This window comes from Mizuhopecten yessoensis, unplaced genomic scaffold, assembly GCF_002113885.1.
Source record: "Mizuhopecten yessoensis strain PY_sf001 unplaced genomic scaffold, ASM211388v2 scaffold10847, whole genome shotgun sequence".
NCBI classification, from domain to species: Eukaryota; Metazoa; Mollusca; class Bivalvia; order Pectinida; family Pectinidae; genus Mizuhopecten; species Mizuhopecten yessoensis.
The window spans coordinates 1,652,752-1,787,359 of NW_018408751.1; the positions used below are offsets into that span (position 1 = coordinate 1,652,752).

The 134,608-nt window shown below is 35.8% G+C and overlaps 4 protein-coding genes across 5 annotated transcripts; 3 read left to right on the forward strand and 1 right to left on the reverse strand.

Annotated features, from left to right (window-relative positions):
* The first annotated feature begins 16,317 nt into the window (after nt 1-16,317).
* On the forward strand, nt 16,318-21,147 carry LOC110462975. Its single transcript, XM_021517267.1, has 6 exons — nt 16,318-16,402; nt 16,579-16,633; nt 17,759-17,815; nt 18,076-18,099; nt 18,792-18,899; nt 19,839-21,147. The coding sequence occupies exons 1-6, from the start codon at nt 16,388-16,390 to the stop codon at nt 19,919-19,921; spliced, it is 342 nt and encodes a 113-aa protein (XP_021372942.1). The 5' UTR covers nt 16,318-16,387; the 3' UTR covers nt 19,922-21,147.
* Nucleotides 21,148-26,835: 5,688 nt separating this feature from the next.
* Nucleotides 26,836-32,644, forward strand: LOC110462950 (splicing factor 3A subunit 2-like). Its single transcript, XM_021517228.1, has 4 exons — nt 26,836-26,915; nt 27,371-27,431; nt 29,728-30,057; nt 31,331-32,644. Exons 2-4 carry the CDS (start codon nt 27,371-27,373, stop codon nt 31,414-31,416), a joined length of 477 nt encoding a protein of 158 aa, XP_021372903.1. The 5' UTR covers nt 26,836-26,915; the 3' UTR covers nt 31,417-32,644.
* A 2,829-nt stretch (nt 32,645-35,473) lies between these two features.
* Nucleotides 35,474-51,678, forward strand: LOC110462957 (pleckstrin homology domain-containing family B member 2-like). Its single transcript, XM_021517236.1, has 5 exons — nt 35,474-35,768; nt 43,972-44,117; nt 48,239-48,348; nt 49,325-49,435; nt 50,163-51,678. Exons 1-5 carry the CDS (start codon nt 35,705-35,707, stop codon nt 50,206-50,208), a joined length of 477 nt encoding a protein of 158 aa, XP_021372911.1. The 5' UTR covers nt 35,474-35,704; the 3' UTR covers nt 50,209-51,678.
* A 4,440-nt stretch (nt 51,679-56,118) lies between these two features.
* Nucleotides 56,119-114,627, reverse strand: LOC110462969. 2 transcript variants are annotated; one of them, XM_021517261.1, is made up of 4 exons: nt 114,003-114,627; nt 107,116-108,381; nt 62,076-62,271; nt 56,119-59,402 (listed from the first exon to the last, which is right to left on the reverse strand). In XM_021517261.1, the coding sequence occupies exons 2-4, from the start codon at nt 107,878-107,880 to the stop codon at nt 57,286-57,288; spliced, it is 3,078 nt and encodes a 1,025-aa protein (XP_021372936.1). In that variant the 5' UTR covers nt 107,881-108,381; nt 114,003-114,627; the 3' UTR covers nt 56,119-57,285. The 2 variants fall into 2 exon arrangements, with proteins under 2 accessions (XP_021372936.1, XP_021372935.1); XM_021517260.1 differs by having other exon boundaries at nt 113,830-114,627.
* Between the last annotated feature and the right edge of the window lie 19,981 nt (nt 114,628-134,608).

Below are 134,608 nucleotides of genomic sequence, written 5' to 3' on the forward strand. Positions count from 1 at the left end.
AATAGTATAGCCTATACATAGTAGTCTTTAATCCTTTGATGGTATATTGTATTAAATCAATATGTTCCATAAGGGTTTTGAGTTATTGATGTTTTCTCATTTGGCAAGTTAAAGCGGAAGGATGTAAGATTCGGATAAACTCGGTTGAAATGATTTCCCTTTTGTTGTAGAAGCGCTTAACATTGTTTTGCAAATGATATTCACGGAATAGTTTATGTCACTTTATTTAACTATCACGATTGCCACTGATGCTAGGTGTAATGAGAATTGCACATATTCCATGACATAAAAACCCCGTGTTCTTGATGACAGCCTTATTTACCGGTAAGTTGTCACACTGGATAACATTTAGGAGGCGACGGTTTCATAGGTTTCTGTGCCATGACTCTCTTCGGCAGCTGTATTAGTACAGAAACATACAAAAGCGAAGTTGTGAAAACAACTTTCCTTTCATATTATCATTGTGTACCAAAACAAAGTGTTCCATGGTACACAATGATATGAAAATGTTCTTGTCGCCCATCGTAGAATTGTAATGGAGCGCGGGATGTTTAACAAGTGCAATTTCCTTAGGAAGGAGGATGTATACCTATCCCATCTCGTAGGCAGATAATTTAAAGGCAATAGCTACTACTAATGTGTGTATTGAGACTTCCTATGGAATCTTATCCAAAGTAGTGTCTAACTTGTTTGTAATTTGTCTCATTTGTAGTCATTTACTTTGCTAAATTTTATATTATTATAATTTGTTACAATTTTAATGAAGTTCCATTTTTCCATTTTTCCAAGTTAACTGATTTTTGTTTGTTGAGTTTTTATTTTTACCATTTCAATTCTGTTTTTTGAATACCACACACTTGGATGATGATAACGTTGTCGAACTAGACCACTGGTATTGCTGTTGGTCTTCCCTAACGCTTTGACCAATCAGGCAAAACAGTGTACAACGCGAAGTCATTTGAATGGCAAACGTTCATATTTTGACCCCGTTTACGACACAAGATACCAGTCTCATACATTATCACGTAGTCGATATCAATAATCATAGGGCATTATGCCGAACTCTTCGGTTCATATACACTTAAAGTTGTCACGTGACCGGTAAACTGTACAACATCAACATCGATCTCAAACTGAGCCTAAAGCATCCTAAAAGTCTAAATGACATTATGTTTATGTGATTTTTGTACAGCTTATAACAGCTTTTTCTGAATCATATAAAACGCACTGTGCGTCTGAACAATTTGAAAATTTCGCTTCAAATAGACCGACCAAAGCAGCTGATAAAGCAATGCAACTGCCATAATTGCATGAAAATTACATGATTTGTCAATTTTGTTGTGAACATATTAAGATATACTCAGATATTTACATTGTTTGAGTCATTACCTGTTTTTCAAACGATAGTGTTTCAATTTTTCACATTAGTTGAAAGGGTACATTTGGAGTAAAAATACATTATTAATAATGTGACGAGAGCTAGTGGAATTCTTTTGTGTTCCTATACATGCGTCATTTCGTCTGCATCACATCAATATACCGTGTCAACCGATTTTATCAAATGAAAGTTGCTTGGCCGGCAGATTGAAATTAATTTACAAGATGTCTGTAATATGTTATTGATGTCATTATCTAATCATGTACGCATGTCGCGAATAATGATGAGACTTAATTTGAGACACTCAACAACCGAATACGACACGACCGCCGCTCTCTAAACATCGTGACGTCATTGATTCAGATATGTGTGACAATGTAAACTTTTCATGAATAAATTAATGAGTAAAGATTACAGGCACAACATTAACTGATATCAGTATACATGTATTTTAAAGCAAGGTAATAGTTGATATGTTACAATATATGTTATTCAGTGTATCAGCAGGTTAAAAGTAAACACGACAATGTGAGATACAATACCGGTCTAAATCACGTAACCAGATCCAATATGATGCATAACCCTTATAACGTTTTATTATATCTTTTTAAATGCTGCTACACTTTAAGTGTAAAACAATTATCATAAGTGTATTTTGTTTTTGTTTTGTTTTTGTTGTTGTTGTTGTTATTGTTAAGGGGAGGGGGGGGGGGGGGGGGGGGTACTGTATGCATGCTGTCGTAACACTATGCGGATTAAAATGTGCTTTGCTTATATATATTGCTTTAATATTCCAGTTGCAGTTAATAGAATAATTTTATGTTAAGTCAATAAAAAATATATCTTCACACTATGCTGGATGTCTATTTGAAATATATAAACTCTATAATGATAACTTTATATATCTTGAAGATATCCTCTGTTAGTCATTTGGTTGCTTTTATCTTCAGCTCAGTCTGAGTGTAGTAATGCCCTCCAGACTTCCTGTTCTTCAATACAGAAATGCGTCTGGACCTGCAAAGGTAAACACTTTATATGTTCAAAGGAATGCTGAATGTATTTGAACAACAATGGTTTTTGCTAACGATGCTAACAAAATGTAGTGTCTATAATGAGCGAAGCTTCGAATCAGAAATAACAGGATAATACACATAATTCTCCATCTGTTAGTTTACGAATTGAATAAATGAAGTAAATGAAGAAATCATATTTATAAAGCATATTTCGTATAAAATAAATTTATGTTTTTTTTTGTTTTTTTTAATATCTCTTAAACAGAAAAGGATTCCGAAGCACTGATTAATGATGGTACGTATTATTATTCTTGTAGCATCAATGTACATTTATATTACATTAATATCAATAATTCAAAATGTCTGTTTATTGGATCTCTATATCATCTCTTAGAACAAACATTAATTGTTTTAAAGGTTGACTTTGATATAAACAAGTCAATACCATAGCGTCACAGTTATCGAAAATTGCATTTATTTGTGCGCTGTGATTAACATGATTTCAATAAAAACAAAGAAATGATGAGAAAATCTTTATATAAAAATAGAAATGATATATCTGTGCCAATACGTGTGTAGTTTACTTTCTGTTTCTCTTACGACATTTTACATACTCCAGCTAACGTCATCGTGTGCAAAACAATCACTACCGTCTGTGGAGTAGGAACTGCAACCACAGGAACATGTAAACCTGTGTGTGTGAGAGATTCCGGTGAGAAGTTATTTATTCGTATTTCTAAATTATTGATGCTTTCCCATATATTTTCATGTAAATCAAAACAAATCTATAAAGCGTGTAAACTCACCTTACACTATTACACGACACACTTGGAATCATTACAGAATACATTTCACAGTCTCTATTTCAATGATGTCGTTTGCGATGTCACCCGCTATAAAAATAATCGTTATTGTTCCTTGATATTCAATTAACTGCAACTTTTACATGTTACATTTAGGAAATAATTCAAGGTGTTCATGATAATGCTCTATTGATTAATCAGTTGAAAGAGTATAACATGTCACGCATACAAAGGCTCTTTTAGAAAATATGGGCTAAGCATATAAAGTGACAAATAACAGGAATTATAACTCAGTCTCCCCATATTGACAATCCTTTCCGGACTATAGGTACGAATACAAAGTGTAGTTTTGTCAATCCTTTTCATAACCCTCACCCATCCCTATGTTCCAGACTCAAAATATACATGTATGCACCACAAACACATTATGTCAATTTAATATATTGATCAATGCGAGGCGTTGCATTACTAGTCATATGCTGTACATGTTGAGCTGAATGAGAATATTGTTTATTATGTAGCATCTCAGTGGTCGCCCAGAGAGGGGCGGGGTGGGGTTGGACGATTGGTTCACTGCTTTACTAAGTACTGGGAAAATGTTGATTACCAAGTGGATATCATTAAAAAAAAATCAAAAATTGACATAAGGGCATGTGAAGGAATGTATAATAGTAAAGAATTGCAAATATCATTTCCAGACACATTAGTTTGCTCAACAATTCACATGCACCAAAATCATATTTCATGAACGGAGACCTTTGTCTGGTCGTGTAATTAACCGATTTCATACCAGAACACTAGGGTTGATGTTCATTCTTCACTGTGCACACACGGACTTAAGTTGTCCAGGTGTCCGACGTGTGAGGCCTTAATCAAGACGCTTGGTATACTCTTATTTTCGAAAACGCCATTTACAAACTCTATCGTTGGCGGAGATACAAAATCACGTCATCACGTATCTTAAATCTGTATCACATCAATATTCTTGATCAATGTGTTCAAAACAGTTGTAAGCAGCAAATTCTTTAATTGTTAACCTCTTAAATATGATTTCTGCTTTGATGTTTTTGAAGTTCTTTGTTTTATCCACTCATCTTATATATCATATCAGTCACTCTTTAAAAGATTTAAATTAATCATAAAACATTAAAAGTAGACATTATGTGGTATCTTCAGTCCAATATGTTGGTCTTGTTATGTATTACATGAAGGATATATATAAATAAATAGACCTAATTGCCTACTTATTTTGCATTTGTCAGCTAAGCCCGACTGTTCGAGTCTTACGCCCCAATGTACAGAAACACAGAATTGTGACTGGACTTGCGTAGGTAAGCATTGTGTATTTTCATAAGAATGTTTAATATAATAAGATATATCTTGTTATGGAAATCAAGTTTTTTCAACAGCTAATATTGTACAAGCTTTAATCGAGGAATTAAGAGCAATGCACACGGACCATATAAATCCTCAAGTATCCAAATAGTTTAAAGATGACAGTTTATATAACATTAATTACATAATCATATTGAACCTATTGTTAATAACAAATTGACCTTTATGCTACATTTGTATTCCAAACAGGTTCCACATCAGCTAATGGTACGTATTATTACTAGTACTACATCAGTATGACCGATAAACAACAACAGAATGATAAAGTATTAACAAAACTGAATTTGAACCCAAAATTGCTGACGTTAGTGAAAATAATTTACAAATGAAATATACATAGGGGAACCTTGATAAGTTCAAAGATAATGAGTCCCAGTTCTAGTGATGTCACGTCCTCAACTGATATGTTACTCTTTTATTAGGACCTGTTCCTTATAACTAAACTATAATAGAAAAAAGGTTTTGAATGGTAGTTTCATCACAAACACTTGATGAATGTGTCTCTTACACGGCTAACATGCTTATTATTATATCTATATATCATACTAAGCAAGTGAGGCATGTTGAATGGCATTTGTAAAAAGTAAACTGTATAATTTATATGCTTTCTTTCAGCTTTAGTTTCCGGATGCACAATTGACAGTACTACCTGTGGCACTGGCGGAAAATGTACCCCTACTTGTGTGTCAGGTACTTGTGAGAAATATAATAGTCTCTTTGCATTCTTGCTTTACTTAATATATGAAATAATTCAATCATTTTCCCTAGACATATTACATATCTATAATCGTAAGTTAAATATACCGTATGATTGTTTCCCCTAATTCGCGTTATTATCAAATGTTCTAAAAGCTTGGAACTTCACCGGGATAACAGAAATCAATCAACCCGGATTTAACATACAAATATATAACAGAAATAAAAAATAAAATAAAATAAATGATATGAAAACCCCAAAGACGTAGCAAAGGTAAAGTTTTGATATCAGTCAACGTTACACATCATATGGGAACCAAAATATAACACCAAATTATAACAGCTTCTGCACATCTAGGCCCACGATGGACGAACAAAAGGAAGGATGTGCAATAGTGATATATGTAGATTGTTGATTGGCTGATAGATAAATGCGATTCCATTTTCAAACCTATATTATCCACATTTGGAGTGTATTCTCTTCTAGGGTCACTCAAAGTAAAAAAATTGTACACAAGGAGTGCACTCTGAGTTTATCCGGTGTCATATTATATGTTAATTATACTTGGAATCCGAATTCACACTTTGAAGTTAAATACACAAGAGACTATTTACCTTATAAATCTGTCTGTTTCAATGACATTATGACAGTTTGTTCAACCATTCAAATGTACCAACAGCATATTTCTTGAACCCTTAATAACGGAGACCTATATATGGACGTGTAACCAACTGATTTCATACCAGAACACTGGTGTTGATGCCCTTTCTTCACTGTGCATATACGGACTTAAGTTGCTCATGTGTCCGACGTGTGAGGCCTTTATCAAGACGCCTTGTATACTCTTCTTTCTGAAAACACCATTTGCATATTCTATCATTGGCGGAGATACAATATAACGTCGTCACGTATCTTGAATCTGTATCACACAAATACTCTTGATGAATGTGTTCAAAACAGTTGTAAGCAACACATTCCGGGTATACCGGGGCCCAAAAAAGACCATATAGACACTAATCCTTTAAAATGTTAAATCAATTACTATATACTTAGCCTTAACTGAAAGTCATATTGCTGTTTTCAGCTAAGCATTACGTCTGTATGTCGAAAATATTTACTCAAAGTAATACTCAAAAAAAAGCAGTTAACCTCTGAACGTGTGTTTTATATAATCTACGTATGTTTTGGAACACTTCCGTCGACATGGACTTTATTCTTTTGTCGTTATTCTCACGATGGGTCCTAGATAAACAAATTTGTCATGTGAAGCCGTAAACGATTATTTTACGTATTGCGTTTACCCACGGGGTTTTCTAGGTTGAAGTTGTTACATTTCCTGAATAGAAACGTTTACATTTAACGCGATGAGATGACATTACGAAAAAGGATAACATACCCTAAATGAAAATGTATATCTGATTAAACTGTGTGAGCGGTTTATGATGAAAACGTTGTCGCAGTTGTTTAAAAACGTTCTGTTGCTTATCTTTTTCAGTTCCTAAAAGCGGATCAACCAGGTTAAAACTGTTCACACCACTTCTGGTTCTTGGGACACTGACAAAAATATGTTTAAATCTGTGATAGGGATGCATATCGACAATGAACAATGAGATATCCGGAAACTATCGTTAGTTTTAACGAAACAAATGAAAGATGTCTTGTTCGGTTCCTGCTACAATCGCAAGCGTTGAATCACAAGACATGTGAGGAGCTGCACGTGTGTTTCTTATTTATTCAATAATTGTTGAACTGTTTACTTTAACAAAATATAGAAGGTTACATATATAGCATAATTGTTTGTAATAACAAAAACTAAATTCGGTCGATTAAAGTGAGGAATTCTAAAATCAGATGCAATACTCAATATAATGGTATGTGTCACAATCTCGTATTTAGATGATCATTGTTCCATGTTTTCACACACAAAAAGCGTGATGTATAGTTTAATTTATTCTGAATCAAATGCTTTAAATTCAAAATTAATCAATTTAAAAAAAACATTCGTTTTTATTACAATGGCTATTACTGGGTGTTAATAAATGCTACTGAAAACTGCATATTGCTTTTTTTTAATTTAAATATGAAAATCACATTGATTTAAATTTCTCTAACTCCTCATTATCTAAACTAAATCGATACAATTAGAAAGAAAAAAATCAAATAGTAGTATCAGTAAATTTTTCAGGATTGATGTATGTTACTTAGTTATTTCCAATAATTTCCCATTGAGTTTTCATTTAACGAACCTCGTATTGCACTGCCCAAAACTTCAAGTATGAATTTGAAACTTGCACTTGTAAGGAATAGCTTTACTAAGTCAATATCTCAAAAAGAAATAATTTTATCCTTGCAGAACTACTATCAAAACATGATTACACGGTGGCATATGCCTGTCACAAATTAATTTAATTTAAGAAAGCTATGTTATGCTATTTCTACTGGTTATGATACTTTGGTCGACTACAAGCAAATATCATTATAATAATCTCTCTATCATGATACATGTATTTATCACTGCCTTCACTGTACATCATACGTTTACAGATGTGATATCTCGATAACATGAGAATCAAGTCAAAACAGTATATCATGATAGTTATATTGCCAAAAAGCAATAAATAACTGAATATGTAGCCCTAATCATTTTGATACTTCCAATGCCAACTACTGCTATTACTAGTACATTTTGATGTGTAAAGTTAAATATAGAACAGAGACACTCGAGACGTGCCATTTTTTAACTGTAACTGCAAGCTGATGACATGAGGACAGTGCTGACGGTAAGTAATATTTGATACCCATAATGATATCATGATAGTTTCGCTTCAGTATTTTTCACCTCTGTCACTTCTAACAGATTTTTAACTTTAATTCTGATAGAGTTATTGCCCTTTGAATATTGAAAGGTATATACTTTATCGGTCTGTATGTGGTAAACGAAATTTCTGATAAGGTTATCGCCCTTTTAATATTGAAAGGTATATTTTTATTTGTCTGTGTGTGGTAAACGTTAAGCATCTAATTTGCATTTCTCTAGATGTATCGTTAAAAAACAAATCTGAAATTATATATATTATGGTAGTCATGGTAGCCCTAGTGTCACAGGTGACCTATAAATGCTGCAAATTATATTAATAATAGCATTCTTTAAAGGGAAAACGATTTATATATCTTTGTTAGAAATTGATAAGATGAGGCTGATGCTTTTGTTTTTTTTCAATAACCTGATACAGTGATGCCAATTGCATGCTTGTCAGTGTGTTTGCTCAAGAAAGCTTTAATGTTTTTTGTTTTTTTTTCCAATTTCCTCTAGGAATCACAGAAGAACATATTGGGTTTGTTCTTAAGGACAGAATTTTACTGCAGGATGAGAATTCACTCCAAGCATCTGAGGAAAACCTGCAACATATGTGTGTTCTAAATACCATGAATATATATATTTACCTGGAATTTCGAAAGGTAAGCTTTGTAACGTCAGTGTATGAATATAAATAAAACAAACTGAATAGAAATTAATTTGTGTGTAAGTATGTATACAAACTCGGTATTCAACGATTATCCGGGAGAGTAAGATCGGTACATAAACTTTTTGTCTGTATTTTGAATATTTCAACAAGTAGAGTGTGGATCCTGTCCATTTCCGGCTGTGATAGAAAAACATTATGCAAGTATTAGCATGTGTATCTTCTAAGAATTTAATACTCAATATCGGTCCCCAGACAGCCATGTTGGAGCTTGGCTACACAAAGTAATTTGCGGAAGTCTCTGGACCAATATAATTAAGCTAATATTAGTGAACAATCAGTATAATTGGCCGGTAAACATTACCTGTAATCTCATTAAATAGAACACTGGAACCTGAAAATCAATTAATGATAAAATATGTTTATTTGGATTTGGGACCCTACTGGATGTTAAGGAAGTATTATTATATATATGAATAAAAGATGTAAAATACATATCAGGAGTCTCAAATACCGAAAACATAAATAATGTCTTTCTTAGAGAAAAATACAAATTTTATTCAAATTCAATTTACGTAACTTTAACGCTTACAATTAACTTACAGAAACATGTTCAAAGGGAGATAACTCCGAATATGTGTTGTTCATAGCGGGAAATAGGGATTATATATTATATTTAATTCTAGCTTACACAATAATCTTCCATATTTTTGTGTTAGGTTTTGTACTCTAGTCTTATAAAGAACATTATTTAACACGCAAATCTAACAAGTTGACATTACTGATACATTATCTCTCTGAAGTCGTTCAGTATAGTTGAAATCATTTCAATTACATGTGATTGAAATATGAGAATATAAATATAACTGGTATAGAAAAATAGGGAGGGGGAGGGGGAGGGGGGCANCAGAATATTTTGAAATAATTACTTAAAAACAAAGTAAAGAGTTCCCTTTTGAACGACCGTTTTAATGAAATTAAACAAACATTTAATTAAGGAATGTTACGAATTTTAATTTCAGCAATATACATGTAGTTGGTCTCGATAAAATGGCTTTGATATCCCCTATGCTTTAAAGCTGAACATTGTATAAAACCTGCTACAGACGTTCGTTCGATATTGGCTTTTCATCAATTTGTTCAGGCATTTTTATATAAAAAGAAGGTATTGCCATCACGAAAATTATATTTCTTATTCTGATTATCGATATACTCGATATATCATGTATATTTGACTTAAAAATAAAATGTATTTATCTATTCATATCTTATAAATCTTATCCTGGAAAACTTTCTTTAAGCAATGAAGGTCCTAAAGACGTGTGGTTAAAAAAGGGCCTATCAAAATTATTTCTTTTGTCATTTCACTACTGTTATACACAGGTTCAACATTCTAGAAAAATTACATTGAAATTCGACATATGTAGATACGAACGCGAAAGATAAAAGCAAACACCAAGGTGAAGCTAAACCAAGGATAAGAGTTTCCAGCAATATCTGTGGTCTTCTCAGTACTGTTAACCATCAAATCAAAAGAATGATGTTGATTTATTACAATAAAATTTCATTTCAAGTCATATTTATCAGGCAAACACTTCAACCGCATCGTTGGTCATGTTTTCTGTCGAACGAAAAGTTAGAGTTGGGTTTAGAAGTTGCTTCCCTTTCTCCAAAGTTAAAAGCAAATTACTATAACAGGCGAATCTCTATTACAGGCCATAGACAATAGAGGCGTTGTTAAAACAAAGAAAAATAATAATAAACAGCCTACAATATCCGAATATAATTTCGATGTCATTTCTGCGAAATTAATTTTGACATATATGAATCGTCAGGGAAGATTAAAACTTTGCTACTTGTCTGTAGAATAGTATACAGATATATTGACAAATATTTAGGATTTTATATTTTTCTACCAAGACAATATTGCATTTAACTTTAACTGGGTCACTAAGCTGTACGCTATGGTCAAGTGTGCATTCATACTAATTAAGTGTCTTTATTCACAACACTTGAAAGGAGACGTTAACTTAGCTATGGAAATCAAAATTAAAATAGTGTTTCTTCAAAGACTTGATGGAAACGCTAGAGAAACCATTGAGTGTCGACTTCTTTTGATTTTCCAGTGCTAAACATTCTCTTTCTCGATAGTAACATGTTCTATTTCCCCTAGATACGTATAGGAAGTATATAAGTCGCAGCTGATTTAACATTTAACGGATAACTCCGTTACCATTATTTCTATTATAGATTTCAAAATGTGATGAAGGTTTCACGATATGCTGGTTAATAAAGATTATTCTAATTGTCACCATTATGATAGAACTGGGAAATCTTTTGTCTCCTTTTGCGATATATGATATATTCGATGTTTTCTTGGAGGGGAGGGGGTTCCATGTACATGTTTTCTGTTTTCATTAATGTAATAGTCCTACTCCTGTGTGATATAGAAAGGGACCGAGAGTCCGATAATATGATTCCTAAAGTTTAGCTCGAGAATTTACAAATATTTATTTTTTCCACACTACAGGACGGCTTATCTTTTCCCTATCAAAAGGGAATAGGCATGTCTGTTAGATGTTAGATGTGGTTGATTTTTTTGATTTTTTTTTTTATAGATTTGAATTTTCATTGATTTTAGGTTATAGTATGAAAATGTACTTGGAACTGGGTCGTTACCTAGGCGTTTTATAATCATTATGCCAAGATTTTCGCTATGAAGATAATGGAATTAAAGAAATCTGTTTTTGCCATAGAATAAACTTGCATATAATTACCATAGGTATGAACTAGCTGAGTAGATAACTGTGTAAATTCAGTCTATTCTTGACGGGTAGCAATACTTGGCAGGGCGTGAGTAGACAATGAGATATTTGAGATACAGTTTATGGATATAAAGTTTAAGCAAATATAAATCATCACAGAGACGTTACGTAATAAACCACACAGGTATTCAACAATAAAGAGTTTGATACAAAAAAAATCAAAGTTTACTTAATATGGAGCCAGTATATGAGCCCTGCACATTTGAATGTAGCAACGGACAACATTGTCGAAATTGCCTTTCCTAACAACACACAAAATGAATTAACTGCAATAATGTATAATAGAAAATGTTTTTTAATTATGATATAATGTTATTTTATTCTTTAAACACAAACTCGGGGAACATTTATATACATGTATGTGTATCATTTGAAATACAAGTCTGAAACAACACACAATAGGCCATCTATTATCGGTTCACCTTCGTTCACAGTAATAGTGTACGGACTGACGAATTGGATTTTTGGAAATAAAGGAGTAGAGAAGAACTATATGTGAGAAAATTATACTAAGCTTGAATATTGGCAAGGGCCGATATCAGGGTCACGTCCCGGTGACATTCCTTTGATATGATACGAGCCTTTAGGCGAATATCATATCAAATTAATTTAACTAGTTTAATAAATTCAATATGACATGGACGCTCATGTAAGATTCTATTTATCTCATAACATTCATGATTTGAAAAAAAAGGACAATTGTGTGTTATCAGCTTACTCTTTACATTAAAGGAGTAGAGAAGAACTATATGTGAGAAAATTATACTAAGCTTGAATATTGGAAAGGGCCGATATCAGGGTCACGTCCCGGTGACATTCCTTTGATATGATACGAGCCTTTAGGCGAATATCATATCAAATTAATTTAACTAGTTTAATAAATTCAATATGACATGGACGCTCATGTAAGATTCTATTTATCTCATAACATTCATGATTTGAAAAAAAGGACAATTGTGTGTTATCAGCTTACTCTTTACATAAATCCAAAGTAGCGCAGTGCAAAGTAGTTCTAGATAATTTTCTTCTCTTTTTGAAATAAAAAACAGTTTTAAATCAATGAAAATAAATAATAACAAAATAAATATTTCATTTAAAAATATCAGTAAATGTTTTATTTGGTACTGAAACTAAAAGTAGTACCTGTAGTGGCGTAGGAATATGTTCCCACGGTTTTGACCAATCGCATCCCCTTTATTTTGTATTTCACGTGCGTTAGACCATATTCATGACATGGCCGTACGGCATAGTAAAATTGGTCAGTCATGTGATAAATATTGATATCATATTGTCTTAGAATGCATGGTCACCAATCAACATATATTTTATGGCTTCCCAACCAATAGACTAAACAAGCTCAAACTTATGCATAACAGTACAACTGCTCGTATTTGAAACAACCCTCCAATACTTTTCATCCCTGATGTAAATTTAATCAAGACAAATTTGAATGTATCACATGGTATATAAGTAACGTTTAACGTTAGAAAATATATCACGACGACAATACTGTTAGTGTCATATTTGATTTCATCGATTGCATGGTATTTAGACTAATACATTGCCGTAAGTCAACTGACTTTTAAAATATTTATCAATATCAATAAAAACATTGTCCATTAAATGGCTGCATTTTACTGTATTCGTTATTTCCAACAAACATTCTATTTAGCATGAACCACATTTTAGTTAATATGACAGTTTATCCTTGACGTGGACTTTGAAGGGTAACTTTTCCCCCGACACAAAACCACGTTGGTTTGTGTATCTAGGAGATACCCTACAGATAGGTTATACAATGAGGTAAGCAATTACAGTCTGATGAATTACAAGGCAAAACAAAATATTTATGAGTTATACAAACCAATGTTAGATCAAATATTTGAAGGTAAACTATGACACAACCAAGTTTGTTTACACACTATGTCTGTATATCTGAGTGATTTTTAAGTAATTGTGTAAGTTTTTTAGTTTTCGAATCGTATATATTATCAAGACCCTTTAGTTTGCCTATATTGTTTGCCTTGTCAGCGTACATTAAAGTGATATATGATCACTTAGTGGTCGTTTCATTGTCACCCAATAATTTCTAAAGACATGTATTGAAAAAATATGAGTTGATTTTATTAATGAAATGAATTTCTAGCTTTCATCTGTAAAATCCAGAAAAAACGCTTCAACAAAACGATAGGCCAACTGACCTGTAGTCGTGAATATTCTCCGAGTTATTTTTTTCTCAAATGGATATTTTGTAAGGTATAACTTTAAATTGTTGTTAGACATCGTAAACCTGACAGTCCTAGTTTTATGATACCACACAACGATTGCACGTGTTTTCTCACGACTGTATGGAAGATATCAAGATAAAAGTGTGACTAAGAGCAGCAGATGGTAAAGATAATAGATACATGACGTATATTCAAATTTCGCTAATTAAGGTATCAGAAAATCCAGGATATACCATCCTTTCATCTTCATTGGGCATCGGCTATTTTCGAAGACTCAATTATCTTCCTTTTAGCAATAGCAATTCCTATTTTTCTATACACGTATCGAGTTTCGAGTATTAAGTAGTATTGCCATTTATCTGAATTGTTATTCAGATAATCTGCTGTAACAGACATTTGAGAAAAATTTAAACAGGTTTACACTTTTAAAATCCATTTTAATTACAAGAATGAACATATGTTGACATAAGCTTCTATTGCTTTGATATAGATAAATCGTAGTATCTGACTTATTTTTCAAAAGTAGCTTACATTGCGCCTGAAACTCGACATGAAGTCATGACCTTCAAGAATGCAGGTTGTTTCCTAACAATCTGAAGCAAGGTAATATGTCTTTATTCATGAACAAGATGAAATTTCGTAGTTGAGGATTTATGACGCTAATATTTCTAACAATAAATCGTGTAAACACGCTGTTGATGAACGTAAAACACATGTGATTGTTACTTTTACATTTAGTAATAGATACATCACGATAAAATGAAGTTTCAATGCATCATACAGTTGAACCTTCCTTGTAGAACTCATCGGTGATGCTAGGGCAAAACAGATGCACACATCCAAATTCGTCTTAACAACTGCTGAAACAACAGGGGAGGCGCGTAAACTTAGACTTAGATTTTTTGTGGACTTGACATTACTTTAATTCACCCTAGATTTATATGAAATGGTCGTAGATGAACCAGAACTCCTTACCTTTTACCTTTATAGAACACAAAGTAGTTTTTCCCTTTGTTTGTGTGTGTTATTCTTTTCATATTCAAACTCAGTTTATTGTAATTAATTTCGTGTTGCTTGTTGGGCACTAAATCTCTCACTTTTCACAAGAAATACTTGTTTTCCACCATGTGCCAGTCATAAAAATACACTATACGCTATATACTCAGTTTTCAAACATAATTTTTTTTTATTAGGTATAGCATTTAAAAAAATCACAAAAATATCAGCCTGAATGTGGAAGGAAAACGTTTTTGTGAGATAAACAATATGCACACATAAGAGTCATTAATAGATGTATAGCAACCATGTTTGCACGTTTGAAAGGGGTATCTTAAAAGAAACATTTGTTAACGATTTTTACCCCGAGGAGAATAGAAATCCCTTACAGCTAAAAGTCTATAAATATGTCAAATACCCTCTTAAAAGCAGTAGTGATTCAAAGATTATCATTCTCTGTTTTCACGGTTTGTCGTGAGACCATTTACACATCGCAAGCACTTGTATAAAATCGAGAGGCCACAGAGGATGTATTCGACATTGTATTCACGTGCGAGCGATGAGCAAAATTCTTCGACTTACCTCGTTGCCTATTATTTTTTCACTGAAACAATCTTTCAATATGTGTGTCAGTTATCTTCTTTAACTGTTTTACCTCTTGTTAATACATAAACCTGTAAAAATATCTAAGAGCTGTCCAAGTGTTATAAACATTGAATTTCCCTATCAATACCAATACATTACGTAGTCAAGATATATGATTGTCTTTCATTATTATCATTTATATTTGTGATTTTTTTTTCTTTTTCTTGCACTGACATCTTTGCTTGTGCGTGTCCAGCCATAACACAAATACCTTGTAAACACAATGTAGACGGGGATTTCCAAATCCTGTTAACATGAAATATTCGTTCTTACGTGTTATAAAGCCATTTAGGTCGTTTCATGGTAGGTGATTTGGTGGATACCCCTTATAAAAAACAGTTGTCGAGGAAATCAATCAAATACGTTGTATTTATGTCCGAGGTACTATAGCAACCACGATAATCTCGAATATTTATACACAAGAAAAAATCATGTTTTATAGTATAAAATTTGTCAATAACTTGTTGTTTACTGTTCAACTAAATATTATACCATATAAGGTGTGTAAGCATATTGTATATAAAATGTTCTGGTTTGCCATGTCCCAAGCATGAATCGACACTAACAAAATGAACTGAATCAGAGTTTTCAAATAAACACTAGAGTAAAACAAATGTTTTCGATAATATTTTTTTCTATTCAGAGATGTTTAAATAATAATGTATAAACTCCCCTAGGTGTATTACTGGGGGTACAGATGTACATGCTATATATTTTAATGTTGAAAAACTACTGAAGTGGTTTGTGTTTTAAATCTGTCATCCACAAATGCCCGTCCGTGACTATGCACGTTATCATAAATACAGTAATTTATAGCCTTACTTCACGCGAGTGTGTCGCTCTAGCAACACATGTGTTTCGGACAGATGCTCTAAACTATATAAATCTGCACGACACATAATTTGAATCACAGGCCGACCGGCGAACGAGATTGACTATATTGATGCAAACGGGTCAGGTATGTATTTAAAAATTATCACATGGAATTGTTTTATTTGAGTATGAACGAACAATATTCCTCAAAGCAATGTATGATACGCTGCTTACGTGATATTTTTTTTTGTATATACGTGACTTAAAAAAATAGCTATTTTGATACAAAGTTTTTAACATATTGATTTCCTTGTTTTGTAGATCAAGATGAAGGCGGCCATTTTGGTATTGTTTTCGATGCTTGCGTATAGTAACGGTGAGTTAAACTTCAAATCTTTTCATATGATGTCGGTTGCTTTTTTCATATCATGAAATATCATAAGTTTGTGCTTTGTATATGTTTGTCTTACCTAAGCATGTAAACATGCGGAACTGGACTCACCGGCGATCTAGTTAATTGTAGCTCAATTGGTTTGATCCCCCGTCTAGAGTTAGAACTTTCTGTATTCGAATTCCGGTGCATTTTACTTCTCCTATGTTGTTATACAGGTTTCGTAAGAAAACATTCTTCGCTGCTTTAACATTGACAAAATATCCTAAACTAACATTTGTATTCCCCAAAGACTAAGAAGTGCCCTTGCCTAAGGAAAATATGTTTGCATAAGATATCCGTTTAAACTGAACCGATATCTCTAAAGGCAAGCATGTCACTTTCAAAAAATTCCCATATATGTATACATGTATATAATAGTTCCCTGCAACTTACAAGAGTTTCTGTTAGTTTTATACATCATTGAGAAAAACCTCTTGTGGAGGACTGACAAATTATGGCTTCCGCTGTTCTTTAAGACTTGTTGGAATTGTTGATTGGAGGAAGATATCTTAAGGATACGTTAATTAAGAGTTTAACGGTGGAAAGCTGAATATAAAACTATCCCGAAAACGATTTATATTTATATAGATAGAGAAGTGTCCGTTTGACCGATGCTTTAAGAGAGACACCGGGAACACACTTAGAAGCATTCCAAGAAATGCAAATGCAAAATATATTTCTGCTATAATTATGCATTTCAGTTGATGCTTGAAGTCAGTGATACAATTCTCAAACCTATTGTACATATCTGCCGCATTTAGCAAGTGTTATATGATCATTGTATCATTGAGACGACAATAGTACTGACTTCAGGAAGAAATGTCGAAGCATACCGAAATTTTAAAACGAACAATCTGAAGACATGAAATGTTTACAAAATATTTCACTCATCTACTAATGTTTAAGGAATGTATCAAATTTGTCATTGAAGTGGTCAGATTAGTCGACTTATCACTCTGTTAGGCGTGTTATGTGTTGATAATTATAATGTTATATCGATTACGAAATATACAATGAATGTGCCTTTTACAAGCAACTTAGATACGATTTTTTAAACATTTTTTTCAGCTCAGAACTGTTCAACCTCATGTGTAAATTCAACGACATGCGGCTGGACCTGCGAAGGTAAACAATCACAATCGCCAAAATACTTAAAACATTATATGAAAAATTCAGATAAAAAGATAAAATTTCGATAGCAATCTCGGTATCATAACAGCTTTGAATCCAAAATGAACAGAATAGTATACATATATACCGTATCTTATTTCTATTTTATTTTAGATTTAATATTGTTATAGGTAAGGTAAATGTATCAGTCATATTGAAAAAAAATATTTTCTATTTAAGAAATTGATGTGTTTACGAAAATTTCATTCATACAGATTCCAGTAATGAGATTCTAGATGGTACGTATAAATACTACGGCAGCATCATTCTTAATTATTTTCTTTAGTTATATCAATACCTACATCTTTATCATATATATTTATATTTATTTGAAATATCTATAAAGATATCGGTTACAATGTCAACGTAATTATTTCATGTAGTTTTATATTTTGATCTCTGATTTCTTAAGGATTGAATCCTGTTTTGTTGAGGTTTATTGGGTATAAACCTCAATGGGTCTTGAGATAAATTTTATGAACTGCGAATTTGTCTCAAGACCCACTAAGGTGTATACCCTATAAACCTCAACAAAACAGGATTATATCTGTATATTTTCATTTCAGTGCGATACTGTGGATATTTTTCGGATATTTTTTTTAATGTCGGACTTGTGCGAGTCTAACACCACAGAAGGTACCGAAGCTGATGAAAATGTATATTCACATGTATTTCGTACTAATACAGTATTATTGTAGTACTTATATACTTGAAATAAATCTTCAATATATTTGATTGATTATCCCAGGTCAAGTCAAGAAATAAGAACAAATATTTTATCAGGTGGGAATCGATCTTTGCGTATCAAAAGCATTTGATATATATATATATATATATATATAACCTGTTTTTTATGTAACTGCCTGCTTATTTAGTATGTAAGATGTTGTTAGATGTTACAACTGTATCATGTATTGTTTACATTTGCCAGCTGACGTAACCGGGTGCTCAAATACCCCTCCTACCTGTTCATATACAACAGGAACCTCAGGAAATGCAACCTCGGGAGAATGTTCAGCTGGGTGTGTGTCAAAAACCGGTGAGAAACAATCTAGTCACTAGGCTAGTTATCATTTTTATGATTTTATATTAATGTAAATTCTCCCAAATTAACTATGGGACAGATTGAAAAATGTTTTATTTACGTAGATCCCTGCTACAGTAGGAATTGTAATTCTGCTTTATTCAACTTCTTAAATATTTTTTATAGCGAAAAATAGTTTTCAGACATTCCTTAGAGAGAACCTGCCTGATAATCCTATACATGCGCAACGTGTATCAGTTTCTTATCATTCATCACACATGGGGATACATCGATATATTTATTGAATGGTAAAAAGGAATTTTCATGTAAATGTATATCATTTGATTTGAAACTATTAAATACATTCCAAAGTCATTTATTTATTTATAGCATATTTTATGTCACTTGAATGTGCTAAAATCAAAATATATTTTATTCAGCTTTTTTAGTCCCGAGTCTTCATCAACCAGATAATAGAACTCATAGCATAGTATATGAGAACTTTTACATTATACAATTATGGCTTTTGTGCTGGTGAATATGATAAATTTTACATAGTGTACTGTATCATAACCTACCTGCTGTTGTTACCAATATATAAATAAAGAGTAGCGTAGCTGTAATGATATATATATACATGCATAGTGAATTAATAAACTTTCTCTTTGTTATTTTAACCCGTGAAAATCTATCAAAAGTATGAAAACCCAAATGAAAATAATCGTTAACAAATTGTACCTGTATCTTCATATACAGAAAAACACTTACTCTAGGATATTTAAGCTGCTTCTTAGCAGACAATTTGGTTCAACTACACGTATTGAAGCTCATCAATAATAATTCTTACTGCTACACGTTTATAAACTCTTATCTAAGAGGATATAAAGAATGTATGTCTTTATCGGTTAATAAATAATACCGTGATGCTTATGTTTTTGTTGTTGTCTTTTTCAGGCGGAAGTGGATCATCCAAGCTTGAATTTCTAACACCACTACTTGTTCTCGGGACCCTGGCAAGACTGTGTTTCTATCCGTGATAGTAATACATATCGACAATGAACCATTAGACATCTGGAAACCATCGTTAGTTTTAACGAAACAAATGAAAGGTGTCTGTTTCCGTCCCTGTAACAAATGCAAGCGTTGAATCACATGACATGTGAGGAGCTGCACGTGCGTGCCTTACTAAATCAAAAACTGTTGAACCGTTTGCTGTTACAAGACAAAAACAGTTGCAAACACAAGAGAAAACAATATTTGTGTCTAATAAAGGACTTTAATAGGTCGATCCAAATGATTCAGTTCAAAGTTCAGATATGTTACTGAGTGTAATTTCGTCTGTTAGAATCTCGCATGCAGATAATCTGAGCTAAATGCTTAAATATTTGTATTTTTGAATGCTGATCATTAGTGAGTAAACGCCACAGAAAATTAAGATTTGCCTTCAGTTCTTTTTATTGATTGATTTTTTTCTTCTTAATTTTCCAATATGGCTCTTCATTTATCTCTAATTTTGTTTTTTCAAAAACCAAATCATATTAGGAGCAATACTTTATACACAGAAGCCTTTGCCCAGTCAAAGTTTTGCGCTTTCTTTGTAAAATCCACATTTGCCAAGCTTTACTTTATTTTCATTTCTAAAAACATGCAATGAAACGCAAAGGCATGGTTAATTTCACATACTACTTCAGTGTGATATAAACAGAGAAATTGCAACTCAAAGGTCAGAACTTTTAGGTTAAGCAACGAAGCTTTGTCGCGTGCTGAACCTAAAAAATCTTATATGGGATTGCGATTCCTATGGTAATATCAAATAGGATGATTGATAATTTTCCCTCCACACTTTGTAAACGGTAACAATAACGTGTATTACACCGCTCCATAGTCATTGGAGCATGAAATGTGTGACAATGGTAACACTGCATAAAGTGATGACGCGACTGTGACGTTTTCAGAATAAAAGCGCATGTGAGATGACGCTCCCTGGGAAGGTACATGTAACGATAAGTTTGTCTTTTCCCTTGCAAAAGCATGACTGCATCTGTAAAGTGTAGAAGCAAATCAATCGATGAAGCACCGTCATAAATGTTCTGTCAATTTGTTCACCAGGCATTGTATTGACTAGAATTTTAACGAAATTTTGTTAACTAGCTTGAATTGTAGCGTACAGACGCACATTGCAACACAATATAGTCAATCAATACTGTTTCTATTTAAAACCTCTTCCAACGATCAGTTTCAGTCACTCTAGCTGTGAGGTGATATTCTAATAAAAGTATTGTAAAGCTTTGACCTTTCACCCTAAGAAAGATCTAAACCTTATTGTATTGAAGCTTTGTTTCACCAAAAATCTTAAGACAATTGTGATAATATTAATATATCAATTTATGCACGAGACTTTAACACTGTAAAATCCTTACACATTCTTATATTGGGTAAAATAGGATATGGTCGAATTTATATTAAAAAACACCTGTTGTAACAGATTATTTTGATTTTTTTTAAAGAATGGAAATAAAAGAAAGTTACATTGTTCGCTATGTATCATTGCTTAAACTAATAAACGTTTGGAGACTGATTTCAATTAAGCTGTAAGAACACAGATAAATGCTATTAAAATTATATACATTCACACACATGATGTTTACATTTGTATTTGACTTTATACTACTGACACATGTGATTTATCACAAATCACAGCTGTTAACACAATTTTATCTCTAGTTTCCCTCTCTAAACGTGAATTACGATCATAATACGATGACTAATAACACAATACCCTACCATCAAACACTCGCGGTAAATTTTACACAATTGGCCGATATAAATTTAGATGTCATTTCGAGTTTGTGTTCTCAAGAGATGCATGGTTTTCATTTTAATTCGCCATAAATAACCCTGAATGTTTTATTATGAATTTGCATGGGAAAATATTCCAACATATTAAATGGAAGTTGTAAAACCTTATCTCATCTTCTCCATAGCCTTCGTATGATAAATAGTACATATAACCTAACAAAAATAATTAGTGTCATGAATTCATCGGAAATTTAAACAATACATCCTTACTCAGTTGTTTTGTTTCAATACAAATAGGAATTGAACACTTGTCACTTAGTCATTTCAACTGGTACTAGTGTGTGTTCTAATTCAATACATTATAATAGGGATATTATAATATTATTGACGCATAATACTTGTTTACAGCGTGCTTTCGAAAACGTCTGTTTCTTTGTCAAGAAAAGTGTGCAAATGACCGGTGTCTCGACTCTATTTCGTCTAGTACGTTTCACATTAAATAAGAGATAAAAGGACGCAAAGGCCGTATGGTATAGAAACATTTTCACTTTAATTGGGTTTCTGCATTGACAAAGAAAATTCTCAAATAGATGTTCCTTTCTGCGTATTGTTTGATTAATTTTATTTTTATGATGGTATGTCAGGTTTTGGAGGCACGGTAGTCTAGTGGTAGGACGCCAGGCTCGTGACCGAGGGGTTGCGGGTTCGTGTCTCGTCACGGCACTGTGTTGAATCTTTGAGCAAGATACTTTACTCTGCTTGTTCCAGTCTACTCAGCTGTAAATGAGTACGTGGTTGGAAAGTGCTAGAATTGTTGAATGCTAGCTGTGAGCGCCGAAATGGCAGCACCGGCTGTATGCTTCCCAGGGAGTTGAGAAAGGTATTGGCTGGTTGCAAAGGCCGTATAACCACGGATAATAGTTTGTGAACCGCTTTGAGACGACCTAAGAACGAGGTTGTGATAAAGCTACACCGTATATTGATACACAACGATACACACGCATGGATAGTCTTTATATATTTCCATTTCTTTCAAATGTCAATTTAAACGCCGTTTTGTATAAATAGCCTAAAAGTAACCAGTTACATTTAACCACGAAGAGATATATACATGTATGCTCATTTGTTGATAATTGATATCGCTATTGCTACCAATCTTTTCGGTAGCAAGTAGCTAGTTCGGACAAATTCATATTCTATGAGATATTGCGCTAAAAAGGAGACAAAAAGTGCTAAGTACATGACTTATACAGGATTGATTTCTCAGTTTTCTTTCAACTAGATAGTAAATGGCAATATCTGTAAAAAATATAAAATTGTTTCTAAACGACATTAAATATTAAAACTTGTCTAATAGAGAGACTCTAATAGGTGATAACGACCACACAAAGAACAACGTTACAACACTTTCCGCAGAATCATTCCTGATTTATATCAAAGAAAACCAGAATTGAATCAAAGATGTGGAAGTTTTAAGACTGCTACATGTATTTGACACTTTTAATAAGAGTTATCTTCCTTGAGATTAGGTTCGATATTATTCAAGTTTAAATTTTATTTTATTGAGAAAATATAACAGAAACTCAATTATTATGTACATAATGCAAGGAAAGAGATTACTTACATTTTCATCAATTGCTCTCCTCACTCAATAAATGGTTTGTTTTTTTCATTTCTTTGTCAACTTGTAGTGTTTGTCCTCTGTTAATTACCATATAACATACAATATTTTTTTTGACACGGAGGCTATGGTCTTTGTTTTTGATTCCATGCAACCCCTATAACATTTGTTCGTACACTCTATAATATGTTATTCGTTCGTTCATTCATTCGTTCCCACGTGCATTAGTCTGTAACTTTAATCTCCTCCTTTCTTCCTCGTTCAATAGCACGCTCTGTTTGTTCCATTCAATTTTATGACTTATCAAAGCAGATTAAAATCAGATTAGGGAGAAATTCACATAGAAAGGATTTAAAATAACCTGTTTATTTCAAAATATTTTTTATTGAGAATGGTACAGGGAGCGATGATGAAACATCAGAAATAACTCCAAAGATATAGAAGGATTACAGGGTATGATCCTCATTAACGATACAAAAAATAGCATTAAAATGATAAAATGTCACAAAAGACATGCTAAATAAATTTAATTATTAATTGAGTAAACACCAATAGGTCAGTTCACAACTTTTATAGTTAAAATGCAGCGAGAATACATTTTTTCTATAAATAATATTCGGATTTCCTGTCGTTATAACATGCGCACACTCCCTTTATTTTTCCTTTTTGAAGATCCCCGTCCCACGGCACTGTAGTTTTTCGTATATGCAGTAACCCACCCCACCCCCTTGATTCCGTTCTGGATATTACTGTCGCAGTTGACAGTGTAGCTCAGTCGGTTAGAGCGATATTTTAACAATCTGAAGTCTATGGTTCGAACTCCAATCTATTCTCAATTTTAACAACTGTGTTGGTTATCCTTTGGTTGATTTTATCTATATAATTTTCAAAATTTGGTTCCTTTTTCAGAAATAATTGATTTAAGATATAACCATGTTGGAAAAATCTATAATGACAAGATTCAGAATCTACAGCTTTACTTTGATTTCTTTTCTACTCCAATAAATAATTCACAAATATAATGAATAATAATAATAATTTCTGACTAAACTTGTTATGGACACCTCCGACTTCACCACCCAACACCCCCGTACCGCTCCAAAAACTAAAACTAAGTATCGTTAACAGTCTTTTCGATATGATTATAATTCTTATCTTTGATTAATAATTCCTTAAAGGGAAACCATACTTGTAGGACTTATAAAAAGATATAAAACAAACAAATTTAAGTATTGCAAGGCAATCCATAGTCCCCCGCCGGTAATGATATCTATATTAACAAACAGTACATTTATGTCAGGATGTACCTACTGTTAGGAAAGTATCCTGATACATAATTCTCGCACTCCACCATCCCAAGATGTCCTTGTCCACCAAATCTGGATACTTGAGGTGAGATAGTATAGAAGGTATGCCTTGGATAGACATTTTCAAATGTAAAGGTCAAAGGTCAAGTCATTGGTAACAGAGACCTTCTTCTTGCATTCTGCACTCCGTCATCCAAAGATGTCCTTGTACACAACTCATGTTTATCAAGGTGAAAGATATACCGCGGACAAATATTTACAAAAGTACATTGTAAAGGTCGATGGTCAAGTCATAGGTCAAAGTGACCTAATTCTTTCACCCTGCACTCAGCCATCTTCATTAGATGTCCTTGTTCACCAACTCTGGTTTGTCCTGGTGAAATAGTATCAAAGATATGTCCCCGACAAACATCTCGGACGGAAGGACGGAAGGTGTTGTGAGTGTAAAAGACCTGGATTGGAACACTGGACTTTAGATTGTTATACTATCCCTCTGACCAAATGAGCTACCCTGGCAATAGAAGTGTTTCGCTAAACTAAACTACAGTTACATCAAACGAAAGTTAAGGGGAGATTACTACATATAGAACAAAATCACATTACAGTGAGACAGGTATCCTTTAGCGACTACGGCGATTATGAAAGAGTTTTAACGGTGAAAAGATTAATTATTGATCTAGATAAATTCCTGGGTTTAACGTATATTAGGAATGCCAGGAAATACCCCGCACTTTTCCTGGTGTGAGATAACAGAAGCATACACCCCCTTGAGGATGAGATATGGGAATCTCCACAAAGAGGTAGGGGATTCTATTAATCACAATCTCTGGTGTCGCCTAGGACTTCTGTTTAAGCAGTTTGTACCTGTTTCTAACAGTAATCTTGTGTTATCTGTGAAACACACATGTAAATTGTCGTTTATATCTGTTTCGAAGTACCATGATCCTTCGACGTGACAAGATAAAGTTTTGGAGATATGTTTATTACATGAATAATGATATATACGCAGGCAAAATTATACCTTGCAAAATTTGAAGACATTCTCGATTCGATTTACCTTTACAAGATCTACTATATCCCCAGGTGGCCGGGGTTGACCCCGCTGTGGTAGTAGTCAGATTCTCACTCCCAACGTAAGAGGTAGCGTGAAGCACACCTCTGAATAGGGTCTTAAAATAATTGCATTTATATTCTTCACCCGACCCGTCCATCGCTAATAAGAAGACCATATAATTCCTTTATACAAAGTTAAACTGCATTTGAATCGAATTGTTACATTTTCAACTAGAAAAATTATTTCATTCGTATTTGATGGGAGTTATACTAGAGCTTAACAACAATTCCCCTGTTGTTTCCCGTCCCTCTGTCCGCCATCCTCAGAAAGCCACAAAGTACAACGATAATTACTTTGGAAATCATGATTTATATATCCGCTAAAAAAGAGTGATTTTACAGATATGATAGTTTAAATAATTTTAATTTCATATTTTCATTTTACATGCATTTGCAAACGATCCTAATAGCGCTCCCTGAAATCGTGCAAAGAGATTTCCATTGGAACATCATATATTGTATGGCGTATATAACGTTAAGATATATTGCATTCTGTTATGACGATACGAACAGAAGTTCGCATATACTTTATGTATTAATTTAGGGGTAAAGATATTGACAATGGATTGCGTTATCATTGAAAGCACTTACACGTTTCTCGTTCAAGACAGATGATTGCAAAAAATGTGACGCAAAGGACATTTAGAAAGATCAAACAGATTAAAGTGTGCGTGAACAACAGTTTCGTAAATACCCCCATGTCACCAAAAACGTTGAAACCACTTAAGACGTTATCACGTAATAGACGTTTGAAGAGTGTTTACGATGTCACGCGCAATCTAAATGGCGAATATGAAGATAAATACACCCGGTATATAGGCATTGCAACAGGTGACGAAAGTGGTATTGAAAGGGATACAAAATGCGAAGATAAGTACATGAACATCAGTCAAGCTTTATATGAGGTAAACATTAGATATGTTATCCCCAAAACCTGACAAAACGTATCAATTGTCAACGACTGGTATGTACACTTTACGATTTGGGCGATTGTTTTTGTGATTAATTGTCTAGAACGATAAATCCTTAGACATGTTCCCTACTTTCTCGCGTAATGCGGCCATTACAGAAATTAATCGAGTGATTTATACAGTGACTTGGTACGTAACTCTTCATTTTCAACTGAGTTTTATATAAGGCCGAACTTTTGTTCACTTCGCATGTTATTACATCAAGCAGGCGGATAATTCTGTAAGTATGATTATATAGCAGGTACGCCAATGTTCATATCTAATTCCAAGGAAAGAAAACGTTCTTTCATTTATATTTCTAAAAGAAACCCCTATTTTGAAATTGATAACATACATTTTTATATTCGTTGATAAATACTTATTTGATTGAGTTGCTGGGCTCCATTCTGTTTGAATATATATTCAAGATTCTTATATATTGACCATAACTTAGTGCCTGCAAAGCTTATTGATGAAAAAAACATTAAAAATGAAATAAGTATCTTTCATTTTTAATATGTCCAAAAAATCAAGAATACGTCAGGCATGAGACGATTGTGTTTATTTCTGACCTTGTAAGCATCGTTTGTAGAATTTGATAACAAAGAATTATGTAATTAATAATGACATATTGATTTATTGATTAATTGAGTTATTGACCTTTTTAACTCCGATTCTACTCATTTCTGTTTGTAGATGAAAATGGAGTTAAGTGTTTACATTTTCGCCTTTGTTTGTACAATTACATTTGTACAATGTAAGTATATCTTAAAACATTTGGACGCGTTTATTCTAGTTTAAAATCATGTAAATGTTCATTCCAAAATAAAACTGTTGTAGACTTTTCCGCGTTACTTGCATGATTGATTTCACAAGAATATAATGTTACTACTTTTATTACTATTCAGAATTGTGTTAGTTATAAATTTATATTATCTATATACATGTATCTTAAGCACATAAAACATTAAATTGGTTTTGAAACCTTGTGTAGGAAATTTCATAACTTTCCGTCAATATAACATTATAGGAGCGAACAGCACCAGCATTGTTAAACAGAACAGTTGATTGTTTGTGGCTACGTCTTATGTGACATCATGTTTTGTGAAAATATACACTTTTTTCAAACGAATGCACAGTGATTCACATTTAATATAACTCTTTATTATATAATATAAGGCTTCTGCAGTGCAATAAAGGGGTGCAATAAAATTGATATTGAACGTGTGCAATAAAGATGCAAATGAGCGCGCGAAACCGTGGGAACTAGGTCGTATTCCTACGCACTACTACTACTACTACTACTATAGTATAGGCCTACTACAACATGGCTGACGTAAACATTGGGGATTCTGTTCGAATATCGCGATATGTGCTGGGGGGACGTTACACTACAAAACCACACTGACGGACATGAATATCTAGAGTTTACGGAAAGACAAACAAAAACCAGGACAGGGGAGAACACCCGTGATGTACGCAAAGTAAAACCAAAATTGTGGGCAAACACTGAAAATCCCGAAAGGTGTCCTGTTCATGTTTACAAATGCTATGCAGATATGAGACCTACGACTTACTGTAAAGGATCAGATCCATTTTATATAGCTACTACAACAAAAAGCTCACCTGGAAGTCATGAGACTTGGTTCAAGCGCCAACCCGTTGGTATCAACAAGCTAAAATCCATGATGCAACGTGCCATAAAGGGAGCAGGAATCCAAACTGACAAACACTTGTCAAATCACAGTGCGAGGAAATATCTTGTCCAGAAATTGAACGATAATAACATCCCCGCTAACCATATAATGCAAATTTCTGGTCACCGAAACATTTCTTCTATTAATAATTATTCACACATCAACACGAATCAACACAAAGAAATCTCCAAAATACTGCACGGAAATCCAACAGCACCTGAGACCGGATGCAACACAACATCACTGACACAACAATCAATGGCGTGTAACCAGTCAACTTCCTCTGTTGTCAGGGTCCAGGGCGGTTTCCAAAGTATCTTTTCAGGTGCTGTCACAGGAGGAAACATACAAGTTCATGTTTACCAAGGACCTCCTCTGAAAAAACGCGCCCGTGTTATAGAAAGTGACAGTGATTCTCAGTAGGCCTAATATCCAACACATGTGTTTTCGGTTTCCGACGACCTTCACAGTGCGCGCGCTCTTACACTGTTCATGACGTCACCGATGAAAAAAAACAGTTTTTTTCCGAAGCGAAAAAAAAGAAGTCATATTTTGTAAACTTTTATTATTTCAATTGTTATCACAATTAAAATGATCGTTAAAAGTAAAACTGTTGGCCATTTATTATTCTGATAAATTTCTGCGGACTACTTTTGTTAGCGGAACATGCTCTCAAATTAGCATATGTGATGCGTCCTTTCTCGTCGTCATTGCATATAGAGACGTTAGGCCTAGTATTGAAACCACTTATGTAGGTAGGTTTCTCGAATTATATAATAAATAGAATCTAACACTCGTGTTCATGTTATATTGAATTTATTGAACTCGTATATTAATTTCATATGAAACACGCCAAAGGCTCGTTTCATATGAAATTAATATACTCGTTCAATAAATTCAATATAACATGAACACTCGTGCTAGATCCTCTATTTATCAACCTGTGTCCAGTTGTTCAAAAGATTAATTTTTTTTGAAATACAACCATTAACTAGGTTAAAACTTTCCAGATATCAAGTATTTAGTAGGGTAAATTAACACGCGAGATCGTTCGATTTTATCTTGTATATGTGTATATTGACAAACTTGTTAAACGGTTTAGATATGTTGTTAAATAGTGATTAACCTTATTATCTTTTGAACAACAGGGGTCAGTGTTGAAACACACTGGATATTTAAAAAAAATTGTGCATAAAGACTTATGATGCTGATTTTTGTGACACAAATGAAAGTTGAGCTTTTAGATGATTGAAATAGGAAAAGCATGGTTGAATTGCACACTGTTGTAATTGTTATCTGAGAGTTACAGAAAACATTAAATTATATAGTTTACAATCGGCTTGTCCTCTTTGAAAGGTGCGACAACACCGATAACAGTAAGCACGGCGCCAATAGCTCCACCAGCTGGACGTACAAATGCACCAGTTGGAAGTACACATGCACCAGCTGGAAGTATACATGCACCAGCTGGAAGTACACATGCACCAGTTGGAAGTATACATGTACCACCTGGAACTACACAGGCACCAGCTGGAACTACACATGCACCAGCTGGAAGTACGCATGCACCAGTTGGAAGTACGCATGCACCAGCCGGAACTACACATGCACCAGCTGGAAGTACGCATGCACCAGCCGGAACTACACAAGCACCAGCTGGAAGTTCAGCAAATTCTTCTGACAATGGTACGTGTACTAATAATTGAAATACGTATGTATTACCGATACCGTCGTCCTCGATTCTGTAGGAATTACGCTCACACACGCTCTCTTCAATCCTGGAATATGTCAATGCAAATTTGAAGGCACAAACATTGGTCTCAGGTAAAGCAAACCTAAATAATCGCGTGGCTAATACCTGTCCTTTAAAGATTACAAAAGAGTGACACCCGACTTCAAAGTCAGTAAATGTTTACCGTGACGCGACTGCGAGATTAGATCAAACTGGTCTCCTAGTCTCTTCAACAAGATTGCGCACGCTGAGCCTTGTATTTTGCTATGACATGTTCCGGGGGTACAGAAAGCGTACGTGAGCATAACCCCTGGAGCAACAAGAATGCGATACCGTGTATCATTGAACACTTAGCTGATGCAACCCGAAAGTATTCATGTAAATCTATATTAAATCTAGTTAATGCTAAAAGCATGTACAGGTACAACCATCGTACCCCCAGTGTGTCAGAAATGTTGGGCCACCTAAAGCTGCGCCCTCTAGCAGATAGACGTAGAGATGCCCGTCTTACCATGCTTCATAGCATTGTAAACCAGAAAGTCGCTATCGTAAAATCAGACAGATTAATCCCTACAGTTAGAAAATCCCGAACAAACCACCAGTTTTCGTATCAAATTCCTAACTCAAAACCCCAGACCAGAAAGGCATCATTCTTCCCTCGAACTGTACCCGAGTGGAATAAACTCCCACCTGACATTATTTCGAGCCCCACAACGGAATTCTTCAAATCAGCCCTCAACCGTCACTTTTCAAACGCAAATTAGACCATCTCGTATCTTTTAAAAACAATCTCTTTCCATGTTTCACTCCTCGTCTGACATTTTATCTTCAAATTGTTGAAGTTGGTGAGTACCATTTAAGAGTAGAAGTAGAAATGTCAACTGATAATGTATATAAATTCAGAAGGGTTTGGTTTATAAAACGTTAATTGTTAAATAATACTAAATTTCTCTAAAAGTGTCTGACCAGTGCTGTATAGCACAAGTAATACCAAAATTAACTATCTTCCAATTATTTGTCTGAACCAAAACATTCCACACTAAGTACGTCTCAAAAAACTTTGGATCCAGGTGATGTCACTTGACGAGGAATGATCATGTGACAACGTTATTATATATTTTGATGATTTGTTCATTCAATTTGAATATCAAATAAATTGATCATAAATATTCTCAATCATTATAACGAAGAGAATGTGTTAAACCATAATGTGTTTTACTTTTGCAGGACTTGGGAATGGATCGCATCAGCTTGTCAAACCGTTGGGCCCGCTGGTATTCGGTGCTATCGCCGTCCTCGTGTACTTTCTCTAAATGATCTGCAACTTGAACAGTACACGTCAATCCGAAAGCTACATAACAATGTCTAATGACGATTGATAATGGCTTCAGTAGCTTTAATACTTGCATGTATTAAATGTAACTAATTGTGAGGTAATGCAGAAACAAATTCCTCAAGTTAAATGCATATTGATTAAGTTAAATAAATACAAACGACAGTAAGAAACGTGCCTATCTACGACAAAGTACATTACAATAACGTTATAATATATTCTGCTTGTCTTGAAATTTTCCACTCGGAATGGATATTTTCAACAGCTTATCATTTTGATAAAACATTGTTATTTCTCTCTGCACATGCTTTATATTGGCATGATATAAGGACACTCGTTAATATTCTAATATGTGATTTGCTTGACTTCTGCTCATCTCGTGTGTTACCTGTTCAAAACATTATTGACACTTTGCAAAGGAAATCGTGGTTCTTGGAAATACATCGAACTTTCAGGGCAAAATTAACACTGTGCAAAAATTGCCTAATGAGTGGAGGGCAAAAGTACATCTTTGACTAGGTGAAAATGTCCATGCATACACTATTATAGTTTAAGGTTGCAATAGTTTCACCCAATGGTTCAAGAACAGTTAATGACTGCGAGACAAATAACCTGTTCAGATTCTAGCCCCTATAGTACAGTACACACCTCATTTTGTAACATGTCTCTGAGTTATATATTCTTTACTGTATCGATGACAATGTTTTCAAAGGCGTAATCACCTGTGTATATGTTACGTTTATCTTTCAAGATACAACGTGGTATACTCTGCTAGTGCATTTAATAGTCCCCGAGGTTTGACATAGCCTTGAAAGACAGCTATCTGTTTTGAATAATAGCATGGTTTATTATTTTCACACAATAAACAATCTGTTTAATTTGAAATTTACCAGTGCACCTTTTAGTTAAAAAATATAAGCCAAGGGGTTCTATGCACCTCCCCTTCATTTTCAACAATAGTTTAGAACAATTCAAGTTTCCAACTATTTGTCCCCTAGAATCATCCAGAAGGACAAACAGCTGTTATGATGCAGTGTAATTAATGTTTGGCATACTGTATCTATTATAAAATGTTGTTAGGTTAATAGCTACATCCCACCAATGGAAGAGGAACGCGAACAAGCGTCTGAATCTGTAAGTAAAATGTGACTTTGTTGTTGTGGTCGATGTTTGATACATGTACATTTACTTGCTTATTGTTTTGTAATTAAAACGTTACGATTACCGTGAATGTGTTGGTCTACATTTCAGTATAATGTTCAGTTTATGGCACTGGACGAAGGGTTTCATTATAAAATTACAGCTATTTCATGGTGAACATCCTGTGATATAAATCAAAGAAAACATTAAAGGCCGAGGCGATAAGTTATTTGATAAAATAGTTTGATTTCCATCAGCAGCAATATTCACCTATGGCTCTGCCTTCGGGAAACATGACCGCTTGAGGTTACAAACAGTTATGCATGTATTAGATAATATCATACTTCCTACATCCCCATTGATTGAATCATAATCACTCGGTTGTCAGTAAATTGTAATATTGACTCGGTGTTACTTTTTCTTAGAAACATCAGGTCAATATTTACTTTATGACGTCACTTTAATTGTAGCGTCATAATGCCCTCTGTCATACGCAGTACTTTTCTCTTGACGATTTGCTTACTTTCCGTCTTGTTTCATGATAAAAGCATCATAATTTCATACCTTATATAACAATTCAGGACTTTTATTTCGGCGAATAAGTGTTATATTATTGACTGTGAAGTGATATTGAGTGTGAAGTAATATTGACCTCGACTTCGCCTCGGTTAATATCGCTTTCTCAGGTCCATATAACAACATTTTCACCTTAACGTAAGTCAATTATTGATAAAAAGCTTCATCAGATAACTTCTAGTTGTCAGTTTCAGCATGAAATCCCATATTAAACTTCAATGAACACTCCACAGCAGGGATAGTTGTGATGGTGAGGTGTCAATGTTAGACACGCTCTCAAATATATGTTATATGGTGTTTTCCATATGCATATATTACTGACAGAAATAACTGGTGTTTCGTTTTCAAATATTGCTCCTTGATACAGATAACACGTTGTTTATCAAATGACTATCAACAGAATCACCGGAGGGTTTAGAATCAATTTTTTATTTTCACCCCAGCTTCATGATTTATGAACTAGGTGCGTAGGAGACAATTTACCCACGTATTTAAGTAGTTAGTTTTGTAAAACAAGGATTGGTATTAACGCCATCATCAGAACGGGAGAGAAGCTAAGAAATACACTTGTTTTTAGTGCAGGTGAGTGACAAAATTACTGTTTCTCAGTGTCAATACATTATCACTTTCCTGAAAATTACATTATCTTTCAAAATAAATAAACACCGATGATCAAAATCAGTTTAAAAACTGTATATATTACTAAACGTTAAGGGTACAGTAGTGCGTGTGATTTACGTTTATCTTATCACAACTGAGAGTTTTTTTTTATTAATCTCGGTTTAGAAATTTAGAAACGACAGTCGTACTTTATATATGGTATTGACATATTTTTCTGATAAAAACATATCCGTTTGGTACGCCGGGTATTCCGTCTTTGCGTATTGCAGAGTTATCTTCTCTTGGGAGCAGGGATTGATTGTTACGTCACTTGTTTGTGAGAGTAACGTCATCAATGTTTGCGAAAACGACGTAATTTTCTCACACAAACCAATGACGTTACAATCAATACCTGCTCCCAAGAGAAGATAACTTAGCAATATGCAAAGACGGAATAAGACAGACGATTAACCAAATTCATTAAAACTGACGTTTTATTTTGTGAGTGATTATAATTGTAGATATGTATAAAAAAAAAATGAAATGCATATCAGCAAATAAGAGCGGAGTACTGTCGTATCTTCATCAACGATTTGTGTGATTTTTACTCAAAATAAGGTTAAGACGGTTAACATATGCTGTATTATTTAAAGGAGTACAATATGTGTAAGTTCTTAGTGAAGTACTTCAGATCAGATTCATAGTTGTGCATTAAGTAGGTCATGTGGCAGGTCTTTGTAGCCTTTTGAATTGCTTAAGCCCATTTGCTCTCTGAGTGAGTAGTCTTTAGTTTTGATTAAATCGGACTATGAACATCACTCTCTGAGTGAGTAGTCTTTAGTTTTGATTAAATCGAACTATGAACATCACTCTCTGAGTGAGTAGTCTTTAGTTTTGATTAAATCGGACTATGAACATCAATCAATATTTTTTGACATATAGTTTTTCATTTGTTACTAAGTTGCCTTAGTTTTATCGATTTATAATTTTCTGACACTTCTGTATTCTCTCAAATACCTCCTCGAATGTTTTACATGTATATATATATTATCTGGAATGTTTATTTAAATGCGATATATCATTGTAAAATCATTGTAATCATTGCATGCGAATATACATATACTCGCCATGTATGTCACGGATCGTTGATCAAGGAAAACAAATAATACAATATAGTACCAAAATGTTGTTTTAAATCTTTAATATAAACATTTTTGTAAGGTGTTTATCCTTTTCATACTTATATGCTATTTTGTTGTATATGTGACCCTAAACTTTCACTTCTTGATACACATACCAATCGTAATGACCTAGATGTTTAATAATGCAACACAACACTAGTTTAAAGGCACAACGAACAATGGTCACTAGCTTAAGTATACGATAATCATTTAAATACTTTGTCAGCGTCAGCTTGTAAGCTTCGTCTACTTTTTTCTTTATTCTGTAAATTCAATTTTAACTGGAGTTGAATATGTGTGATATGTGATAGAGACGGCCTAAAATGAATATAGATTTTATTTTTAATTTTTTTAAGGACATAATCTAGGAAAATATTTATGAATATTTTACGCACATATGAAGGTGTCAAACTAACTAATCATTAAGAAATGAAGCATTCAGTGTATATGCGTTTTACAGCCTAATCGCTATTGTGTTAATTATTACACATTGTATTTATACCAGCATATCGAGTCAGCCCATGCGGTACCTACACCACGTTTATGTGTATTGAACACAGGTCTATATCGTCTACAGAGTAAATATATATATATAGTTAGAGACATTTATAATTACAGGTCATGAGTCGGTGTGAATTAGACGAGTTTTCAGTAAGAGCATTATCACTTTGGAATAGAAACACTTGTACAATGTGTATGAGGTAGTCAAACGAGAGAGTGCGGTGTCGAGTTCTGTGAGATTTTGGGGACTTCGTTATAAACAATGACAGGATGACCCTGTCCTTGGATGATAACGATGTCGTGATATTAAAACAGGGCTGGATATATCGACAAAGTGAGTACAATTCTTTATCTAGTGTTTTAATGGACTTCGAGACATTTGTTGTTTTTCGAAATATAGTCAAAGTTGTAATGCATTTTGATTTTCAGAGGGAGAGGAGAAAGGGTTATTGCGATTGGTTTAGTTTTTACTGAATACGATTAACTGTCTTGATCAAGTAAAGTTTTAAACCAGACATTCGGTTTATATAGCATACATGTACATTTGATTTCATGTTACTTCCTCTTGCGTTTTCCTTCACTTTCACTGAAATACATTCAATTAGTGGTATACATAGTAAATATAAAGTATAAATATATCGTGATATAATCGAACATAAATCCTGTTTTCCTGTCCTGATGATTAGGTAGGCTATCTAATATTTACCCGAACGTTTATCGTATGTGCTGTGTATATTCTAAATACATTTGACACCACAACCCGATAGACTATTTATGTAATTCAACAAACTGCCTGGACTCGTATAGTATTCCTTATTAGAGGTATGTTATTAGAGTCACATACATTGACAAACGACGATCTGGTTGAACAAAAGCAGGAATCATGGATCAATGATTATTAAAACCATTTCTGTACTTGTCCTCTTTGTATTAGCTTTAATCTCTGTCCATTTCTTGGCTGAAATACGCTTCTTTCCCTTGTGCCGTGACAATGACGTTAATTTAATGACGTTCCTTTTTATAATCTAATGACGCTATACTATAAATACACTGTTGTCATAGAAAGTATTCTTTTTCGCCGAAAGAGAAGGGAGTCCAATAAACATCATTCTTTACCGTCGAAGTACATGAATAATGTGGAAAATCGGAAACACCGATGTGTGATTCTGGTAAGTCAAACACTTGGTTTGGACATATAGGAATCGTACCCCTTGGGTTTCGATTTCTTCGTCATACCTTCAAAGTAGTGGACTATTATTTAAATATGTGTAACAAGCGTTTGTAGTTTGTCATTATATAATTTGATATTTGTTAAGAAATGAAATTTCGTTAGCTATGAAAACATTGTTTAGATATTTTTTAATGTCTGGACACTGCAAGAAAACATAACTGTTCCTAAAACCAACCTAGTTCCAATCATGCAGTTATATGACTTATCAAACATATCTTAACGCTTTGCATTACGTGAATTTTTTATACATTAATACTTTGAAACACCTTATGCTCATTTCAATTTCTTTTCAACGAATTTTCGATTTGATATTTCAAATAGCCTGTTTCTCTTTACCTTATATACCAAGACAAATCGGCTTGATGATATCAAACGTTGAGTTTAAATTGCTAACGATTAAAATGTCATTATGTTTTTACAACATATACCCACATGGATATACTGTGCCTTTGTCATTAGTCTGTTTGCACTTACTAGAATCTACACAGGAATAAGATAGACTTCACTGTAACGTAAAAGGTTTCTATTTGCACTATAAACCATTGTTGTACAAACACCACTACTATAAATAATTATTTGTTAATCTCTTGTTTAATCGTCTGTGTGATATCAATTGATGATTCTGAAATATGAAAACCTGCTTTCTAATCGATATTCGCCATTAAATCTGACAATGAAATACTGAATGTTTAGTACGGCATTGTACAATTTCAAACCATGTGAATATATGTGGGTCCGTGTATGTGGGCATGTATGCACCCAATGTTGCATATTTGTATCACAGAAAAAGCACATGGAGATGTATACTTGTATCAAAACACTAATAGCTGTGTAGGAATTACAGGGAAAAAAGTATATGCTTATGTGCAGAACGTTTCCATTTATGTTTTGTTAATTGGTATCTGTGATGTTTTGATTCTGGCAATGGAGGGAAATTGATTATTGTTGTAACACACGTCACAAAAACAACTTTAAGGCTTCCAAAAACTGTTAATAAGTATTGAAAACTGGATTCTTTTCGACAGTAGTATATCTTTGATAAATTATTTCTGTAAAAACCCCTACCTTGTTGGACTTTCATGAAAAATAGTAAAGATGAAATAAAACAACATTAATAAATATCACCGGGGCTTGACCGAATTCGAACAATGGATATCAGGGCCCAGTTTTTGAAACGGTGATGAGCTTAATCACTGATAATTTTATTTTTGTTGTATCTTTAAAACATAACCATTCACTGAACTCCAAGACAGCTTTTATTACATCCGAGAAAATTACATGCAGGCTTTACTTTGTATAATGACCACATATCTAGAGATTGAAAAATGTCGTTAAAAAATGATTAAGCAATTAACCACCTTTTGAACAACCGGGCCCAGATTTGTTTTCATGTATTATCCCTATAACCAACTTGGCAACCTGGTCAACGGCTGTGTCCTGGCCAAACTTAGCTTCAGGTATATCTTAAAGAAAAGGGGAAGTTACTGTATATACGAAAATAACATACTGCAGTTGGACAGGGATCCTTAAGTAGCATGTGTGTCAAAATATGTTTTCATACATGTAGAACCAATTGAAAATGCCAACCTGTTTCCGGAATACTCATTAGACAATCGTCATGCCCCGTGTGATGTTAACTATGGTGATCATGTAAACATTGCAGTTGATGGTTTTATTACTCAGTATTAAGATTTATACAAGCATTTATTTACAACAAATACAAACATGAGCATCTGTCTAGAATATGACACATTCTGTGATAAAGACAATGAATCCCCTTATTATCATTAGTCGTTTATATATATACATATATATACCAGATGTTCTATTTCTTAATAATGTTTGATAACTATGCCACTCTTAGTGGGATTGTAAGTGGTTCATGTCAGATTTATAACTACATTAATTGGTTTAAAAATAATCAGCCCACAACAGCTTTGTTAATAGCGGTTCATTCCTCAATTATCTCTTTTGAGTAGTGGCACAGGTCGAAATATTAACATTATACTCATTCTTTAATTTGAAATTGACATTCTGCTACAACTAGCCCACCACCACTAGGTCGCTGGTTTGGGGCCTACTTGGGGCAGTTGGTCGGTGGTTTTTCTCTGGGAACTCCGGCTTTCCTCCACCACCAAAACCTGGCACGTCCTTAAATGACCAAAGCTGTTAAAAAGGCGTAAAACACAAACAAACAAACAAAACGTTTTGGCACCTAAAATCAACGGTAAAGGTTAGAAGGACGAAACTGTAATATATTGCAGTGTAATTTATTTCCGATAAACTAAATATTGAACTATATTAAACTAAATAATTATCTGGGTGTGTCTTACTTAAACTGATAAATAGTATGTCCTTGTTTATTTTATAACATTAATTAACTGTAAGTTGGTTACATTGCACATATCAATTTTAGAGAAGATTGTTTTTGGATTCGACAGATATATAAGCAAGAGAAGCGCCTTGTTCTGTTGTATATTGTTTAGCATGGGCAATCTCACTCAATAGATAAATATCTAGGTGTTCCTAAAAGTGCATGGACAAATATTCAAAAGCTAAAATGACCATATGTTTCTTTGTACATCACTATTTTGCTGAAAACACATAATGAGGTAAATATATAAAATGGAAATATATAATTTAACGCTTTTTTGAAATTGTTGACGGGGCTGTTTACATCGCATTAGAGCACGTATGCCGCATTGACGAAATTCAGTGAAATATTAGCTCTTTGTCGGGTGTTCTTTTGAAATGTTTTGTAGACACACATATAATGCATAATACTGTAGGGAAAAAAATGTTTACATTGTAAACAAAACGAACGGTTGGACAAAGAAGCATTATATCGGGAAAATAAATTACCTAATAGTAAACAAATATAGTTGAATACATTAATCAGATCACATAGTGAAGCATGGAAATCGTACACTATTCAACAAGATTTTGTTTTAGAAGAGAATCATACAAACGCACATACAGGTTAATTATGTTAATGCAAGTCGTCTACTGATTTCGTTTGACTACTTAATTATGTATGAGCGTATCGTTCAAATAATCTATTCGGAAAAATATCAAATTGTGGAGTGTAATGTAATAGATAAATATGTTCACGTATATCTGTTGGTTTAATGTACCTCAAATAGTATTGACACTTCCTGAGAAGGTATAATAAGAATATATAGTTCAGGAAACAAAATTGAATATCAGTTCGATTGTAAGTTTAAATATTGCAGATTGATAGTGAAGAAGCCTTGCTAATATCAATAATAGGGCGGTATTGGATAGTACAGCAAGCTACATCTAAATTATTTGTATATACACATGTGTAGCTGAACAATGTTCAATGTTTATTAAGAGACCAAGGACACGTCTTATCTTACCGTATGTCAATACATCAAGGATCCAGAAGGTAAACAGTCTTCCGGTTCGCTAAATGCGCACTTGATTCGTAGTTTATATTTGTTTAAAGTCTTTGTCAAATCCTATGGACTTAACGAAGTCAACTTGAGAGCATGTTTGTTACAATGAACTACGACGTTTTGTAAATAATAGATAACCCAAACCTCAAAATGGAGATTTACTTGTGTTTTACGGTGTATGTTGTGTTCATTCACAGATAAAGTTTACGCTCCAAAGTTAAAAGAGAAACATATCAAAATCTATATATCTCAACCAATGATTATCGGCAATAAGCGACACAAATATAAAAAATGTATCCAATGCATTATTATCACCAAATGTAAGGGAATGAACTTATTTTACTGGTTAAATAGTGCTCCATGAAAGTCCCCCAATCAATTTTGTGGAATCACAATTGTGTATAAACAAGATGTGCATGAACACATGTGTGTATATTGCATTTCATGAAATATGATATATCATATTAATTTAAATCTGAATATGATAGGCGTACATTTCTAAATTCAATTACCTTTTTGTCAATACAAATACACAATGACAAAATCTGTTGAGAAAATGCTGAAAGATTCAAATTGAACTGCGGAAAGAGCTTAACCAATGAAACATGATCACTTCCTGGTCAGTTACTTGTCAAAGCGCTGACAGCTAGGGATACATTATGCATAAACTCAGATAAACAGTGTTTTAAGATAAATCCTGTGTGTATGTGCTTTGATAGAATGATTTCGTAACAGATTGCTTCTATAGAAATATTCGATTATTCAAAATTGATTTCAAGGGCATGTGCACAAGGAAGAACACAGTCATTTTAACACAAAGGGGTAATTTAAAGTCCATATGTATGATGTAATAGTTTCAAAGAGACATATTCTATGTCGATTTAAAGTAATGACAGCTCCCTGCTACAGACTGTTGACTTTCCCTATGGAGAAGGGAGCTGTAGTTATTTATTGAAGGGTTGTCGTTATTCCATATATACATATATATATATATATATATATATATATATATATATATGTAGAGGAACTGGACTGGGTCAATCGTTGGTGACTCGGTAGCTCAACCGGTAGAGCATCCGTCAATAGTTGAGGGGGAGGGGGGGGGGGCTTAGACAAAGGAGGGAAGAATGTGGCGAATCTAGACTGGGTCGACGATCGTTGGCGACCAGGTACATGTATAGCTCAATTGTCTTTATTTATAATGTGGATTAGGGAGCTGTTGTCATTTATCATTTTGGGTAGGAAACTATCGTTATGTATCATATGGAGCAGGGGGTTGCCATTATTTATCAGTTGAGGTAGGAAGCTGTCAAAGCTTGAAACAACACTCACTTACATTATTAGTCATCTTATATATTTATAAGAAACCGAATCATGTAATAAAGTACACGCATTTCGTGGTACACTATAGTTTGCTATGTTTTGAAGATTTAGATAGGCGGACTAGTTGATTTGTGGATCTTGAAATGGCTTTTACATTACATAGTAAGATGAAGATATCATAATGATTATCATGTTCATCACTTTGTTGATAGCAAAGAAGATTGCTGCATTAAAATCAATTTATTATAACACATAAAAACATACAGGGATGTGTAAAGTAAACTGTACATAACAATCAACTAATTATAAATAGAAACATTTGATGACAATTTTAATGCACTAGGTCCTATATCCAACCATCTCCCTTGGTTGTTTAAATACTTCATTGTACAGAATATTGAATAGTAACAATATTGTAGTGCTGAACTAGGTTTAGAAATTACATTATGTGCGCTTCTTAGACCTACATATGTACATTATATGTGACTGAGACAGTTACCGTTGCTCGAGTGTCATTCAATTGACATATCGAACACATCTAGGTTCATGATTTGTGATCTACCTACTGGTTTATAAAGCATGGTATGGAGAGCATTACAACCTACACATACATGAACATTAATCCGTGTTTGACAAATGTTACTTAAACAGAGATTAAGGGATATAATGTTTTTGTAACAAAATAAACAGTTACACTTTAGTAGTTCTATATTTAAAACAGATTTGACCATTTTTTCAAAGCCTTGTTAGCTTGACCATTCAATTAAGCAAATGTTTAAATGCTATTTTTGAAAAACATCTGAAGATTGATATCTTTATATTTTTTTTTACCAAGTAACTATACTGAATCCTTAAACACATACTTACATTCATAAATTAATTTCTCTTTTTAATTTTGCGTTACGTTATTGTTAAGCTAATCAGTTTTGAAAAATTGTGCCATGTGTAGTTATAGCGCTCACATAAGAATTCAGGGATCGTACAATATTAATGTTCAAAAATATAATCAATAAATCGATATCTATCATTGATCTGGCCCTGAACTACCAATAAAATACATAAAATGAAATAATTTTTAAATTTCATGAACAAAGCCGGCCATGATTTTAGGTAAGTAATTTATCTCCTTAACTTCAGGAATGCTTTCCGATGGAAATACCTGAATAAAATTTCCATTAGTCAATGAACATGTGAAAATAGGGCGCAACAGACAACCTGGCCAGTGTTAGGTAGATATTAGCTTGACTCGACAGCAAATCTCACAATGACAAAGAAATCTAATTATCCGGTAGTGACGATTTTTATTCAATTTTGATATCTTTCAGTCTGTCTTAAACTACAAAAAGCGTAGTTTATCCCGATAGCAGTACTGTTAAGACATATTCATGTAGAAGTGTGTTCACATAACGAAACAAATTGGTGTTATTTTAGCTGTGTAATTAACTATAATTACGTTATTTGTTGTTGTTACATACAATAGTGAAAGATTAGTCTTAGCGACGTCATTATCATTTTACATTTCCATTATCTCTTTGTTCCAATACCTATTTAGATTTCTTAATAACCAGACTTTCTCATGAATACATTCCTCTGATTGTTAAAGAATGACTGATTTTGTGAAACAGATGTATATTGTTTATAACGTATTCGATTGCCTGTTTGATATGTATAGAACCGTGTCATATTTCTGCATGCATGTTTTTGCCGAGTAAAACTATTACAGTTGTCCCGCTCTAAAGAAGCTTTGGCAAAGCTTTTCAATAAAAATCAATTTCACAGTTAATAAGCTGACAACCGGTATTCATATTTATATAGCAAAACATGAATCGATTAACAGCTTTTAGATTAACATTGTTGAATGCGATGTCAATATCTTCACTCGTTTCTCGTCAACCCTAGTGTGGACATCGTGAGTGTTGTACGTGTGAAATATTTTATATACTGTAGAACTGGAATTTATTGCGATGCATAAAATCAATGTTCGTGTTTTTTGGCCCTAAGTAAGTTAGGGCTCAATACAAATATATTTCAGAACCAGTATCCACGCAAAAATCTCCACATCACGTCACTACACGAACATTTCTTCACGCGAAAATTGCATCCAGCAAGAATTTCTAATGCAGTATATTAATATATAAAAATGTATGTCAGGGAAATTAATCTTTGCATCTGAATAAGCAAGAGACATTTGAACACCACACCTATGATAAAATAATTAATAGTTTTGCTTGTTTTGTATAACAGAAATAAAAAAAAAAAGAGAGATGACAGAACAACAGAAATCGATGTATATGTTATCAATTTTAGTAACGCATTATCTGCCATCTTGAATTCTAGTGAATTATTAAATGTTAAATTTTAGGGAAATAGGCTTCGTAATAGTTGTGCAAAACGAAAACAAAATATGTTTTTACTAATTGAAGTTGACAAATACATAATTCAAACTAATACTTGGTACTTTGGTATTAGTAACAAGAATGCATACCGTCGTTATAGTTTAAATATACAGTTAAAGTTAACTCATTTAGATTCCCTTGAACATCACATTTATTTTGATGTTACAGAGACCTTTTTTCGGAAATGGAAGAAGAGTTGGTTAGTGATATGCCTGGGAGGAAGTCTGAAATACTACAAAGGAAAGCAAACACCGCGGCCACAGAAAACGTTTAACATCAAAAATGATTGCATGACCATTCGTACAGGTAAAAAGGTAAGTCTGTGCTAAAATATGGGCTGATTTCTACGACAAACAGGCAAAACGAAATTTATTTTACAATCCAAACAATTGTGTTATTCGACATTCTTTTCTTGTCCCAGCTGTATAAAGTATTCGACATGTTTTTCTTGTCCCAGCTGTATAAAGTATTCGACATGTTTTTCTTGTCCCAGCTGTATAAAGTATTCGACATTCTCGTCTTGTCCTAGCTGTATAAAATATTCGACATTCTTTTCTTGTCCCAGGTTTATAAAATATTCGACATTCTTTTCTTGTCCCAGGTTTATAAAATATTCGACATTCTTTTCTTGTCCCAGGTTTATAAAATATTCGACATTCTTTTCTTGTCCCAGGTTTATAAAATATTCGACATTCTTTTCTTGTCCCAGGTTTATAAAATATTCGACATTCTTTTCTTGTCCCAGGTTTATAAAATATTCGACATTCTTTTCTTGTCCCAGCTGTATGCAGTATTCGACATTCTTTTCTTGTCCCAGCTGTATAAAGTATTCGACATTCTTTCCTTGTCCCAGCTGTATAAAGTATTCGACATTTTTTTCTTGTCCCAGCTGTATAAAGTATTCGACATGTTTTTCTTGTCCCAGCTGTATAAAGTATTCGACATGTTTTTCTTGTCCCAGCTGTATAAAGTATTCGACATGTTTTTCTTGTCCCAGCTGTATAAAGTATTCGACATTTTTTTCTTGTCCTAGCTGTATAAAATATTCGACATTCTTTTCTTGTCCCAGCTGTAGAAAGTATTCGACATTCTTTTCTTGTCCCAGCTGTAGAAAGTATTCGACATTCTTTTCTTGTCCCAGCTGTATAAAATATTCGACATTCTTTTCTTGTCCCAGCTGTAGAAAGTATTCGACATTCTTTTCTTGTCCCAGCTGTAGAAAGTATTCGACATTCTTTTCTTGTCCCAGCTGTATAAAGTATTCAACATTCTTTTCGTGTCCCAGCTGTATAAAGTATTCGACATTTTTTTCTTGTCCTAGCTGTATAAAATATTCGACATTCTTTTCTTGTCCCAGGTTTATAAAATATTCGACATTCTTTTCTTGTCCCAGGTTTATAAAATATTCGACATTCTTTTCTTGTCCCAGGTTTATAAAATATTCGACATTCTTTTCTTGTCCCAGCTGTAGAAAGTATTCGACATTCTTTTCTTGTCCCAGCTGTATTAAGTATTCGACATTCTTTTCTTGTCCCAGCTGTAGAAAGTATTCGACATTCTTTTCTTGTCCCAGCTGTAGAAAGTATTCGACATTCTTTTCTTGTCCCAGCTGTAGAAAGTATTCGACATTCTTTTCTTGTCCCAGCTGTATAAAGTATTCGACATTCTTTTCTGGTCCCAGCTGTATAAAATATTCGACATTCTTTTCTTGTCCCAGGTTTATAAAATATTCGACATTCTTTTCTTGTCCCAGCTGTATTAAGTATTCGACATTCTTTTCTTGTCCCAGCTGTAGAAAGTATTCGACATTCTTTTCTTGTCCCAGCTGTAGAAAGTATTCGACATTCTTTTCTTGTCCCAGCTGTAGAAAGTATTCGACATTCTTTTCTTGTCCCAGCTGTATGCAGTATTCGACATTCTTTTCTTGTCCCAGCTGTATGCAATATTCGACATTCTTTTCTTGTCACAGCTGTATAAAGTATTCGACATTCTTTTCTTGTCCAAGCTGTATAAAGTACATGTATTCGACATTCTTTTCTTATCTCAGCTGTATAAAGTATAGTATATCGCATCGCAGGAAATGGGTCAATAGTTATATACTCCAGTAATTGAAATAGTTATTATCTTGTCAAATATTGGCACATTGTCTGCTCATAATTAACATTAACTCATTAACTCATATATGTATTGCTTTGAATGGAAAATTTATATATTAATTAACTTCTGCTTGTGCATGGCGTGCACACCTACACTGTACGACACCTATTTATAAGAAGTCAATAATAAAAATTGGCCTACCCCTGACAGGCAGTATCACCTGTCTCGGTTAGACGACATACAATCGTCGAACTAACATTAGTATACCATGAGGATCCGTCTAACCATGATAGGTATTATATCACAATCTGAAACATGTGAATTCACCCGATGGTTTGCCTACCTGAAAGAAGACATATTACCCGAGGGTTTGCCTTCAAGAGAGAGAGAAAGAGGAAATATTACCCGAGGGTTTGCGAACCAGAGAAAAAGAAAGAGGAAATATCAACCGAGGGCTAGTCTACCTAAGAAAGTTAATTGCGCCAAAGGGCATATCTAACCGGGGCAGCTGATATAATTCGGATTTTTTTAGGAGGAAATATTGTCTCATATACCGAACCGCTTCATTTAAAAAAGTTTTTAGAATGTCTTGGCACATGTAAAACAAAAATAAGTTTTTTAGAATAGTATAGCGTGATGTTAACAGAATGATTAAAAAAAGGGAAATATATGATTGTTTCAAATTACCGGATATTTTCCAAAGAAAAAAGAAAACTATTCTCACTCCATTGTTGAATGGATTTGCATGCTTCACAAATAAGGTGTCAATCAAGCATACTATGGCATTTAAACTTCACGTTTGACAATAGCTAGAGAACAGTTTTAGAACTTGAGCTAACTATCATTACTTATTAATAATGGCTGTTTAGTACACACACCTTCAAGAAGCAGTAACCAATCAATGGCAGCACGCTAGTTAAATATTTCAATAATTTGTTTGCGTTAAGTATTTTGCTATTATATAAAAGTGGTATTACTATATTTTAACAATGTCAAATGTTTTGTGTTATATTTTTACAGTGTAAGATATCATTGGCTTCAGTGTTACACGTTGTATCAAATTTCACTTCATACAAAGAACAATGTACGCATAACACGTGACGCATGGTTTCAAGACCGACTGTAAGCTATATGTTATATGTTTCAACACGTTTAACATGGACATTGTTTGTGTATAAAGTGAAAATTCGACATTACATATTTTCAAACTAATGGTACACGTTATATTAAAACCGTTGTTTACATATACATTGAATGGATTTTTTTTCATGTACATTGCGGCAATGAATAGCAGTAGCAGATCTACATCTCCTGTTAGCGCTCCTCAGAAGATATGTAGATCAGCTACTGCTATTCATTGCCACAATGTACATGAAAAAAATCCATTCAATTCATATATTTACGTTACGATGAACTACAATAAAAAACGTTATAACCCTTTTTTGTAAATTTGTTATTTTTGATATTAGTATCGGACAGAAAACCATACAAAAGGAACAGTCTGAACGACAGCCTACACACAAACTTCAAATGGTTCAACTTCCGCCGATCAGCTGATTTTCGTTGAAACGAAAAATATATGTCTAGAATCTAATAATAACCAACACTTGATATTCTTTTCATTTTTGAAAGTTGATCTTATTTGATGGTGGGTTTTTTTTCCATTAAACAACGCATATTGTATAGTCTATTTTAAAAAGTCCGCACTATTTCAAATCATCTGTCACCATAGTAACCATACAGGACACCCGTCGGCAATAGGCATCTAGAACTTAATTTTAAGTTAAGTGTAAGGTCATTGAATATACGGTTTGCCAAAAAATTACAGATGTAAATGATAATAAATTGATGGGTGAAGTGCCCTGTGCCCTCTGGTTTTAATGTGCAAGCTTATGTCACGGGGATTACCCAGCCGGACGTGTGGGTGTTAGAAAGTTCGTGACCACGAGGAACCGATTGCGAGTCGAAAGTCATTATTTAATATGACAATGTTATATTTGTTTAAAATCACAAATCAAAAGGAATAATGATAATAATAATTGTACAATGGTCATTATTTATGATTTTTGTAATGTTTATTAGTATTCACAACTACGTTATCTGAGAGAAGGGGAGATAACTCTCCTCAGAAACTGTACTCTGCGTAGTAATCTGATTTGTCATTGTGTGTGAAATCAGCTGACCGGTTGCGCGAGAATCGTTGTATTCATAGTGTATTCATGGTATAATGGCAATTGTTTTCAAATTTTTAAATCGTGCTAAAATGTTAGTGCGCTAAAATAAGTCTTTTAACAGTATGCCGTATTATTACAGCCGTGTTAATTTTATGTTGTTTCAGTGTCGACATCTCTTGCCTCCTAATAACGTAGACACAGAGTTTCTGATAGAGATCATCCTCACAGGAGAGAGGTCTTTGAAATTCTGTGCACATGACCAGGACAGTTTCAAGTAAGTAAGGTTAAAACATTTTTTGTTGTTGTTGTAGACTTTGCTTTATAAGATTTTTTCACTAAGAGTAAATAATTACAACGCACATATGACGCAGTAAAATGTAAACTTTGTTTTCTTTCTGCATCGACATATTTAAAAAGTTGCTTCCTAACCTGATTTCTGTATATCTAGTTATACCCCATGTGATATATGTCACATACGGTTTTTATTTATTTAATGATCGATTGATTTATTATCTATTTATTTTTTATTTATCTATTTATTGTTTATTTATTTATTTATTATTTATTTATTTATTTATTATATATTTGTTTAATTATTCATTAAAATCATTACAGAGCAAATTACGCACTATTATTCTATGCTTCTTAGATTATTTCCCACATTTCTGTTTCGTCCACATATTTCATATTGGTTTCTAAATAATCTTTATTTGGCACTATCTACAATCGGACATTTTTATCAAGAGCAAACGAAATCAAAATAGCGTACTTGCAGATTCGTGTACATTTCTACTGTAACCGATTCCAGTCACCGAAGCTTTACATTTCTGTACCACTTAAAACCATAACATACATGTACAGACAGATATTAATGTGGTCCATGTGCTCTACTCCGAACATGCGCAGTATGCCTCTTTATGATGAGCTCAACTCCCCTATCTTCCAATCCTTTTTTTAGTCCGTAAGGGACAATTAGAGGCGTCCGATTCATCACTTAATATATTTCTTAAACAAAATGTCAACTATTTAGGATTCCAGCTGATATGTCGTTAGTTACATGTGCGTGATCATTGTAATTAATAGGAAATATCTCTGCACAAAATGAACTTTTAACATAACTATGTTGCTCACAAATGTTATCGTGTGTTTTATTGATAAATACTGCGAAACAGCGTCCTCATTTAGACTCCAAGGCATTTTCACAAAATTTTAAATTTCACATAAAGGGATATATCTTTGCCTTTCTTTAGAATGTGGCTGCATGCTCTTCAGCGTGCCCAGTCCGACCGCGCACTGCCAACACCTAGATACGAACGACGCAACCTACGACCCGAGGAAATAGACGAGTTCGAAGAAAGAGGGTAAATTGACACACAAAGAATACGAAAGCTACTTTTAATGATCTGTTAAATTCAATACAAAATGGTTCTCTAGTTATTCTGTATCTAATAGGGATATGTACTGCAAACCACTAAAACTGCTAAAGGAGTTCCAGACAGACGGAAAACAAAAATAGAATCAAACTGACCCATTCGCTTCCATCCTGTGCGTTTTGTTTCTAACGCATCATCTATCATCAGGTGTACTTGGTTTCTAGAGCATCAGCCACCATCTAGTGTGTTTGGTTTCTAGAAAAACTATATTCACCAGGTACACTTGGTTTCGCCTGATGGTTTTGTCAATAACCATATCGTTCCTTCTTTTGTGTTTTATGGCTTCTTAGTCTTAATCAATCAAGTTGATTGTGTGATCCAAGGTTTTCTGAAATAGTGTAGCTATATTAAGTTGTTTGTTTAAAGTAAGTAAGTTTAAGAGGCCTCGTATCGGTGCTGTTCATTAAAGGAGACTATTTGCACATTGTAATTAAGTGTTAATTCTTGCACCATATTTGACTGATATCTCCTTCTAGTACACACTAATTGATAGATATTTTATCATATTTACATCATATTGATAACAGATATTAATTATGTAACAGAGACATACAAAATGAAGGCACACACAAGTGGGTACCTGTATATAAGCAATACCATTGGAACAATACATGTCTTTGTTGGCGAAATGACGATATCATCTTTTCATTTTCAGTTGCTGGTATGCTTGCTTCAGGAAAAACAAAGTGGAAACATTATAACACAGAACGTCATCTCTTTAGTTTGTTACGTCATATATTATTTATTACGTCGCAGGTGTTCAACTTTAACAATTCAAATATGGTGTATTACTATAAATTTCTGGTAGGGATGGATTTGTCAAAGCGAGGAATTTTCAGGTTCTTGAATGTACCTTTCTGCCAATGAAATTTAGCATTGATATTAGGGTTAGGTTATTCAAAGGTTTGTTAGGTAAATAAGTCGTTAAAAAGAGAAGTTCGTTTTTGCTGTTGTTGTTGTTTTTAAATGTGATTTTTTTTTTTTTTTTTTTTGGCATGTGGATAATTCTTTTAGGGGCCTCTAAATTTAGTTTTAGCTCTAAATTAAGTATTTTGATAATATACACCTGCATAGGCTTGACGCTAAACTAATCATGCTTTGAATTACTTGTCCCATGCGCAGACTTTTAAACATGTAAGCACTCAAGAGGTCACGAAATACCTTAACACTTATTTGTTGTTATATTTTAAAGAAAACAAATCTGTATACACGTGCCTTGTGTTGCTAGGTAATACATGATGTGCACACCCCCTACAAAAAGATTCGTTTTATACCATGGACTATCCAAGCTGCATGTACGAGGAATTCGTTTTCATTGCATGTGCTTTTACTTTTTTGTAAATGAATTAGTGATATCATTAATTGTTCTCAGTACCTTTACTTCATTCAATGTATTTCTAATATTTTCAAAAGTTGACATATATTTTGGAATAATGTCTATTTTGACAGTAAATTAGCATAAGATAAACATTTAGATTGACGTGTTAACAGTATTAGGATGTTGTTACACGTGACCTAAGCCTGCTTTGCATGCAATCATATAGAAGTTATACCCCTTTGGTAAAGAAAGAGTCTATGTTATAAATAACATTTAAACCAAAAATAAATATAAAAATCGTCTACGGTGTAAATATAATATATTTAGTGATGGGGAAGCTAATATCAAATATTGTATAGCACAATATGGGCACGGATTTTTCAACCCTGGTTAGCTTAATGCCAATTTTTACAAAACATTTTAAATATTTAAATGTGTTAGTGACTCGTTAAGCTAAACAGGCATTGATTTAACCGTGACATACATGTAATTTCAAGTAGATGATAATAGTACAATATCGACATTGACCTTTTAAAAGGGTCATCAACACTTTATTTTAAGATTGATTGAACATGATAGATTCACTTAGTATGGTTGTTGTCAAGTCAGAGGATTAGAAGGACATGTAATATATACCCATGCACTTCAGATTTTTATTTCAATTAAGTGCAATTAACAGTTCTATTTCTATATTTTTTATTTACCACATATAGGATTGTCGATAATCCGGAAAAATCTTGGTTTGAGAATTAGTCGATGGAGACTGCATCCGTTATATAATTTTTTAGTCCGGAACACAATCGGGAACCGTCGGCACTTTCCTTAAACGAGAACTCTCGTTTACGGAAAGTGCCGACGGTTCCCGATTGGTCAGGAACGATTCACTGCGACAATACATGTGCTAGAACGTGCTTAGTGGTACGATTTTTCTTAATACGGGCATCTGGTTTCTTTTTTTATTTAATCGTGCATTAAAAATGTTTATTTTATACGTAATGTGTTTGCCTTATTATTGAATATGTTGTACAGATCAGTTAATGTTGAACAAACATATTATACATGTACATCTGTATTTAGTACATAATTTAAACTTCAATGCTATTTTTCTATTCTTCTATCATGATAATTCCAGTACACATAAAATGGCTTACAATGTACTTCAACTAAATTGAATCGCGAAATAGGATCAGACCGTAGACAAATCTATTTATTATTAAAGTCAATTCATTATTTTTTATGACATTTTTCGGAACTTTCGACGAAAAGCGAGTTTTTGATTTGGAATGTTGTAAAATAAGAAATATTCTGCATGGAATTGTTGGCGTTTCAAAGTGTTAAATTTTATTCAGATAATCGTTTACTTCCACTTTTTTTCCATTCCACGATTTTACCGTCAACAGATAATTTTTGGTGACGTAGTACGATCGGTATTAATCGTATTTGATCTACTATATCGCAGAGGCCATTTTCTGAACGGGAGTTATCCCCCATAGAACATAACATTGACTGGGCAGCGGGTAAACGAATGCTGCGCGTTTCGTTTCTGAATTTTAAACTCGTTATTTCATTGGGTTTTATAACTTTATGCGAATATATAATTCAAAAGTAAAGCAATTTATTTTTTCGTAATTTAACATTTATTGGTCCATTTGTGTGAAAAAGCTGTTAGCGTTTCTGAATCTTTTAACTTAATTTAATGCGCTTTTATTACTTGAGGTGAATGAAGTGGAAGTTTATCTAGTTCAAAAAGTAAACTTTTTTTTTCGTTATTTAAAAATTATTGGTTAATTTGTGTGGAATTGATATTAGCGAAAGCACATGGTGTGCATTTGGGTCATTGAACGTACATTCCAGGGTCGTATCATATTACCTAGGGGTCCCAAAGCATTCTAGAATTTAGCACCGCCCAATCACGTACTCATTTACAGCTGAGTAGACTGGAACAAGCGGCCTAAAGTATCTTGCTCAAAGACACAATACAGTGCCGTGCCGTGACTCGAACCCGCAACCCTTCAGTCACGAGCACGGCGTCCTACATGTACCATTAGACTACCGTGCCTCATAATATGATGACACCATTCAAGTTATATCGCGAACATGCTGTGGGTATTTCAGCTAATCACAAACCTATTTTGGATGTTACCGGAGGCCGGATGATTTGAAAATTCTACAATATCATACAACATCTATCATAAACGAGTGCACACGGCAAAATGTAAAAGGCCGCCAGTAGACCTGAATTGATTGTTACCGGGAGTTTAATTTTGAAGGAAAGAATATTTGGCGTAATGAGTAGTGAGAAGACAATTATGCGTAGTGAGGAGACAATTATGCAATTCGCTAGTAAAAATTATATATTATTTTTTACTCATTCAATTCAATTCTGTTTTTTCATTTGTATGTATATATTATTCTTACTTTCGTTATAGATTAGGGTGTTGGATTGGAATAATAGACGATGATAATGGTGATGGTGATGGTGATGATGATGATGATGATGATGATGATGGTGATTTAAGATAGATGGCCATCGTACTAGCTACAGAGCAAGATCTTATTAAATCAAACAATAACACACTTCAGTCATCATGTATATCATTTACACAATATCTCTTACTCAGGTTCTGTGGATATTTATCTTTCAGCTGACTAAAAAGCTATAAAACTTCGCCAAATTATGATGCAGTACTTCAACATTTAAAAACCAAAAAGGCAATTAGAAGAAAGTTAGTTCGAGGCCATAACTTGAACATATACACTTCTAAGTACGAGAACAGTTTAATGAATGCGATACCAGGTTTGTATATATCTTGAAGCATTCCATGTTTCCGCACGCTTTTGACATAAAAACAACAAAACACACGACACGTTTGATATCTTTATTTTGATTTGTTTCACATAAAAACAATATGAATGAACACAGTGCCGAATAAAAGTATACATTTTACTGTATATGTAGATAGATGCACTTGAATTTTATGCGCCCAGATACCTGTTGTAAATATATCGATGATACAAATTTGCTCACACAATGTCATAGACAATGAATAACAACCATCTTTGACACTTCAGACTATATTTATCAACATAAATGTTCCAATATTTAAAGAAGAATAAATAAACAATTCCGTAATGGCTTAACGTTTCAGAACACGTTCTATAGTTCTAGACACAGTTAAATTAATAATTTAACTCCGTGTCTAGTAAATCATTTTGAACAACTTAAAATTTCAGACAATCGAACTTAATACGCTAGCCTATAATTTGCTCATCTTTACATGCAATATTGCATTTTATGGCAGGTTCGACATCTGTCAAATGGATTTTTTTTACACGATTTTAAGAAACAAAGACACAAATTGCCTCAAAATAGCGTAAAATGACTAGATTTAACGGCGCTTTGGGATTAGGATAAAGATGACGTCAACTCTAACATTTCAGGCAACAGATCCAAAGAATTTATACTGTAGTTTATGAAGAATTTATACTGTAGTTTATGAAGAATTTATACTGTAGTTTATAAAGAATTTATACTGTAGTTTATGAAGAATAACGGATTAGGAGACAGACAACGGTATATGTCAAACCGATTTTGGCCAAATTATAATGCTGAATGATTTCTCCTTTGCTAGGATACATACGGGTACTTTGACAAAATATATGTATAACTGTTATAAAACTGGTCATGATTCGCGAATTCTGTGTAAAATGGGGTTTTTTGCCGGTAACACTTGTTCATTTTGTATTTGCTAATGCGCTTTGAATATTTGTCATAAGAATGTGCGAAATGTACCGTAATCAATGGATGTGCCACTGACATGCCCAGTTATTGTAATAATTTATTTTAATATGACGTAATCAGAAAGACACTTCGAGGTTACAAGTTGTTTTTTTTTACACGGCATGCTATGTCAAATAAGGCGTCATTTCGATTTAATGATCAAGTGGTGTTGACATAATGACGTCTATCTTAACGAGATGTTGTTTTTAAACGACATGTCGACAAAATGTTTGAATTGATAACACAGTGTTATTTCTATAGTGTAGTGGCAAACAGTGTAATCGTGATACAATGTAATGATAATTTTCACAAGGATACGCAAATAATAAACTGATATCACAATGGAAACAAATAATACAATAGATAATATAAAACAAAACAAAAAGATACAAAAGATATGATGAATTGCAATGTACCTAAAATATGTCTTCTGTCTAGTACTTGCGATAAAATTTACTGAAAAATTATGAAAAGTATTTTTTTACAACTGAAATTGTGACAAGGGAGATAACTCAAAGTAAATTACCTCACTTATATATCAAGTGACCATAATATATATCTTAGTATGTTGTGGAAAAAAAATCATTGACAAGATTTTTTTGCCAATAACACCCTGTTATTCCTTTATCAAACTGTCGATTTCTTACATTATTTTTGCTGCATCATTCATCAACATTCTCAATTCATTTTAATTATTTTATTTTCTAAAAGTATTAGCCATAACGTCTTATAGTTGAAACACCCACAGAAATAACACACTTATAATACAATGGAGGAGAAGCTGTACAACAAGGCGAAATAAAACAAAATAAATGAAAAAAGATACCCAAAATATTAATAATCTCATGTCTATTTAATATCATTGTTCGTTATTTTGAAACATCAAAATAAAATGAAATAATCGATTTCTTACATCAAAATTTATGGCGATATTCAACAACATTTTCAACTTAAAATACACCAATTCAGTCAAAACACCTAGATTTATTTTTACATTTACATTTGTACACATAAAACGCTCTGATTGTCCAGTTTCTATTATAATGGGGTAATAATTTTACTGAGCTGACTTTCAAAGTTCCTTCATGCAGAAAAGACTTGATTATATGAGCTTCGTCTGTGAAATCTGTTTAACAGGAGATGGGCTTAATACCGAGCATGAGTTTATCACCGGATAAATACAGTTTATATATGGAAGCGGTGCTACGTTCATTTGGCGACTTCATGTGTAAGTTTTAACTTTTCATGAAATATCAAAGTCCGATTAACCAGTTTTAAACAATGCCTTATATATTTCTTAAGTGGATTTTTTTTTGGAAAGGAGAAGCTCCTTGTAACAGTAAGGTTCCTTACACCCTTAAATCAATGGATCATTATTCCGTCTTTGCGTATTGCAGAGTTATCTTCTCTTATGAGCAGGTATTGATTGTTACGTCATTTGTTTGTGAGAGTAACGTAATCAATTTTTGAGAAAACGACGTAATTTTCTCACACAAACCAATGACGTAACAATCAATACCTGCTCACAAGAGAAGATAACTCTGCAATACGCAAAGACGGAATAGAGAAAGGACATCATATCCGGTAAGCCTGATAGCGGAATGATGAAATATGAATGGGTGCTGTTACCGTGAATCCCCTGTATGTTTTGTTATACATGTGTATTTGTGTTTATTTTAAACTTGTTTTATTTAACATGAAGTTACACCATTGATGTACTTTCGATAAAAAAAAACCTATTGCATGTGTTCGACCACTTATGAGGTACATTTCAAAAACGTGGGATAACAAATATGTCATTTACAATACATATAATTCCGGTCTTAATATATACGCCAACTCTAGATCTGGCACCTTAAAACAAATAATTAACTTCTTCCAGTGGGACCATTATGCTTTTTAAGTAGCTGAATACTTTGTCTTAAGTCTAACTCATCAATCAGTGTATATGTCGAAGTAAAATTGTGAAACACTTCACTTCTAACTCTGTTTTCATCACAGAAGATGCAAGATAGTTTTAGGCCGATAAATATCAGATACGATAGCTTTTAAATATCAAGTTGAAATGTAGCTGCCATAGCTTAAAATAATAAACATGTATTCTAAAATTAAAACAAACTTTTATTTTTTCTCTCCGGACTGAAGTGCCAATACACGTGAAGAAGCATGCAATGTGCTTCTCCGACTAAGTTGTAAAGTTACTTTGCATTTTGTTTCTCTTTTTCATACATGTGAGTTTTTCAAAACTGTGAAATATGGCAATTATCTAAAAGAAACAATGTAGGTCTTTAAATCGATCAGGTATACCAGTTTTCCGACGTGCTTTTGATTTTCATTTAGTTGTAAGTCAGTGTTATTCTTATAGACAAATCTGTTTGTGGCAAACAATGATCCGTGTTCTATACTGTACTAATACTTTACATTGCACAATCTGTATGTATGTACTGAACATACGTTGCTAAGGATAACTTTTACATATTTTTTGAAGGCCACACCAGTGATATTTGGGATATACCTATCCTAGCCCAAGTTTCCGCTGGCCCTGACACCAGACTTAGATATTTGGCAGATAGATGTCTGGTGTGGATGTCAGGGTCAGAGGAAACTCGGACAGCACCTATCCCTCAAAACTTTAAGACGGAAATTTGGTATTGCCATTATTTTAGACGGCTTAAAATGTCAAAAATATACCGCTTCTGTATCATGTGTGTTCAAAATGGAACTTACGACATTTGACCTGTTTCCTGAAAAGTCATTTTCGAAGCAATGCTCAGTGTTAAGGTCCTCGTTTGGCGAAATAAGGACGTCTTCGGGCCATGGGGAAGAACTCTGCCGAGTTGGTGTAGCCTCCTGGGAACCCCCTGCGAAAGCTATGTTGGACCCCTGATGAACCACTACAGAGCTCTCGAGTCCAGAATTAAAGCCAGAATCTCCATGATCTGCCTCGGATGTTGAATTCACCATTATGTCGGAAACAGGGCTACTACTTGTTTTTTCTATAAGTTCTGAATACTTATTTGGATATGTATTTCCATACCGTAATGATGGCAGACAGTCGAACGGATTCTCACTACTTCCGGTACTGTGCGTGTCAGAAAGACTTTTTGATACAACTGCATGTGTTCGGAAAGGGTCCTCTTCAAGAGAAACATTATAATCGACAGGGAACACACTTGATCCGTCCTCTGAGCCTTCCGTCACAGAATCGAACCCAGGAATCGTGTCACACACAGAAGGAGTGCCAGGGCACCCTACAGAAAGCGCTTCTTCGAAACCTCGGTCAATCTCTGGGTCAAAGGTGAAAGATAATGGAGTTGATGTACCACTCCGCGGACTATCCACCCTTCGCCTATCATTGCAATCCGCCATGTACACGTGTGAAGTACGATTGTCTGTTCTACATTGATATGAAGTGGTCAATCGTCCGGAGTGGTCAAATGTTGGCGTGTGCTTGTTTTCCCGTGATACATAGCTTGAGGCACGTGAAGAGCTGTCGGACAGTTTTCTACACACAAAACTTTCATCAAATTTAGATTTTTCTGATCCGTCACTCTTATATAAGTCTATATCGGGTTGAGGGGAGAAAACTTCTATCACATTGTCATCGTATTTATAAGAATGAGATGGCTCGGAGTAGGACAAGTCGAGAGCAATTTCTTCCGCTTTATAAAGGTCTGTCCTTGCATCCCCATCACCGTCTGTCCGACATTCATTTGCCGTCCTGCTGGAATCTGCCAAGAGGTCGCTAACATCTACGTCATCAAACGATGCACGTGATCCACTACCTTCTGATTTCACATGACTAGAAGCATGACTTGAGTTACGAACATGATGTCGGTATGTGTCATGAATTGTGTCAGTTTCATAATCCGAGTTGTCAGTTGATTTCAAACCGTTCGAAATGACGTCAGGCAAATTGCTATTAGAGAGATTATCGACTTCATTATCGCGTGCTACACTAGACGATCCTGAGTGTTTGTTCGATTGAACTGCTTTGAAACTTGACAAATGCGGCCGTGTGTTGTGTACCTCTACGTTTGTCTGTGCTGTGAGTTTCTCATCGAGAATGATTGCAATGTCCCCATCGTCATATTGCCCACTAACGCCCTCGCTTTCGCTGCGTTCCTCCAGCAGGTGGTGCTTTCTCGGTAGACTGTCCGTATTGAGGTAATCAGGATGATAGTCACCAGAAAGATAGAAATGTAAACTACTGCTGTCTTCGCGCGCATGTGATTGGGTGGCTACTTGTTGCATACTACGCACTCTGTTTGCCTCACCACTGTCAAACGCCTCATTGACAAAGATTGGCGGTAAGTGTTTCTTCCGCATTTGATCCTTCCAATCATGACGTGAGCTTGATGACGCAGACCGCGTTAGATCCACTTCTTTGCCAGTGTCAAGATACGTGATTTGATTCTTTTGTTGTCTGGACGAAATATTGCGCTTTTGACTTGCCGGTGATGAACGCGAAGAAGCCGCCGATAAGGCTCGATGTACTTGCGGAACAGTTTGGGAGTGGACTTCCCGTTGTTGGTGCAATGGGCCAGACGTAGCTGCGCATGCGCTAGCTTGGGGATCCGGCGAGTTGTCTGGTCGTTGGCGATATCGTTGGTTCTGCTGTCGAACAATCGTACTAATGTCCGTCAGAGGAAGCTGTCTATTATTGTGAGAATGTCCGTCTATAGGCTCGTCCGTCTGTCGCCGTGGTAACGAGTTGGAGGGTGTTTGACGTGTACCAGTCCCGTTGAGCTGCTGCGCTGTCCGGAGGTAGGATTTTAGGGTACAGGCGGCTGAATCTAAAAAGATAAAAGAGATCAAGAGTGCAATCAGACCATAGCCAAGTCTTACACTTACGTTACTCGGACTTAAATATTTGGTCAGTGTATACAGGGAATATATAAATATAGAAGTCTCACACGTGCCTTTATTCTGAAAACGTCAGCACTATAACAACATGGTTGCGTCATTAAATGTCATCACGTCATGAATTAATTATTGTTTCATAATAGGGTCGTTAGATCATTTTTGTCACACAATTAATGAAATATGGGCTTTTTTTCTACGGTAGGAAAATGTCGGATAAAAACGAATATCTCCCCTGTATAATGTAAACAGTGAAATAGCAACATTCGGAATGAGACTCGCGCTTACCGAAAAAATGATCCATTTTGTTAAGATTTTTCTGTCTTCAACGATTCTATCGATCACAAAGACAGGCACACACAGAGTCTATGCCATTCGGTGTTTTTGTTACGGGCATTCGAGACAGGAAACAGTATGTTCCGCAAACTCATTATAGGTTTAACTAACTTCAAAGAAATATCATTTTTGCGGATACAATTTACATGTAAGAGTTGTTTAAGCATTGATTACGATAACATGGCTAAAATATCAGATATTTTACAAGCGTAGAAACATAAATCACGCTTACATTGCTACTACGCAAGACCTACTCAAACGCGGGTCAAGTAAACACAGCTTCTATGTAAAACTTTCTCTAAAATACTTTTCACCTTAGTTTCCGACCTAATTTATAATAATAATAATTTCAGGTTCTTATATACCGCTTTATCACAACCTAGTTCGTAGGTCGTCTCAAAGCGGTTCACGAATTATTATCCGTGGTTATAGGGCCTATGCAACCAGTCAATACCTTTCGCAACTCCCTGAGTAGCATTATAGCCGGTGCTGCCATTTAGGCACTCACAACTAGCATTCTACAATCCCAGCACTGCCCAACCACGTACTAATTTACAGCTGAGTAGACTGGAACAAGCAGAGTAAAGTATCTTGTACAACACAGTGCCGTGCCGTGCCGTGATGCGAACCCGCAACCCCTCGGTCACGAGCCCGGTGTCCTACCATGAGAATAACGTGCCTTCAGTTCCCATAGTGACCGACCTACATTGGGTTACTTCTCTGTGTCACCATATAACATGTACAACAGTTTACAACAAGCTTGCCAGTGTGTGGAACTACTGGAAAACTATTAAATGCAAATTAGTTGGCCATGCGGTCCCTTTTATTGATCTGGAATGCTTCACAACGTGTTTGCCCTATAACGTACGGGATATAGCCTAATCTGCCTATATAGGCTAAATACGGTCGCTTCTATACATGGATCGAAATTACAGTTAAAAACAGATCCCATGCTGGGTGTAGTATCAAAAGTGTAGAGAGAACCAAATGTGCTACAGTAATATCCAAACGGAAGTGAAGGGAGGCTACTGTAAACAGAAAGGAAACAGCAGTGCGGTGGGACAGGGATCCTAGCTTAGAGCTTAAACTAACGAACTATAAAGTCACTCTTTACTTTTACTTGACATTTTGATTAAGTTAGTATCATTGTGTTCCCAATAGGAACATGTGATGATAGACAATTAGAGCTTTTAGTCACTATGGTATAAATGTTTATACGCTGCACACCTTCAATGCATTAAGTAGCTAAAACCTTCAAATTCCATCAAGATATCTTCAACAGTTTAAAAAAAAAAAGCTTTTGAAAAAAGTTTAACTGAATTATTTGTTTTCACTTTATTTCACATGACTTATTTTATAGGTCATTGTAACCGATTTACATTCTGTGGGTGGTGTAGTCACACATGAAATTTAATCAAGATATTTTAACGGTTTGAAATGTTACGACCAGACCAAGAAGTTATTAGAAAAAGAACCCGTACTTATAAGATACGATAGGTTTCCCTTGAATTAGAAGGTGAGCGAGATAATGAAGTTCCCGCTATAACGACCAGTGTTTACCTCGACATAATTTCGAAACTTTGATACATGTATGATACGTTCAAACAAGACCACTCGCGTCAAAGTTAAACTCCTTGTTGAGCCCCGGCCCTCTTGGTAAAAGGAAAGTGCGCTATCCACTGCGCCACCCTTATTGAGTCTTTAAACACTTTCAGACAACTTTTTGCAGAATATTTTAAAATAAATTTGTTGATGTTTTTAACTATGTATTATTTTACTGTTCATTAGTCAGAAAATATATGTCATACATTCGCGAATTTTAAGACATATTCATGTAACGCAACGTGAGATTGTTTTTCTATAATTTGATAAGGCTGTGTTTATCTTGAAGTGTTGATATATTGCAGTGTCTATATAGGATAAGACTGAATACCGTAATGTCCTTTCATGACAATGTCAATATGTGGTATTTTCTGTATACAGCTGTGTCTATACATGGTCATGTTTATATATGGTGTATGTGTAGTATTTATGTAGTTTATATACATGACTGTCGTTGTGTCTATATATGCTATACATGTATATAGGTAACGGGAATCAAAATATATCTATTCCTATATTACCCCTTCGTAAATCATTTTACATACCTTCATTTAAGGAATTATACTGTTTGTTACATATCTAGTATCTTATATTTTGTTTGTGACATATCGTAAGGTAATTAAACAATAATCTTGTTAAAATTTATGCAAGAAGATAAAGTATCATACCCTCTTCCTCCTCAGCAGGCTTCCGGAGCACACGCACACGCCATATATAGATAAATGCATGCCGATAGCGCGTGCTGACGATCCACAGGAGGTGGGGAAGGCACAGGGCCTCCACAAGGACCAACCAGATGATAGCATCCTTAATCGTTTTGTGAGAGGATCCCGGCGGGGAAGTCAGGGCCACGAATTCCAACACCTAAAACAAATTGAAAAAAAAAATGTGTGACATTTACTATGCATTTGAACTTACGATATGCTGCCTTTTAATTGATTTTCACAATTAATATGCGATGAACCGTGTAATTGGAAATAATTGTTACGAGCGCGAGACTACCATCTGTTTCTGTAAAACGTGTAGGCCTTCAGGCAATCCCGAACATATGTCGTGATTGTACATAACACCGTAGATCGTTTTGACAAACAAAATGGTAACCTACATAGGAAGCAAAAATAATCGTTCTCTTCTTAACGCTCCGATCGATAACGTACATACAATCAGCTTAGATTCAAGAGTACTCGAGATGCTAGTTTGTTACAGCAATTCAATGCCCATCAAGCTTCCCCGTAATAGTGGCCGGGGTGATATACTGACGGCAACAAATCAGGTTATGGCCATAGTGGGTTTTAGCCTGATAATAAGATACAAGGGCGATTCAGGATAGCAGGGATCAAAGAAATGGCCGTTTCGTGTCCCTGCTTTATAACTGTCGGCTTTAGGCCATACAAAATCCATTTCTTGTTATTACGTTTTCTGTATGGGGAAACAAGTTCCTTTATTTAAGAGCAGTCCAGCAAAAAAATGTGAAATGAGTTTAGATTTTGATTCAGATTTCAAGGATAACCGTTAACAGAAACATGCAAATACGCAAGTCGAAACAATTTGTCTGGAAAATCCAATTAAAGATGAAATACATTTAAATGTCCCTAAAAACACGAAATGCATTTTGTGTGGCCTAATACGGCAATTTCATCGGGATATAAAGCTGTGCTCTCTGAAGTAAGAAATTCCGTACACAAGTTCGCGTTAACGACCTCGCGCGTTAAAGTGTGACGTAAATGGGTTATATGAGGACAAATGTAGTTCAATATGTTGCATTGTTTTAAACCGAAAAGGGAAAATCGAGTTGGTTCATACTATTCAAACTTTACTAATACTTTCATTTTGAATTAATCAGTAATCCTCTAGATTTTGAAATTCCTTAGTGGATTTACTACGCACGTCCGCCTTCTGTTTCAACAAAAATGTTTAAATCAATTTCTTTTTGGACCCTAGCATCACCGATGTATGATGTAGTGTAATTAACTTTTGGCATACTGTATCTTTAAACAACCTTTAAAGGTGATATCAGCTGTGTTTGTGTTACGTTTATCTTTGAAAAGAAAATACAGATGTTTTGTCTCAGCAACCATTCCGTGTTCTACGTTTCTCCGCCTACATTACATTAACAACTGAAACTGATTAGGACAGCATCATTAATGCTTACAGTGTAACTTGACAGCTTCTATGTTTCTGTTGAAACCCGTCACCGTAAAACCAAAACGTGACCTGGGATTAACCATTAAGGTTTTTGACAAGCGCAGGTGTGCCTTTACGGCTTTTCATGTCTTCCAAGAATGCATATACAGATTCCGAACGAAGCGGCGTAGATACTTTAATGATTCTACGGAGGGAACAAAACATGTTCTTCATTTTGTTTGTAAACCTTAATCATGCCTGAGAGGAGCTATACAACATCGAGTTTAATGGGAGCATCAAACACGACATATTATGTAGGTATCGCAGACATGTTGAATGCGGATACTGTTCAGATCTTTCAATGGAACTCCCCTTCCCATAATGCTTCCTTATCAGTTTATAGCATCTTTTAATGATATTTCCTATCTGCTAGTGTTAATGCAACAATTATATATAAGCTATGAAATATGAAATAGCTATCATCTTCATTTGTTACACCTCAAGTGAATTTCTAGCTATTTGATTGGTTGGGAGAAAATTAAATATCTGTCACACTCCGAAAATACATTGGTTTTAAGGGGCGCGAGTGATATTGCCATGAGACAGTGAAAAATATCACATGCGCGAAAAATGTGCGTTCACCGCTTCGTTTCCCCACCGTGATGGTTACATGAACGTTTGACGGCAACAGCCAATTTTATCAAGCGCCGGTGCAATAGCGATTATAAACAGCAGACTATCAACAAACAAGATGTCATTATCGAGGCTTGCTGCCGTTTCTGAGCTACAAAGACTTTTGGTGGAACAAAATAGATATGACATGCATAAGCAGGTGACAGTGAATATTGTCAACCCTCAAAAACCCATTGTCACCCTCGACTTCGCCTCGGGTTACAATGGTTTTCTCGGGTTGACAATATTCACTGTCACCTGCTTATGGATGTCATATTTATATAATATCACATATGGTATCACCTAAAACACACCTGAAAACATGTTTATTTCCTTACGTTAATGTGACAATGTGTAATTATTAGTCTTTCACACAAGGAACAAAGTAAAGTTCTACCTTAATCTTTGTAATTGTACACTTCGAAAGGAGGCATTGAAATATTTTAAGGATCCCTGCCCAACTGAGCCTAAATACTAGATCATTCCACTGTGGTTTCTTTCCGTATACACAGTAACCCCTAACTCCCCACCCCTTAATCTGGTTTGGAAATAACTGTTGTGCAATCGGAATATAGCATATTCGTAAATCTGATAGTTCAACTGGATAGAGCAACAGTAACAATCTGATGTCCAGAGTTCGAACCCTGCTCTGGTCCCGCTGAATATTTTAATCTCAATAAAACTGTTGTTCATTAAATTTTGTTTATTTTAACCCTCCTTTTTCATAAACGTCCCTTAGGGTAAGGTTTTCTTTTCAGAAATGATTCATTAAAGTTATATTCATGCCAAACAAAACCCAGTTTGAAATGGATGGATATAGTCAGATTTTTTGGCAGTGGTACGGGGATACTTAAATATCTAAACGTTTAGTACCCAGTTAGTAATTGTATATCAAGTATTAAAAAGGGAAGCATTCTTAACCAACGCAAGGCACATATCTGACAAAATAACATGGATTTTCCTAACAAGTATGTAAAAAGCTCGAAAAAATTGTAAATGTAACCATGGATTACAGGAAATTAATCGTTATCACAGAAAAATGCTATTGATCGCGGAATTCAGTCGCCTCCAGTGACATATTCGATATAGTATCATGAACTTTAATTAACTCAAGATATTTGAAGGTGAAACAAATTGAGCAAAAGTAGTAATGATACCAGTAATTTCCTTTTAACGCCGGATATATGCATTGCGGGTATTAAATTGTCATGCGTGCTGGGTTTCCTTGGCCGTATATACACCTGCTTTAGCATTCCTGGAGGCCACAATTTGTGGTACGCATGTTCTTAACAATACAATCAATTATAGATATAGAAATAACAGTTTCCCGAGGGGATTTCCAACTATAAAGTTGAGCATGTTATTGTACTCATCTCGATTCCACAATTAGACGACCGTGCTTGGTTCACGGCCGCTTGTACAGGGTCATAACGAGGCTTGTAAAACGAGTCAATCATTACAATTAAGGGAGCATATTGGGTATCTGTCTCTGGAGAGTTCTGCCGTAACCGGGCCATGTGTCCCCACGTCCCCATGCCTCTTCAGTTGACTTTTATCATTGACAAAGCACTCATTTTCCTTGATGAAAATCTGTTGCTATAATTGACAAGGAATACAGTTTCTTTTCGACAACGTTCCCTTGTTTTAAACGATCTAGAAGAGCTGCAGATTTTTGTCATTGACAAAGGACATATCCTCTATCTTATAATGTTGTCTTATTCTAAAAACCTTTTTATCAGAAAAGCCGACTGTTACATGTTACATGGAATACGTCATTGTTTTAATGGGTCACGTTGTATGAAGAAATACCCGTGAGACATGGACTGTCGTCATAAATAAACGTAAAAAAAGCGCTTGAGATTTTGTTGTATCATATATGTCGGGTTAACATCACAAGTTCATCTACTGGTAGACATCCTTTCTGGCTCTAGAGAGACAGGACAGACCGTTTTGTGCTTAGGGGCTGTTCAACTGTTAATTGAGATGCTCAAAGTATTTTTTGTTCATTTCATAGAGTCCATTGTCAGTCTCTTGAGAGCGTTCCCAACCCGAAGAACCCAAAGCCAAGCCGTAGACTGTGGCGTTAATCGGCCGTCCCTTATCGATCGTGGTATGATTTCCCCATCGCATTGACCAATTATATACATTTAGTAGTACGTGACTCGTCGCACGTGCCTCTTTAACAGTATTAGAGCAATGTGTCATTCGAAACCAGATACTTGCGCACGTGTAGGCTTTACACGTGCGACAGATACGGTCAGATTGATCATATCTTGGTTCTCTTGAACAAACTACAAGATGTCGGTAGAGACGGCGATGACTCAATTTTCAATTGAAAATTTCATTATCCCCCCTTCACCCAAAATTACAAAACTAATCAAGTTTACTTTCATTTGGTCGTGATTTCGTGTTACTAAATTAAGAGGAATTTATACAATTCCGATACTCGTATTTTTGTAATTTCGTGATAATGGCTCATCGTCTGGGTTGTTATAGACGCGATGAGGACCATTCGCTTATTGATGAAATATTGATTAAATTCCAGATATAAATAAGTGTTTCAGCACACATGTACTAGTTCCTTTCATAAAGGTTGACAATTAATAGTGACGTGCTTTAGATATAATCCGATATGAAATATCTGAATATCTTTTTAAATCAAAGCATTCCAAATAAATTCCAGTGACCAGGAAAAATGAAAAGTAATGCATCATCAAAGTTTAAGCGGAATTTAGTAAAGGAAGCAAGCATCAGCAAGTATTTCCCTTGCTAATCCCGTATATCATTCCGTGCAGTTTGGATACATTACTGCATCACTATCATACATATTTCTGTGCTAATCCCAGATATAATTAAGTGCTAATACTATCAAACAATCATTAATGTTTCTAAATAAAGGGAAAGTCCGGGACGGTTTTGTTATGTGACTTTGAGGTGGTGACGTTTAGATTTATTTTGTTTAACGTCCTATCAGCAACTGTGGTCATTTAAGGACGTGTAAGTGTTGCTGTATATGCCTCCTTGTAATAGCATGGATCTGATGCCGACTTTATAGTGCTACTTTATTGAAATACCATGCCTAAGGCACTCATCGGCACAGTATTCCACTTTTGTAACGTATGTAATAAGGAATTGGATGACGTATTAAAAAAAGGAAATCGGTTGACGTGTGCAAAAAATAACCGGAACTAGGAGATATTAATTTTCTGAAAGAGGAAAAGAAAAAAACAAGAAAAGGAAACTACAGGATGTGTATCTGTTACATTGGTAGCGGACAAATAGTCCAACTACAACTGTTAATCGTTCGGATGTGGCGTTGATATGCAACGAATGAAGCCAAAGCAAAAAGCACAGAGCAATCTAAACTATAACATGGAGCTGTGCAGAAAGCTCGAAATAATCCTGTGATGACAGCGAAAATAACAAAGATATTCAAAATCTGAGATGTATCGGACGTTCTCTTTTCAAAACCATCCCGGCATGTACGAGATGAATAAAAAATAAATAAAACGTGGAGCTGTTCAAAATGGTTCTTTTTAAAATACTTCTGCAAGTGATTGACTTCTAGTATCAGTTAGGTAATAAGACAAATACATCCCCCAAAGATCTAAAGCATTCTGCGATGACAGCGAAAATAACAAAGATATTCAAAATCTGAGATGTATCGGACGTTCTCTTTTCAAAACCATCCCGGCATGTACGAGATGAATAAAAAAACAAATAAACGTGGAGCTGTTCAAAATGGTTCTTTTTAAAATACTTCTGCAAGTGATTGACTTCTAGTATCAGCTAGGTAATAAGACAAATACATCCCCCAAAGCTCTAAAGCATTCTGCGATGACAGCGAAAATAACAAAGATATTCAAAATCTTAGATGTATCGGGAGTTCTCTTTTCAAAACCATCCCTGCAAAAGTATCAGAACTCCAGACAGTATTGTACGGGGTGAATCACGGTTTGTGTTTGCTGCTTTCCGTGGGGACGGGCACATCTGGCCTAGTATTTATATAAACATAGACAGGGTAACCGACGACAGGCAAATCGTGATATGATAGCCGTTCAACACGCATGCACTTTACTGTGGAATATCATCACGGCGAGCGTTCGTTTGAAAAACTGAGGCAGGATGACCCGGAACACCAGTGCAATGTTAAAAGAATGCAAAGTGAGGCAAGTGCAAGTTGAATTGTGGGTTATTGCATGTACCGATGATTATTTCACAAAGGAACCAGACGATGGATCGTAATATGCTATAGCGTGAAATACATACCAATTATTTCGTGGAAATTGCGCCCGCACAAGCGCTTAGTGGCAAACTTTGTGGACATGCGACATTCGGTATGGTAACAACGTTGAACTATATTACAAGCAAACAATAAATCACTAGCAAACTCCATATGACAACACAGAAACAGGGTTGCTCTTCCAGTGTTGGTGTTCCCCTCTCTGGTTTTTGCGTACAGTTACACAAAATCCCTGCGTTTTTGTTTTTTTAACCAATTTCCCATCCGAAATCGAACCATTGTCGAATAAATAAGGAGATGAGAATAACCATTCTTCCGCTTTACTACTTGGGACAATTGTACTTCATCGCGTGCTATGAAAGCGTTTTAACATAAAGATACAAAATAGATCATTTATAAACTGGCGAAAAATCTCGCTTTGATAAATAATTTCTAAAAGGGAAAATTGAAAAAGAAAGCTGGATCGTCCGTTACAAAGCGTGTACCTAGCTCCTCATAAAACGTATCAGTGGTTCTTATTTTGATACAGAAGAAAACACAAATAACGCAACAACGCTTACATGCTGCATTTTGTTTAAACATATTTTATTGCCAAAAAATGCAAGAGGATTGGGCACAAGTTACACATATGCTGCATATATATGCAACTATCTAAAAAAAAAAGGGTGTTTGACTTTACCCTGAAATGTCTAATTGGACTAAATATACTGTTAAAAAAGATGGACTTATTCCATATATGGCAACCACATTACACATACAAAAAAAAATACAATTTTATCCATTTCATGCAAATGATATTATAATCAATTTCTGCAATACTCAAACTAATGTGAACCAGTGATAAAATAGTATCTCCTATTTAAGCGAGGAAAATCAAAGGAACTTATTTCAAGGCACCCCCGGTCTATAGAGCTGGCTGGCCGACCATTTGTTCACTGTAAGTGATATGAACCTTAAAGAAGATAACCTCGTCACGTCTTCATCGATAACACTACAGACCCAATTCAGCACGCGGTGACCTTGGTAATGGCGGGACTTCCCGGTGACAATGAGCGTGCATAGCGCGCGCCAGATTCCTTACACAGAGCAATTGTTCAAGGAATTCGATTTTTTTTCCTCTCTTAAATCCAATCATCTGTGGCAAAGCTGGTGGACATTCCAGAAGGGACCTAGTTTATCCTCCTCTACACTACTAATTAGTAACCCAGCCAGCGCCAGAAGTTATAGTTTGTGACGATATTGGGAAAGATTGCAACAGTAACGATACCAATAAAGTTTAGCATCTAGCGAAAAACAACTTGCCACACAGCATTGGTTGCAGATGAAAAAATATCTAAAATTGATGTTGGTCCCAATATCAAGAGCAATACCCTTGTTTTTTTATCATTTAGTAGCAAACAGCAGAGTTGCAATGAGTAACCCATTTAAAATGTCTCCTGGGCTTTTTGTCAAAGATGACGTCATTAGAACAACGCGTAAAGCATTTTTACGCTGCTAATTCGCGCACTTTTTGATGAAGTAATAGCTTCGTCATTTTACCTTAAGGAATTCTAACACATGGAAAATTGTATGATTTTCTCGTTGAATTCCATATATATTTTTATACTTATATTTAAAAAAATAATTTCCACTTGTGGAAATATTGATATTCTGCGATACTCATACAATGTCATATGTCTCATTGTCATCTTTTTTATTATATTTTCACATACATGGTTGTCTATAATCGCCTTTAAATAATGTACATACCGTGATATTCTTACATATCACTTTCAAGATTTAACACACTGATCAGTAAATCTTTCATTCGCCTTCACATTTCATGCTGACGGCTTCACTTAATTCTTTTCCTAATAATACATTTATTATACATTTCATCGTCATCTTAACGATATGCAAACAACTACATTTTTTACATAAGAGCAAAGAGAACAACATTTATTCAAGTCCATAACAACAATACTGTCGACAACTTATCCTATCTCGAGTATTTTAAGGATGGTTTTATTCAAATGTTCGTTGTTTTGATAGTCGTTGAAACGATATGCGTCCTTGTGCAAAACATTATGTCCGTTTTAAACGAATTTCTACAGTGGTCGACGAAGCATTCAAATTCATATCAGTGCTTCAATTGAGAAATCGTTTATTCCGATGTTTGAATTATACAGCTGGTCTTTGCGAGGCATTAAACGTATTTATCTTCAATCTTCCCGATTCCTCCATTCTTGAATGTAATTTATTGGTCTTTTTGTTGTTGTTTGTCAATTTAAGGTGAAACAATGATAACTTTAAAATTAAAATAAAAACCCAAACGCGTGATCTCTTTATTAGAAACGGAACATAGGACGTACAGCACAACCTGGTCAGTGTTGGGACGTAACAACGTTCGTGTGTAGTCGGTCTTTATTGATCCCGAAAGGTCAACATGTAAATAAATAGAGGTCAAACTCTATCTCTAGACTAGACCTATAATTACAAACAAATACATCAATAATCCTTTGAGATGGTCCCCAGTATATGTATCATTTTGTGCAGATGTGACTGTCTACAAACCCTCCCTTGCATGCTCCCATCGTCTGTTGTCGTAAATACGATCATTTTAACCTTTCAGAATAATTCCATCAATCATTCCTAGACATTGTTCTGTGTTTGATATATTTTCCCGGAAACCTATCCCCTCACCTCAATAGATTCACCCCAATGCTTAGCAGATACAGAAATATTACCGGAATATTTCCCCGATTTCTGTCTTAACGATTTCCTACAAAGCCTAACGTATCTCTACTAAATAATATTAACGCAATGTCACACAGAGAATGTTTGAATACTTCTATGATTATTCCCGTATTCGGTCAAAAACGGAATATGTAGAGTAGTCACCACGAGGGAGCTCGCCGGTTCTAATATCCTTCTTGCAAAACAAGTCTCCCATTGCGGATAATTCTCGACATCAAAGAAAAACAAGTGATAGTTCTGTATATTGATCAATAACGACGTATACAATAAATCAGTGCTAGGAGCAGAGGGTTATACATAATGTAGTAACGATAGTTTTACAGTGATCGTATCTCGGTCAAACCGATACACAATAAAGAATCACGTCTAGAGTTAGCTCGACCTTTGCTCACTCCGATTGTCAATAAATAACATTGATCTTGAAGCTATCATATAAGCTGTCTTGTCTGACAAGGGACGTCGAGAGTGTTGACATATCGTACAACAAGCACTTATTTGGTATCATACATAACAGAGCTATATCCATATTTCCTTTTTGCCATTTTGTAGATTTCTTTTGCTTCAATCAAGAGTAATTTCCATCCTCCAAAATATTTATCATCTGGTGGTCGGATGGTGCAGTGAATAAGACACTCGCGTATTTCCAAGGTGGGCGGGGTTCGATTCCCCGATCGGAGGTGAAAAGGTATGGGTTCAATTGCACGACTACGCGGGTTTTCTCTGGATACTCCGGTTTCCTCTCACTCTAAATGTGAGAGGAAACCGGAGTATCAAGAGAAAACATACATTCGCGCAAACATACGTGCCGGTAAGAGTGATTAGTAAAAGCTGAAATAACTTGTTTCATGATTGTTGCAGAATAAATTAAGTTCCTATATGTATTTGTCTATCATTGATGCCAAACACTCCTTTAATATAATAATGACCCGCTCATTTCGTTTTGGTGTTTCGTCACGTCGACGGATTTGACAAATTGGATCACGGTTTTTTAATTGTTATTATATGTCTTGATGGATATGTAATAGTTTTTTTAGTTCACGGTTCAAGATTGGCTTCCTTCTTTTACCGCAAAAACCTTGTGATATAATCGTGTGTGAGTTTCGAGATCAACCATTTTCATTACAGATGTAGTTTGCGGCCATGCATATGGGAACTCTAATTAAAAAGTCTTAAAATCCTTAAAATGTTCAGTATGAAACGCAATCCTGGTTTCGCCAAGTGAACAATACTGCAAGTACTTCTCCCCTTCTGTTTCAACAGTAGATAAGACCAATTTGGATTTCCCTGATGGTTGCCTCTATCATTAACGATGGATCATAGAAGAAGAAAACAGTTGTATGACGCAGTGTAATTAATTTTGGCACACTGTCAATATTACTTAATTTTAAGATTCAATTACATGTGCATGTCTTGCATTCATCTTGCATACTCCATATAACATGGTTTGGCAGATGTTGATTTCTGACGGCCAATCGTTCAACATTAGGTGGTTTCGAGGGATGCTGGTTAATGAAGACTATAGGCTGGATTTATGATCGCCCATGGATTCGTGACGAAAAATTATACAAATGTAGTTCACTCTACGATGTGATTGTCGACGGTAATAATGCACTTTAATGCCTCTTATGGTTTTGTTATTACTACCCCGATTCTTAATTTGAGGACGTGGCATTACTTGGATTTGGCCTAGATTTACATTGTGTCACCGGTTAACCAGGAGACGTTTACCCTTTCGGAACAGCTATTATTCTCCTGATACTTATTCGTGACCTTGGCTTCGTTTTTTATATGGTGCTATTCTACATAAGATGTGGTCCTTTCGTCGTTCAGTAAGAAATATTTAAACATTGTATTTGATACGTTACATTCACATAGCGTACGTTATATCCAAACCTCATGAAGTAACACACACCATATCTTTTACTTTATCAGAACTAAAGCATCACTATTCATTACTATTTTACTATTCTATGCCAGTCGTTATACTATAAAATTGTAAAAAATATCATATTTTTCGATAATTGTCATTTATGACATCATATACCTATGCTTTTTGTCTTCATTTACGGGTGATGCAGGATTTTTTCGCTATTTTGCGATGTATCTATAAGAGATAATTAATTTCAAATATTATTACATATGTCTGTGAGTTATTTCAATTGTCGAAAAAGCGAGACAACGATATTCGACATAACAGTTTTACACCGTTTTAAACACCATAATCTCGGACAAACATGTTATACACATGAAATGTTGTGTACAACACACACGAAGCGGGAAACTGTCACTTTGTAAGTTTGGCTTATAATGTTGATTACATAACACAAAAAACAACAAGTTGTAAGATTTCACATGCTATATATCTTGATTGTTTGTTTTCGTATTATGGTAATTCAAACCTCGGCAAGGACGGATTAATGTTCCGAAATTATATTATATTTATCATAAATCAATAATCAACACAAATTTGAGACAAATGGGACTTGATCATAGAATTTTGATATCTGGCACTGCAGTCAGTTTTTGTATTGGAATTTTATTAAAATAAATGAAATTATTTTATCCTAGAAAAGAAACCCTTCTGTCATGTAATACTTTCAAATCATACTAAATTATTGACTGTAAATTGGGCTAAATCAAGGACAACCCTGATTGCTTGCAATGTAAGACTTCATTTTCTTGGGCTGGACATCGGTGCTGTTGGTGAGAAAAGTAGTCGAAGATTGTAAGAGTTCTGATCCAGAATGCGATCTACAGAACGTTCACCTTGACCTTTGATCTTAGAACATAAACTAGGAAAGGGTCCTTAGATCGAAGGAGGACAATGGGAAGTTTTTAAGGAACATGCGCTTAATCGCACAAGCAAAGACCCTGAGAGCATTGTGGGTTTGTCGTAAAATTTGAGCTTTGATCGTTTAGTCTTGAAATTAATAGTCGTCATGGCCTTTATGTCAGTAACGTAAATAATATGTCTAAAATCTTTAGAAGAAAGAGTTGATAAAAAAACTGCACCAGTCTTGGTCGATTCTTGGTTCTCAATGTGTTTGTTAGCGTCTGTTAAGTGGCATTAGTGAAGGCTTTGGTCTGTTTGTGTTTACGTCCTATTAACAGCTGTGGTGATTTAAGGCCTCGCCAGGTTTTGTTGGTGGAGGAAAGCCGGAGTTCCCGGAGAAATACCACCGACCTACGGCCAGTACCTTGCGACTGCCCCACGAAGGCAAACAGCAGTTTAAGTTATGACCAACGAGTTCACAGACGGACGTACATGTATGGCTAGGGTCTTTTTAGTTTGTTCCCTTAACTTAGGTATAAAGTGGTATAAAGTCTATTGAACTATATTTGTAGATATGCTATACATGAAGTCAGGGCGCTACAACTAAATGCCATGGAATGTTTACATATGACTAGTACGATATATTCTCTGTAACCTTCGTCAGCTAAAAATTAAGAACGAGACAACGTTTTTTACATGTTCTGATAAACATGACAGAGAACATATCGTACAAGTAATCAAAACGTCACATAAATACTTCTTTACTGGTTGTGCTATACGAATCCAAATATAAGATGTTCTTGCCAACGTGAAGAAATGGTTAAATACTAAACAGTCGATAGCCATTATGGAAGTCGACTCTTCTTGCAAAATGCTATAATTTGAGAACTATTAATGATTCAGTTGATGATTATAAACATAAAAATGTAAATTTTAGGTCTCGTTATGTAATATAAGAGGATAAGAAACCTTGACCTACATGGCATTAAATAAACGTAATAGTCCCATCTTCTTTACCGGAATTAATGTCCGATTAAAGCAGCGCTAAGTAAAATATTGAGTTTGGTACGCTACTGTTAGTCAGGTTATGTGTTGGAGCATCGCCGACCCGCATATCGATTTGGTTATCCCAGTATTGACAATGTTCCTACGATTCATTTACAAGCTGTTACAACTATGCCCTCGTTTACATCTGCCTATGTAAAGCACCATCAGGCCAAAACGTGTCAGAGCCACGTACTCTATTGTGCCTAGGGTTATTACAATTTCAACACCTCGCCATCCTACCCTAGTATATCAAGTTACAAATGGAACAGTTTGCATCAAGGGAAGTACAAAATTAAATGTATCTCTCATCTAGTATATTATTCACTATTTCCCCTATATGTATAATTTAAGCTCCTCCGGTTAAAATATAATATTCGTATATGAGATCTTCTTACCAATTCAGACATCATTTACTTTAAATAGATCTTATGAAATATGACTTTGGAGACTTTTATTATAGATGAAAGTCATGATTTCGTTTTCATAACGCATATGGTTTAAAAACTTAAAACATCGAATTTGACCAAATTAAATTCACAAGTTAATGCATATCATATCTGCATAGTTTATAGACACCACGGTCAATATTTTGGACTAATTTTATCATCGACAGTTAAAACGGATCTGTCCCGTTAACGAAAACGGTTACACCAAGGATCCTACTTACTATTGTTTCGTCTCATATCTTCAAACATTTATAGATGCATGAAAAACAGGTTATAAAAGAAAATGCATTAACTTGGTACGAAATGAAAAAAGGGAGCAAATGAAAACGACAGGTTTTAAAAGGAATGACTCAACAATAAATTGATTAGTAAATACAGTCAATATTGGTTAAGAGTCCAGACACTGGTAAAACCCTGTAGGCACCGTATTGTCTGACGAAGTTGGGGGAGATCAACTGATTCAGAATCTTTTGAATTTTATTACCACGTGCTGGCTGTTGGAAAGGGCCAAAATCTATGTTAGTGATAATAACAATAATAATATTAATTCTCGTGGTTCTTATATACCGCTTTATCACAACCTAGTTCGTAGGTCGTCTCAAAGCAGTTCACAATTTATTATCCGTGGTTAAAGGGACTTTGCAACCGGCCAATACCTTTCTCAACTCCTTGGGGAGCATACAGCCGGAGCTGCCATTTCGGCGCGAATAGCTAACATTCAACAATTCTAGCACTGCCCAAACAGGTACTCATTTACACTGAGTAGACTGGAACAAACGGAGTAAAGTATCTTGCTTAAAGATACAACACAGTGCCGTGCCGTGCCGTGCCGTGCCGTGCCGTGCCGTGCCTCGAACCCGCAACCCATCGGTCACGAGCCCAGCGTCCTACCACTAATTTACCGTGCCTCCGTGATAGGTATTTTTTAAATAGAGAACATTCTGGTGTCAGGATCATTCAAGGTTCCGTTTCAGGCCTTCGTTTATTTCCGGTCACCTTGGTGAAAGGCAAGTGCGCTATCCACTGCACCACCTGACTATCCTTATTTTTTTTCTCTAACCTTCAATGATGCCTGGTTTGGATATATAAATATCAGGAGATGTAATTAATTTTACTCATACATCAAATGTACTTACGAAAGTGAATATAGTTTTAATGTCATGTGAAGGTCGATTTTAGAATATTTAAAATGCCATTTTTTCCGTGAACTCATATTCCACTGTCGATGTTTTTTTTCGTCCCCACCAAACTTAACTTACACGAAAGTATTCCTCTTAAGGCTACAGTTACTATCTATCAAGAATTCTAAAACGGCGCTTAACGCATTTTCACCTAAAAGAGTTCGTGACTTGAACAATCCATAGCTTTAACGTGGAGCTCTCCGGTAAGTTTCAGTTAATTTTCATATATGGAGCAAGCTCCTTTAAGAAACTAATACTTCTAATTTGGACTATGTGTTAACATGTTTCTGTGGTCACAGAAAAGAATATCAATCACTGCAGAATCTAGATTGGTTTGACTGCGCTAAATAAACACAGATTCTCGTTAAAGAAATCATCAGCAATAAATTCTGTAAATTCTGCCCCGATTCCAATGAAATTGAGAACATTTTCCTCCGAAATATTAATCTGTTTTAAGTCACTCGCATACCGATGCTCCATTTTGCTTTTAACATCTTGGCCCCAAATATCATTCCATCAATTGATATCCATTTAATGCCTAAACCACTTTGCCGTATTTTGGCTTAATGGTTCTGAACACGTAAAAGGACCGAAACTAAACTTGTTTTAAATTGTCTTCGAATGTATTCCAGAATCTGCACGATTTTAGAAGATCCTCTTTCTATCTCTGAATAGATATGTGTTTGTGTGAGAGTAGTGTGTATATTACGTATGTATTGCCCTTGCGGTAGGGAGACACGTTTTTTCGATTCTCCTAGATGAATCGTGTGTAATTCGGGCTTAGCCCTCGTCAAAAACGATTCCTCTCCGGGGAAACAAAGAATCGTGTTCCCTACCACAAGGACAATATATATCTTACTATGCCAAAATATAACAATCATCCACTAGAAAAGATGATTCGGTTGACGCGCTATTGTCTGCTTTAGCAATTCGGCACTTGGATCTTGCCAATTTTTCTCGAGATGTTCTGAATAAGGGAAATATGATCGGGGAGACTCGAGCGCGTAAGGGCGAGATAAAATGTTATTGTCCTGTCATGTGATCAAAACAACCCAATCTGACACGTATTAAAGGTGCGGTATACTAATGCTGTGTAATGTTTGCAGTACAATGCATGTGGTGGTGTCATTATATATATATACCTGGTGCATATAGGATAGTGATACAAAAATCAATGACTGATGTCTGTGTTAATTTGTCATATTATATTTAAAATATGTTACATGTGATGATATCATCTCTCAAGCCTTTGGTTGCTTGCCATCCCCATAAAACCAATATAGTATTATATAGAACAGATGTTGTTATGCTGTCAATATCTTGTGATATGAGTCATTAGTGTATTATATAATAAAACTACTATTCATATTTATTGCTCTGTCATCATAATGTTTATTGCTATACAAAGTTAGGTGAACTTAGCTGGGTTTCAATCATATTTCAAGATGCATGAGTGGCAGATTTGAAATATGCATAGTATTGCGGTTGCCTTCTAGCTTTGCGCTAGAGGGAATTTCCCTTTAGCTCAGTGGTAGACAGGGGCGTTTCTAAGATCTTTGAAAGAGGGTGCGTATAATTAAATCTTTGGCCTAGCGGAGCGAGGCGAAAAAAACATTGGACTTTTTTTTGGCTAAAAAACATAAAATAATTGTGAAATGCACTAATGTAATGGTTCCTGACTTGGAACATGTATATTTTATAGTTAAAGTGAATCAGAGTATGTGTTGAATTAATGAATATGATAAATTGCCATATTCAATACAATATTAGCAGATTACGATAGTTATTATTATTATTTTTGAAAAGGGTACGCCCATTACGCCCTCACCTGGACCCGCCCCTGGTAGAGCGTCTGGCTAGGAAATTTGGGGTCGCGGGTTTTATGTGGTGACAGGGAGTTAGAACCCGGCTTGTCGTGGTGTTCGAGAGCGAACACATTTTAGGTGGAGTATTTTGGCAGATTTTAAATGTTTATATAGGATTACGGTCGCCTTCTAGCTTTGGCTAGAAGGAATGGCCGGACAAGATTTTACTACGACAGAAATCAATGGTCAAATAATACCACAGTGACCTACATTCAGTATGCGAACCTGTCTATTTAAAAAGTTTATTTATGTAGTGTATTCTGTTCGGTCGGCCTAAACGTAACTGACCATGAAATGTGCCCCAGACAAAGAGAGACTGGACGAATGAACGTATGGAGGAGGCACAATTCTGTTGTACTTCTGACTGGTTTGATGTTCATTTAAAAGGCCATATGGTGCAGCAAAGATATTCTAAGCTTCAGATTCTGCATCGATATAAAATATTGACATTTTTATTCAAACAGGTACGTCCTTAATTTGCATTTCAGAGGTAATTTGATTGTTCATTTCATACTCAATTATCAATCATGTTATGCCGACACAATTCCGCACAAGACGAACTACATAGCAAGTTTGATTTAGCATCAAATATTGTCCTTGCTTATTAACCTTACAAAGCAGTGATGCCTTAATGTTACCGCTAATAGGTGTATTTGATAAGTCTACAAGATAACATAATTTGTCTTATCTAATGATTAATAATTCCAGCTGCATGTGCATTTATTATTTACTATGCCATATGCAAAATATCTACTTGTCATAGACTTGATAAATCACATTGTTTAACGATTGCTTTTGAGAACTATTGTTCCATCGCATGGTCCCATTTGTTATCTAACTGTAAAGGAAATATTACACTTTCAATTTTCAATGCTATAAGGTAGGTCACCAAACTGTTAATTGTCTGTGGCAGGAGAGCACCTGCCGGGTTATCGCAACTTCGAGTTGACGTCAGAGTGACGTAAGACATGACCTTTCACAATTTTCTATCTTTGATCCTTTAAGTTGTCAATAAGATACATCCTAAATGTATCCTATCATAGGACTATATAGTCATATGTAGCAGTAAAAGTATGTATTTTATCTGGCTTACTAAATTGACTGACTAAAGCACCAGGATGGAAGAAAAGCTGTCAATTTCTATTCTCTGTGAGTTTGCCGAAAGTTCAGGTAGGAACGGACAACGGATTGGTGTCTTTCTTTTCATACAAAATAATTCTAAGGTGGTTATGTAAGTGTATTTCAATTACGAACTGCTTTCATATGTCAGCCATAAAGGTTTTGAATACCATTGACATTGCAGAAAAAAATGTAAGTTGCCTGAAAGTGCTTTATGTAATTTTTTTACAGTTTAAATTTGTTCTCATTTATTTTTGAAGGCCGTATCTTGTTATGAAAGTAAAATAATAAATAGTTTGCTGTAATGCGTTTGAAATGCTTAAGTGACTGAAGAGCGAAGAGTAGGAATTGACATACCAGCACGTAGTCCCAGAAAAATAGGAGAAACTATTTCTTTTGTTTGTTATTTTTAACTTGATACGTTAAAATAGGTAAACTTATTGTATGCTATAAGTACCAGTTTATGGATAATCAATCGACATTTTGTTTTGTTCACCGCGAATAGAAACAGACGTTATCCAGTCCTATGACGTTTATACTCGTATGACTGCCAAAGAATGTGGTAGAATGATATAGAGAATGCCATGCGACTGCAAATACAAAACAAGAATGGTCAACTTTCTATTGTTCTGCTTGTATGACGCGGATCGGCTTACAGACACATTTATGGTACAGTAAGCGCGATTTATATATCTGTAATATGCATGTTTTATGAGTATGTATGTCATTGTATTTCATATTGTTATAACGACGAAAGATATTCATTTCAGTGAAGTGTACATTCTGTAGCACTATTCATACCGTAGTCGACACACAGCCCTGTTGAATGCCCCGTTGTTTTGTACACCCTCTCCGGAAATTCCTATTCCAGACGATATTTTCATATTAACTGTTACAATAATTTATAGCAATTCCTGTTTCATAAATATTTATAATTAACCATCCTTAATCATCCTTAATTTTCGAGAGTCAAAGTGTCAATCATATTTAAAATCCAAGGGTTCCGCTTAGGATATCATAAATTTGCTGGAATTCCTTGGATTTCGCCATGACAAAACCTGAACGCGCCTCATTGCGGACGCAACTAGCTGACTTTTCCTGTATAGCTGTGATCCACGGGACAGGCTTTCATCTGGAATTAGCTTTGATAATCCTTAAAGCACCGACAAAAATGCCATTGTCGATTAAACTGCCAATGTGGTTGGTCAGTTCTTAATGAAACATATCAAGTTGTGAGCAGGGATCTTTCGATTCTGTCATGACATAATGATTTGTTCAAATGAACGTATTTTCACCGGTACCGATATATTTGTTGCTGAACTTCGTTTTTTATCAAAATTTCCCGGATATCAAGGAATTTGTCTTTTATTTACGTCACAGTGCTCAAAATCCATGAAAATTGTTGGGTGCCTGTTAGTGTACTAGTTTACAAGTAATCGTATAACTCACGCAATTCAGCTCGTTACTGATCGGTTTTACCTGCATTATTTATAACCTATATTTGTCTGCGGAGGTGTTTCCGACAGGTAAATCGACTAGCACGGTCTGACACGCGCTACCACCCATACACTGTTTTTATATGACAATGAATGTTTTGTTTCAATTTGTACAATCAAACAAGTAAGTAAAACGCTGTTCATTGTACACCAATTCATGTCGAGCTTACCCCCGATGTCACCGACCATATAGTCTTCCTAAAAAAATCATTGAGTTAAACCCCCAACCAATGAGTTTAAGTAACAATGATATGTAAATTGCTAGTGAAGTTTATCTCAATAGCCCTTCGTTTGTAAATAAGTTATAGTTTGCATGTACTCTCCAGTTGGCGTATGAATACATTTTAATTTGACGGCTGAAACTTCTTTTAAAATCTATGATTGTTTTGATATAAATACAAATATGTACATAACGTATGATATTTTACAGTTTTCATTTTTCACATATGGTTTGAAACAGTAATGAAAGTAGCAACTAATATTGAACTATATTAATTTTACTTCAATTTCGCCGAAATAGACGTGCTTAGGTTCGAAACTGTGCAAATTAGTACGAACACTACTCTCTACGGAATGTGGCTGTTCTATCCATTGAACAAGAACACACGATACATATATGAACTGAAATCTGAGTTTAAATAAGCAGATTCAAATTGCTAAGATATCAAAATATTCCAAGAATTGTAAATTTCAATAATAATCTGTGTTAATATGGTACTTATATGCCATATCACCACAGTTCAATATTTGAATAAATCTTGAGATCTCAACAGCTGCCTCCAAATTCTTGAATAGCGTCTAATAAGAAATCAAAAATCATGTACACGCTCATCTTAAAATCAATCACATATTCTAAGATAGTTTAATGCTAAAATAAGACAATATCAGTGTCAGCATACAGCTTGGCAACATCAAGATTAGTCTGGAACGGAACTCAAAACTAGGAAGTAAACAGACAAATCAATATTTGAAGAAAGCCCTTATTAATCTGTCATCAAAAATGACGTTGAGACATGAAGTACCGGATACGTATGCGCGCTTTACAGCTAAAACATTACTTCTGTGTATTTAACTATTGATGTAAATTTCAAAGTCCATCACCTTCATGGTCTGCTCCAGTTGCTGACGTCATTCCCAAGATGCATCAGTGTCTAGTTCAATTCTCCTATGGCAATTTATCTTTTATGCAAACTAACACAGAACTGCTAAATTGACTTAAAATATAGTTTTGCCAGCTGTGCATATACTCGAGTATACGCCTATACTGCTGAAGGTTATGAACGAAACAGGCTGTGGCTGAGACAAAACCGTGTCATAAAATCGAACATATATTCATAAAGACAGAATAATTATTATTAGACTCTGTGTACAATTAGAAACTAGGAAAACGCAAATACCGGTAAGTCAGAGAATCCGACCATGATGACACATGTTTAAGAACATGATCAGGGGGGNGACAATTGCATACTGTTGTTCTTTATTTCAGATTCCTTTAAATTCCTTTAGCGGTCCATTAATTTCGCGCATTCACTCAAATTTCTCTGGATCCTTTTTACGTTTATCTCGAATCTAGAGCATGACAGACTTTGCTACATTAAGGATATATTGATTTGGTATTTAATTTCGCATATTTTCATGTTTTTACAGAATTTTTTCTGCAAAAGTCGCGAAAATTAGAACCTAACGAAAAAGAATATTTTTTTAGAATTGCGGAACAGTGTCAGATTTGACTCATCTGTAACAAAGACAGTGCAATCGCTCTTTATTGATACTGATACAAAAGTTAAACTAGAAACAATCAGTTTTACCTCTGTAGACATGTACACGGTTATTTAAAATATTGTTTCCGAACAATAACTAGTGAAGTAAAATCAATTCTGTTCTTAGAGACCATCAAATGGAAGTCCAAAATGCGGTCTCCTAACACAGTTGATCTTTTAATACAGGTTCAATTCAGAGTGATATAATTACAATAGGGGGCCTCGATTGCCAAGTGGTTAAGGCGTCTGACATTCTGCTACCACTAACCCTCCACCACTGGGTCGCGGGTTCGAGACCTACTGTACTGGCCATGGGTCGGTGGCTTTTCTCCGGGAACTCCGGTTTCCCTCCACCACCAAAACCTGGCACGTCATTAAATGACCATAGCTGTATTATTTTAATAGGACGTAAAACACAAACAAACCAAACCAAATATTACAATAGTGAACATTAAAAGTGGTCTCTTTACAAAGTTGGTCTCAAAATGAAGGTGGTTCCATGAGTAGGTTCGACTGTTCAAGATCTCCAAGCACGCGCAGCTACACAGAGCCTGATGCCTGTACCGGGAGAAGTCGCTATCCATCTGAACGCAATTACACTGAATAAACCGAAGTTATCATCCATTAGATAATTCTAAAAATCGAAATCAAAATGGAGAATTAAAATCTGTCAAAACGGCAAAAGATCCCATGCTGTGGTTTAGAAATCTGGGTAATCAAAATATGCCAGCGAGTCGATGCAAACAGAAATCTCTGCAGCTCAAGGTTACGACGTTTATCATTGGCAACTTCGCCAAACCGTATTAAACTTAATGTATGGGAGCTGCCTTTCTTAAATATACCTATGTGATGGTGTGACCTATATTATAAGAGAATGTTTCGGGTTTATATGACAACAGTAACAAGGACAAGGTAAAACAAAAGCCCATTCCGATACGTTCCCTGTCAAAGTATAGCTAACCAAACACGTATAGCGAATGAAAGAGAGCTGTGATTTTATTCTATAAATTTGGAAAAGATTTTGTCAAATTTGACAGTGACTAAATGACTTCCCGGAGATGGTGACGGTTAGGGGGTTTTCCGGAAAGAAGTAAAATGATTACTTTAACCGCAGAAGTCAATTACGAAACAAAAACAAGATGGGGCAATAATTGAAGAGCTCGTAGGTTCGCATCACAGGAAAATTGGAACACAGATAAACGTCAGAGACAAGACGGCTGAGAACGGTAAAAGGAGAGGCCACTTAGGAACAATGCACGGCTACAATAGCAACGGGAAACAGCGTGTTTTAGCATGGTCATATTTCCATGGTTTAATCACCCAGCAAACCATTGCGATAAAACTCGATCAAAATCAAATTCATGGCTTGTATCACCAGTATTTGTTTTACATCACGTTACAATACATAAGACAATTATTATGCATATAAACTATTTATAACAATTATGAAATAAATTATTTCAACTTATACTAATCACTCTTTTTGGTCCTGATGTTAGCGAACGTGGAGGAGACCAGAGTACCCGAAGAAAACCCATGTAGTCGGGCAGGAAACTCTCTCTATATATGCATGTATCTTTTCACGTCCGATCGGGGAATCGAACCCCGGGCGACTGGTGCACTTGAATGAATTGATGTCATCAGACTGATTCTCAAGGTCTTTTTCTGTTTCAAAACTCTTCAGGATAAATAATATCCTACAGAGAAGTTTACAAATAGAAAGGGACGTCATGCTGCAATAATTTTTCAACAGAAATAACCTAGAAAATGATATCTACTATGTCCAGTTTCGATGCAGTAGTGCACACATAACTAACTCGTGCGCATGTAGTAGTAAATGTATTACTAAGTCCCTTCGCGGGCTCCGTAGTAGTGTGACTGTCACGTTATGTGGAACATATGCGCAATGACGAACACGAGTTATCCGCCGCCGTATTTAATTTCTGGATTACATCTTATTAAGACGGTTGTCATTGTAACTCTACTTCGGATATTGCTTGGTAACATAATAAGCCTATGGGTTACATAATGAAATTATCTTACTGTAGTTTTCTGTGAAATTCCTATGGATGCACTTTGAACTAATTAATCTTAACGGATTAACTGACGCAATGCCGGCATTAAAATGATATTTAAGATATATACAATTCATTTTACATTGAAAATATTACACTGTATATCTGAAATATTTGAAATGTGCTTAAATCAAGGTGTTCTAGCTTCAATATAGTGTCATTTCAGTAAATTTACTTTTCCAAACGCTGTGAAGTATTCCATTTGCAAAGATGATAACGGTGACCTACATATCGAAAAGTTAAACATGCTTATGCTTCCGGAAACAGCAAAAAATGTACATCAGGATAAAAAAAACATTTTATTATTATTTTCGGATGCATAAACTGCATAAGAAATCCAAAACTTCGTACTCATTTGATACTACATGCAGTGATGTTGACACTTATTTCGGAATGATATAACGAGAAACCTGTTCGATGTGTAACGTAGCAAATCAGGTTCCGATGTTGAACGGACAGGGTATTCTACAGGGAGGTCTATTTTGACCTACAGTATACTATGAGTGTGATTTAAAAAAACGTTATAGAAAAAATTCTGAAAATAGGTCACAATGCTTGGGGCAAATAACGGGGCGCAGACAGATTTGTTTAACCTTTAAACGCAAAAATTATAAAAAAAAAAAAAAAAAAAAAAAAAAAAAAAAAAAAAAGAAATAATTCACAGCTGGACGATTCTGAAGCTGTAACACAGCGCGGTCGAGCGATCAACCTGACACGTTTGCAAACTTGTCACCATTGCCGATCTGTTTAGCGTTTCTGTTTGAGTAAACATTGATTTTCCTGATTACACATCGATCGGAGAACTATTATCGTTACGCAATGAAGCTCAGCACCGACTAGGAGTCAAGTAGGCGCCGAGAAAAAATATTGATTAATTAAAAAAAAATGCAGTGAAAGCATAACAAATGAAAAATCGATTTTTTTCTTATCAATTTCAAATATCAAATTTTCATCTGTTGAACTAATTTTACGGAAGACACCAGTAAATACATATTTCACAACTTAATCCAATTTTCCAAAATAAAAAAAAAGTATTAATACACAGAAGTCTTGAAGAATTTAAAGAGGTATTCGCATTTTCTATTCGTTATCAATAAAAGAGAAAAACGGTAACCTTTTTCTAAATTCATGTTTTTATTAATTTTTTGTGGTTTATTTTTATTTTTTCACTTCTCTAACTTTTGAAATTCATCAAATTGATGGGTTTTACGTACCTCCCCCTTTTTTCAACAGAAGTTAAAACCAATATGGACTTCTACCGTTTTGGCCCCTAGCGTCACTGTACAGTACATGTACATGTAAGTCCTTAATGGGCGAAACATCTGTTTGCCGTAGTGCAATTCATTTGTTTAAGGTTCAAACTCCTGTATGTGTCTTGATATAAAGTTCATCTTTTAACATATTACACATGCGCAGTTAAAATTAACAGAACACATGACAGTTATGGAATCTGAATGACTTCGGCATCTATCACAGAAAGTGTGTACAACTACGTTTGTAGTTATCTTGTAACTTACTCGTACAATATACGTTGTAAATAAACACATCGCCATCGGCAAAATGTCCTCAACATCGTTATACATTGAAGCACAGTCATTCCTCGAATGCATTCTCGTCAGCTTCCATCAATTACTTTACGTAATACTACATCGATTGACAACTAATTGAATGGAATATCTTCACTTGTTACAACGAGTGAAAGTTACAACGCTATTTGAAAATTAAAAAGCATTTTGAAAATTATGCAGCGTGTTGGTAGAGTATATTGAAGAATATTGAATGAGTGTTGTATAATATTGATCTAGCTGTCTCAGAACAAGAGCATCCTCGGTACAATCGTAAGGACACGTTTTGCCATGTCTCTGTAGTAACTTGACATTTTTTTTCATTTTCTAGCTCCTCTACACTTTTTCCAATAAACTTCCAATAAATTTTGTCAATAACATATGGAATATATTTAAATTTGAACTTAATTCTGAATTTTAATAGATTCATTTTATCTTTTATGAGATAAGAATAAAAAGTATTTTCAAAACCTTATACAAGGAAAAAAGCATTTGCTTTCCGTTCGGGCTAGTGTCAATATGCATATGAACTCTAGCTAAATATTACATATTTTTGCAACATGACCAATTAACGCACTTAACGTTTTTTTTATATCCTCATTTATCAACAACGGAATACATATGATATCAGATGTAATACTAAAGCCACTTTACAATTGTTCGATCTTTTGTCCTTTGCTTCATCGAATGATATTTGCTCAAGACAGGAGGAATTTCCATGTAGGCATGTTAGTTGTATTTTCTCCCAACTGCTCCCTTTGATACGCAGCTAAAGGTTCTTCACGTGAGATATAGATTGTTTAATTATTTCTGAAGTTTCGGCTGGAGTCTACTCATATTGCGGTATCTACGGGAGTGTTTTATGAGCATTGTGGCACACGGAAACATAGGGCTCCAAGACTTATCCTAGAAACCAGTCCGTTAACGACCCGCAGACGAGCACTGTGGTGGCCAGGATAAATATTATTTTACGTGAAAATCAATTATTAAACAGATGATGATAATAACCTGCATTATTCTTCATTTCTGCAGGAAAAATAATTGTACAGTATCATTTGAACTGAGCAAAGTTCAGCTCTAGTACATTCATTTCGCATGTTAATCGCTTAACTGTCCGAAATAACCGAATTCCTGTATTTGTATGTGGTTTTGGTGTATAGAAGAAAGTATACATGCGCTGATTTTTACTACGGGAAATACACAATCGATGATACATTTGCTGGTACGTGTGTATTGTAGCGATCCCAATATTCAGAACTTTTCAACTAAGAGCAGTTCCCGATGGAGCTTTCCTTATCATTTCTGATAGACATTAGTACAGCCAAATGCCGTAACAGTCTCTAACCATTGTCATTGATGTATTTCTCACAACTACTGTTGTGGTATGGTCTGTCGTAAACCGTCTGTTTGTTTCGCATCTACCTCGGTGTCGGACAGTTTCTGGACAACATTCCTTACTGAAAATTATATTTGGGGTTTGGTGGGATCTTGAAGGTGCTAGTTCCTGCACTTCCTTTGTACCAGGTCAACCGTATAAAAGAGGGTGTGCAGTTTGATATAGCTTGAATGAAGACAGAACATCGGTAGACATGAATGATATACACAAAAAGACAAGTTTTGTGTCTCTTTTGGTGCGATCGCTGGTATTGCCGAGAGCGCTACCACGACAACGATGTTCCTGTACATAATCATTAATGCCAGACGTCGTTCCCCTATTATGGGTCTGTATAGTTAAGCAACGGTCTTCTTTAACAATCATGTACATCAGGCGGTATTTTCCTGTGATAATCCTGTTTGATATAAACTTCATTAATTTTCCAATTATGAAACAAGTTGTTTTTTCCATATTAATTAATCTTGTTGTGGAAGGAAGCGCTCGTGGGTCTAAATATAGGAGAAAACCCCAAGGTGGTTGGCCAAGTGACCCAGTACCTTTTCACGTCCGATCGGGAGTCGAACCTCGGCCGTCCAGGCGTGTGTGCTATCCACTGTGCCTCCCGACAATCCTGTACATTAATTTCAGGCGACATTTTATTTTGGGCAGCCTGAAGTTGGTTCCAAGTTCCTAGTTCCTAGTTCCGTTTAAGATAAACGGAACTAGGTCCAGACCCTAGTTCGGTTTATCTTAAACGGAACTAGGAACTAGGAACCAACTTCAAGCTCCCTTATTTTGATGATCATGTGTATTAACGACGGGGTTCCCTTTTTTCGTACAGATATATCTATAGTCTGTTGTAAACAATCTTGTTGTTCCTTGCGTCATTTCTTTTTGCAAAAGTGCTCATGACCTTTTACAAGTATGGGCCCCAGATGGCAAAGCTGATATGATTAGTGGCTTGCAGGTCTTAAGTTCTAGATTTCCTATATTATGCGTAATTTGCTTCCGTCCTCCACTGGTACAACCCCAATTGTGTCCTCTTTTGGACCGGAAGTTACACAAAAACGTTCCGATTTTTTCTCAACCACATCTGCTTCTAACATTTTGCTGACGTGGTGTCCATTTTATAAATATGCTTTTGTTCCTAGTGTAATCCTTTGCTCTTTTGCTTTTGCGGTTTTACAGTCAAGTACTGTGTCATACTGTCATATCATCGCTGGGCATTTTGAGATATGGACAGATGACACCACCATTATAAATGTCTAAATTTGGTAAAAACACGTGATGCTAATGACAATGTAGTGACGTCATGAAAATCGATATGACGTCACACCAATATAGCACATCATTTACAGATGTTAATTGGATATGATGTATCGTAGTATATAAACGTATTTATACGTATTGCTGCTTTATGGATTGACAGCCAACAAACTTGTGTCGCCATATTTGAATATACAATCAGATATCCATAAAGTAACTTACATAGTGACGTAGAAACATGAAACTTCTCACTAAATCTACATTCATAGTATGCCAGACAGCATTTAAACTTTCCGTTGCCAGGCAACTTACAACAATCTATATCATTCGATACTCTAGAGCTATCTTGTGTTAGCGGCGATCGGTATGCATCGTGGCATTAGAATTTATTTAACGATTTTTAACTTTAACGATTTAATGTTTTGCAATCTAGATGAGTTCCATGAAAACCGTGAAATTAAAACTCCGCCAGATTTACCGGTTACACGATACACCTTAATTCATAGGTAAGGGCGATAATTCTAAACGAATAACGCTCGACGAAGCCTTCGACTGCACATTTAGAAATATTACCATTTGGGTTTGGAATGTTATGTCTTACTCCCAAAGTGACGAGGTCTTCCGGTTTCCCTCTAATACCAAAACCTGGCTCGTTCTTAGATGGCCACATCTCTGAAGAAGGCGTAAAGCACAGCCAAAACAAGTATTGTTCAGACCGTGAACAGTGTCATTGTTGACTGGCTGGATAGTCCTTTAATTTATGGCAGGCGTACACCACCACCAAATGGGTTGTTCTTATAGCCCTTCTAAGAGACACAAAGGCATCAAGTTCATATTTTTTTCCTAAGTAGGCGGTAATATGCTTTTTCACTTATTTTCCTGGTCCATTTCAAGGCTAGTTAAATCCATAAGATCACTATTGAATTTATCCCTCTTTTCGTTTCGGATGAGAGAGCATAAGAGCCTTAATATGGAAGGAAACGAGTATTCGGAGATGACCCAAATGGTCGGTCAGGTGACTCCATGCATACAACTTCACGTCCAACCGGGGTATCGAACCGCTGCCGTCTTTGTTGGGCCTGTGAACTAACCACTATACCACCTGATAAAGTTCTACACGTAGCTAAACAAATTAAAAAGAGAAAGTTAGGATAGATTTGTATACAAATAGAAAAAATTCTCGTTGAAAATACTAAATATTGAAATATCGATGTTGATAACATGTAAACATATTCTTGCCTCCCTAATTTGTCTTAATAATTTGAAAAAAAAGACTCATTTGAAATATTGGCTTGATATTTCAAGTCAGTTCTGGTTTGTCATGGTCAGCTGACTTCCGGTTTGTAAAGAACGTGTTTAAATTGTATGACTATTGTCATGCAGTTTTTTAATATCCATCGATTTGAATCTTTTGTTCTATCGTATTGACATTTTCAATGATTTTATCTAAGATTGTATTATTGATCTTGACAGCAAATAAACTTTAATTGATTTTTTCCTTTTCTCCGCTCTTCCATTGCTTTCCTCTTCAATATGTTCTTCTTGACACAAATGGCGTTATCGATCCGACAAATCAAAACTCACAACAAAGAAAACACTTTAAATAAATAAATCATGACCTACAACAGATACAGTACATTCTTCGAAAGTGTTCTAAAAACGTAAATGGAGTTACATTTTCTATAGGAAGACTAACATAGTCAGTATGTAATGTACTGCAGCTTATACATAGTATGACGTCATTGTTTGACACTGGACATGAAAAGATCGGCCCGAGTAATTAGTCAACAGCTTTAGTCAATAACCTATTTACACTCTATTTACTGTCTTAATCCGATGTTTACAAAGTAGGGCGGCAACAGCTGTATCATTCCGCCTCGACTTATCATTGCGCGCAAATCAGATCAAAATAGTGCACACTTATCGCCTTTCTTCAGGGATATTCTCACAGGTGGCCTTTTAGTTTTAAGAGTTCAGTGACAGGCAACGAAAACCCTTTTATCTATATGTTTACCATGGTGAGCATCTGTTGAAGGAATGCTCTGTGAAATGACTCCCAGGAATATGGAAACTCACAGGAACAGCGTTAGTGCTAACGTTGACTTCGCTCCACATACCGTGTACATTATCAAAGTGTGTAGAATACGATTTCTGCATACCCGGATGAGGCGAGAAGGCTTAAATAATAATAACGGTATACAACATTTGATATGGCGCCCTATCGAGCTAACATACGCCACTCTAAAGCGCTTTACACTACATAGATATAATACAATTAGCATTAACATTAATCAATACAATTTGGAGGAATTCGCAGGAGCTGCCTTATCAGGCGCTTACTACTGGTCCTATGCCACTTGGCTAATATCTCCCTATTTGTGTATGCCTGCGTGTGAGCTGGAGATGTAGTTGTAATAAAAGAATAGGAAGGGACTCAGAAACGGTCGTCATTTACTAAATGAAACAAGAACCATGTTAAAAGAAATGATAAACGCTGGAGAGTAATCAAGTATTATGCGTAGAAAACCTGCTTCTATATACCAACTGAGAAAAATAAATGTCGTCACATGTATTAGACGATGTACAGACATTACGCCTCAAAATACATTGCTGCATTGTATTTATTCGCAACAACTAGTAATATATATATATATATATATATATATATATAAACAATAAATACAAATATGACTGACACATCATTGTGTTACTAAAATTGATTGGCGTAGACAAAAAAAGTCGCGATGACGAAGGGAAGAAGTTTGTTTCAGGTCCAGCCATCTTGTTGTCCCTTGCCCGAAACTACATATTGACGTTAACATCAGAGCAGACAACCAAAGTCGACAAACTACCCAATCGTACCACCTTGAATAAGTCTTTTCTCATCTAATTACATTAGTGTAACAGCAGCAGTCTAGTATAGTTTGGTAAGCTTTCAATAATCCATGTGTTTTAGAGCGAGTAGATAAGGAATTATAAGTCGGGGAAAGCGACTCATAGCCTTTGGGCTATTAATAATCCTCGTCATACAAATAAAATATTGAATTAATAACAGTGTGTTTCTATATTTGTAAGTAAACTTTAGCTCAATAAACTGTGTCTTCACGAACTCTGTGAAATGTTAATGAAATAAAAATAAAAAATAAACATATACGAATTAATAGATACACACCGAAATATCTATATTCATTTTGCATTACATTATTTCCGTTTAATTTTTCTATTCTGAAAATTGATATTACTCGTTACATGTACCGTAAATCTCGATGGTAAATCAAGGCAATCGGAAAAGAAGATTTCAACGACGGAAAGAGCTGAGATTTATTAAGAAGATCGGTTACCATGGAGACGAATCCGACTTGTATACACCAACTAAAATCCCTGTGAATATATCAACACCCACACATTCGCGAATATTACGATTTTGAGTTTGAAAATCCACAAAACTACATTACCCTTTAAACCGTAACCCAAACAAACTCGTTTATTTCAAATATTGAAAACGACGCTTTAACGTTTACAAGCGTTCTTTAGATAAAAACAATACCAGCTGAATTCTACAATTCAGCTTTTAGCATCTTCGGAAAAATATGCAGAAATCGTATTCTGCAAACATGCAATGCAGTAATATTTGAAGAAAAAGATTGCATGTGTAGCGATCGAAGTCAATGTGGGTTCCGACACTGTCCATGAGTGTTAGCCAAATCTGCGGGGAATTTCACAGAGTATCACAAAACACGTGGAGAACACTGTTGGTACCAGATATGCATGAAATGAAATAAAGGGATTTTTACTCTTCTTTGTAACTGCCACGCTGTCCCGGTCCCGGGACCCTTGAAACCGAACTACCACAACAGGGGAATACTCCGGCGTAATTTATGAACGTATTCAGAGCATAAAAGAGTCTTGAACAATCCGTTTAACTGACAATAGCCATGCAAGCGTGGACGCGTTTGACTCTTGTGCCATACTAAAATATCATGCCGTATTTTAGCTTGTCCATATGAATTGTATCTCAATGTTCGTGAATTTAGAGTCAAGGGTTTGGGGTATTGGAGGATCGTGGGTAGGATTAAAAAATATGTCCAGTGATCTTGAAGGGTATTGAGGTTGGCAGGAGGAGCATGATATGGCTTTAAATAATTGACAGTGATAGTCTGTACTGTGATGTTATTGAGTCATTGGAGGGAGTTTGTATATTGACACGTTTTTTTTAATTGTATTGATTGTTGCGGGTCTTTGCAGCAGGTCTGTATTATTACAAAGTCTCCGTGTGTGTTATAATATTGGAGGATATGTGTTTGGGCAAAGGGTCGTTGCGAGTCATTAAAGGATGTTTGTGCTAAAAAGGAAATTGATGGTTGGTTATTAGGGGAGGGTGTTTGTGCTTGAACAGGGGATTGTTGCATGTCTTTAAAGGGGGTGGGGAGAAACAAAGAATCGTTGCGGGTCACTAGAGGGTGATAAGTCGCAAGACTTTAAGTTAATAAAGAACTTGAACATGTTTAAAAGAGGTTGCTGTGGGCCATTTTAGGGGATCTGTGACCGTGCCATGACCACGCCATATATACTGATTAACCTTGTTGACAAATGATGGCGTATACGTATTGCTGTATATGCGGATTTCCTGCTCTGAGGGTTAAATAGCGATACACGCTAGTGTAAGCTGTACTGTGCAATCCTGTGTGCAGCTCCTCGCGAGGTAATTAGTCATACTGAGTCAAAAGAGGATAGACTTATAATGAAATGCCGAACCATATATATTCCGTGCCAAGTAAACGTCAAATAACCAAGTTCTCAATACTATACAAACACAATTATATAGTTGATCTTGTCAAATACCATTTGCGTTCGTTTAACCATCCCGTGGTATTGCATACTTAACGTTATTCGCGCTTCAGGACCGTAATACCATATTTGTAAAGTGTAAAGCTTAAACAGCAATGACCATGTTGAACAAGTTTTCATACAATTTCGTTATTTTGTTTTCCCCCTAAAACATTTTTTTTTTTCTGTACGTATCACAGAGCATTCCATGTACCTGATTCTAGTACCCTGTACCCTGTACCTCGTACCTCGTACCCTGTACCCTGTACCCCGTAAACTGTATTTTTACAGCACAATACATTCGATACGATATGTATCTTGATACACATATCTGACTTTAAAGTTAGTTTAACAATACATGTAGCTTTACGATGTAAATAGTAAATACAGTTCAAATATTTTTTCTCATGTTCATGAGCATTCCCTACATGTACTGCATGTGTTCTCCTAAGCGCCCTAAGTCAAAGATTGTAATGTCGCGTGGTCGAACTCTAATACAGCTCCTGTGATAAGTCGATTGTCTACGTTACATACAGTTCATGGGCACTACCATAATCGTTATTCTAAATGTCCTATGTCATAGTAATGACATTCAGACAAACACCGTGCGTCATAAACGGGTTTCTAATATTCCAAACGACCCTAAAGCGTGTACCGTAATCGTGCTACTTAGCGTCGTCCAATGTCATGTACCGTTTCCGTCTTTTGAAGGGACAGTTACCGAGACACATCAATTAACACATTCTACGTCCCATGACTACCATACATAGTTAATGCATCTACCGTAGTTGTTCTTCTTAACGCCCAGTTACCTTAATATATATTAACAATAAACATCAAATATCATATTGTCCAGATGTTAATTTAATCACATGTTTGGTACATACATGTACAACTGGTAAAACTATATAATGAGCAAGCCAAGAGCTATGGAAGAACGTGACTTTCCAATGATTTGACTCTTATATAACACACAACCCGAAAGCTGGCATGAAAAGTCTTCCGTGAACGGTACCGAGTCGGATGATTCATTAGAGGATGACTGCAACATAAGGCTAGCCGCACGTATACCCTAGCAGCTACCTAATCAGGATTATATTGGTCATCAACTTAAATGCCCGTGTTTATGCATACAGCCGGGCCGCTGGCCTGATTATTGCCTAAACGGGAATCAATAAAAATGAGAAATGTGTATTTCATTAGCCTTGTCAGATGAAACAGTCACATTTTTCTTAATAGGCAATATTCGTAGCAATTTAACGAAGAAGAAACGATTCCTTTCAAGGGCACACATGTACGACTTCGTCAAAGGCACGAATTCGAAATAAGCGGGGTCGTAGTAAAAAGTATCGATCGCAAATTTCGAATACAGTCAATCCTGCTTGCTTGAAATTTGAAAAATCTCATTTGCAGTTATTTTCAAGGTACATGTTCATCAACCTGTATAATGTGACCACCTGTGTTAAGTGACCTATTCAAAATGTATCCATTGTAGTTATTTCTATGTTATCTGAACCTGTACGAAGCAACCACCTCCAATAAGAGACCGCTTTACTGACTTTGCAATGGTGGCCTTTGAGAACAGGTTTAAATGCATTTTGTAAATTGTATCTCAGACACATTTTAACAGCTGATACATCTTTTTGCGAATAGATTCTCATTAACAAGTAGTCCTAAAATAAGATTTTTAAGAAAATGTTAATCATCTAGTAAAGAGGTTTGCGTGATTGGGGGACAAACCGTACAACATGTTCAAGTGTTCCCGGTGATAACTTTTAAACACCTTGTGTCCCCGAATGTGTCGCCTTACAGACAAACAAAACTAGGGACTTCAGATGGTCACAAAATGATTAAGTTCCCGGTCGTCTAGGTGAAAAGCGAATACGATATACACTATTTCACAGATGGTCACAAACAAGTCACGTCAGATGGTGTCGAACTGGTTTTAAACATATAAATTGTATCATTTTACAACAATTATATGTATGATACGATGTATACTTAATTAAGTTATATCAAAAGCTACTATTTTTGTCGAGATTTTACTGCGCTCAGGTCTTTATGTGTGAGGAAACCTGAGTATTCGAAGAAAACTCGTGTTGTAAGACAGGTTACCTCAACTCCGTTTCACGTTCGATCAGAGGATAGAACCCCGACCATCTTGATTAAAGTCGATTGCCTTATCTACTTCGCTGCCTGGCTACCCAAAACTAGTCATTCAAAATTGTCACAGAGTGGTGACATCAGATAGTCACAAGCTAGTCACATCACATGGTCACGAATTAGTCGACTCAGAGGAGTCTACACTAAAAACCAAATGTATCAACTCATGTTCCCAAAAAGATAGGAGCCGGTAAGAAAATTAAGCGCCCAGCGTCCTAAAATGTCAACATAATGCTTTCTTCACCTCCAGAACGTATACATCTCTAATTTGAAATTTGCAAAAACTCAAGTAAGTCTAACTAGATTTCACAACTTTGGATATATACAAAATACATAAAGTGGTAGTGACGAATAGTTTCTTTAAACAAGATCCACAAATCCATAGTAATGACTCAATATATCGCAGGAGAATGCAGACAGCAAGACTAACCCAATTTCAGAGATATTTCGACGAAAGCTAATACCATTGGCAAAAAAACCGGAGTATAATTTCACAAAACCTATACGTTTGAATAATATTAGAAAACTGGACAAAAAAAGTCAAAGACTTTTCCGAATTCTATCGAAGGAAGCTAAACATTCATTTCGGTGACTACAAAAAACATCTTAGATTCCTGCAATACATTCTGAAAATCATACCTAAAGGAATGAGTGGGTGACGTTTTAACGTACAGACGCGATATACACACGCATGGCAGGCCCGTATTAGCACGTGCGCCATATTTCGAGGGCGTCAACCTTGTCTCGAAGGCAATAAGACCTCAGAATGAAAGAAAAGCATGCACGTGTCACAGGAAACGTGTGGTTCACCAAGACTGATATTTAGTTTTTGAAGACTGCAATTACCCTGTCGCAGAGACAAAATGATATATTCGGTTAAATATCGGGTATCGGCCATAGAAAATATACAGTAGTCTGCACATAGCGATTTATTGGCTGGGTTTACAGGCAGTTTATGGGGCGCTGGGTTTAAACATCAGTCAACCATTGATACCACCTATCCCTGCATGCACTTCTGTATGATTTTGAAGGGAACATATACCAGTGTCCTTGTCAGTGTTAGCATAACTAGACTTCCGTGAGATGATTTTCGATTAAAAATGTATTTTGGTTTGTTTTCCACGTGATGCCTTGACGCATGGTATGACGATCGTTTATGATAAGAAAATACGTTTAGGCATGCAACGTGTAAATCGACGTTTATCGGAAGTCCAACAATGGCAGGTAAAGTGGCTTTTAACATTTATTTTTTAAATCACGAAATGAAGGGTTCTTTTTAATAATCTGGCCAGTCCGTGCTATCAGATTTTTCGGATTACTTGTTCCGGTTGAAGGTCCCTCCCTATCGTTTCCGTAACGTTCCGCTAGTATCAGCTGTTACAGATCTCGCTGTATTCTCGTATTACTCTACTTGTCACGATTATTCCACTTAAGAGTTTTGTTCATGCTACATGATGCAGGTTCGTGTCCGAGACCATGTTCTTGAAACACGTTTATAGATGTTGCAGAATTGAATGTTATTAACTTTATTTGTATGTTTTGTAATGTTATGTCCAGTAAAGAGGTCATTAGTTTGACCAGAGACGTATATACGTCTCTGGTTTGACGTTCGCGCGACACCTTCGTTGGACCAGGTAGACGAGAGCGACGACACAACAAGCGTGACAAAAGTCGGGAACCGTCGGCACTTTCCGTAAACGAGAAAATACTTTTCTCATATTTTCTCGTTAACGGAAAGTGCCGACGGTTCCCGATTTGCGTGACAAAAGTATAAGTGAGATTTGAATACTTGTACTGACATATATGAGCTGGACATGTTATACAGACCTCCTGCCACACAGACGGTAATATATATCTACATTAAACCCATTGGTTCAGAATCAAATATCGAGCTTGGGTTGTTTATTTACCCCCAAATACCCTTCGGTTTTATATACGATTCAAGATTTCAAGATTTTTTTTCCATTCATTCCAGACACACATTTCGTGTGTAACAGTTGGTCAATCTTCAGATACATTTTATAATGGCAGAACGTATACTATATATACGCCACTGCAGGTTTGGGGAAAGACTAGGCCTGCTGTATCCCACTGCATGGCCTGAAAGGCGACTGTGTTGGGAGCCCCAGTAGAATCGAGGTTTTCTTCTGTTTTGCTTGCTAAAGGGATACAATGAAGAGACATTTGGGATCTTTATATTTCTCTTCCTATTATTACTTTTTAAGTTTCCTTGTACCTGGCTTGGCAATATCTCACCTTTGGCCTTAGAATAGAACGTTCGCTCAAATGGGATAGGCAATGGGTCATATCCTCAGGCCGGGATAATCCAAAGCACCTACACTGTTCCTGTCGTAGCCATTAAAGTTCCTGGGACATAACTATCAAATAGAGGCACGGATTGTTATGTATCGAAAAACCATTGGTGAACTACCATGAACATACAAGTACGTGGAGATGAATAGAACACATTATCGGATAGCAAAATATTGTGTATCGAACGCATCTTTGGACTGCTACATACAAATGTAGTGTGTATAGAACGCATCTTTGGACTGCTACATACAAATGTAGTATGTATCGAACGCATCTTTGAATAGCTAGCTACAATGGACAGATCTAGAGTACGCATCAAACTCAGTTTTGGACTGCGATATAGTACTATCGAACGCAGATTCTGATAGTAACATAGCGTATGTATCGAACGCAGCTTCTGATAGTTACACAGCGTGTGTATCGAACGCAGCTTCTGATAGTTACATAGCGTATGTATCGAACGCAGCTTCTGATAGTTACATAGCGTGTGTAACGAACGCAGCTTCTGATAGTAACATAGCGTGTGTATCGAACGCAGCTTCTGATATTTACATAGTGTGTGTATCGAAGGCAGCTTCTGATAGTTACATAGCGTGTGTATCGAACGCAGCTTCTGGAAGTTACATAGCGTGTGTATCGAACGCAGCTTCTGATAGTAACATAGCGTGTGTATCGAACGCAGCTTCTGATAGTTACATAGCGTGTGTATCGAACGCAGCTTCTGATAGTTACATAGCGTGTGTATCGAACGCAGCTTCTGATAGTTACATAGCGTGTGTATCGAACGCAGCTTCTGATAGTTACATAGCGTGTGTATCGAACGCAGCTTCTGATAGTTACATAGCGTGTGTATCGAACGCAGCTTCTGATAGTTACATAGCGTGTGTATCGAACGCAGCTTCTGATAGTTACATAGCGTGTGTATCGAACGCAGCTTCTGATAGTTACATAGCGTGTGTATCGAACGCAGCTTCTGATAGTTACATAGCGTGTGTATCGAACGCAGCTTCTGATAGTTACATAGCGTGTGTATCGAACGCAGCTTCTGATAGTTACATAGCGTGTGTATCGAACGCAGCTTCTGATAGTTACATAGCGTGTGTATCGAACGCAGCTTCTGATAGTTACATAGCGTGTGTATCGAACGCAGCTTCTGATAGTTACATAGCGTGTGTATCGAACGCAGCTTCTGATAGTTACATAGCGTGTGTATCGAACGCAGCTTCTGATAGTTACATAGCGTGTGTATCGAACGCAGCTTCTGGAAGTTACATAGCGTGTGTATCGAACGCAGCTTCTGATAGTTACATAGCGTGTGTATCGAACGCAACTTCTGATAGGCACATAGTGTGTGCATGGACACAGCTTCTGATAGTTACAAAGTGTGTGTATCGAACGCAGCTTCTGATAGTTACATAGCGTGTGTATCGAACGCAGCTTCTGATAGTTACATAGCGTGTGTATCGAACGCAGCTTCTGATAGTTACATAGCGTGTGTATCGAACGCAGCTTCTGATAGTTACATAGCGTGTGTATCGAACGCAGCTTCTGATAGTTACATAGCGTGTGTATCGAACGCAGCTTCTGATAGTTACATAGCGTGTGTATCGAACGCAGCTTCTGATAGTTACATAGCGTGTGTATCGAACGCAGCTTCTGATAGTTACATAGCGTGTGTATCGAACGCAGCTTCTGATAGTTACATAGCGTGTGTATCGAACGCAGCTTCTGATAGTTACATAGCGTGTGTATCGAACGCAGCTTCTGATAGTTACATAGCGTGTGTATCGAACGCAGCTTCTGATAGTTACATAGCGTGTGTATCGAACGCAGCTTCTGGAAGTTACATAGCGTGTGTATCGAACGCAGCTTCTGATAGTTACATAGCGTGTGTATCGAACGCAACTTCTGATAGGCACATAGTGTGTGCATGGACACAGCTTCTGATAGTTACAAAGTGTGTGTATCGAACGCAGCTTCTGATAGTTACATAGCGTGTGTATCGAACGCAGCTTCTGATAGTTACATAGCGTGTGTATCGAACGCAGCTTCTGATAGTTACATAGCGTGTGTATCGAACGCAGCTTCTGATAGTTACATAGCGTGTGTATCGAACGCAGCTTCTGATAGTTACATAGCGTGTGTATCGAACGCAGCTTCTGATAGTTACATAGCGTGTGTATCGAACGCAGCTTCTGATAGTTACATAGCGTGTGTATCGAACGCAGCTTCTGATAGTTACATAGCGTGTGTATCGAACGCAGCTTCTGATAGTTACATAGCGTGTGTATCGAACGCAGCTTCTGATAGTTACATAGCGTGTGTATCGAACGCAGCTTCTGATAGTTACATAGCGTGTGTATCGAACGCAGCTTCTGATAGTTACATAGCGTGTGTATCGAACGCAGCTTCTGGAAGTTACATAGCGTGTGTATCGAACGCAGCTTCTGATAGTTACATAGCGTGTGTATCGAACGCAACTTCTGATAGGCACATAGTGTGTGCATGGACACAGCTTCTGATAGTTACAAAGTGTGTGTATCGAACGCAGCTTCTGATAGTTACATAGCGTGTGTATCGAACGCAGCTTCTGATAGTTACATAGCGTGTGTATCGAACGCAGCTTCTGATAGTTACATAGCGTGTGTATCGAACGCAGCTTCTGATAGTTACATAGCGTGTGTATCGAACGCAGCTTCTGATAGTTACATAGCGTGTGTATCGAACGCAGCTTCTGATAGTTACATAGCGTGTGTATCGGACACAGGTTCTGATATGTACACAGTGTGTGTATCGAACGCAGCTTCTGATAGTTACACAGTGCGTTTCGAACTCAGCTTTGGACGTAAAACCTTTGTAGCTGTATATACTACGGTTCAAATGAAGCTTTATACAACTACACATTGTTATCGAACGCATCCTCGGTCAGCTTTTTGGTATATCGAAAGACACCCTGAACGAATACATAGTTCGTATCTCGTATCGAACGCATCATCGGACAGCTACATGTACGTATACGTAGTATGTATCGAACGCAGCCTCGAGTCGCTACACAAGTATCAGAGAAGATTCCTCAGTAACGCATTTGATAACAATTCCAGCACTGCATGTACGAAAACCTTCGTTATAAAAAAAAAATCATTATCATAATATTTCCTAATTAAAATTCGTATGTACCACTAAAACTCTTCATTGTGTGCATTTTAGTTAAGCCAATCATGCAGTTATTGTGACGTTAACCCATTGTTATTTTAAACATGATCTGTGGAAAACATATTATTGATATTTTCGCTTGAGGAAGTTTTTTTATAAACTAATTAGCATTGGTACGACAGCTGGGTTAATAGTCGGGTCGGGAGTATGTAACTGCCGTTATTGCTGACAGCGAACTTATTTGATTACTCCTGAACAACGAAGTGTGTTTCACGGGAAAAAACCTCCAGAAAGCTGTAGTCTATTCGATTCGCTTAGCTCGTTCCCACCATATCCGTATACCATTTACGACTGTATATTACAGAACCCAACCTATAACTCGAGTCCCTTTCATGCACTTTTCGAGCCCGGAAGTAGTGTTAAAAGCGAGTATTTTATTTCATTGCACAAGTCCCTTTGGTGCACATGGGGGAAACGGAAGTGGTGTTAGGCGATGTATTTATATCTTACTTTGAGAAAAGTAAATAAGAAAAGAGCTATTCATGTCTTCAGTAATTCGAACAGCATGTGTACACGGCGTAGTGCCATGCAAAGATGTAATCGGTCTGTTGTATCTACTCCGAGCTCCCGAGGTTATTTTATATCGATAGGCAGTCTGCGCAGTTGACATAAGGGCAATGGCTTAGAATTATGTAAATAAGATTTCGTATTGTTTGTGCAACGTTTACACGTCTGAAATCAAATGGTGAACTGTTCTATTCATGTACATACTTGAAATCATTTAAGTTTCGGAAGATTTTTATTTTCACGATTTGTTTTCGAATAAACTCGATAACGAAAAATTCAAATATTTCTTCATCGTTTATTGATAAAAATTAGCCAAACATTACCATACGCATAAACGCAAATAAAATATTGAAATATGTAAACCGCTCATATCGTCTGTATGATGATGTGTAGGCACTAAAGACAGTTATTTGTGTACTGTATATACTTTTCTACACAATATACAGAATTATTTATATCAGAAAGCGGCAGTAGTAAACAGGGACTTTAGAGCATTAACCAAATCGATTTATTGATAAAACGACTGTGTCTAGAGCACACACACACACAAGAACACAAACTCCTCATAAACCATACGCATTTAGGCTTTTCTTCCAATTAGTCTAAACATGTTTATGCCAGACGCAGACACTTGATTAGGCATCAAGGTATGACAACTTATTAACGCCTTACAATGACGATGGTAACATTGAAAACAGGCATATTTTTCAGATAATATAGCTAGATTTTATGATTTTTATTTTGCACATATCTAAATTATTTATAAAAGAATCCAATAACAAGCTGTGAATTTCCAAACAGAATGTATTCCAAGTCTAACTAAATATTAAAAGTTTTGACATCTGCATCATAATATAATAGTTCTATCACTCGTAAAATGTTCATGTTCTAAAATAAAATAACCAAAAGCGTTCTCACTCGGGTGTGTCCACAATTGCGAGTTGCATTGTCAACAGGGTTTGGTTTGGTTTGTTTTGTGATTTACGTCCTTTTAACAACTATGGACATTGACGGACGTGCCAGGTTTTGGTGGTGGAGGAAAGCCGGAATTCCCGGAGAAAAACCACCGACCTACGGCCAGTACCTGGTGACTGCAAACCCGCGACCCAGTGGTGGAGGGCTAGTGGTAGCAGAATGTCAGACGCATTAACCACTTGGCCACCGCGGTCAACAAGGCAGAAGAGGCATAAACTTTAGGAGCTACACTGGTTTCTAAGGGTTTTGTGCAAAATATTCACCTCAAAATCTTCTAATCGAAAGTGATTAGGTGGAGGTGGGTTTTTTTAAAGTTAAAATGGTTTTTAATGTATTTAAAAAGAAAAGTCATCGCGCTTCATTTTCTGAGACCGGTGAGAGTACAAAAAGGTTATTTACCGAGTTCCGTGAGCGTAGCCCGCATGAAACGTCAAATAAATGTTGTTTAACTGACAAATGAGTTAAATTCGTATATAGCATGTTTAAGGAACATTATCGCTGCTATGTCGGAAATTTAATTAGGAGAATTTAACAAAACCTGCCATCTTCCAAATGATGAGTTATATCATAAATCCTCTATTTATTCAAATACGTGTACTTTTTTCCTCCGACTTCAACGAAATTGTGGGATGATGTCCCATCATTAAGGATAAATCATTTTTTTGCAGATAATATTAAAAAGTACTAAAGTCGCATTACTAAGAACTTTAAGATGATGAAATTATGACGGATTACAAATTTAATTTTCCACAGGATACAGATTATATTTAGTATGTGTCGATTTTATCTTTAATTCAACGACATTGCTACGTATCATCTAATCTAATTCCGTGGTATTATGCATTCGGTAAGTCAACAGATGAACCAATCAATAAAACCTACATTCAGCTTGTTTGAGGTTCGACACTTCAGGAACGTTCTGTACAGATCAAACACTTGTAAAAACTACTTCTCTTAAAAGGGTGATAAGATTTGTAATAAGTTTACCAGTGTGAACTATGTGTTTGGTTTGCTTGTTTGTTTGTGTTTAACGGCCCATCGACAACAATAAAATGTGTTTGTTGTTGATGATTTGGTGAAAAATTAGCATCGGTTTTGGGCTTAATTAAACTTGTTTAGTGCATACGATGTCAAGAACCGTTCACAGTAAAACACTTGTTATTAGACTGCATTGACTTTCAGCCAACACGAGAAAATGCCGATAATAACACAATAAGTCTTGCATCGTTTTTCGAAACAATAAATATCTCTTCAATTCTTGACTATCTGAAAACTGTTTGTCTGTTCCAACAGATATAGGGTTCCATAGTCAACTTTGATATTCAAGTTGACGTTTGTCTTAAGACTTTTCCGTTTTTTATACCAATTTTATCGACCAATTATGTGTTATGATGATATTTTTTCTGTTTTGATGGGCCGTTTAGAACGTACATTGTAATTATTGAAATAATAATATTTAATCAAATTCTTGTGGATACGATATCTGTCTAATTCAACTGGAATTAAATTTAATAACATACAGTTTAAATAAACGCTATATATGTACAGTTGTATATACAATGTGTCTGTAGATTTTGAGATCCTTACATGTACCCTGTCTGTGAGAGTCAAATATGGTCTTCGGCGTTTGAAACGGACTATGTACAGAATAATTTGTGTGAAATCGGGATAGCATCGTCGGAGTAAGCAGAACGCGTACACAGATAGAGAGAATGACCCTTAATCAATATTTGATCACAATTTCCTATTATTTGTCAGTCCCGACTGGCCTATTGTTACCGTAGTCAATGAAAGATGCCAATTACATAAATCGAGCATGTTTATTTAGGTCAGCGTGTGGTTTACCGCCATTGGTCAATGACCGGATGTGACGTCAACATATTACCTATATATATATTTAACAAGAAGAACAGTTAACTTGGAGTAAAGGACGTCTCGAACAGAACAGATATTGCCATAGGTCTCGCTTATATTGAATGTGAAGTTGGTTTGGTTTCTTTTGGTTTAGCGTTCTTTTAATATGGTTTGTTGGTGTACTTGCTTCCTTGCGATAGAGTGGAGCTGATGCCGACTTTAGAGTGCTACCTCACTGAAATACCACGCCGAAGGGACCGAAAAAAGTATTTCACACGGCCGGTATTTATATTATACTTACAACGGGTAAACCACTTGTTGCGATTACCTTAAAGGCTGTACGTTAAGCAGTGAATAACAACTACTATTGTTAAAGACTAATGCATCATATCCCGACCTGAGAACAAAAGAACAAAACCCATTGTCTACCCTAATTGGGTTAACGTTCAACAATGAGGCAAAAAACGAGGCATTGCCAAGAAAGGCGCTGGAAAATAAATGTTAGGAAGGCGAGAGAAAAACGAGAAACGATTATAAAACGTAGATACAGGCTGAAGATTCACCGAATTGTACTTCTCGATATTCCTCAGAACAATTTTAAATAAATTAAACGCTCCGATGTAAGCTTAAGGTTGGCGGTAGTAGCTTTTTTACAAGATCGGCCTAGCTTCCCAGCGTTACCTTGTGATTCAGCCGTTAAAGAGTTGCTACAAGTTGCCAACACTGGATGTATGTAGATGCAGAACCATTCTCCCACACTTTATAGCATTCCCGTTTGTGCTAGGGAAAGGTTTTACGACTTTGTCTATGTATTGATGTATAGTAGAAAGGCATAACCCAAAGGACAGAGTTTGGTCCGGACTTGTCCCCAAAAGTGAAGTGTATACCCGAGGGTCGTATATGTCTATTCTCACATCAATTTGATACATGTACAAATGTACGTGTATATGAACTTATTTTCTCACATTGTTTTCCAATTTATTTGATCGATAGGTGTAACCGTCATCTTGAGGCAAAATATTAACTTCTTTATCATTTAATGGATTTTAAAATTATTTATTCCACTGTAAATTGGCCCCGTTCTGAATTTTAAAAATTTCGCCCGCAAGTTTGAAGATCTCTGTCTATATCACACAGGAATGGTAAATTCTTTTAGACCTACGCTGAATGCGCCTTTGCCGTCTGTAGACTTGTTTGAACACTCAGTAAAGGGACTATCTGACAAATGTCTGTCAATGTAAATACTGGCCGCGTCTTAAACGATTTTAATTAAGTTTACCCAATGTCCAAGTATAGCCGTATTCCTTCTATTGCCAAACAGACAAAAACAAACACTAGCAATAAATATACCCAAAGATCACTTGGAATAATTCTTTTCCCAAAAAATCTCCTTAAAAGTACATGATGTGTATTTTAATAGTTCCTTTCGCATCAAAGCACAATACTCTGAAATGAGATCAATATAAAATTGAAAAACTAAATAGTGGTATTTTAAAGGGGAATGCGCAGCATCATTTGCAGTCGACATATTGCTTTATATATTTCTAAGCATTTGACGAATGGTATCTGGGGGAAACTGGACCGAACCTGAAACGGCTTGGAATTGTAGTGCACATGCTATGATCATTACATTGCGTTGATCTACAGAATTCGTCATTGCATCAATGAGGTGATTATCGTCGCACCTTTAACGTTAACTGGAGAGCAAACATGTTTGAAAGCCTTCATCAAGCAGATATATATTGTAACATATGATTATTGAAACAGACATCTTAACGCGGTAAAACTGCCGAATTGCAATTGCAGGGGCAACACTTGACAGTATGGTTATAGGAATACTCACAGGGACCAGTCACATGGTACGACACACTGATACATTTGTAAAATGGTCTATATACATGTATAGTATGAACATCTTTGATGCTTAAATCCATATGCATAGTCATCGCTTTATATTTCTGCTTTTTATCACATGTTTTTTTTTTTTTTTTTTTTTTATTGCCAGACTTAATATACATATACAACCCAAGGCTCAGAAAATCAAATTCATTGACCATTGCGCCGATATGGTTTCGGGGTTGATGGGTGCAGAGTGAGAATGAGCAATACTTACGGCGTACGGTATGTGACTGACCAGTCCACTTCCAAGGACCCACACCAGGACAAGACGACATACGTCCCAGGCAAATGTCAGCTGATGATACCTCTCATGTATCGTGTAGGTACCTGCCCCGGGGACACTAGATCTCTTTTGGGGCAGATAAAACCGCCCCGCCCCGTATTTCACCAGCGCAACGCGTCTGACGTACTTCAACAAAACTGTCGCGTCACACACACAAATTACTGAAAACACAACACAACTAAACACAATCACTCCCATTGTAACCGCCATTCCCTGTCCAAGATCACTGCTGAGAAAATGACACTTTCCCTCCGAATGAAACGTATCTGGAACAGCCCCTATTATTGGTAGAAGCCCCAACACAGCCGATAGGACCCATATCGTAGGGACAACTCCCTTTACAATTGTTGTAAATTTTATCCGTTTCCCTCTTGTCGAGTATTTCATAATTGCCGACCACAAGACGGAGAGAGACAATAAGGTAAGCACCTGTAGAACCCTGAAGGTGATGAACGCCCAAACATAGAACTGACACAGAATATCCGGCCACGTGTTTCCGGTTATCTCCACAAGCGCGGGAACAGACGGCAGCAGAAGACTGTTGATGGACATTGTGATTGCGTATGAGAAAAGAAGAATATCTGAACCGTGATAAAAAGGTGTGTAGTGAGCGATAACGACGGCGGTTATAACGCCAGTGACGCCAGCAAGGGGAGATAACACCAGCCAGAGAACGTTGATCACAAATTCAGACATCGTTGTGACATGCTCGCCACAAAACACGTTTCCCCTTCTGACATTTACCCTTGACTTCTATTACTCTAACTCGCCAAACATAGACACCATTTTTCTGTCGTTTGCGGAAGACAGTAACACTACTCTTGATTAAGCCTCTTCCATGAATAAAACATCACCTCGAACTTCCGGTGAAGACGGTCGAATATATCCATACAACTATCAAATGGATTTTTATGTATCACTCCGCTCTTAGGTAAATTCCTCCGATGTACTTACATACGTTTGCACTCCCTATGATCATTGATTAGGATCCAGAGATGAGTAGACTTCGTTTCCGGGGAATCCCTTACTCCCCGACAGATTCCAATATAAAAGACTTTTATCCCATGTATTTTTACCAATAAGTAAATCTTTGACGTCGCTGGCCATTCTGTCGGTCTTGTTTACTTGGGCAGTGTGAATTCATGATTTCTTGTCTTCCACTGGTACCAGACCATATAAAGTTCCTGTAGTTCAGTTCTGAAAGAAAATTTTCAAAAAGTAAAAATAAAATCAATTAAATAATGCAGGAATCATTGATTAGAACAGATACAGTGTTATCTGAAAAATCTCCTTGACGAGATGAAAGTACTAGAGACTCGTTGAGAATTTGTCTTTTTATATTACATGTATTTCTTCGTCCTTAAGGATCATTTTTCTGCTTTTATAATATTATGTGATCTTATGCTGTTCAACTTATTTCACGTCCGCACAATAGCGCTTGCATTGTATTTGTCGGTAATAAACAATGTCCTTTAAATTTCTTAGTCTCAGACAAACCGTTCCTTCTGATAGACGTATATATATATAGTTCATTGTCGCTTCTACACCAACACAATCTCAAAACCAACAATCGATGGTTTCAATCCGGTGACCCGATTCTGTACGCGTTGCATTAATAGCGCCGATAATGCCCCATCTTCATAATCGAACACTGCCTACATAAATTCTATGCGTAAACAACACTTTTCTCTTCCAGGACCGAATATGAAACTACAGCCCCGATTTTAGACCCAGAAACACAATGCAATTCAGTATTAATAACTACCTTCCTGTACCCGTTTTTCCTCGTGAGCATGCGGTAATTAAGACCAGGTAACACTAACTTAGGGCTGTGTCTGTTAACATCTGTCAAGCACGTGGTTCGTCCGCTATTGTTGGTGATCAATTATTCATTTTCAGTTCGTAAATACACAGCAGAGAGGGTTATAAAAAGTCTGACAAAAGTTTCGCTCGCATAGGTAACATCACTGCGCCATAAGTAAATGTAATCAACGAAAATCGATCAACCACATATAGAGGTCAAAGGTCAAGTACAGAGTATACACAGACACGTGGCTGTTGTTTATTTTTATTCACAATCGGGTTTAAATGAAATCTTAAAGACAAATCTTATTTGAAAGCCCACTTCTATATGTGGATTGTTTAAGCACAAAGATCTTAATGTTTTCTGCCGATAAAAGTTTATATATATTTAGAATACCCTATTCATGACCTGTGTTCCTTTAAAATGAACATACTACACAACCTTAGAGATAATGTCTGGCTTTCGATAGCATCAATCGGATTAATTCAGTCATACAATAAGTCATTGAAGCACGGATAATTGGTTCGGGACGTCAGGTTGTATAGCGGCAGGTGATGTATAGGGGAATGTACCAGGTTCACGGGTGGTCAATCTCACCGATTAATTAAGCTCGGTCTTCGTCGATGTACCCTTTACGTTAGGGACGTATTTTCTCTTTGCAATGATTCCGTATTTAGCCATTCATTCAACAACCCTAATTATTTCAGCCTCACAACCCCATCTCCACTTACACATCCCCCATGCATCCCCGCTCCCAACCAAGAGCACCATCCATAGCCTCATACTCTATAGCCTCCCTCATACTCTATAGCCTCATACTCCATAGCCTCATGGCTTATGATACAATCATAACCCTCTTTATTTTTATATAGCCTTAATCTTTCGTCTTTGATCATCGTCTGATATATCTCTTTTCGTTTCTCTGTTCCTATATTTCTCTATTTATCTGTCTCAATCTTTCTATCCTACCTACTGTCCCCACTGATCTCTGTTCCCATCTTTCTATCTCTTCCTATCTTATATAGTATATGTCCTCGTCTTTCTTCCCATGTATCTGTCGCCATCGAATTCGTTCTCTCCTTTTTCCTTTGTCCGTCTTTCTCTCCTACTTGCGAAAAAAATGTTTATGTCTTCATCCGTCTATTCTATTTGTAACCGAGGTCAATCGTTTTTGAAATGCTTATAACAAATCAGAGACAAATATACATATATGGGTCGCAAGAGTAACAGAAGTCAGCTACCGGTAGAGATCGAACCCGGGACCTCTGGTATATTAAAGAGCGATTCTCCTTAGCTGAGTAAAATCGGTAATATTTTTTTTATGTTTCGTCCAACCAATAGCTTGGCAAGCTTCTCCCTTCAATAACTGATGTCACGATGTTTACAAATCAATATGTACTTAACTCAAAACACGTGACAATAAAGTCAGCAACATATACACGAGACTATCACTGTAAATCAACGTGTCGACTTGCTAATCACATTAGGGATGTCCCCGTGTGTTGTTGTACATGATGGTTCATAAACAGATAGCGATTTTAAAACCACATTACTATTCACGCCTAGAATCAGAGACTACACAAGCGTATACAGTTTGTATCTTTGTATAATTTGCATATCTCTAATATCGGTACTAAAAGTACATTTAGATCAATACCTTAGAATAACATTCAAAACTGCTTTATTTATGCTTACAAACAGGTGTCCAGCAATAGAAAGAGTTGTTCCATGTAAAATACCTGTATATAGTGTAATGTAATCCTATAGAACCTATCACTGAAGCACAAACACACTTCTATCATACACCTGTGGTGAAATGTCATACACACACCTAGTACATTGTATATACCTGTACACATATTTAATACACACACCTGTTATATACCTGTACAGACATGTATTACACACACTTGTTATATACCTGTACAGGCATGTATTACACACACTTGTTATATACCTGTACACATAATTAATACACGCACCTGGTATATACCTGTACAGACATGTATTACACACACCTGTTATATACCTGTACACATAATTAATACACACACCTGTTATATACCTATACCTGTACACATAATTAATACACGCACCTGGTATATACCTGTACAGACATGTATTACACACACTTGTTATATACCTGTACACATCATTAATACACACACCTCGTATATACCTGTACAGGCATGTATTACACACACTTGTTATATACCTGTGCAGACATGTATTACACACACTTGTTATATATATGTACACATATTTAATACAAACCCCTGTTATATACCTGCACAGACATGTAATAGACACACTTGTTATATACATGTACACTTATTTAATACAACCACCTGTTATATACCTGCACATACATGTAATACACACACCTGTTATATACTTGTACAGACATGTAATACATACACCTGTTATATACCTGTACAGACATGTAATACACACCCCTGTTATATACCTGTACACATATTTAATACACACATCTGCTATATACCTGTACACACACGTAATACACACACCTGTTATATATCCGTACACACATGTAATACACACACATGTTATATCCCTGTACATACATGTAATACATACACATGATATATACATGTACATACATGTAATACACACACCTGTTATATGCCTGTACAGACATGTATTACACACACTTGTTATATATATGTACACATATTTAATACAACCACCTGTTATATACCTGCACAGACATGTAATACACACACCTGTTATATACCTGTTCACACATTTAATACACACACATGTTATATACCTGTACACATATTTAATACACACATCTGCTATATACCTGTACACACACGTAATACACACACCTGTTATATATCTGTACAAGTATATAACATGTGTGTACTGGTATATAACAGGTGTTTGTATTAAATATATGTACATGTATATAACAAGTGGGTGTATTACATGCCTGTACAGGTATATGCGAGGTGTGTGTATTAATGATGTGTACAGGAATATAACAAGTGTGAGTAATACATGCCTGTACAGGTATACACACACCTCGTATATACCTGTACAGTCATGTATTACACACACTTGTTATATACCCGTACACACATGTAATACACACACATGTTATATCCCTGTACATACATGTAATACACTCACATGTTATATACCTGTACACAAACGTAATACACACACCTGTTATATACCTATACAGACATGTAATACACACATTTGTTATATACATGTACACATATTCAATACAAACACCTGTTATATACATGTACAGGCATGGAATACACACACTTGTTATATATATGTACACATATTTAATACAAACACCTGTTATATTCCTGCACAGACATGTAATACACACACCTGTTATATGCCTGTACAGACATGTATTACACACACCTGTTATATACCCGTACACACATGTAATACACACACATGTTATATACCTGTACACAAACGTAATACACACACCTGTTATATATCCGTACACACATGTAATACGCACACCTGTTATATACATGTACACATATGTAATATCACACTTGTTATATACCTGTACATACATGTAATACACACACATGTTATATACCTGTACATACATGTAATACATACACATGTTATATACCTGTACATACATGTAATACACACACCTGTTATATACCTGTACAGACATGTAACACACACACATATGTTATATACATGTAAACATATTTAATACACACACCTGTTACATACTTGTACACACATTTAATACACACACCTGTTATATACCAGTACACACATGTTATATACTTGTACAGATATATAATACACACACCTGTTATATACCTGTACACACATGTAATACACACACCTGTTTTATACCTGTAAACACATTTAATACACACACCTGTTATATACCTGTAAAGACATTTAATACACACACCTGTTATATACCTGTAAACACATTTAATACACACACCTGTTATATACCTGTTCACACATTTAATACACACACATGTTATGAGTCCGAAATAAATTTCCTTTACCTGAAGTCATCGTTTGTTTATAGTCATATTTGTTATTTTTGGTACGTATACATGATTTTACCATATACAAACAAACAATCATGTATCTATAAGGTTTCTCATCTGCAGTTCTACATAATGTTTTAAACAATCTGATGATTGAAACATACACACTGTACAAAGTAGAGGATGACACAAAATATCATTGAGTTATGGGGCACCATATACATGTACCGTACTCATCACTATGATACAAAAATACACATATCAACATTTAAAACAAGTTAAAACATATATGTTTATCACTTACACTGTTATGCTTACGTGTATCCATCCCACCTGTTACAGGTAGCATGTGCTGAGTGGGAGAAGCTTTCAACATCTTAATTATAAAACGTTCTTTTGAAAGGACAAATTGTTTAAGTTTTAATATTAAAATGTGTATTACAAGAGTCTAAAGTTACTCTGTATGTATCAGTAATGACTCAAACCCAGTGCATACAAATTAAAAAAAAAATGTATGTATATCTTTATAGAAATATTCACTGGGACATGAAAACTGTTACAGTTGGTATATGTATGGGCCTATACGGATGTATAGGGAGCAATATCAGACATGTTAACAAACGGTCGCCAGAGTAGTATGTCCCTGTGCTACAGAATAAACCAGCATTTGCCAAATAAGGGTGGGGGCATTTTAACGATAGCTGATCAAAACCCATAAAACGTCTAACATTATTCTGAGCACATCAGTTTATGTCCAAATACAGCTTTACTGTAACACATTCTCAGGTCCCTGTCCAGACCATGTCTAAATATTCTTACCTTTTGAATTTTAAGCAGACAGATCCTTCGTTGATATATCATTTATGGTTTTAGCCAGTCTTCGAGATATCGCCACACTATAGGTAACATGAACATATACTGTTCAGTACTTAATATAGATATATTAACAAACGTACCCATACATTTTAATATTTTCCTGAATAAACATGTACCTGATATTTTCCGTACAGTGTAATCCAGGTGAGGTTATATACATGTATATACGTTAAACCTTGCATCTATCCAGGTAATTACAGGTGATTTCAAATAGACAGGTGTATAGTATGACGATTCGGTATTGTTCATCAACTGTCGCTAATGTCCATCCCTATAGCCACACACGTCTGCTGCTGGAGTCGTCGCGAAGCCTTTGTCACATAGCCAGGTGTTTAGCAGGTAAGACCGAAAGGAAACACGTCGTTTATAGTGTTTACAACACTTTTTAAAACATCGCACACTGTTACACTCCAATTAGCACATAAGTCACTTGTAGGTAAAAATCACAACCGACTCTATTAATGATCTATTTATAGCTTGTTCCGTGCTGACAATGCTCGACGTAGTCACCTGTGTCGGGTACACGAGGTATCCGGTGTTCGCGTAAAGCACATCGCGTACGACGACCGGGGTGCACCGGTTACTGCCAAACAAAGACACCCCATGTCAGCTTCATAATTGTCCAAGACCAATTGTTGACGATGACACATTACCCGATGGGCCAGGCGTGGTCGTACGGTTGTGTGTGGCCATGTACTTGCATTGTGTGGCCGTCCGTTCGGTACTCTCTTCATTACACAGTATGCTGTTATTATGCTATGTGATGCTGGCTCGTCCATCGATCGATATCGAACAGTATAGGCTACAATCACACATGCGCAACACAGCAGTTCTTGTGAGTATACGTCAGGGTTCAGGATAGTATAAAAGCACATTAATATTCCGTGTATAATTGTAAGGTATTTATACATTTATGTGTTTGCTACCTTACACAACCAGGTAGATTTACGTAATATACATTTATAAAAAAACATCAGTGGCGTAAACGCTCCAATTAAATAAATATTTCTTAGAAAATTTCAGCCCGGGAAGGATTTCAGAACGGAAAACATTTTCAAAAAAGATATAGCCCAAACACATTCTTGTCTAACACTGCGCCGCCCCACAAATTGCTTTCTTACACCATGGGGTATACATTTGTGTCTTGACAAACTATATGTATAGCAACTAGATTGTTCATTCCGATGAAAAACATAAATCGCAACTTTAAAATCCTATTTGAAACACGCAATTCCTTTATTTGCGGTAATTCTTTCTCTATAGTAACAATAAAGTTCTTTAGGGCTACATGTAACGCGATGTGCTTGATATAACGAAAACCACTCGTGCTTCGCGAGCAATTATTTTTTCGCTTATTTCACAAGGCAGGCGATCGCAAATTTAAAGATCTCACAGAAAATGTTCAACCAGAAGTATTCAATGAACTTATATAATTGTTTCTTTCGCAAATTTAAATCGTCGCGAACATTTTGTCAAGAGATTTGTCTTCAAAATAAGGTATTCGTAAGAATTGATGTGTTTTACAGTAAACAACCCTAAACACACATTCTTGTCTGTCGTACTTTTATATAGCTCATCTTTACAAATAACTTTTAACCGTACATGTACATCTTTGATCTTGTATATCATAATTGTTTTATGTAAATCATCGTATCTTAATCAACTTATTAAAACGTTTTCGTCATTTTAAGTTGTACTTAAAAACTGTTCAATCCGTCCACGGCCTCTCTCGAAGAATGCCATATTTTTCTCCTAAAAGGAATAAAGCTTTTGTTATTCAAATTTCAATTATTCATCCATTTACTTTGTTGTGTCTGTATAAATGAATGAATAAATAAAGGACAACTTATTTCTCGTACAAGCATGTAATTCTGTATATTATACATGTATGTGCCTTGTACGTCGGTGCCCACTATATCGGTCGTCCTGAGTATTGTATTGGGAGATATGAATGTCTGTTCCTTTGTTTCCAGATAAGACTCATATTTCCTACGGGAGCATACCCCGAGCACGGGTCATACGTTTTATTACCTAGCTAAACGATCAGCATTTTAGTAAGCGCAATGACTCGTTAAGCCGTTTTCAGCATAGTGTTAGCGATTGAAGAATAATGTATGTATCAGTGAGGTAGCACTCTAAAGTCGGCTTCAGATCCGAGATATCGCAAGGAGGCAACTTCACTAAAACACTGCCTCCAACACACACGCATATACAGTACACACGTAAGGGAAGGTCCTTAAATTATCTTAACTTAAATCAGATGCTTTACACTATAAATCAGCCCAAACCAAATCTCGGGAAATCTTCATATCTGCCTATTTCCCTTGTCTTATACCGAGAAAACACGCAGATATCATTTATTTTTCATCACATTGTTTTTTTTATCCGTTGGAAGAAATAACAAGTGATATTGTTCTATCAGGTGAATGTAACATGCTCCAGCTAGGTTTTTTCTGAATACATGCACCAAATATAATCTGAATCTGAACTCGGACAGGCGCTGCCAAAAGAATTAATGTGCAACTTCGAGCATGTGCTGTCTGTAGATGTGATGTACTTATGCGTAATCTCTTTATACTGAAGGGTGTTGAAGCGAATCAGACACATATTGTAACATAGACGAGCTATAGTATTACCTCATATTTCGATGCACAACATCTTATTAATGTCTCAATAAATCTAGGCATGAAATGAGCTTTCGCCGCGCAGAGCTCATAATTAAGTTTAAACGTTTGAAAAAAACGATACTCCGTTAAAACTGGATTACGGCGGCTCTCACGTTTGCTGGATTTTTGAAGCAATGGAGAAATTAAATTGCCACTATTCGTCATGACTGACAAATCCTTTCATTAAATCAAAAGCCTATGGCAACAGACGAAATCAGATTAGAATGTTACATACAAAATTATTAATATGCAACACATTCCTTTTGATATCCCCCTTCTTCCCAACCCTATTCAGCCCATTGAAGGGACCTTTTCTCTTGTTACATGATCGTTTATGTCAAGTGGATACATAAACTGAATTATAGTCTTAAACCATATGATTTCGCTTCAATAAATTTGAAATGAAATGGTTTGCCGACTACATTTCCATGCATGATCTTTTTGCAAGGTAAACCCCCACGCCACCCCTTCCATCCCCACTTCTTTACTAACAAAGCAGACACTCTGATTGGATGACAACGCCGGGGGTCGCTAAGGCTACTGATAAACATAATACCCTTATACATTTTGTAACTTCAGCTACTGCAATTCAAACCAAGCACTTTAAAAGGATGACAACCACGGAACAAGCTGTTGTTACACAAACTAGCTATACAAGCACACGGAAGTCGCTCCGACTACTGTATAACAAACCAGGCATTCTTAATGAATGGCAGGCACATAGGAAACTGCTTCGGTTACTGTACTTCAAACCAAGCACCCGATAATTAGTGACAGCACCGGAAGTCATTAAAGCTACATTGAAAACAAACAAGCACTTTGGAATGGGTCACGTAGACACGTAACCCAAAGTCGCAACGGCGACTGCAATTCTGACAAGCCAAGCAATCTGAATCACACTGTTATAAACCCAAGCACACGCACAGAATCGGTTAAACGTCCAAACGCCACTGCTGCTATACTACAGAGGGCAGAGGGGGGGATGGGGGGCACCCTGAATTAATGACACACATGAAAACCCTATGACTGATGTAAAACAAACTAAGCAATCTGAATGGATGACGTAATCGGAAGTCGCTACAGCTAGTAATATTAACTAATTATTCAGAACGGGTGACAAACCCGGAAACCTCTACGACTAAACAGCCAGTCATACGGGGCAGTTTTAGCTTTCGTGTTAAAAATCGGCCTAAGGGGACCTAAATAATTTGCAAATATAATGAGTTTATAAGGAATGAATAAGTAATCAGTAAATTGATATGGTGCCCAATAACTGCGATCTGGCACCGGCTGTATCACGACTAGTTAGCTTAACGACGCATTAACCAGAATTTTCAAAATTTTATTTTTAAGCAAAATGTGAAAAAATAATTCCATACCCTTATGTTTTTACTGTGTTCAGACGTATATTTTAAATCCCTAAACATTTTGTTTAAGTTATTATTTCCCTAGTTAAAAAAATATTTTATTAAATGTTGAGTTAATTGGTCACTATGCTAAGAATGCTTGATACAATAGGGCCCTGAAACATGGACGATAGCCTTGCTTCCTTGACGCGGTTTAATGCATTTGAAAATTAAAATAAAAGGTTTAAACACCAGCATTGTTTGACCTGAATTAGATACTACTGAGTATATATTGTGTAGTGTGATTTAAGTCCATTTAACCAGCGTTTGATTAAAGCTTTCTGAAGTTGTACATTATTTATACACGACAGGGAGGTTCTCGTTAAATAATACCTTATGTTGCATGGCCCGTTGATGATTGGCAGACTAAATAATGGCGGTGTTGTTTGATGACGAAGGGATTTTACGAGGCAACAGAGTGTAATACAATAAGGGAAGCTTAACAAGAACATGCATATACAAATAGTGTGGTGCATGCGATTACATACTGGAGTTAATTAAGGAGCCTTGTTCCGGAATAATACGGATATATTATATCGTTAAAGATGCCTGACCGTCAATTTTAATTAAGGAGAATATCCACAATGCGAGAATAACTTACCAGATATTTCCGGTTCTAGAACAATTACATGTTAATTGCAACTTCCCAATGTCAAAACAATGAATAATTTACCTTTTGTAGCAAATTAATTATGTTGTTATGAGGCAATCTTTATGCCGACATGTAAGATCGCCAATAAGAGAAGTAAGAGGTTGTCGGCATCTTCCTGTTACGGACAAAACTAAAATACTCTCCGATACTACATAAAATTAATACAAGACAATCAAGACAATGTATTGAGAAAAATTCAAGTAGAACACCATATTCGCACATACTGTAAAAATATACATATTTTCTCTCCTGATATGCTGGTTCGCCTAATACAGGGAACATCTACGAAACAGAACATAACATAACAGATCAGAAAAGTCCCCATATCCCGAAAACAAAAGGCAATTACTCTGTATATAATTAAGCACGAGATCCTTTTTTAGTCCACCGTCCGAATACGTTCTCACATACAAAATTTGGAAAGAATAGGTGACAATGTATATGAGATATGTTCAGGAAAACAGGAACGAACCACAGGAGGTAAATCCGTATAAAACGCTGCAATAGGACCGGTTTCAGTACGTAACATAGCATCCTCGATATCCAGGGCTTACGCTCACTTTCGCTCTCTGCACCCCTGGAATATGTCATAGCAAAATTGAAGGCACGAAGATAGCTGTTTGATTGGTCTCGGGTAAAAAAAACTGACCAATCGCTAGGCTGATACCTGTCCTTTGAAGATTACAAAAGAGAGACGCCCGACTTACAAGCCTGTGTATTTTTACCGTTTCGTGACCGCGAGATTCTTTTGATGTACATCAAAGGATCGAACTAGTCTTCTTGTCTCATCAAGAAGGTGGCACAAACCAAGCCTTCATTTGCTATGACATATTCCAGGGGTGTAGAGAGTGAAAGTGAGCGTAACCCCTGGATATCGAGGATGGTAACATAGGAACGGATACACAGGAATAGTAATCCACTGATCGACTGTCTGATGGAGTACTTAAACATATAGTCCCTTCAAGTGGTACTGTTAGGGAACGAAAAATCGAATTTCTCATATCTTCATAGTTATTACATCTACTCATTTCGAAAATTCAAGTGTCTGCCAAAAGATTAACGCAATTCCATCATACTTTCTGTCAAACTGACGCCAACTTGTCTCGGTTTAAGATTTACCGTTTCAATTTAACCAACGATTAAGCGAACCTCGCTGTGTGAGATTCCATGTGTTTAAAGCATATGTTATGGTTTAATGGATTATGTTTTATTTACTTTATTTAATTTTCATCCGATCACTTTTTTTTAAGAGTTTTATTACTTTTCAAAATCAATTTTTTAATCCAGGAAGATTATAAATGATGTTTGTGCAATATATGTATATATTATAAATGTTCTTTATCAGTTTTTCGTTCGTGCATATACCTGCCGAAATACAATTTTGTTTTATTAATGGAATTGTTAAAAAATTGGCCGGAATGCCAAAATAATAATCAAACTGAAAATGAAACATCTTATTTCACTTAGACCACTCATCATATAATTTTTTCCGGAATAAACAAAAGTCCCTGTCATTAAGTATAACTAAAATGTGTAAAATTGTATAAGATAAGAAAACAAGTTATCTTTAAAACTTCATGGTACAATATTATATTTGCCTAGAATGCGTCACATTGTATGACGTCACCGACAGAAATTGAAAACGTCTTTATGGATTCCACTACTACTACTACCGAAAACTGTAACAATTAATTGGATTTATTAAACATTTCTGAAACGGAATTCACACTTTGTGGAATTTTATGAAAAACATTTGTGATAGAGATGAAATTAACAGCCCCAGACCGGAATTCGAATCCCGGATATGGTTGAGTTACCTGATCAGTGACGATTTTCTGGTTCAATTTAGCTATAGTTATATTTAAAACGAAATTAAGGGGAGGTTACTGTACGTAGTGTGTTATCTACCCTTTTCACAAAGTTAGTTCTGAGAAGCATTGCTTCATTGTATATAACATTGATAAAATTGAAAACCAATACGTCATTATTTGACAAACGACTCGCTTACAAATAAAACACTGCAATATGTTTAAACAAAAAGTGTGAAGTGGAATTATCTCGACATTACCTGTACCTACCACGAAATAGGACTCTTTAACGTTCGTGAAACATTTCTAAACTCTGCGTCCTTCAATGCTTGTTCAATATGAATCACGTGCAATTTGCATTTAATCGATATGACCAGGAATTATTTGACCCAATATCAGTGCGAAATGAAATTCCATTATCACTGACAGGCAATATTGCCCTTTACTTATGGTACCCCTCTCCGATTTCATTAGGACCCAACTATGTTCCACACAAATAAAAGAATCACGTTTCCATCAATCGAATTCCCTTCGTTTAGCAGGCGTTGCCGGGTTGAGTAACCTTAAACCCCGAGTTCTCGTTACGAGTATCAGATTACGGGAAGAACTATGAATATTTTATTCCGCTGACAACAACTAATACAATAAATTGCGCACGTGCTTTGTGCACACAAAATAAAAAGAGATAATCTAGGCAAACTGTTCCGGTCTGTGTCAGATAAAATCCTGAAAAAAATACAAAAAGCCGCGCTTGTTTTCCGCGTAACTCTGGGAATTAGAATATCAGTAACCGTGATAGCATTATCATCAGACATAAAAACATGGGTAAAATGCCTGGTGCAATAAATCAAAAGAAGACCAATGATTAATCTAGTCTGTCTATAATACTTTAATAATTAGTAAATCATTTATTTGTATCGATTTTCTTCTATATGTTAATCCATTGGGACAGGTCACCCTGTGGTTGAGTGTCAATGTACCAGCCATAGAGAAAAAAAGTTCTAATACATAACAGCTTTATGTTGTTGTTGTTGTTGTTTTTTTGTTTTTTTGTTTTCAACTTGGAACATTCTACCTTGTATTAGAAGATAAAGCTAAGTGAAGAAGTTTATTTTTTGCTGCGAGTTACTTTCTTTGACAATCCCTACATCTTTCATTTTGATACTATGCATTTATAATCCCTGAGTCGGTAAAGTGTAGTATAGGCGTTGAAAAGATCTTGTGCTTGACCCTTGACGTGTCTGTTTGTCTTTTATTGTAATTATTCAATTGCTTTTGAATTTGCGTTCAAGTAATAGATACATAATGTGCACGAGTGATGTATCGGATATATCACACGAGTCCGTCAGGACACTTTCTGACCCATCCCATTTCCTGCCACAGCGTTTCAGTATCTGTTTTATCCAAGGACCGCCGAGGTTTTTGTCACCCAGGGGTCAAGGGGCGGAGCTATATAGCTGATCAGGATCTGTCAAGTAATCACTTTGATATTTTCCCGCCACTTTCTGACCCATCCCATTTCCTGCCACAGCGTTTCAGTCTCAGGTGTTAATGATGGCGGATCAGGCATGGCATGACGTCCCCGGAGTATATATGATATTTACACAGAGTTGTCTACAGACTGTTGGAGAGGGTCCATTTTACATGAGACCCCTTGCCGGTGGGAAATTTGGAACACAGCCGATTGGAGTAAATAAACTGAATGCAATTGTGAAAAACAACGGAAAGAGAACATGCGCCACATCTCTTTACCATGCCGGTAAGTCTGAACTTAAAGTGTGTCTAAACATAATTGTGAATCGCGAAAATATTAGCGTGTGTATATGTTTTTTCATAATCTGTAAAATAGAATACATGTTCTTTTTCGTATATGAAAATAACTTTCGATGTCCATAAATAACATAAATAATCCATAAACACGATATTTGAAGTTAAATTACAGACGCGTTATTTATTTTGTTTATATATTCTCCCATTTATGATAAGGTATTTACTTTTTCCGCAACGCATGTGTATATATATATATATATTTTCAATACAATGTAGTGATGAAACAATTATTAATTTTTATGTGATTTGTTTTTAATTTGACTTTAATGTTATACACATTGACATTAACCTAAACCTTACACGATAAAAATGTCCATTTATTTTCTACTTTCATTAGGTTTTGATGAACAGTTGATTATGGAAAGGACTGGACATCGCAGTACCGCTGTCCGTGCCTACAAGAGACCGTCCGAGGCGCACCAGGTGGAAATAAGCCGGGCTTTAGAGTGTGGGAAAAGTGCGATCAAGAAGGTCAAGACCGAAACACAAGAAAACAAAAAAAGTGTAACGTAGCGTGAAAAATATAATACCAACACATTATTGGTGCTTGATAGAGAAATACTGTTTTTTACACTTACGGTGTCTAAATTTAATTAAATTTCTTTGCAAAGTTTTTCGTGTCTTTGTTGATTTGTCACGCCCACTTTAAAATGGGCACCGCCTCCAGACTGTGGCATGGACCAATCAGAAAAGCCATGTGATATTTCAGATATCACATATGTGATATCTGAAATATCGCACGGTATGTAATATATCGTCAAGAAAAGATCAAAGAAAAACTAAGGCGTCATTGGATAACTTAAGCAATATCTAATACAAGTAACAATTATTATAATAAGAGCGCAGCTCTTCTTGCGCCGAAGGCGCAAGAAGCGAAGTTCTTTTCCGGTAACATGTGTACGAACAATTGAAGTCATGGTAACGTCGAAATACTATGCTTCCAAAATCCTTCGTCACGGAAGTAGCTAGTATTGAGTTACCGCGGTCCTATTTTTACGATGCTGTTTAGCTTTTCTACACATTCTCAAAAATATCTCTTTATTTGATATTTTTTTTCTGTGGTTATGTAAATTCATGACATTAAAAATTATAGAAACTGAATCTTCTTTCAAATTTTCAGTCTTTTCTTCTCTCCACCCAAACCGGAAGTAAATAGGAACTACCAAACCAGACGGAAATCCGGATATGTTTGGGCTATTGTGATTCTCTTTTTACACGATTTAGAGGGATTAGGCAAAGTATATCATGTCGAAAAATAAAATTGGAATTTAATCACAAATATACTTAACTTTTATAATAACAGATAATAACAGTTTCATTTGATAAACAATAAATCTTCAAATATGAAGTCCCTCTACTGGGCCTCACTCTTTCCGCAACATTACACTGAGGCCATAGACGGGGCAATTAAATTCAACAGTAACAAATGCATTTGTGTGTTCTCTTGAAATGCATAATTCCTTCGAATGCTATTCTTTACTTATTATTAATTTTACATTTATCGCTATGAAACGAATAAATAGATAATATTTTAAACAATGTTATTTAGAAAATAAAATTGAAAAAAACAGCATTTAGACGCTTCTCTCGTTTCAGGCAATGCCTGTTTTCAAAATGAATGATTTTGCCCAGCAACAGATTCAAGTATATTATTAAAAAAAACAATTACAAGTTAATTTTGTATGTATAAAATGGGTAATGTTATGATTTAAAAATTATAGTATACTATCGAAACAAATGTACGAGCTGCGCTCTCTCCAGGCCATGCCTGAGTCATATTATATTTTATCTTGATACTTAGCCATATTACAATTGCTGAGCTGTAGTTTGTTCAATTTAGAGACACACAATTTTCATTTCTTTCTTTTTGAATGCATTTGTAAACATCTTTTAGATCGGCACTGAATGACACAGACTCCGTTTGGTTTTTTTAAGAAAGGCATACCGATAAAGACATGAAAAGTGACAAATACGCCGTTGGCACTAGTTTTAAAGATTGTCGAAAACTGGCTATCTTAACTTTCCCCCTATAATGTCCAATCTTACACTTGAGCTGTGTTTATGGTGATTGTTATCCGCTCTGTAACAATCAACCCATAGACGGGTTTCATTAGGCCTTGACTTTGTGTCATCACTTCCGGTTCGTTTCCGATTCATTCCATTGTTTCGTATAAGCTGCAACCATAATTAAAATGTTCGAACGCGGGTAATAAATGTTTTTTCTTGCATTTAGAATCAGTTCGCCATCGATGCATGCAGTATAAAATCTATACACAACCGATCATCCGTTTGCAACCCTATGTGCTACCAAAAGTTAAAATTACCTTATGAAATTGTTATTTCGCCGAGTGAAACAATGGAAGTCCTAGAGGTTAGTTTTAAATAAACAGTCAGTGATGTTACCCCCGGTTAATGTTATTTCATGTGTATGTTTACATTTCAAAACTATGTATTACATAATTTCAGTAAATGTTATTCATACCAGATCACGCAGAAGGTTCTGGAAGCAATGACTAGACAAACAAAACAATGAAGGACGCTCTTGATTATCTGCGGTTTGGCCAAAAATAATACCCTGCACCCAAAATAGCCTTGTGTGGCAGGGCCACTGGTCTGGATCCAGAAATCGGACATGTTTCATGTTTCAAGTCAGCCGCGCTGGGGATTTGGCCAGACTGACACGTTTCGACGATTAAGGCTTCACTTAAAAGCTCTTCGTCACAAATTCCCAGTATTGTAAGTAACTGTGAATGACTTGAGAGATCGGAAGGACACCATCAACATTAAATATCTAAGCGTTTGTTCAAACTGTTAGAATTGTGTATAAAGTTTCAAGTGCGTCTTAAGACTGTTCGTTGAATAAAGTTAATCAAAATTGAGTTTGAAAATAAACTTTTCTTTAAAATATAATAGAAATAAAGGTTTGCGGATCATTTGACGAGCCATGTTGATATCTTAACCGATCGTCCTGTATTGATATTTGTACTAAGGAAGTTACTGCGATTCGAGGCTTTGAATTCTAAATCGATTGGTAAATTTAAATTCAAATCTGATTAACTTAAAAAAATACTCCTAGCATCCTTTGAAGTCAGTTCCTCAGCTTAAGTTATCGCAAATCTACATTTACATTTTAAAATGGATTATTGTTTTATTGTTTTCCATTGGTGTAGTAAAAAGCATCAATTTAAGTTGACTGCTTTCCAACCCTGTTAACATAACATTTAATTGTAAATAAAGCATCCATTACGTATTAAATATCATTGTGGGTTGGTGCGTGGGCCGGTGGTGCAGTGGATGGTGCACTTGTCTTTCACCAAGGCGGCCGGGGTTCGATTCCCCGATCGGACGTGAAAAGGTATTGGGGCATGATCACCTGCCCGACTACGTGAGTTTTCTCCGGGCATTCCGGTTTCCTCGAACACTAAGACCCCCTCGCGCTAACATCCGGGCCACCAAGAGTGATTAATATTAGTTGACATAACTTGTTTCATAATTGTTGTAAAATAAAAAAAGTTCATATTTTATATATAATATTTATCATTGCTCCTGATGTCAGACGTTCTGAAACTGATAGACTATTTGGTGAATATTCGTGTCTGCAATTATGGTTTTAATTGATATTTTTGCAAGAACTTAAATCACTTAAAGAACAATGATCGTCACATAAACATCTACCGTCACTGTATTCGAAACGGGACAATTAATTGTGGGAAAACGGTCCAAAAAACTGTCATTCATTGCATCGATGTACTTTTATGTAAACAGTTATTTGATTTGATAATTCTTTTCATGACATTGAGACTATATTAAGCTTTATTGGCTGCTGATTATCGTTACATGGACAAACTAAAGGTAAGAATAATTACTAAACAAGACTTTCCTGATTTACGTGCCGTGCGACGCTATTTACTTGGATATCATTTTCAAAAGTCCATTTTATCAAAACTAATGCTAGTTTGGCAAAGAAATTTAATCACAACCCTCTTTGACTCTAAAATATTTCAACTATGCATATGATCTGCCGATATTGATCGTTTATACCCCAATATTCGTAAAACTACCGGAAGTGTCCCTTTCAGGGTACAGTAACGCAGGTTCAAGGGCCTATGTAACTCTGATGGTATTTCGTGTTCTTTTTATAGAACCACGCGCCTGAAAAATTGTGATAGAAATGGAAAGTGGAAAGTAACTTTTTATGAAAAATGAACAAACTTTTTTGGAAATGATAATATTGTTTAAGGAACATTGATATTTATCTAAAAAGTGTCCAGATTTGGGTACAGTGACGGTACTGTCCGAATAGATAGGTTATCTCGCGAACAAACCAGAAACTAAGCACATATATATTTCACATGTATCGACACTATCAAATACATATATATTTTACCAAGAATATTGATGGAAAGTCTATTATTGAAAGGAAATTGATAACTCTGCAACAGTTAAAATCGCAAAGAGCATAACTTTATTAGTATTTTTCTCGTAAACGAGTGTTTTCATTTATCTTTATACATGTACACTTTATATATATATATAAAACCTTACATAAATCATTCTTGTTTGGCCCGGATGTTAGCGCAAATGGATTTTAATATGAGAGGAAACCAGAGTACCTGGAGAAAACCTACCTGTTGGGCAGGTGAAACCATGCATTTTTACGTCCGATCGGGGAATCAAACCACGGCCGTCTTGATGAGAGGCGGGTGCGCTATCCTCTTCACCACCGGACCACTCAATATTTCCCCTTTTATATATAGAAGCAATAAACAGCGAGTTCTACCTGGGTTAAAGTTATGTCCATATTCAAGGTGTTCCTATTTCATTTTGTTTTTACTTTCCCTGGATAGACATATTGGTAAGGTGTAGAACTAGCTGAGAATACAAATGTACTCTAGTTCGATAACTCGAGCGTTTTTTCTGTTTTTATTACTTTTTATTTTGCTAAATAAAAATATGCTTCCTGTAAAATCCATCGCAATTGCGTTATGTACAAATGTACAATAAATATGTAGAAAAAGTTTAATGAAACGTATCCTAACAGTTTCAATGGTGATTGTACATGTTTATTTGACCAGATTGTAGTTACATTTCGACTTAACTAAGAGTGATGCCAGTCCACACATAGTTCTGTAGACCAATCAATTCTTTCTACACCAATTTCAGTGAAATACGTCTTTCTGGCGAGCTAATTTTTAAGCCAAGATCGGGATTGATTGCTAATACAGACATTGTGTAACCCTGACACTCATCTTGTCCAGACATATATTGGGGCGTTTGTTTTTAAATGACACCGTTCTGGTGATTACATACTAACGGTGTGTCTGAAATTTCTATCAGATTTGTAATCTTGTTTAGGAAATTTACCATGCATTTTGTTTCCAATTCACCTCACATATCAACTTAAGATTAGGTAGACCGGATCCTACCGAATCGTAACCCTTGGCTAGCGAAGATGCTCACAGATTGGTGTTGATCGAAAAGGTGTGGTTTTGATACATACAACCACAGGAACCTGAGACTTTGTTAGTTCCAAATATAGCTGTAACAAATTATCAGGTCCCTGTGCATACAACCGGCCGGCGTTAAAATGGATGTATACTCATGCAGACAATGGCCAATGGTCACTTACGTAGTTAAAGTTCGACGGTCACTCATGTAGACAAAGGCTATAATCACGTGGACAAAGTTCAATGGTCACTTCCGTGTACGTAGTTAAAGGTCAATGGTCACTCATATAGACAAAGGTCAATAGCCGTTTAGTCACCTGCGCAGACACAGGTAAATGGTCACAATGTCAAGATTAACTTTTGTAGACAAACGTCAAAGGTCACTTTGTAGAAATAAAATGTTGTGGGTTACTTACGTATAGATAAATGTCAATATTCATTTTTGTAAACAAGGGTAAATGGTCAGTCCTGAACACAAGTTCAACGGTCACTAACGTGCATTGTAGACAAACCTCCATCTCCATCAATACTTACATATAAACGAATTCCTATGGTTGCTAATGGAAACAAACAAAAATGCGCAATCACAAAGAATAAATGAAATGGCAAAGTTCAGTGGTCACTCGCGTGGTCAAAACGTGTGATGTGTCGCGACCCTCGTTAACAGTACTTGATACGAATGGTAAATGAAAATGATTCATCATTACAAAATAAAAATGATAAAACGCCAACAAGGCCAGCAAACAGACGATACTTACGCTAATTACCTCGATGATGCAGAGTACAAATGGCAAGACAGCAGCTGTAACCAGGTATGATTCAGCAGTAAGACGGGTGTGTAGATGCGAATTATTCTGGATCACATATTACAACTACTTTGTATCTAGTTCCTCAATTCTCGCTTACATCCTTCAGATCCGTTTTCATCTCTATATTGCAACCTTCGCCAGAATAAAATCATAATCATTTCCCTTGTCATTACATCATATACCGAACTGTGTGTATCCTACGCTCCTTTTTGATAAGGTCTGAAAATGCTGAAAGGGATGAGAGAATAATAGCTGTCGCACGGCCGTATGATTCGGGATGCATGCTTCTGGGAGAGACTTGTCCCATTTTGAATTCTTCTTACAGAAAAAATAAGCTTCAACGGTAAATGTTGACATTGAGACGTCATAAACGTGAAATGTCGCAGACTTTATGAACGAGGATTTTAGAGCACTTTTTCTAAATGAGGTACAATTTTGGTACGGTACACTAACGTTACGCTTCTTTTTGTAAGTTGTTCCTTCCTTGTTCGTCCGTTCGCGCGTTTGTACATGTCTGCATCAAGCCCATGAATGGCGATGTGAAGATAGGGGGCGGATATATATAGGGATATGAGTTAGCTGATCTCAAAATCATACTCAGCAAAAGGGAGCTATGTTTTCATTTGCATCCCCCACTCCCAACAAATCTACAGAGTCGGTATAGTAACCCACACACACTCTAATTCGAAAAAGCCGAGAATGTTGCTTTTATTTGTGTCCGTTTTTCACACAACTTTTCGGCTCAATTTTTTTTCTAAATGTTGATGATACATAATTTCAATGCTCAGACCAAGGTCTAAGATTAACGGAATTTGTGCATATTTTAGTATTACCAAGGTGTCCTTGATTCTGATTGGCCAACGCACTACAGGCAATAATACATGTTAGTATTAAATGGTATCTATCCATGTGTGTATGTGTGTGCATGACGTCATACAGAAGTTCAAAGATTGGTGGAATTGGTGGGTATTTAAGCAAATTCAAAACAGTTTTCAAACTGTGTTCGTGTGATGGCACAGATAGAAGACTTAACAAATATGAGGACACCAGAGAGCGTTTGGGACAATTTTAGAGATAAAGTCGATAGCAAATTTATTGGTTGAGTTTGCTTTGCTGCTCGTTATTTTTCAAAACAAAACATTATTTATTTTAGTACAATTATTAATTAAAAAAACCCACCAACTTTAAATTATTTATGAGAGTGGTCTGGTTCCACAGTGGATAGCGCATTCGCCTCTCAACTTCACAAAGACGTGGATCACCTACTCAACCTCGTTTGATTCCGGTTACGGCGTATTTATACCCACTGCACGCTTCTTTCCGGGCCAACAAAAGTGATTTTTGTAAGTTGAAAAAAAAACCTTGTTTCATGATTATTTCAAAAATGAAGTTTATATTACATTTATAATCACTCTTGCCGGCGTTGGACCGTGAATACCCTTTTCTACGTCCAGACTAGCAACCAAAGGGCGAATGTCTACAGAACTCGTTTCCTGACCGCATCCTTCACAGCTTCCAGCATCGATGGCTTGGAGACGAAACTGTGGATTCGTCTACACTACGTGATATCCTACCGGAAATGTGTTGCTCCACCGGAAATGAATCGTCCTAGAACCAATATTTGTCGTAACGTTGATCTCAAGGCAATGTTTTAATGGCTAACCTAGGACTTGATATTATTATGGTTTTTATCATTTCTGGGTTTTTTTGAGCTACGCACTGCGCGTATAATTAATTGTTAAGCGAGGTTATCATATAATTTGAGTGTGTTGCAGCACTGTGCTTAACAAGTATTTTAACCTAAAATGTATGTCAGAACGTATTGCATACGTGTAGCATTGACACTGGACTGGCCCTTTGTCTCTAGACTATTGAATTATTTAGTAGGGTTGCAACGATACAATAACACGACGATACAATACGTATCACGATACTGTGGTCACAATACAATACGTATCACGATACATATATAGTAACAGTAGAAGCAAAGAGAAAAGATATGTTGCAAATTTATAATGGCAATATTACAACTGAAAATGGACTTGGTCCAAAATGGGCATGGCTTTAAACTTTCATACCTATCACTCGCCATGTTGGAATCGGTATGAGTAGACTAAATTCACAAACGACAAAAACCGGAAAATATCATGTGTGTATCTCGTACCGTATTTAAAATATCGCGATAATCATCATTTGATATATCGTTGCAGCCCTATTATTTAGTAAAAAAAACTCTAATAGTTTTGACCACTTGGATGTCTGCATGATTTTAAGTTCTCAAACTAGAGGGAGATAAACTAGTAGTAAAATGCAGCCGGTTGATTCTTCATAAAAACTGGTGGCCAGTCTTCGTTGACACTCCCGTGAAACATTTACAGAAACAGTGTAGTACACCACAGGGGTTGGTTACAAATGTCTAAAGTACACATACTCTAAACTGATATTGGTCACAGCACACATAAACATGTTAGCATATGTGTATTTCAGACATTTGTAACGAACCCCTCTGAGTACACCGTAGTAAATACCTCCCCTCAGGGGAGATAACTCCCTGCTATATTTAATCACACTTTAACAAAGCAGGGAGAGGGAGTTTCCTAGTTAATTACACTATATACTACAGCATCATAAGATGAAATTATGTCCAGCTATCCGCTCCTAGTCCTTTGTTGACACATCCCCGGAGACTCCCGCAGGCATGTCCCGGGAATCCCTCATAATGAGTACCGGCGATATTAAAAGGGCAATTTACCATGTGGATTCCACTTTGGGGATTTCTATTTTCTTTATAAATGAACTGTAAGCATGCCTATTGTTTTGCTACAGCGCACCCTGGCGGCCATTTTTTATACTGTGTGGATGCTATTGTTATGAATGTATGCCAATTTGTCTCAACGCACCCTGGCATTCATTTATTAAACTGTGTGGGTGCTATTGTTATGAATGTATGCCAATCTCAACGCACCCTGGCGGTCATTTCTTTTTCTCTTTATTTTTCTTGATGCTCCTTAATTATGCTACTGGCATTTGTGACGTCGAGTAAGATTGCTTAAAAGGGTTTGATTATATGTAGAAAGTAACATAAATATTATTGTAGAATGTCATATCCTCCCAATATTGACTGAACAATGGTATATATGAAATGATAAACTAAATTTCTTGGGTAAACATGTCACAACATTGTTCATACGGTGCTTCCTTATATCGGACATGTAGTGATTATTTTATGTCACAATGTGATTGTTTCTACTAGTGGACGGTCAGTCTCTGAGGTTGGCCGTAGCCTTGAAGCTTGAAATAATTTGACGCGGTCAGGGGCCCAGGGGCTTAGCTGGGATCTATAAATCTTGTATAGGCACTTGAGCAATTTGGTAAAAATGTATGCCGGTTCAACGACAGCAGTTTTTAAGTTAAATAAAACCAATTAATAAATGTACTTGTGCGTTTTATGATTAAATATACAGAAAGTACGAAATTATATATGAACGAGTGGTAATAATTAATTTTAAGATTTTAGCATAAGTTTTCAACTAATTTCCTCTGACGACAATATTTATGAAAATATTTAAAGGAGAATAATCTCTCATTGTTATCCAAAAATCTATAAAATTGATTTAAATTCTTATTGGTGGGAGAGACGTTCTTGAAAAAAGAAAACACCGAAGCGTAAACAAAGTGAGAACTCAAAATTGATAAAACGAGGGTAAAATTTCAACAAAGGCATTTTACCCTTGTAAAAATACAATGAAAACCAGACCAGGTGTTCCGGAAGAGATATGCTACGTCCACAAAGCGAGAACTGGGTTAGTGACAACAAAACGACACTGATAGGCATAATAAACAACATCGACCTCCATATCACACAAACTTGCCAATAGTCTTCATTAAGCTGCATCTTTGAAAACCCTGTATTGTAACCTTGTCTGTCAGCAGTCTACATCTATGTCTACTATCAAGAAAGAGAAAGATCACAATCGGAACATCTAAATAGTCACGCTGATCGATTCATTTTGTTTTGAGAAAAGATTGAGGAAAGTGACTGAGGTACTAAAGCCTGTAGTGTCCGTAATATCAAGCTCGGGAGGGTATATAAGATCGACGCGGTCAATATAATTGTTATTTAAAGACAACATAGTGTTGATATATTTGAATATCAAATCGAAAGACTTGCAATAGGCGTTTTTTTTGTCCTGATTGCTTATCAAATTAATTTAGCCTCGTATAAAAACCAAAAGAGTCGGCGAGAGAAGGGGTACAGTTTCTTCTCATAGGAATGCCTACAGTCAGCTTATTGATGGAAAGTCTGGACACCGGACTTAATAGAGAACTCAACCAGGAACTCAATCATTCTCGCAATTTCAACATCTGATTATTTATTTAAGCCTTAGTGATACTTTGCACAAAATATGCTCAGAAATTATTTACAACCATTTAGGTAGGGTTACCTTGGTTATCAAGCATGCTTAGTTCTGAATGGTCACCTCGTCTTGTTGTGATCTGCTAGCCTACCTCCGACTCACTGGCACATGAACATTTGTTACAGCTATATTTGGACGTAAACTAAAGGGTTCAGAGGAGTTTTACATGTTTGGGGTATTTGGATCAATTTTCGGTAAAAATGGCGCCCCCAATGATGATATATTTACCTAAACCCCCAAAACGTGTAAAATTACTCTGAACACCTTAGTTTAGATCCAAATGTAGCTGAAACATATTCGCATGTCCCTATGCTCCGACTGATATCATATGCGAACCACATCGAGGTAGGGTGGGCATTGGAATTTAAGAATGGCGCCTTATTTTGCGAAGCCTCGGAAAACGAGACACAGTTTCACTGTGAGGGGATCCTCTGATTTGTTCTTTGAACTTTTAATGTTTCGAATTTGCCGGACAACAAATGTATTCCCCGTTGGTTGTGGTAATATCATTATTGTTTAATGCCATCTTGAAAGTTGAATTGCACTTATGTGTTACAATGTGTTTTTGTATGTGGAAATAATGTGATTTTCCCTATTTTGTAATTGACATATATAAGCATCCTTGATATAATCTAATCTTTATTTTAGTGAAAACACACATTCACTTTTTCAAATAAAAACTCGACAAAATCATGTGTAGGCACGTGCCCACTCGAGCCTAAGGCAGCTACGCTACTGGCGGTTTACTTGAAACGTACATTTGTAGTTGTATCAATTGTCAAAGGTCAGCAATTGTAAATGTTAAGCATACGTTATCGCTTACCATATACAATTTTGACGTCGCACTGTTCTCAGCCCAAGGCGGCCGCGGTTGCCAAGTGGTTAAGGCGTCTGAAATTCTGCTACCACCAGCCCTCCACCACTGGGTCGCGGGTTCGAGACCTACGTGGGGCAGTCGCCAGTTCCTAACCTTAGGTCGGTGGTTTTTTCTCTGGGAATTCCAGCTTTCCTCCAACACCAAAACCTGGCACGTCCTTCAATGACCATAGCTGTTTATAGGACGTAAAACAGAAATACACAAAGTTCTCAGCTTTTCGGCTTTTGAATATTCGTTGTTTGGTTATACTTCAAACCTATACGGAAAGGCTTTTTATTGCAACTTTTCCACTTTTTCTGTTTTCTTTTAATGTTTTGGAACAATTCCATGGTTTTCATACTTTCGGCCTTTTGTACCACTGACGAATTCTAGAAGGACAACATGGCAATGTGGTGCAATAAGCATATCATTTGTTTGGCTATCCGCGTCCACTTACTATACTTTTAATTTTGTCTTACATTGTTTTCTTACTTATAAATATATAAATATGTACGTCTGTCTGCCAGAAAGAACGGTAGTCTAGTGGTAGGACGCCGGGCTCGTGACCGAATGGTTACGGGTGCGAGTCACGGCACGGTACGGCACTATGTTGTATCTTTGAGCAAGATACTTTACCCCGCTTGTTCCAGTCTACTCAGCTGTAAATGAGTACGTGGTTGGGCAGTACTAATGTTGTTGAATGCTAGCTGTTAGCGCCGAAATGGCAGCCCGGCTGTATGCTCCTCAGTGAGTTGTGAAATGTATTGGCTGGTTGCAAAGGCCATATAACCACGTATAGTAATTTGTGAACCGCTTTCAGACGACCTACG

Coding starts and splice junctions, on each gene's coding strand:
- LOC110462957 (XM_021517236.1), top strand. CDS start 35,705: ATGACCCTGTCCTTGGATGATAACGATGTCGTGATATTAAAACAGGGC. Junction 35,769..43,971: donor GGGCTGGATATATCGACAAA/GTGAGTACAATT, acceptor TTGATGTTACAG/AGACCTTTTTTCGGAAATGG. Junction 44,118..48,238: donor CCATTCGTACAGGTAAAAAG/GTAAGTCTGTGC, acceptor ATGTTGTTTCAG/TGTCGACATCTCTTGCCTCC.
- LOC110462975 (XM_021517267.1), top strand. Junction 18,100..18,791: donor CAGTAATGAGATTCTAGATG/GTACGTATAAAT, acceptor TACATTTGCCAG/CTGACGTAACCGGGTGCTCA. Junction 18,900..19,838: donor TGGGTGTGTGTCAAAAACCG/GTGAGAAACAAT, acceptor TGTCTTTTTCAG/GCGGAAGTGGATCATCCAAG.
- LOC110462969 (XM_021517261.1), bottom strand. CDS start 107,880: ATGTCTGAATTTGTGATCAACGTTCTCTGGCTGGTGTTATCTCCCCTT. Junction 62,272..107,115: donor TCAGTCACATACCGTACGCC/GTAAGTATTGCT, acceptor AATTTGTTTTAG/GTGTTGGAATTCGTGGCCCT. Junction 59,403..62,075: donor GCCTGCTGAGGAGGAAGAGG/GTATGATACTTT, acceptor TTATCTTTTTAG/ATTCAGCCGCCTGTACCCTA.
- LOC110462950 (XM_021517228.1), top strand. CDS start 27,371: ATGAAAATGGAGTTAAGTGTTTACATTTTCGCCTTTGTTTGTACAATT. Junction 27,432..29,727: donor TACAATTACATTTGTACAAT/GTAAGTATATCT, acceptor CCTCTTTGAAAG/GTGCGACAACACCGATAACA. Junction 30,058..31,330: donor AGCAAATTCTTCTGACAATG/GTACGTGTACTA, acceptor TTACTTTTGCAG/GACTTGGGAATGGATCGCAT.